General features: G+C 39.5%; 3 protein-coding genes, 3 long non-coding RNA genes and 3 pseudogenes across 7 annotated transcripts; 4 read left to right on the top strand and 5 right to left on the bottom strand.

Moving 5' to 3' along the window:
- Positions 1 to 8,851: 8,851 nt before the first annotated feature.
- Positions 8,852 to 13,060, top strand: LOC126973623 (uncharacterized). The gene is made up of 2 exons (XM_050820961.1): positions 8,852 to 11,325; positions 12,182 to 13,060. The coding sequence occupies exons 1-2, from the start codon at positions 11,080 to 11,082 to the stop codon at positions 12,998 to 13,000; spliced, it is 1,065 nt and encodes a 354-aa protein (XP_050676918.1). The 5' UTR covers positions 8,852 to 11,079; the 3' UTR covers positions 13,001 to 13,060.
- Positions 13,061 to 18,290: 5,230 nt separating this feature from the next.
- On the bottom strand, positions 18,291 to 27,416 carry LOC126973553 (uncharacterized; annotated as a pseudogene).
- A 4,415-nt stretch (positions 27,417 to 31,831) lies between these two features.
- Positions 31,832 to 34,595, top strand: LOC126973645 (uncharacterized). The gene is made up of 2 exons (XR_007731385.1): positions 31,832 to 32,311; positions 33,384 to 34,595. It is a non-coding gene; the product is annotated as an uncharacterized LOC126973645 (long non-coding RNA).
- Positions 34,596 to 53,058: 18,463 nt separating this feature from the next.
- Positions 53,059 to 54,725, top strand: LOC126973646 (uncharacterized). The gene is made up of 2 exons (XR_007731386.1): positions 53,059 to 53,498; positions 54,151 to 54,725. It is a non-coding gene; the product is annotated as an uncharacterized LOC126973646 (long non-coding RNA).
- A 5,454-nt stretch (positions 54,726 to 60,179) lies between these two features.
- Positions 60,180 to 92,283, bottom strand: LOC126973554 (uncharacterized; annotated as a pseudogene).
- A 10,041-nt stretch (positions 92,284 to 102,324) lies between these two features.
- Positions 102,325 to 103,668, bottom strand: LOC126973652 (uncharacterized). The gene is made up of 2 exons (XR_007731395.1): positions 102,863 to 103,668; positions 102,325 to 102,583 (listed from the first exon to the last, which is right to left on the bottom strand). It is a non-coding gene; the product is annotated as an uncharacterized LOC126973652 (long non-coding RNA).
- A 19,386-nt stretch (positions 103,669 to 123,054) lies between these two features.
- LOC126973555 (uncharacterized) lies at positions 123,055 to 124,144 on the bottom strand (annotated as a pseudogene).
- Positions 124,145 to 128,285: 4,141 nt separating this feature from the next.
- LOC126973632 (putative nuclease HARBI1) lies at positions 128,286 to 131,640 on the top strand. 2 transcript variants are annotated; one of them, XM_050820976.1, is made up of 3 exons: positions 128,286 to 129,048; positions 129,554 to 129,866; positions 130,871 to 131,640. In XM_050820976.1, the coding sequence occupies exons 1-3, from the start codon at positions 129,020 to 129,022 to the stop codon at positions 131,534 to 131,536; spliced, it is 1,008 nt and encodes a 335-aa protein (XP_050676933.1). In that variant the 5' UTR covers positions 128,286 to 129,019; the 3' UTR covers positions 131,537 to 131,640. The 2 variants fall into 2 exon arrangements, with proteins under 2 accessions (XP_050676933.1, XP_050676934.1); XM_050820977.1 differs by lacking the exon at positions 128,286 to 129,048 and adding an exon at positions 129,282 to 129,384.
- Positions 131,641 to 136,152: 4,512 nt separating this feature from the next.
- LOC126973587 (uncharacterized) lies at positions 136,153 to 138,265 on the bottom strand. The gene has a single exon (XM_050820910.1). It carries the CDS (start codon positions 138,179 to 138,181, stop codon positions 136,292 to 136,294), a length of 1,890 nt encoding a protein of 629 aa, XP_050676867.1. The 5' UTR covers positions 138,182 to 138,265; the 3' UTR covers positions 136,153 to 136,291.
- Positions 138,266 to 144,179: the final 5,914 nt, after the last annotated feature.

A 144,179-nucleotide genomic window follows, 5' to 3' on the forward strand; every position in this document is an offset into this window, starting at 1 on the left:
GTTGCAATTATGACAACATACTTGATCAATTACGTTATCACCGCATTTAGCACAATTCATTTTTAAAGTCTCAACAGGTGGTCACAGGTATCAGCGCGAGATGTACAGGCAAAACACAACTTTATTACAAGCGCACAGAGATGCGACTTACGTTACGTATGTTAAGTGCGTACAGAACAACGAGTGCTGTCGCTTACGTGTGCTCGAGCAAGACTGAATGTTGCAGTGGAATAAATATTACACATTACTGGTCTCAAGAATTGCTGGATCTTCTTGTGTGGCTTGAAAATGGTATTAATTGAAGCTCGTTTTATAATTCTGTCTTCACATATGGCAGTTAGGATGGTTGACGTGGCACCGTTTGCGCCTTAACTCTGTTACGGTTGAGTGCGGAGTCTGCAGTTTGTTCATTGAGATGGTCAGCAAACTCAAAGTTTAGATACATTATACAGTACTCCCCAAACACTGCCGTAAATTCATTCTGTACTCTTGCAGTATTGTAGTTATAAAGGGTCTTTCATTAAGGGCTTCCTATCTTCAAATTTAAATAAAACAAAATTTGTGGTAGATATCATCAACAATTTTATTCATTTGAAAGGCCTATCGATGCCATTATGTGTGGAATATAACATCGTTCAAATGTCCGCCCCGGCTTCTCTGGGTGGCGCGCATCCGAAATGTCCAATTTTCCATGACGCTGGTGCATAAACCAGGCTGAATTTGACCGATGTCATGGGTTATGTTGGCTTTGAGGGCCGCTGTGGTTTGTGGCTTATTCGCATAGACTTGCGACTTAAGAAAACCCCACAAGAAATAGTCTAATGGGGTCAAATCGCACGATATCGGTGGCCAGTTCACATCATCTCCACGTGAGATGATGACCATGCCATCGAACCGCTCATGCAGAATGTCCAATGTGGCATGAGCTGTGTGGCATGTAGCGCCGCCCTGTTGAAACCACATGTCGTTGGTGTCCATATCATCCAATTCAGGCCAAAAGAAGTTGGTATTCATCGACCTATAGCGCTCTCCGTTTACGGTGATGGCCTGGCCAACGTCGTTTTCAAAGAAATATGGACCGATGATGCCGCCAGCCCGAAATCCACACCAAACAGTGACTTTTTCGGGATGCATTGGACGCTCTTGGATCTCATGTGGATTTGTATCGGACCAAATTCGACAATTTTGTTTGTTCACGTACCCATTCATCCAGAAATGGGCCTCATCGCTGAAGATGATTTTTCGATGAAAATTAGGGTCAGTTGCCAACTGCTCCAGAGCCCATTCAGCGAACACAAGTCTTTGTCTATATGGTCGTTTACCTTCAGCTCCTGGGTCAGTTGAATTTTGTACGGGTGCAGGCCCAAGTCACGACGCAAAATTCGCCAAGTTGTGGTCTGTGAAAGGCCGAGTTCTTGTGAGCGACGCGAAATCGACTTCCTCGGATTCTCCTGCATGCTCTCACGGACAGCGGCGATGTTTTCGGTAGATCTTGCGTTTCGTCGACGTACGGGTGTTGGTTGATCGTTTACTGAACCAGTGGACTCAAATTTATTTGAACCAAAATAAAATTATAATATGTAGTACATAAGTACATAAGCGCTTAAATAAGGGGTGATCATCCTTCAGTTGGAGCTGTTTGTAGTCGACTTCAGCTGTGTCACTAGAATTCTTTAAGGGATTCGGTGTGGTGTAAGTCGCAAAGAAATTATAAAATTTTAAGATTATAGATTCAGTCACTATGTAATCACTACTAACTATGTTGGGTTTCAGACTTTCTTGGAGTTTATGGAAAACATTGTTTATCCCATGCCGTTATATTCCACCGAAGTTTGTGTTGCCGTTGTCTCCAGCAAACGCAATACACTCAGACAAGAGGTCATGCTCACGAAGTTGTCTTATAATCATCCCAGTAATTGTGTCAGACGTCTCATTTTTCGTTCTTTCTATTTCGAGGACCTTCGCAGTGATTCCGTTTTTTTTGGCAACAAAATATTGAATTATTATAGGAAATAATTTTATGCTTCCGTGATTACCAGCATCAGTAGGTATGCTGATGAAGGGTACATCTTGTAAGTCACTTTTAACTTCGGCAACTGACAAAGGGCTTAGCACTCCCGTGGCTATCGCAGTTGCTTTTGTTCAATAACATGAAGCTTTTTTTGCAAAATCTGACCCCGAAAATATTTCTCGGTTGAGGGCACAAGTGCAGTATAAAGAATTAAAAGACATTATGATGACTTACTGTTTGATAGACGAGAGCGCCTTCAGCTACTCTTATAAGCAGATCTTCTGAAGTTGTTCTGTATCTGTACAAAATATGTTTGTGTATTTGAAATGAAATGAAATTTATTTATTGCGTCGAATACAGTATACATTATAGATCTTAAATTTATTGTAGTGTCTTCTATTCGGCTAATTTAAATAAGCATGCAAAAAGTTTACTTTAAATTAAAAAAATCCTTAACACTATAATTTTTTTTGTCAATTAACCATTTAAACAAGAGGTAAATGATTAAATAATTTTTTACACATTGCATAGCTATAAGGCATTTAGGTATAATGTTGTTCTGGGACAGTGGCCATAAACCAGTCTATCCGGAAATCTGGTGGAACGAGGATTCAATTCAATGGCCCTTTTAAATAAATGATTATTTTGTTAACATATTTCTCGTTTTGGCGTTTCGATCAAGAATCAACAGTCTTAACCTTAGACTTTTTCTAATTCTTTGCTGTAGAATTAGAATTTATTATGATAAATTTCTAAGTTTTTTTTCGGTCTAGAATAAAATATTATCCTTTTTAGCAGCCATATATTCTTTCTAGGCAGTATAATATTCTGCTATCGCTATATTTCTAACAGAGCTACTGCTGTCCCATAGTTTTGAGTTTCTTTTTACCTGAAAACCAAAAAAGTTGTTTTGAAACACAAGATTTCTAATACTTTTCATCAACTAGTTTCTATTTACTCTTCTTAAGCAAAGGGAACCATGATTGATGATGATGATGAAAATGATTGATGATGAAAAGGGAAACATGATTTCAATGATTGTGATATTAATATGGACTGACAGCCTAACATGCTCTCGAAGAGATATTTGTTAAACTACCACCAGAGAAAAAAGATACCAGTTAGTTTTAAAAAATAAATGGTGACCGACTGACTGAATGATATACACGTCTGTGCACATCCATTGGCACACCTTAGAGTTTAGGTTTCGATGACCCCTACATAAATATGATTGCTAGATTGATCAAAAACTATTGATGAAACCATATTTTTTGATCGTATTGTTTTAAATTTAGCTACGCCTAACAAAGTCGGGTATACGCCTTGATGAAGGCAGTTGATTTTTGAATAAAAAACATGTTTTATCAAATAAAGGTTTAATTTAATAACGCGTGTTGCCTCCATGGGTATCTGCGACAGCTCTCATACGATTAGGCATAGAGTTTATCAACCGCTCTATGAAATTTGAGGGATCATCTTCCATTCCTCTGTAGCACGTATTCTACTCCTACGACTTCTCGATGACTACCCCTGGCTGAGCTAGGGATGCTATGATATTTGTTTGAAGCGAAGTAAGAATGAAAGATTGAGTCAAAGATGAAAGGTTGAATTTACTACTAATTAAAAGAAATACTTTACAAAATGTAGAATGAAATGAGCGTCTATACAAAGCAAAAATAAAGCAAGTGGAAAGCTGTGAGCGCGAGGTAAATAAATGTGCAGAATGCGTGGCGCGGGCGATCGCCTCTGGTATTTATGCGACGCGCGGGGCGCGGGCGCGGGAGGCCTAGCTGTGGCGGCGGGCGCAAGGCCCGCGGTGTGCGGCGGGAGCGCGGGCGCGGGGACGCGCACGCGATGCAGCCGGTTCGCAGCTCGCACCACCCGTGACGTAGGCTGTCGTCATAGATCGTACGATGTGGCGTGATGTCGTGTGGTCCAAGAACATAAGCGGCGGTGCGGAAGTAAGTAGCGGATTTGGCCGCTACAAGTACTCCCCCACTGAGACCGTGACTACGGGTGATAGTAGTCGGGAAACTTGACTCTTCGTCCACTTCTTGTAGTTCTGATGTGTTCTTCTTCCGTAGTTTCCTTTTGTGTAGGTACAGTCTGTGTTTGTGTGTCTTTTCCTGATAAGTTGTCATCTGCGATATATGCTGGTTTGAGACGGTCGATCGTTACTGTTGACGTCTTACCCTGGACTTCTATGTCAAATGACTTGGAGCCCCGACGTAGTACCTTGTAGGGTCCGGTGTACGGGGCTTGTAGCGGCCGTTTTACAGGACCCTGGCGCAGGAACACGTGAGTGGAGTGCTGTAGGTCTTTGGGCACGTAGAATGTACGTTGTCCGTGCCATGACGTAGATGTTGGTGACAGCTTAGTGATGTGCTGTTTCAGTCTGCTGGCGAAGTCGGTAACGTCGATGTGGTCGTCCCGTATGGGCTGAAGGAACTGTCCAGGTAAGCGGAGTGGCTCGCCGTAGACTAATTCCGCGGTAGACGCCTGCAGGTCATCTTTGCACGCGCTGCGTATGCCCAGCAGCACGAGAGGTAATGCCTCCGTCCATTGAGCACTGGTGTGGCAGGTTATAGCGGCCTTGAGCTGACGGTGTAGCCTCTCTACGAGGCCATTTGCTGCGGGATGATAAGCTGTTGTGGTGCGGTGGTCGGCGCCTACCAGCGCGGCGACCCTCTTGAACAGCTGGCTGTCAAACTGGCGGCCGCGGTCGGTTATGATGCTCTCGGGGCAACCGAACCGCGCAATCCACCCAGTTACGAAGGCGGCAGCGCAGGATTCTGCAGTGATGTCCTGCAAGGGCATGGCCTCCGGCCATCGAGTGAAGCGGTCGATCATGGTGAGGCAGTACCTGTGACCAACAGAAGAAGGTAAGGGACCTATTATGTCCATATGGACCTGACGGAAGCGAGCTGAAGGCATTGTGAACTTTGCTAATGGAGCTGATGTGTGGCGAGATATTTTACTGCGCTGACATTGTTGACACTCTTTGGCCCATTGTCGACAGTCCTTCTTAATACCCGGCCAAACGAAGCGTTGTGCTACCAATTGCGCTGTGGCTTTTGCTCCGGGATGACTTAGACTATGTAACGTGTTGAATACCTGACGTCGGAAAGCTGAAGTAACAAAAGGTCTGGTGTATTGAGTAGAAGTGTCGCAGAATACCTGAATATCAGAGTTCTCTAGCATGACCTTTTCTAATTTTAGGCCTGACCCACTTACGAGTAAGTTTTGAAGTTCAGCATCAGAATCCTGGGCACGGGCGAGGGACTGGTAATCTAGGGGCGTTGTCATCTCTTCAACCCGAGACATGCTGTCAGCTACTGTGTTGTCCCTCCCAGGGATATACCTGATATCAGTGCTGAATTGACTGATGAAGTCCAAGTACCGGAACTGACGAGGTGAGCAGCTGTCACGTTGAGTGCTGAATGCAAACGTAATGGGCTTGTGGTCAGTGTAGATGGTGAATGTCCTCGCTTCAACCATGTATCTGAAATAACGAATCGCTTCATAAATCGCCAATAATTCCCTGTCGTAAGGGCTGTACTTTTTTTGGGAAGGGCTGAGTTTTCTGGAGAAAAAAGCGAGGGGTTGCCAGGTGTTTCCCTTACTTTGCTGCAGTACGGCTCCAATAGCGTGGTCCGAAGCGTCAGTCTGTATCGCCAGCTCTGCTGTGGTATCTGGATGTGCTAGGAGTGTGGCATGGGAAAGACTAGACTTACATCTTTTAAATGCTTCTAGCAGCTCTAGAGTCATGTTGACTGGGTGTGATCCTTTGGTTTTCGGTCCAGCTAGTAAGGCATTAAGCGGTGCTTGTATTGCTGCTGCTCCAGGAATGAATCTTCGGTAGAAGTTGATGACTCCTAGGAATCGCCTCAACTCCTTTACCGTCTTGGGTGGCGGGTAGTCTTGAACTGCCTGGACCTTCTCCTCCAAAGGTTTAACGCCTGCTGCGGACACTGTGAAGCCAAGAAAAGTTACTTCATCCTTACCAAATACACATTTCGCTGTGTTTATCAGTATGCCGTAATCTGTCAAACGTTGAAATAGCTGGCGAAGGTGTTGCTGGTGCTGTAATGGAGATTCAGAGAAGATTAGGATGTCATCAATGTACCCAAAACAGAAGTCTAGGTCTCTAAGTGCTTCATCCATAAAACGTTGGAAAGATTGTGCAGCATTACGAAGTCCGAATGTCATGTAAGGGAATTCAAATAATCCGAAAGGCGTGGTAATGGCAGTCTTAGGAATATCGTCAGCATGGACTGGGATCTGATTATATGCTTTAACGAGGTCCACCGTAGAAAAGACTTTTTTGCCTGCCAGCTGGTGCGCAAAGTCCTGGATGTGCCGCACAGGGTATCGGTCTGGAATAGTGCGAGCGTTCAATGCTCTGTAATCCCCACAAGGTCTCCAGCCGTCGTTTTTCTTACGTGCTAGGTGCAGTGCTGAGGACCAGGGGCTCTCTGATCTCCGAGCTGTACCATTTTGTACCATCTCTTCCAACTCCTTTTTGGCAATGGTGAGTCTCTCCGGATCTAACCGACGAGGGCGGCAAAATACTGGTGGGCCAGGCGTCGTCCTAATATGGTGAACCGTGTTGTGTTTTGGTTCACTTGGCTTACCAGCTGGGCGTGTAATGTTCGGAAACTCTCGTACAATGTCGTTATACAACGAGTCCCCTGGCGATGTTGTACGTACTGATGAGATGTCCTCCTTGTGGTGCTGGCGTGGTACGGCGACGGACAGTGACGTTACCCCATCGACCAGGCGGTGATTGCGGCAGTCGACGAGCAGGTTATAAAAGCTAAGGAAGTCGACGCCAATGATTGGTTTGGAGACGTCTGCCACCACGAAGCGCCAACTGAATACGCGGCGCAACCCTAGGTTGAGTTGTAAGTGAACGTACCCAAATGTTGATATCACCGTACCGTTTGCTGCAAAGAGCTCGTACTGCGTCTTCGTGCGATGTTCTTGAATGCGAGAACGTGGATAAACGCATAAGTCAGACCCTGTGTCGATAAGGTATTGTACTTTTGTGTTAAGGTCGGTGATAAAAAGGCGGCCTGATGATGTAGGGCAGACGTGTTCGGCCACTAGTGGCTGCCCTTGGCATTTCCCGAACGAAATGTGCAGGGCTTGACACACTTCTTTGCGTTCGAGCCAAATTGGAAATGATACCAGCATTGTGTATCGTCTTCTGGTTGCTGTCGGTATCGGGAATTAGAGCGGGATCGTGACGTGCGGTATTCGTTCCTAAAGTCATTGGAGCGGGATCGAGACTGCCGTTGCTGGCTCTGCATTAGTGACTCCACCTGCCGTGTCAGTTCTGTTACTTTGTTACACATAATTTCAAAAGCAGTACCTGGCTGTTCAGTTGCTGATCTGGCTACCTGAGCGACTGCGGGCGGTGCTATGTCATGAACGTGGTCCGCCAGATCTGCCACGGTTTCGAGGGCGCTGTCCTTCTGTAATGCGACAATTGTTTGTAAATTATTTGGCAATCGACTCGACCAAATAGTTCGTATAAGCTCTTCTGGTATTGTCTTCCCTGCTAAGCTTTGTAAATGACGCAAAAATTGAGATGGCTTTCTATCACCAAGGTCTTCATGCATCAACAACTGTTTAATTTTACGTTCTCTAGACGTTGTGAGGCGCTTGATAAGTTCCGACTTTAATTTCTCGTATTTGTCTGTAGCCGGCGGGGAAATAATGATATCTTTGACTTCTGCTGCGTACTGATGGTCTAATTGGCTAATGACATAATAAAACTTGGTGGAGTCACTTGTAACATTAGACAAAATGAACTGACCTTCAATTTGGGCAAACCATACAGCCGGTTCCTCGGGCCAAAAGGGTGGTATCCGTACGCCCACTCGAAATACGTCACTGTTATTTCCGCCGTCACTTGTACTTGGACCACCGCCTAATCCCTTTTGTTGTTGTTCTGCGCCAGTCATCGTGTCACTTGTCGGATGGGTCACCACTGTAGCACGTATTCTACTCCTACGACTTCTCGATGACTACCCCTGGCTGAGCTAGGGATGCTATGATATTTGTTTGAAGCGAAGTAAGAATGAAAGATTGAGTCAAAGATGAAAGGTTGAATTTACTACTAATTAAAAGAAATACTTTACAAAATGTAGAATGAAATGAGCGTCTATACAAAGCAAAAATAAAGCAAGTGGAAAGCTGTGAGCGCGAGGTAAATAAATGTGCAGAATGCGTGGCGCGGGCGATCGCCTCTGGTATTTATGCGACGCGCGGGGCGCGGGCGCGGGAGGCCTAGCTGTGGCGGCGGGCGCAGGGCCCGCGGTGTGCGGCGGGAGCGCGGGCGCGGGGACGCGCACGCGATGCAGCCGGTTCGCAGCTCGCACCACCCGTGACGTAGGCTGTCGTCATAGATCGTACGATGTGGCGTGATGTCGTGTGGTCCAAGAACATAAGCGGCGGTGCGGAAGTAAGTAGCGGATTTGGCCGCTACACCTCTTCTATGACAATTTTCAACTCCTGCATCGTCTGGGCAACTGGTTGACGTCTTTGTGACGTGGTTCATGTCTGGGCTTCTGGCTGGCCAGTCCATAACTGTGATGTTCACATCCCGAAGATATTCCCTGACGATGCCGGCCGTATGAGCTCATGCATAAAAATGAAATTTGGGCCCACATAGTCCGCTTATGGCATCACGTGAGGTTCTAAGCACTCACGAATGTACCTTACGTCATTTGAAGTTGGCAGCCGTGGTCCCGTAACGACCTCAAGTTGAGTTTTGCCGCCCGCGGATAAACCGCCCCAGACAGTCCATGAGCCGCATTGTGCAAAACGCTCTCCTTTACGTCGGTAGACCTTCTTCCTTCCATCATTGCCATGTAATGCAATTTTAGACTCATCAGAAAAGAGTACACGTCTCCAATGCTGCTGAGTCCAATTTCAATGAGTGCGCGCGAAATAAAAGCGCGCTTTTCGGTGAGCTCGCGTTAATTTGGGGCCATTAGCTTGGCTTGTGTGGTACCATATCGCATTCTTTTAACCTTCTCCGAACAGTTCGAGCGCTCACAGATACTCCGTGGAAGTCCCGAAGTTGGTTTTGTATCTCAATGGAGGTAAGGTGACGATTTCTCAAGCTGATCGTCGATGATGAATCGATCCTGCCTTTCAGTTGTGACCCGAGATCGTGGCCTTCCTTGGCGACGAACAAAGACGCCAGTCTCTAGGTACCTCTGATAAACTATGGGATTTGATGATGGGACTTGCATGAGCATTACAGTGGGTGCCCGCTAGTGTTTCATACAAAGAAAATCAGTACAGAAACATGCTACCGCAACCGCTAAATTAAAGAGACTATGTTATGATAACAGGATACCATGATATTAATTAATATTAACTTAATTATTAATTAATCTTTGTGTACTCAGTGTAAATCACTTGGGTGTGTTTAAGGAACTTTGAGCAGCTGCCAGCTTGCATACATTCACATCAATCACATTGTCTACAGTCTCTGGTATTAAAGTATTTGTACCATTTACTATAGATAATGGAATTGGAGTGTTGAATGGCGTTGACACGGATATACAGGACTTTGTACAGCGCTAGAATGTGGGCAGCAATAATCATCATAATGGTTGTAGAGTAGGGTCGTATTAAATGGCGGAAGTGTTGTCTTCAATAAAAATCCAATATAGCTTCTTCATGGGAACACAGTGAGGACACGCATACATGAACAAATAGCTTCCTTAAGCATATTTGCAGACGTGTGTCCCTATACTATTCCCCCCATTTTACAAAAAAAACAAAGTAACTATACTTCATAGTACAAATACAATAACGAAATAAATAAAAACGAAAAGATCAAAATACATTTTCAGGCGTAACAATTACACACAATTACTACTATTATATTCACTGGTTAGTTTAAAAATATTTTGTTATATTTTTTACACAAAACATCACAATATATAAATCTAACACATGCAGGCTGGCAAATTTGTCCGTTAGACTGCGCTTGGGCCTGGCTAGCCTTGTCTACTTCACGGCGCAGCCAAGCCCTGATACGGTGGTGGCAAAAACCGCGCAAACCCATCAAAACCATGGTGATCACGATCACTGCCTACACTATTACCACAATAACCATAGCATAGACATGGTCATCTATCTTCCTTGAATCGATCTGTACGTTAGTTACTCCAACAGTTTTTTCCTTAGTTTGATAATTGCCCATATTAATATATTAAAAAAATACTATAACTGTACTGCTTCTACCTCCAGTTAAAATGTAATAAATGGTAATAAAGAAATGTCCTAATAAGTACTGTATCAAAATGCTTATTGAGTGATCGTAATACCTATGTTGAAATATTTATAACACAATGCAATACATTACAATTATTTACTTAACCTACATTAAATTACAATGCATGCGATATGAATGCATAAAAACAATAAAAATCATGTTTCTACTCTTGCACAACAACAAAATATGTTAAATCCGTACATTATTAAATTAAGCATTTTTCTATGTTAAACATAAAATGAAATAATTAACATTTAAAATTATTCTCAAAAACTTAAATCTAACACATTATAATTAATTGACATGCAATATATGATAATACTTAGAAATAAAACAACAGTAAATATAGCTGATTCTGTGTGAACATTCTACAGCGCGAATCGCACGGGTCGTCGAATTACACGCCCGATACTTGCCACGCTTATGGAGGCCATACACGCTAGGTTTTGCATGATGGTTTTAGCCGTGCATGCAAAACCGACAAGCATAACCGAGTTTCATACTACACATACACGTTAGGTTTTGCATGCACCGTCTTGACATGAACTCTGAGTTGAGCTACGTAGTACGTGATGGTGTGTAGGACGCAATGGACGACGACGATGTGATAGCTGTACTTGGCCTAACACTTGTTCTGCAGAACAGAAAAAGAAAATGAGAGCGCACTGAATGGTCTAAACGCTGGTTATTGAAAATAAAGCAATTCTCCCACGTAAATTTGGTAAATGAATTGAGATTTACACCAACAGATTACAAAAATTATTTACGAATGGATGAAAAAAATTATTTGAAACTATTATCATTGATTACTCCGTTAATACAAAGACAAGATACTGTTATGAGGAAAGCAATATCAGCACATGAGAGACTATCAGTAACATTAAGATTTCTTGCAACAGGAAGAACATACGAGTGTCTTAAATATTCTGCTATTATATCACCTCAGGCTTTGGGCCGAATAATACCAGAAACATGCGATGCTATTTATGAAGCACTGAAAGACGACTATTTACAGGTGAGTAAATAATTAAAACCAAATTCAAATCGTTAGACAAGTTTAATAGGTAGGTACATATTTTAATTAACCAATTACATATGTATGTACATATATTATTTAAATCATTTGTTAATTAAAATTTGAATAAAATGTTGCTGTTGTTATTTGTGTGTCAAATTCTTCTTGTAGTGCTGGTGAGGGCTGACGTTGTGGTGCAGGAGAAGTAGTTTGTTGTTGAGTGTTATATTGTTGAATTGGAGATGCGCAGGGCTGACTTTGCGGTGCAGGAGAAATCGTGTACCTTTGTTGTTGGGTGTTGTACTGTTGTATCGGAGATACGCAGGGTTGAATTTGAGGCGCAACAGAAGCGGTATGAGTATACGGTTGTGTATAATCATGTTGAACTAGTGAGGGCGAAGGACTTGGAGTTCGTGAGAGACTAGGAGTTGGTGAAGAAACAAAAGTTAAACTTCGACGATTCTGAATTGCTTTGGTATTCAGATTGCCCATCTCGGCATCGAACAGGGTGTCGTTAATTAACTTCTCCGCAATCAAGCGTTGACGCTTGTCTAATGATCTTAATTTCATTGCGATAGATCTTCCCAAAAGATCGTAACGATCTTCTGTTCCTCGAGCAGAAGCAGGACGCTTAAAATGGTCTTTCACAGATAGTAATATGTCAGTAGTTAAGTGATCTTGCTCTGTCATTTTCTTTCTTCCCGGTCTAGTAGCAGGTAATGGAGTATTCTTAGGTGTTGTAATATCGTCTGTATTCCCTGTACTAACATTTGTAGCAGCATTATCCGTTGTATCTATTGTATTTTCAGTCGAGTTGTCAGCATCCTATAACACAACAAAATAATATTTATTTTAGTTTCCAGATTCATCGGATAAATGGAAGGAAACCGCACAACTTTTTGAAGAGAGATGGAATTTTCCTCACTGCTTGGGTGCCATAGATGGAAAACACATAGACATAGTGCCACCTGCTGATAGTGGATCTTATTTCTACAACTACAAAGGACGACATAGCATGGTTCTTATGGCAATAGTTGATGCCAAATACCGATTTCTATTAGCAGATTCTGGTACAAATGGAAGAGTTTCCGACGGAGGTGTTTTGCAGAATACAACGTTTTTTGAAAAGTTACAAATGAAACATTTAAATCTTCCAGACTCCGAACCGATTCAACACAGTTCAAGGTGTTTGCCATATCTATTTGTTGCTGATGACGCATTCCCGTTGAGACCTGACATGATGAAACCATATCGTCAAGCGGATTTGAGCAGCTACGAAAAAAAAATTTTTAATTATAGATTATCTCGCGCAAGAAGAATAGTTGAAAACGCTTTTGGCATACTAGCATCAAGATTTCGCATTTACCATACTCAGATCAATTTAGAACCAAACAATATAGAAAAAGTGGTAATGGCTACATGTGTTTTGCACAACTTTCTAATGGAGCACACTCCTAATTCATATGCACCTCCAAGATGTTTTTATCGAGAAAATGTGGATAATGGAACTGTTGTTACCACGGGCTACGATGCCACACGTTCAAACGTAGAAAATTTACAAGTACAAAATCGAGGAAATGTCCTGAATGATGCAAAAAAAGTCAGACTAGAATACCAAACTTACTTTGTCAATGAAGGCAAAGTACCTTGGCAGGATAGTTTTATTGAAATGTGACATATTTCTTTTATTTTTATGTAATAATATTGTTTTATTAATAAATGAGCAACTACACCGCTTAAGAGTTTATACTGTACCTACATTTTGTAAAGCTATAAACGACGTTGCAAAAAACTTAGGCACAGACGACCACACATCACGCGTTACAAGTTGTCGAGAGTACCTACCTACCCTATCTCATTGTAACATAAACGATATGAAAAAATTTACTACATTGTTTGTGGTCGGCCGTACCTAATCTATAAATTCCAAAATAAATAATTCACTAATTTATACTTACATTCGAATCATTCTCGTCAAAGTCCGAAATGTTAGATCGCGAGCTGCGAGGAACATCTTGATCTCCAATAAAATTGAATAATTCAAAGTACCACAGTGTTGGTTTATAAATGTCATCAGATGATGCTCCAGACTTCACAGATTCCTCGTATTTTTTTTTCTCTCGTCTAACGTTACTGCGTAACGTATTAATTTTTTTAATCACATCATCTTTTGTAGCAGTTGGCTCCAATTCCTTGAGCTTAGTTATCAATTTCTCGTATGCTGTCCATCGTTTGTCTCTGTCGTGATATTCTTTGCACTTTACGCGCCAAAGACAAGGTTCCGGCTTATAAATTTCAATGAATTCTTCTAATGTGGCATTGCGCTTGCGGCTCGCCATTTTCGCGAGGATGAGCGCGCGCGACCTTCCGCCGTCACAAACAATTAAAAACTGAGAACTGTGGCAGGCAAGCTCGCCGGACGCCACATACGCTCGGTTATGCTCGCGCGCAAACATAACCGAGCGGCATAAAATATCAATTTTGATATTTGTTCGGTTGCATGTACATGCACCGATAACTGTACAGTTTAATCACATACACGCTAGGGCTTGCCTGTCGGTTATGCATGCACGGCTAAAACCATCATGCAAAACCTAGCGTGTATGGCCTACTATGGGGGCGCAAGCTGAATCGACTTCGTTGAAGTAGTGTTATGTGGAATAATAGGATTGGCAACCGGCGGGTCATCATTTATCATAAACGCTACTGGTTTTAAGGAAGTTGAATTTTAAAGACTTTCGGACTACGTTCCAAAACTATATGGACCATCGTACGGTGGCTTAAGTGATCTATGTACTACGTCATCTCTAATAAAAATGTGACTACAATTTTGTAAATCCGAATATACGAATACTTTTTTTGCATTCGTTTTATCGGGCGATATTGAGAGATAGTCTCGCGGATTATACCTACTATACTATAAGGATCATTTACGTCACGGTCTATCGTAGAACCATCGTAGAATTCGCCAGGCAAACGTAAAGTTTTACCGAAGGCCAATTCTGCGGCACTAACAGCACTGTCAGTCCGGACCGCTGCTCTTAACCCTAACATAACCGTGGGTAACTCTTCTTCTAATTCTCTGGGCAACAACTACGACCTATTACTATCAAGTATTCGTGCCATTAGGGCTGACTTCAATGATCTATTAGTACCACCGCACCATTACTTTGCGGGCGGTAAGGCGAAGTACGGCTCTTATGAATACCTAAAAAGGACATTAGCTTTAAAATAAATTTGATTCGAACTGACGTCCTTGATCACTAGTTATGCCAATGGGACAACCATATCTAACTATCCATCCTTCATAAATATACTTAGTAACTATATCCGCAGTAATTTCTTTTACAGGAAATGCTTCGGGCCAGCGTTCAAAGGTGGTCCGAAAGGTGTAAACAGAAACGGCTTGTTTTTGCAAATGATGATTTATTACTGTTTAATTAAATATGGTTACATTGATTATATATTATTGTCTTATATACTACACCTCAGGGGCAATAGAAAAAAAATTACAAGCAACCTTTTTTTATTTAGGTATTAACGAAATTTTATGGTTTACATGGTAAATAATTTAGTTCTATTTTTGTGAACAATATCTTGTTTGCTATTTTTGATATTTTTTTACATGTAGATCTTCTACAACATCAAATGGACCATTATACAAAGAATCTAATTTTGTACCAGTTTCATTTTTAACAATATTTTATCGCCACTCTTATGTGTATGTTACATTATTACAGTTTTTGTCATAACAGAATTTACGTTTTTCTTTGCTTTAAATTAAATTATTTCGGGCGTCTTGAATCGCTACTTGCAACTTATATTTTAAATCTAAAGGATAACTGTCAGGATTATACAAAGTTTCTATATATTGACAAATTCTACTAGGTATTCTACTATGCCTACCGAATACCAACTCAAACGGCGTGTATTTTGTCTCTGAATGCACTGTATTATTAAAACCAAAACACCAAAATGGTAGCCAATGGCTCCATGTTCCCTTTTGACCATCACATTGTATACGTAAAAATGCGCATAAATTTTTGTGACTGTTTTCTAATGCACCTACTGACTCATGATGGTACGCTGTCGACACCAATTTTTCTATTCCTAAAATTTTTACATACCTCTTCAACTACCGATGAGATGAATTCTGTTCCTCGATCAGTTACGATAGTATTTGGCACGTAATAAAATTATCAACTTATGCTTTTGCAATACTTACCGTTTGTTTGTCTCTCAGTCGATATACCTCAACAAACTTAGAAAGCTCGCACTGTAGAGTAAGAAATTAAGAATATAACGATAACGTATAGTGCACCTACCGTGTCCAAATACATTTTGTCAAACGCATGTGAAGCAGTTGTAGTTATCTCCATGGGCGCCTTGACATACCTACAATGCTTCATTTTTTGACATTTCATGCATTTGTTTACTCTCTTACGTCTTTTTCTAAACCTGGCCCAATAAAATACTCTTTTTATATTGTTTGTCATTCTACGCACTCCTGCGTGATCACTTGTAGGTAGCAAATGAAAATCGTGTAAGATGTACTTTTTCTCCTCGTCAGAAGAAATTCGTTTAACACTTCTTAAAATACAAATCCGTGAATTTTTAATTGTCTTTAGCAACTCTTCGATAAATAATTCATTTTCTTTATTTTTTACTATGCATAGTTCATTTATATTTATATTTCTACAAAAATCTCTTTGACACAAATTCGTCTCGCGTAAAATGTGCTCTAAAGTTAAGGTTAATGAAGAGTGCATTTTTATTTTTACTGTATATAAAGCATTCACTTTCGACGTCGATTTCTTTTAACTTAAATAATTTATCTTTGTCATTTTTATTAATAAAACTCATTTCAATAGAATCACTGGGTATATTAGTAACCCCACAAACTTTGGGTTGATTAAGCCTTTTTTATTGGGATTACTAAAAATATCCGTTTGAGACTCGTCTTCAATCATCTTAACCTTGCTCTAGTCATGACATTTACGATTTCCGCGTTCATTTCTTTCAATGTATCCGATGTAATATTAATAATGAAAGGTGTCTGGAATTAAGAGATCAAGTCATTTAAATCTTTTATGTGTAAGGGACTACTATTAGGGAGCTAAATATTGCATATTGTAATATTTATTAGGAATTTTAATTGAATTGCTACTGACTCTAGTTGTGTGTTTAATTGTACTTGACATGGGGTGGTACTTGGTTTTATAAAAATTGCTACTTCACCACTAGCTTTACTACTTAAAGTTCGATTATAAATATAAAATACATCATAACCCTTTAAGGATGCACAATGGCTAGAAGTGAAATAAGTTTCTTGTAAACAAATGCAGACTGGACTTACCTGGTTAATCAATAATTTGATATTTTCTATTCTTTTGTAAAATCCGTTTACATTCCCTTGTAAAAAATTCATAAGAATACAATAAAAAAAAGTATGAGAAAAGAAAAAACAAATATATATATAGAAACAGTTTGTCATTTAGTTAAGAGCTTACAGGGTCATTTGATATTTCATGAAGTTTTCTGAACAGTCGGGAGCATCTATTTTTCAGGCTTTTATTCATTTTAACATACAACTTGTTGCACGTAGCAATAAGATCTTTAATATTATTAGTTTATAAAGAAACCACTTCTGTCACATTTTGTTTTCCTTTTATGTTATCCATTAAACTTATGAACTGGTCCAAGTCTAAGGGAAAACTTTCTCTATCTAAATCTGTTAATTCCTTTTGTATTTCTTTCCAGACCTCTTCTTCGTCTCTAGAATTTTTTTTTTAAATTTTTTCTTAGCTCTTGTTCTATTCTCTATATCTTCTAGTGAAATGTTGGTGGCTGACTCGTCAGTTTCAAAATCATCTATATCAAAATTCGTCCTTCTTCGAGCACTGTTTTTTTCGTTTTATGAAGCTTACTGCTGAAGATTCAGTTGTAGTAGGTGAGTGGATACGTTTTGTACCTTTTGCATTAACTTTCTGTGGTTGTAATACGGTTTCCGGCACAGGAGTTGTTGATGTTTCTTGAGTAATAATTTTGTTTAAGTTATCTTTTCTTTGAAATGTATTATTAATCTCTTCCAATTGAGATTCTTCAAATTGAGAGTTAATTTCTAAGTTAGCAGTAACATTTTATGGGCAATTTTGCGTATCCAGTCACAACGGCTTTATTCCGTTAGGGTGGCGATATGTCGTCCAGGAAGCCATAATGCGTCTCAGTGAACCAAACCTGTGCAGATTTTGCTGCGAAGCCGCTGAAGACCCCATACACATCCTTCTGTAATGCGAAGCCATTGCCAGAATCAGGCTGGGGTGTCTTAAAATACCTTCACTTACAAGAGGACGTGCCCTGCCTGGATCCTCCGAGGATCCTACGCCTTTTAAAAGTAATAGGTCTCGAGGATATAATTTAAATCACGGCACAGTAACACGTTTCACGTACTTAAATAAAATAAAAAAAAGTAATCCAGGAAGGCTTTCGTGCTCCCACACCTGTTCATTGTGCTGATTAAACAGACCATGTGTTATGAACGTTGCCTCAACACTCCATAAAATTTTGTTCCCAAAATTTTCGTCGGCACCGACCCGGTCGCGGTACCATGCACACAAATGATATCGAGGTGTATAGTCAGCCACCGTTAACTCCTGTGTGCGCCGGTATTAGTATGGGTGCTGCCTTTCTCTCTTCAGAGCACGCCATGCGCTCATCTGTGTAACACCTTAGGTAGCTGCAGTATCACGACTGCTCCGACTATGATCGTCGTCAAAAAAATTTCTAATTAGTTACTAAGCTAATGATTGGTGAGCACCTCAATGTCAAAATTTCCATGAATGTGATAGAGGTAATTTACTAATGACCTCTTATCACATTCGTTATTACGATTAAAACGACAGTTGCTGTGTTTATTATTTATTTTTTAATTCTCTCTCACCATTGTCCTTGTTTTGGATGCTGATTTAAGACTTTTCAATCTCTCTCTTATCAGCCATAATTATCCCAAGTCTTGCTAACTTTATCATTATGGTGCTGATTGCCGTTATCATCAACAGCCCGCTGAACGACCCTATAAGAGCATTGTAAAATGATGGGTGTTGGCACATGAACACTTGTATGGATTGCTGCTTATGTTAGATGTATTTCAGATTATCTAAATCACTGAATCAAAGAATATCAAAACCTAGTTGGCTTCAAATAAGAACAAATATAGTGACTACAAAACTGGAAGTTTTGGAAGGAATACTCACTGGTCAGGAGCACACCTCTTTTGCCAATTCATACGTCACTAATACGTAATGTTTTTGTAATTATATATAACTACTAGTAGACTTAGGACTATAACTTGAACGTACACTGTTGTCCAGGCGATTGATCGATCTAAGACCTTAGATTTCTATACTTTTCGTTAGCGTCGATGCGGTTACACACGCGGCCATTAATAATTCTCTTTTTGACAGTTCGCCAGATGGCGCACATCACGGATGTGCATGTCAGGAGGGAAAGTTTGAAATGGATTGAATTTATGGCTTTCAGGACAAGTATAAGGGATTGTTCTGAAGCCGCAACAATGGGTCACTGACAATGTTGGCAATTATATCCATAGTGGTCTCTGCTTTTATTGACTTCATATTTGTCAATTGACCCCTGTATTCATAATCAAAATTTATGTCTATTGTCTGATTTAGCATAGGTATGAATATCCTACAGTATTTGTATAGTGACATTTGTTTAAACACATAAATTTCTAGGTTGCATGACAGGTAGTCTCTGTCCCATGTGCAATTAGACTCATATGGTAGCATCCCTTCCTTGGACAGTTCCTTTGAGTCAAAGATCACCTTAGGGAGTTCAAGGCACCCAGTGCATGCATAACTCATAACCACATCGACAGAGCAGTGAGGCTTTTCAACTATTAGTTCCTTTAGCTCAATATTTCCAAAAGATAATGAAATGTGCCCAGGCACTCGGACATGTTATCCAATCCTCCCCAAAGATGGTCATCTTTTTAACATGTTCATTGTCTAGCAAGTAAGGGCTTCTAGACTGTAGCCTGGACAGTGAGGGCTCATTGATGACATATTTAACGACACAGCTGTCCACACTGTATCCAATGGTGTTAGTGTAAAAGATGACTTTATTACTTTTTGATATTTGCAAATCTCTAATCATGTTCATTAATGGCATGTTATGAGGGCTAACCTCCATGTTAAAAAAGCTCCCCTTGTACTCTACTATAGAACTCTTATGTAAGGCCCGACACTGCGTCAAGCGGGCGACCGCGGGCGGGTTGCGTGGGCACGCGACGGTACCCGTCGCGGGCACCCGTCGCGGAGACCGTCTATCGCAGTATCGCTAGTTCAATTTTAGCGGCGTGTATGTATAGTCATGTCCATGGAGAACTTATTGTATTATTACGTAGCAAAACAACGACGACTAGCAAAAAAGAAACGACAGCCAGTAAGCCCGTTTATTGAATCTAGGTTGCTCTGCGGGGAATTTGTTGCAAAGTTCAGTATATTAAGAGAAAATGAAAATTCATTTTACAATTATTTTAAAGTATCGGTACAGATCTATGACGAATTATTTTCGAAACTGGAACCATATTTGAAGGTGAACAATTTAAGAGTAAAATCTACATCAGACATATCACCAATGGAAAGGCTGGCAATAACATTGCGGTAAGTAAAAAATAATAATTTGTTCTTCATCATCTTTATTTTTGCTAATATAGTCCGGTCAATTTAGACATTCGAAGTTACATAAAGTCCCAACAAGCTGAATTTCTGTGAAGAAGTAGATCACAGAATTATCTATAAAAATGTATCAATACTTTTTTTCTTACGAGCCACCGTTTCTGAGATATAACGATTCTAAAAGTTATAAAAGTTGTTATCGTCATAATATGCACACGTTTCCACGCCACCTATGAGGTAGTGTACTTAGCGCGTTTTTGTTAACGTGGTTTCCCCAGTAGGCCTACTCCACGGGTCAGTTGTGATCCTGTTTAATGTAAAACTATTGCAAAATAACGGAAATTTTCAAAGATTGGGAAAGATAAAAGCGATTTAAATGAAAAAAAGTGTTGAAGTTTATTCGTCTTATTCGTAAGTTTCAAATTCTTGTTCTTCTTCTTGATCTTCTTCTTGTTCTTCTTCTCCTGCTCAGTGTTCAGCAGTTTTTCCGGCGCAGGTGGAAGTAAAGTTTGAACTGGCTCTAATATATTGTTGACCAACTTCCAACCCCAGTCTGTAGGGTCTAGCTGATAACCAAGCCACACTTGAACTTGATAATATACTCGAAGAAGATGTTGGTGAGCAGCAACTGAGGTTGGAGGAAGACAAGCTAATTGAACTTGTTTTTTATTTTTAGTATTTTTAACGAAACATGCATATCGATGTGTATCTAAACAGGTAGTTTTTTTAGGAGCTCCGTACATAGAAAGAAGAAAGCGGATGCCGTTGGTAATAACTTCTTGTTGAGTTGAATCACTTTTTTTTAAAAACTTCGGCACATTGAATTAAATCTTGTTTTTCAAACATTTTGAAACTGCTGTTTTACCCCTCCTGTAAAATGCAGATGTCGTATCACAGCCAGTTATTGCGTGTAAAAATAGTACATGATCTTTACACTTTACAAAAGTAAATAAACTTTTTGATGAATATATATCTGATTGATGCTGAGCTTTTCCTGGTTTTAATAGAAAAATAGTTTTTTCAGTTGGCGTTCGAGCAGTGAGTAATACAAGTAAGTCAACATCTTCACCAACAACAATAGTTGTATTTGTCAAATTGAATTGCTCTATTGCTGTTTCAATAATCAATACATCAGCATCATTATTAGCTTGTTTTACCAATATATTTTCAGCCGTAAACTTTTCTTTCAACATTGAAATGAACCGAGACTTGTTGTGGGTATTAGTAAGAAATTTCTGTTGACTGGTTGGGACTGTCATAAGTTCATCAAATAGTCAGAAGATGAAGATGTTGCTAAAGTTCGACGACGTTGTTCTGCAGCTTTGATATTTCTCTTGCAATCATCATAGCCATCAAATACGACAGTAACTCTGGAACCAAAATGTCTACGTACATATTTAACGTATTTATCTAAGATAACGTTGAATGTTTCTTCGCTATCCCACACAACGCGGTGTAGTAAGAATCCTCCGTCAATGATGTATGTCGCATTAGTGTTGTTAATATCAATATTTACTTTTTCAAAACAATCGTAAATGGTAGATTTCTGTGTTTTACGCATCCCGATGTCATCAAATAACGATAAAGGGTAGGGAGCTAATTCATATTCAAAATATTTTTCAATTTCATCTTGAAATGCTGCAGTAATACTCATGCGTTGGAACAATAATACAGGGTCAATAGGTACTTTTTTTTCATGAACTTTTATGGAACTAGACATAGCTAAGAGAGGAACAACTTTATCAGCGCGTTTTAATTTAATATTATTGAATGTCAGTCCTGTCATTTTTGCCATAGAAGCAAGTCCAACTTCACGAGCTTTATAACAATTAATTTTATCGTCACCAACGACACCACTCGCAATAGAAACAATTTTGTTAACCTCTGGAAAAGGATCATGCGTTGAGAACCACTCTAAAAGTCTTCGTATGTCTCTAGCATCTTTTTTTACTCGTGAATCACTTGCATCAACATGCTGCTCGGTCGTATCCATCCTAACATTAGCGATATCTTCTAATTTGTCACAAACTGTATTCATAGCATGCATACTATAAACCCATTTACTGATGACGCTCTCTTTTGTACTTCTCCCTCGAGCAATACCTCCATCTGTCTTCATAGCTTTCATCATAGACTGCTCGATTACCATGTCCGTTGAAGTTCCACAACTTAATTTGTCAGAACGTCTAACTGTAAAAAATCCTCCTGAAAACTTTTTGTAAACTTCAGGATCAATCAAATTCTGTAATTGTTCCATATCCTGCAAGTAAAGGTGTGCAGATTTAGCATAAGGAAAATGTCCAGACGCGTGAAAATAAGGAAGCATTTCTTTGACGCAGTTTAAATGAGCTTTCCAATCCCCCATACGCTCAGCTCTTAGGAATTCTTTAGCAATGGAAACCATACAAAAATATTGAATCCAAAGTTTTGCAGTTGGTCCTCGGTCCTCATATTCTTTTAGTTTTTGATTAAATTTATCAAGTAAAGCTCCAGATACCTCATCGTCATTTTCAATATCATTGTATGAAAGAGTATTACCTAATATATATTCGATATTTACGCTTAGATCTGCATCCATTATGTCATTCATTTCAACTTCTTTTAATATTATAATTGCCAAACTAAGCTGAAGTAGTGTATGAGCTCGAACAGCTCTTGCGTAAGCATGACCATTCAGCATTTTTTCCAATGATTTTGACGCATAGATCTCTGCTAGTACTTCTTTCATGCCGCTTCCTTGCATAATATGACCAATTGCTCCCATAAAAGACATCAGTAAATGAAATCCTCCAAGTCTGATGATGATTTTTGATAATTCAGAGCCCTGAGGTGCGGCTGATACAATTTCTCGAGCTTTAGCATACAGGGGCTGGTCGAAAGTCACGATGCATACAGTGTGGCCATACCGTTTTGCATTCTCTAATGCACCAAGTAAAGTCGTATAGATAGTATTATAGTTACTGGCTGGTTGGTGAATAAATGGTAAGAATGAAATTTGAGATTTAGAATAATTCGTATGATTATTTGTTAAACGTTCAATAAAACCATTCCAACCGGGTAAAGACTTATTTTTCCATTTTCCATAAAACCATACTACATCAACTTTTTTGAGAAACGATACTGTTTCAGTTCCATAAACAAAATCTTTAACATTTATTTTTCTGTAGCCTACTACACCGTCATTTGTATAAGTCTGTATAGGCACATGAGCTTTTGCCTTGAAATCATTTGCTGAAAGAGTTTCTTTTATTCGTGGCATAGGTTCTTCTAGTAAAACCGTGTTATTGCCGTCTAGCGTATTTACATTAATATCAGCATTATCTGCAACGTATTGAATAAGAGTGCCACTTTCTGGTGGACGGACATGAGGAGGACGATGGAAAACTGCTGCTGCCTCGTACATTATTGTATCATTATAAGATGCACATAAACCAAAAGCCGAAAAGATTTGTATAAGACGTTTAGACCCGAACCTTCGATGAAAAAAAACTGCGAGGCCTAATTGTAATTTAGATTTAAAAGACCTTGGTCGAACAGCAGTCATGATACAATGGCAAATATTTGTGCATATTAATTTTAAATGATCTAAATTTGATCGTTTATTTTTTAAAATCACTCGTTCCACAAGATATGTTAATGATTCTGGGATTTCATTATTTAAATCTTCGAACATGCGACTTGGTGGAGGGTAGTTAGAATTATCAAATACTGCGGTTTGAATATCTTCGCGAATAATAGCTGCAGCTGCGTCTAGGACTCTCAATCGTTCTTCTGTTTTATTTATTTTTTTTTCGTACCAGGCTTGATTCAAAATATCATGATGATTATCCACTAAGCATATGAATGTTGATGCTCCCGATTTCTCAGTGATAATAAGTTTATCACCATACTTTACTTTTAGTCGTAGCTTAATCGTTCTGTTATCTAGAGTCGTAGTTTTGCAAACCTTTTGTAATTCGTTCAAAGTGAACTGACAGTCATCGCTATTTTCAATGTAAGTAAATATTTCCTCCATTGCCAAATTCATTGCTTCGTCTTTAGGACGACCCCTTTTAGCTCCAGTGGAAGGTTTTAAAAAATTAGCATAGCAATCTCGATGATACTTAGCTTCAGCAGCAACTAAATCATATTCAAATTCGACTCGAGCAAGAACAGCTTTTGCTAAAGCATCGTCACGAGCCCGAGCTGTTTCCAGAATTGAATCTTTAAATTGAAGTGTACTTACTTGGCTGATTCGACGCCGAAATCTGAGGATTTTCTTTTTTCACTTTCTTCATTTAATTTCTCGCCACAAAATAAGCATAGTTCTTTGAAACAAAAAGCTGATTCACTGATACGAGATCTAGTACGAGGAGGACTTGCTGTGGATGTACTGGCTTCTTGTTCTTCACGTTGTCTTTTATTAGCTGCAGCAATAGAAGACTTTCGAGTATAATTTTTACGGCAATTTTCATGTATTGTCACAGATTTCTGATTTTTGAGATATTCCGAAAAATCATCAGCTCTTTCGATACTTGCATTAATTAATGTCTTCATACCACGTTCAACAGTAACAACTTCACTTTCAGTTAAAAGTTTAGCACAAATAAAACAATATTCAGACATTTTCAATATAAAACTCAAAACAGCACAATATAGGTTAGAATAAACACGTGTTTTCACTACAGAGTGACGCTCAAGACTAACGGTATTTCATTTATTATAGCAGGTATAAGACCCTAGCCACGCACACAATGAAACAAGAGACAGATGTCTCGAAGTTACACTGGCTTAAAGATTAAGGGACTGGGTTTCTTTTTACCTGATATTCTTGTAATTAAAACTTATGTATATTTTATATTGTAAGTATAAGTTACAATGACCGATAGAAAAATATTTAAACATTTAATATATATATATATTATATAAAATTTAACAACTCTAGATATATATACGTGGCGTACTCATACATATTATGACGATAACAACAATGCAACATATATATATATATATATTATATAAAATTTAACAACTCTAGATATATATACGTGGCGTACTCATACATATTATGACGATAACAACTTTTATAACTTTTAGAATCGTTATATCTCAGAAACGGTGGCTCGTAAGAAAAAAAGTATTGATACATTTTTTATAGATAATTTTATGATCTACAATTTTTGTCCGAGGTACTTTTATGATAAAACTTACCGTTTTGCTGAAAATCGCGAAAAACTCATTTTTTTGACCTTTGACCTTGAATTAAATTTTTTCCTTACAGGGGAATGATGGGGAACTTCCAGACATTGTTTATAATTATGTTTTGAACAACTTCACAAAAATTCAGCTTGTTGGGACTTTATGTAACTTCACTCTCATTTTTTGGTCTAAATTGACCGGACTAATAATAACTAATATTATTTATTTGGTCAAAAATCACTTTTATAAGCAGTTTTTTTACCTACACGTATAATATTTATAATTATTACTAATTAACATTATTTATTTGGTCATAAATCACAGTTTTTTTACTCGTACAATATTTACTATTATTACATAGCATAATTATTTTAATACAATACTAATTATTAACATTTTTTTTAACTTTGCAAGAACTTCAGTTCAAATGTAATCCGATAAACTAATACTTTTCACATTAAAAAGTTTATCGGATTACATTTGAATTGAAATAATTTTCAGAGTTAAACAAAATCACACCTTATATCTAATGTTAACCACCTAGGTAATATATACAATCAAATTTTATATTTCAATGCAATGCTGTCAGTCGACACATCCACCTTAAAGGTATTATTTGTTATTAATAAAACCAATACTTACTAAATCAGTCTTAATAATATTCTTGAAGTCTTTATTCTCATATAATTCTAATTAATATTCTATTGTATCCGTGTTTTGAGTTTCTGTTCCGATATTAAGTGATCTTAAATCAATCGTGCTAGATGTATTTTGCGTTTCTGATAAACCTATATTAATTGATGGTAAATCATCCAGAGTAATAACTGCTTCTTTTTGGATGTCGATTAAAGCTTCTAACACTTTGGTTCGAAATAACAATTTTTTAAATGTATTAAATTTTTGAACTGTTGGGATTAAAGATTTAAAAAAATTCAAGTCTTCGTCATTAGAATCTAAATTGTTTTGTTTAACACATTGCAACAATTCTTTTTCAAAAGCAGTTGGTGACACTTGACGTTTACGTTTTCGTGATGATTCTGGCTCTGTATTATTTGTCCGTTCAAGATTTGAATTACGGGTACTGGTGCTGGGTACTGAGCTGCTATTATAATTTATTGCATTTGTTGATGAGTCTTGATCTTCACACTGATTTTCTATAGATTCATCTGCTTCATTACTTGAGTTTGAATCTAAAAAAGTTAACATTTGAAAAAAAATGTATTTCTTGTTCGTACTAGCGCCTGCACCAGATTTCAGTTTTTTCTTACTTGCTTTCACTTTCATACATACATTTCAGAGATACATATATCTCTTGCAGTTTTCCAACGTGATTGCACTTTTATGACTGAAACAATTAAAAAAATATTACAGGTATGTGACAAGCGGACATACTTTCATGGACCTACACCTGGCGTATTAAGCTGGAATAACCACAATCAGAACAATAGTGAAAGAAGTCTGTCAAATTATAAATGAAAAGTTGAAGGAAGAGTGCATGCCATCGTTTTCACGTACGCGATGGGAAGAGATAGCATATGGTTTTTTGACGCAAGCTAATTTTCCCAACTGTATAGGTTCAATAGACGGGAAACATATACGTATTATAAAACCTGCTCACAGCGGTTCACTTTACTACAATTATAAGCATTATTATTCTATGGTCCTACTTGCAATGTGTAACGCAAATTATGAGTTTACCTACATAAATGTAGGGGTACAGGGTAAAGAATGTGATTCTTCAATTTTTACCCAAAGCCGCTTGTTTCAACAAATAAATGATAACTTACTGGATATACCTCCTGCAAAAGCGTTACCCGTGCTGCACAACAATAAATCAATCGACACTGCAGCAACCGTACCACTACCCTACGTTATTGTAGGAGATGAAGCATTTGGGCTGTCTAGCTATGTCATGCGGCCATATGCTCGAGCTCTCAATTTGGACCATAAGAAAAAATATTTAATTATAGGTTAACAAGAGCGCGACGTTATATTGAATCAACTTTTGGTATCATGGCTAACAAATTTCGAATACTTCATCGTCCTTTAAACCTATGGTTTCTCATATGAGGCACTACTGACGTAGAACGGCATGTGTGACATCTGATCTTTCAATATGTCATTTAGATAATATTTTGGATTGTTTGTGGTAAATTTTAGGTGATTAACAATTTTTTTACAGTGATTGTACCTACAACCATATCCATTGGGCATCGCGCTGTTTACTATTAAGTTGTCTAAAGCGTACCCATCCCCACACTCTGACCCGTACCAGCACTTGCCAGAGCCATAGCAATTCCAACTCATTGAGTTTGTTATATTATACTCAGCCGTATCATACAATTGTGCATATCTCTCAACGTGTTCTACCTTGTTCAACTTAAGGCGGCCCCTAGTCCTACAATAACATTGTACAATATATTTAATTGTGCAATGAGATTGAATTGAATCCAAACGGTCAATTATATTGCACAATAATAAGAATTGTGCAAATTGTGCAATGTTTTCTTGTTCAGTCGGAGAATAGTTTGATCCCGAGCAACATGTCCACACAAGATTTAGCTGCAGCTGCAGCTATAGTGTTATTGCTTGTGGCTAAGCGTAAACGTAAACGTAAACGAACACGTCGTTGGTCGAAAGATTGGTACACGAAAAGGCCAAAATACACTCACGAAAATCTCTTAAAAGACTTGATGTTAACTGAGGAAAAATACTTCAAAAATTTTGTGCGACTGGACTTGGAACAGTTTCAAGTGCTACTAGAATTAGTCACACCATTAATTGAGAAAAAAAATACAAACATGAGGGAAGCAATACCACCTTTTCAACGGCTTTCAATAACATTACGGTATCTAGCTACTGGGAATACTCTAGAAGATTTGCAGTTTCATAGTGCTATTTCTCCACAAAGTCTTTCATATTAATAATTATGGAAATCTGCGAAGCCATAATACATGTTTTGAAGAAATGAATCAAGGTAAATAAAGACATCTTTTCATTTATTTATTTATTAATTTTTTAATAAACATTTATTTATTTAGCTTTCTATATTGCGACATGTCTTTAGCATAATTTTCCTGTTGAGAATTGTCCATGTTCTGCTGTATATCCTGTTGGGAGTAGTACATGTTCTGTTGGTAATGTGGCAGCTCCTCAGGTGGAAGTTCAGAATAGCGAGGTGATGGCGTGCTGTTGTAATTTGTTGGAGTTGGCGTGGATCTGGCATATGTCTGAGATGGATTTATTGGTACTGTTGAAGTATTTGTCTGCTCGTAATGTGGCAGCTCTTCAGGTGAAAGTTCAGAATTTTGCTGTGTAGAATAGTTTATAAAATAGCGAGGCGATGGCGTGCTGTTGTAATTTGTTGGAGTTGGCGCCTCCGACATATACCAGATCCACTGGTATATGTCGGAGATGGAGTTATTGTTACTGTCGGACTATTTATTTTAACCGAATTGCGATGTAAAAGACATAATTGTCCCTCCATGAAAATGGCAGCAATAGCACTTTTAGCAAAGATTTGTTGTGTTGGTACCATTTTCTTTAAATCTGCAGCACAAGACAAAGCCCAATTTTCATATTCGTCTGGCTTCTGTCTAAGACGGTTAACTGCAAGTTGCATGAGTTCATCATTAGATTTCCTCTTTAATTTTTTATCTTTTGTCTTCGGAACTGCATAGGATGTAGTTGGTACTTGATCAGCTTCAGTGGTTGAACTATTTTCCAGAAAAAGATAAACAATTTGTTATTTTGTTTTCAGCTACCACAAACTGCCGAGGAATGGAAAAAAGTTGCCAAGCATTTTGAGAAACAGTGGAATGCTCCTCATGTTATCGGTGCTATAGATGGGAAACATGTGGAAATAAAGAAACCTCCTGGTTCTGGATCATACTACTATAACTACAAAAAAACATTCAGTATTGTGTTGATGGCGGTTGTAAATGCTAACTACGAGTTCATTATGGTTGACGTAGGGACTAATGGACGTGTATCAGATGGAGGTGTGCTGCAGAATACAACATTTGGACAGCAATTAAAAAATAAAACTTTAAATATCCCACCACCTGCATTGTTGCCTGGAAGTTCCCGAAAGCTCCCATACTTTTTTGTTGGGGATGATGCCTTTCCAATGTCTCAAAATTTACTGAAACCGTATAGCCAAACTGGATTAACAAAAGAGAAAAGTATATATAACTACCGGATATCGCGTGCTAGAAGGATGGTTGAAAGTGTTTTCGGTATACTAGCTACTCGTTTTGGAGTATTTCAAAGAGCATTTCCTTTTGATCCTACAAAAATTAGGAAAATTGTGTTGGCTTGTTGTTATCTACACAATTTCTAGAGGAAATCCCGTTCCTACTTATCTTCACTACTTAGTTTCGTGAAGATAACGAGTCAGGAATAATACACTCATCATCAAAGGAAGTATTTCAGTTGACAGAATTGGAAAAAATCAATAAAAAAAATTCACTGAACATCGTAAAACAAGCACGGGACGAATACAATGAATTTTATAATAACGAAGGTGCAGTTACCTGGCAAGAGAAAATGGTTTCGTAAAACATACCTACAACTTTATGTATTCATTTAAATAAAATAAATAAATATTTACCTGTGTATAATTATTGTCCAAATTAGAATGTTCACTCTCTCCTCCCGGACTACGTATAGTAGACTGAATATCCATACTAGACTGTGAATCCGATGCGGTTTCATGATCTTGTAAAAAAGACATTTCATTAAAATACCATAAAGTAGGTTGGTATATGTTGTCTGTACCAGATCCGGATTTCATCGACTGAAGGTGTTTCTTGAGTTCCTTCCGGTAGTTGGTTCTCAAAGATTTAAATTTCTTCTTCACGTCATCTTTGCTTGCCTCAGGAAACATCTCTTTATATTTGGACAACAATGTTTCGTAATCAGCTTTTTTTATTACGGTCATGATATTCTTTGCTCTTGACATTCCACAAAGACGACAATTCTCTGTACAATTGGATACATTCAACGATAAACTCTCTTTCCTTAACTTTCGTATTATCTTTTTCCGTCATTTTTGGGAAGCGTGCGCGCGTGTGTCCTCCTTGCCGACGAATCACAGACTAAAAATATTGCGCAATACTGACCCTACACGACGCAATGGAAAAATATGGTACAATAAAAATTAAACTCGCTCAAACTTTTGTTCAATCATTGCGTAATCCTCAATATTAAGCCTAATCGGTCAATTATATTGCACAATTCGAAATATTGTGCAATATAATTGATCATCTAGGGCTGAATTTATAGTTAGTCTCTCATTGTACAGGTCGTTGAAACATGCACTCTGCCCATCAGATAATAACAGCGAATAAGTGGAGAGGTCATAACATTTTTCATTGTAACATATTCTTCCATTACTTTTCAGATACGGCATCTGATCACATGAATACACCGGGTTTGAGCTCATTGCTGCCAGTATTGCAGTTCCACGTACTATCTTACTAGACAGGCCGTATTTGGGTCGGTTGTAATTTGTTTCAGTCTCAAGCATTTCAACACGGTTCTTCACCTGCTTTAGCATCCTGTCGACTTCACTGCCATCACGTGATCTATTATAAACTATCTCTGCATAGATCTGCTCATCATCCTCACTATGTCCAGACTACACCAAGCGCCTTTTGATAATTTCATTAATGATGAGAGCATTTTTATATTTCACATTTTTAAACTTATTCTCGAGTGATTGGCCAGTTATTTTGTTATACCTCCTTATCATTTTAGCCCTCCTATTGGCCGATCTCATTATGAAGAACATTATTATTTCAGTGATAATATGAAAGACCTGTTTTCTGAATACTGTCAACAATAGTATCAGTAAATACATGAATAGCAGTGCTGAAGTGATTAGGCCAGTGACAATGAGCTCTGCATTGTTCCTACATTTTGTAATATACTGGTTGTACACGCAGAATACACTGCATTCCGCACACCGGAACAATGATATTAGCGATCCCTTATATATCTGATCACACTTCCATTCAATTAACCCAAACCTAGGGACTTCCGACACTAATGTGTGGTCCCTATCTGCTTCGACCAAGTAAAATGTAGTATCATCATATGTGATAGTGCAATTATCATACCCTGTTGCAATTACAATACCATTGTTGATAGACACCCCCTTATTTATTGCCTCTGTCGCCGCAATCATTGCCATAGTTATCATATAAAACTGCATTTTTAATTTCATATATTAAATTGTCCCTGCTTGCTGCTGTTATCATAATGAATTTTTAATAAAAAAAAATTAAAACATGATCTTTAAAAAGTATATAATAAAACATCATTGCAGATTGTATCATTTTCAAAATGTTTGATGAAATCATTCTAACTGTTCTTATTAAACTTAAAGTATAGATACATTATGCAGTACTCGCTACACACTGCGGTAAATTCATTCTGTACTCTTGCAGTATTTTAGTTATACATTCTGCAATTCCTTTCTAAAAACATCAGCTGGAATCCCTGAGGTGGACGACCATATGAATCGAAGTATTGTCCAATACCCTGCTCATCAATGTGTATTGCAACCCAGTGAGAGCCTGGCTTATTATCACTATCTATATTGGTGACAATTAATAGGGCGTTAGAGCGTGTCCACACGGCGCGTTGCGTTGCGTTGCGTCGTCGCAACGCAAATATTTTGACGCATAGCCGGCCACACGGGCGCTGCAGCGTTACTATGACGCAGTCAACGTTCCGTCGGCGCAGCGGCGACGCACAGTTGCGGCAAGTATTTTGAAAAAAATTCGCAGTCAGTCTATAGCAAATCATGGATCGGAAAAGACGTCTAGCATTGCTCCTATTACTACGTCACCGCCGAAATCGACGCAAGATCACAAGACGGTACTGGATCAGTCCTTTCATTTCATTAAGAAATCGTGATGGACAGTTTTTTTTTTAGAATATCGGGAGTTGCTATTAGACGAAAAGAAGTTTTATAATTTTTTTAGAATGAGTGTATCCAGCTTCGAATGTTTATTGAAGTCCTTAGAACCACACATACGAAAAAACTATACTAATATGAGGAATCCAGTGGAACCAGTAGAAATGCTGGGAATCACTTTAAGGTAACTATATAAATATATTTAAGTAATAAAAATATAACAGTTTTTTTGGTTTGTTTAATTAGTAATCAACTCACAAATAATCAGCAATTGTCATAATTTTAAATTTAGACATTATTTAAGAGAGATATCATCCAGTAATTACAAATTAGAAAAATCGTATTCAGTTTCTTCACTTGCTTGAGATGTTTCTGGAGATGTAATTGAATTATTAAAATCAGAAATGTATGTACTTTGAAAATTTGCTGTTTGATACCCATATGGTGGTTGGTGAGACGTTGATGGGCCACTCACATATGATGATGTTTGTCCATACCGCATTTCATCTATAATTTGTATAACTTTACTTTGGAAACGGAGAGTTTCTCGGTCGGAAAATTCTTGAATAGATGGCAATATAGCTCTGAAAAAGGACATATGGCGATTTTCCGGCTCCTTGAGAAGTTTTAGTCCTTCTCTTTCAAACTCATCCATTTGCATTGCCCTTTTGCGCGCGACTGGAACATAGCGCGGAGTGTTGTCTGTGGTAATGTCATCATTTGTAGACGTAGATTCATTGTTGATTTCTCTAGGCGAGTCTAAGCTAGATTCGGTGGCATTTTGTTCCACTTTTCTCAAAAAAAGGAGTTGATTGTATAAATGATACTTCTTCAGTTTCGTAGCGCCCGAGCCCGATTTTGATGCTTCTTTTAATTTTTTTGAATATCTGAAGTAATTATCTTTTACACTTCTCCATTTTTATATTAAATCATTACCTGCAAAACCAATAGTAAACATGATTTAATAATTTATACATAGTGAATTTCTCGATAAAATTTAATGACATATTCAGATATCGTTAACAAACACTATGTGACCGACTCTGGAATCGTGAAAATATAACAGCTGTTACATACAAAAAGCAATACCTACTGAATCAAAATGTATGCAACAGCTGCTATTTTTTTCGCGATTCTAGAATTAATTGGTTACATAGAGAAAGTTATTTGCTATCGATGTCTGAATATGTCAGTATTTTTTTTCGGGTATCTATCTATCTCATAAATGCATATTATAATAATTATTTTCTTTTCAGATACCTAGGAAGTGGAAATTCAATAACTGATTTACATTTCAAATTCAAACGGGGAAAATCTACTATTGCATATATAATACAAAGAGTTTGTCGTGCTATATGGACCAATCTTCTTCGAGACAACATCCCTGAACTGACAACTGAAAGTTTCCAAACAATAGCGAGGGGTTTTGATGTAAAGGCAAATTTTCCTCAATGTGTTGGTGCCATCGACGGCAAACATATCCGCGTGTGTAATCCTGCAAATAGTGGCTCACTTTTTTTTTAATTATAAAGCCTTTTTTTCGATTGTGTTGCTAGCTATTGTGGATTCAAATTACAAATTCGTATTTGTCGACATCGGTGCATACGGAAAAGAATGCGATTCAACCATATTACAAAATTCTAAACTGTACGAGCTAATGATTAACAACAACTCACCACTACCTCAACCCCAGCCACTCTCTGGTAGCAATATACCAACCCCGTATGTATTTGTGGGTGACGAAGCTTTTGGACTGAGCAAACATATTATGCGTCCATATGGCGGTCAAAATCTCGACTTACAACAAAAGGTTTTCAATTACCGTCTAAGCAGAGCCAGAAGATATGTCGAATGCGCTTTTGGGATTATGGCTAACAAATGGCGCATTTTTCAGAGACCGATAGACGTGTCCTATGACTTCGCTACTGACATTATAAAAGCATGTTGTGTATTACACAATTTTGTCGCTGATCGAGATGGTTTTAGACAAAGAGATAAATTTGCTATAAGTGTTGATGAATTTCTCCCAATACAACCCGTACATGAAGAACAGACAGCACCGAATGTCATAAGACAGCAATATGCGACCTATTTTATGACTAGAGGAACTCTGCCTTGGCAGCTAAATAAGGTATAATTGTATTATGAGGGTTTTCAAGATTTTCTTGCACCGCCAATTCCGCGATCAGTAAAAAAATAATATTTTATACCTACTCAGCGTAGTCTAGGTTAGTTTTGAGCTAAGTAATAAAATAGTACTCACGCTAATCTAAATTCCCTAAGTTTTAAAATTTTAGAGTGTCGAGATATTAATTTTGTACTGATCGCGGAATTGGCGGTGCAAGAAAATCTTGAAAGCCCTCTTAAATAAAAAAAAAAAAAAATATCTGTACTGTGAACTCACCAACTTTATTTTTTCGTTCAGCTGTGAAATTCTCGTAATCAGGAAATAAAACTTTTGATATGTCTTCCCAGGCTTTTGTTTTTAAATTTTTATTTTTAAAATCTACGTTAGACTTGTCCCATATAATTTCCCTTTCCTGTATCAATGTAATCAAGTAATCTATGTCAATTTCTTCAATGGTATTCATTTTACCCTGCAAATAAAACTAATTACCCTGCAAATAAAACTAAATACAAAAACGTAAACGTAAAACGAAATGAGCTTCCGTGTATCCTCTCTGTCAACGCACAAGCAACTGAGCGCTGACGCTCCGACGTCGCACGAGTACACCCCCTCCCGCTTCGTCTCGGGGGCTGCTGTCCGTCATGTGTGCGTTGCGACGACGCAGCGCGCCGTGTGAACACCTTGGTTATTTGTATGTAAAACAACGCAGTGGTAGCGCTGCGTCGACGCAACGCTGACGCAACGCGCCGTGTGGACTGGCTCTTACAACATAAATCGGCAATCGGTTTATCGCGTAAACATTATTTTTAATACTGGGATCAATTTTGTTCAAATAATTCTGTATCTCGATTGTATTCATATTAGTTGAGATTAAAGTCTTGTCAGTTGCGGGGATTTAATAGTTATGTGGATCATAGTAACATAAGCACTCAATAAGTAAGGCTTTAATGTATCTTATTCATGTATTTAAAACTTATTGGGTTACAATAAAACAAAATATCATTTTATATACATATTTTTATTATATAAATTGAATACTAATCTAGTATTAAATTAACATAAAAAAATACACAAGGATACGAACGATTCAAACAATTATTATATTGTAACTGCTCTAATCTACTGAAATATTAAAATTTTTATCAATTTCAATAACATTATCGAATTCCGCATAAACAATACAGTTAATTGTTTGTGTAAGAGCTGATTCAAAACGAACTTCTAATCTTACACTACCATGTTTTATAAGATTCCAATGACTTGAAGAATTTGCTGATAAATCGGGTGTTTAATCGAAGGCTAGCAAGCAAAACCCTTTGGCATATTGCTCTTTTGATACTCCATTGCCTTCATTTAGGAAATGTATACCTGTTCCTGAGAATAATGTATGATGACCGTAGTAAGAATATTATTTTCAAACGATGGCTGTAAGACTTTTGAAGGTATCTGTTGACCATCTATGTATAATGTCTGGTGTTGTGAAGTCTAGCGCTGGTTCATCGATGTAGTTACTGTATAGGTAATTGTCCACAGTTGCGTATTCGTATTTTGTAGGTGCTGCTGCCATATATTCCACCGACGGTTGAGTGCCGTCTCGCAGTACCACGTTGTGTATTGGGTTTTTTGATTTTAGGTAATCATATTTAAAGAATCTCCAAGAGCTATTTCTCAAATGGAACGTGTCGTCTTTTGGCGTATGCTGTTTTTCGTATATCAATCCAATCGAGTTTGTTGCGTTGTAGAATATTTTTGCACTTGCGATTAATGCCGGCAAGTATGAGTATTTTTCGATACTTTGTTTTTTTTTTGTGTATTTTTTGACGTATCGAATATTCCGTTATGATACCAGTATTCCAATCTGTTATCTATAAATTTTCCTTGGCATGCTGCGCTTTGCGATTCTCCCGCTATTAACCTGTGCTGACCCTGTACTTGTAAATCTTAATTTTTTTTCCGTTTAGAACTTGTGGCGTAATGTTTTACTCCTAATTTTATCATTCCAATTCTACCCATGTCTTCCCAAATGCCTATTGTTGTTTATGAATTTGCGTTTGCGTATTGTACTGATCCTGATGATGCTACGAACGGCGTGCGATTTCCCAAGTTGAATATTTTTATGTATGTGCTTTTCACCGCCGCCAAGTGGTTTGTTCTATTATGTCGTCGTATTCTTTGTGTGTTAGTACATGAATAGTTTATGCCATGTTATTGTGTGTATGAACGTTCTTACTGATATTTTTCCGTTTGCCGCGTTCACCGATGCCTCTTCTTTTTGGTATGTACATAGTGTACATTTTATGTGAAAATTGAACATTTTTTTAAATGTGAATGTTTTTGTATTTTGTTTATTTTCTACTCCTGTCGTTATTATCGGTGGCGATACCAAATTATTTACCTCGCTTGCCATTATTTTTGTCCTGTTGGTGTGCCTTTGGTGTGCTCTGAATCTTGGATATATTGTACCCAATACTCGTTCACCTAAGTATTTTGTTCCTATTCCCGCTAGCGCTGTGACTTTTGCTGCTGCGTCGTATTTAGATTCCGGTGTGTATTTGTAAACTGTTGTAGGAATCTTTCGTCTGCCTTTTGAATTTTTTTTGTTGCCCACTTATTGTTTTTTCTTCACTTTCACCTTTATTTATTCTTTTTTCGTATTTAGATTTGTACGTAATTGTATGTCTCGTCGTGTTCTTGTGCTATTCTATCCAAGTCGTTGGTTGGTTCGCCTACGTCGAGGTCGTTGCCCGGTCCCAAGTATCTGTATCCAGGTAGCGTGTAACCGGTTTGACTTGTTACTTCTTGTCCCTGGATGGGCGTGTAAATGGGAAGAAGAGTAGACGCCTTGGTTATAACATGACTTTAATAATTTGACAATATAATATGATGTCTTGATACGTGATGTATGAATGACCGTCGCTGAAGCATTGTTGGACACGGAGAGCTGCGCCCGCGCCTGCCCGCGCGCCCCGCGCCTCCCCGCGCTAACCGGTTCAAGACTTGAACAGTCTGCAGGGGCAAGGTTGATGTCTTCAAACTTGATTAAGAGAGAGGAAGGGGACAAATATTGTTGAAAGCCCTTTGCAAGATTCCTCGTTTAGTTTTGATATCGGCAACCCCGTTGACACCGTCTCTACCGGGATGCAGCTTCACAATTCTTCCGAGCTGCCACAAAAGCGGTGGTTGGTTCTTCTCCCTCACGAGCACCATGGCGCCTGGCTTGAGGCTTGATGTTGAAGCTCGCCATTTGGTTCTTTGCTGAAGGAGAGAGATATAATCTTGTGAGAAGCGTGACCAAAAATGTTGTCTGAGGCTCTCAATCCTTTCGTAGCGCTGCAAGCGGCTGATGTTGGCATCGCTAACGCAAGGACGAGGAACAGTCAAAAGTGAGCGCCCAATCAAGAAATGTGCTGGAGTGAGGCAACTGAGGTCCAAAGGATCAGAAGATAGAGGTGTCAAAGGTCGGGAATTTAGGATGGCTTCTATTTGGATAAGACACGTTGACATTTCTTCATAAGTTAAATGGGTTAATGTAAGGACCCTACGAAGATGATGCTTTACTAATTTTACCATACTTTCCCATATTCCTCCAAAATGCGGGGAATAAGCTGGGATTGTTTTGAATTCTATGCCTTTATTATTTATGTTTGACATAATATCATTTAAAGAATTATTTAAAAATGTAGAAAGTTCGTTACTAGCTCCAAGAAATGTAGAAGCGTTGTCGGAGGTAATTGATGCTGGTTTACCGCGGCGTGAAACAAATCGATACAGTGCCGAGAGATAGGCATCGGTGGTTAAGTCCGTGACGAGCTCCAGATGTACTGCTTTGACTGCAAAACAAACAAAAATACATATATAAGATTTCGTCAGCTTAGCGCCTCTTCCCTTACGGTCGGCTATCAACACTGGCCCAGCATAATCCACGCCTGTATGTAAAAATGGAAATTCCAAATGTGTCCTATCATGAGGCAAATCGCCCATAATGGGTTGAACATATTTTGATTTAAATCTAAAGCATCTAACGCAGCTATGCACGACGCGTTTAGCCAAGTTCCTCCCCCCGAGTGGCCAATATTTTTGTCTTACACAAGACAAAAGAAGTTGAGGTCCGGCATGCATAAGCTCTGTATGCTCTTTTTGAAATAAAAGTTTAGTAATATGATGTTTACTACATAGTAGTATAGGATGCTTAACATCATAAGTGTAAGAAGAGTTTTTGAGGCGACCACCAACTCTTAAGAGATTATGTGGGTCCAAGAAAGGGGACAATGAATTTAATTTGCTGTTTGATGGAATGTTTTTACCTGACTTAATTAATTTGTATTCCTCAGGAAACATTTCTTGTTGAACGGATTGTAATAAAATTGTTTCTGAATTTGATATCTCAGATGGAGATAAAAAGTTTGTTAACTTACTTTTGGGATTCTTACAGTTGAAAATAAATCTTAATATATAGGCAAATGTTCTTATTAAATGTGTATAGTTGGATTTTTTATGAATTAAATTATGAATGATGTTAGATTGAAAATTAATTGTATCATTTTTTTGTGTACTTGTAGTGTGTAGGACTAATTCTGTGTTTGAGTTTGTATGCGTATTTGGTATGGTTGGAAAATTAATATTTTTTGACTGCAAAAATTGAGGACCAGACCACCATAAAGTAGCAGAGCTAATACTGTCTGCGGTCACTCCCCGTGAGACTAAATCAGCAGGGTTTTCTTTTAACGGTACGTAGCTCCATCGATGACCAGCTGTGCAGTCTTGTATCTCACCCACTCGAGTACGTACAAACATTTTTAATTGATTTGGTTGAGTCTTTAGCCATGCTAACACGATTGTAGAGTCAGTCCAAAAATAAGAATTATGTATTTTAAGTGTTAAAGAAGATATGACTTTAGTATGAAGTCTAGTGGCAAGAAGTGAACCACACAACTCTAACCGGGGTATTGTTGTTGGTTTCAAGGGCGCCACTTTACTCCTAGAGGTAAGAAGACGAACTTGTACTTTGCCATTCATGTTGACCGCTCTTACATAAACACATGCGCCATATGCACGTTCTGAAGCGTCTGAAAAGGTATGTAGCTCTAATAACAATACATTATTAGTACAAACCCAACGGGGAATGCGAAGCGAGTTAAGTGAAATAAGAGAAGCTACGAAATTTGAAAAACACTTCTGGGTTTCTTTAGAAACTTCGTCATCCCAACCGTATTTCTGAACCCAAAGTTTTTGCATAAGAATTTTAGATTGTACAGTACATGGTCCCAGAAGACCTAAAGGATCAAAAATTTGGCTTATAAGCGATAAAATAATTCGTTTTGTAATTTTTTTTGTATTTGTGTTTAAATTAATTTTGAATAATAAATTATCTTTACTGCAATCCCAATGAAGACCAAGTGTCTTGTGTGGTAATGAATTATCCAAATCAAGTGTTTTATCCCTATTATTAACATGCAAATTCTCATTTGGTAATGATTCTAATATCTCAGGGCTATTCGATTGCCACTTTCGTAACTTAAATTGTGCTGACTGTAAAGAATTGATCACCTGTTTACATAGATTTATTACTGACGGAATGGTTTCTCCGCCGCTCAAAAAATCGTCGACATAAAAATCTTTTGAAATAGCGAATTTTGCTTCTGGATCGGAACATTGGTCTGCCATCGAAACCAAGCACTTAGTGGCTAAGTAAGGTGCGGCTGCAGTGCCGTATGTAACTGTGTTTAATGTATATGACTGTATAACATCACTACGGTTAAATCTAAATAAAATTTGCTGTAATGAACGTTGAGAGGGCTCTACAAGCACGGCTCTATACATTTTTTCAATATCTCCGGATACGACATACTTATGCTGTCGGAAACGTAATAAAATTGACACCAAATCATCTTGGACTACCGGTCCAACCATTTGAATATCATTAAATGATTTTTTATTTGACGTGGGGCTAGAACCATTGAAAACCACGCGTAGTTTTGTGGTTGACGAGGATTCGCGTATGACCCCATGATGAGGTAAATAATAAGAATATATCTGTGTATGAATGAGTTCAGAGAATTGTTTTGATGTATTTGTCATGTGACCTAACTCTTCATACTCAGTCATAAAATTTATATAACGCTCTTTTAAAATAGGATCGCGTTCGAACCTGCGTTCTAGCGCCAATAAGCGACATTTTGCTGTGTGATAAGACTCGCCAAGAACTTCGGGGGACTCTTTCAACGGTATGGTTACAATGAAGCGGCCGTTATTATCGCGCCGAGTGTTCTCTGCGAAGCTTTTCTCACAAGCTTGTTCTTCTAACGATAAATTATATTTAGAATGTACCGATTCTAACTCCCAAAATCGTGTTAGTAAGGCCTCATCATTTTGAGTGAAAAAACAATTAGAAGACTGATTTAAGTTTTTTAAGGATAAATTTTTATTTGTATTAAGAGTGCCCGAAACAAGCCAGCCAAGTTTTGTTTGCTGTAATTTAGTATAATGTTTACCTAAATCAATTGATTTTGAACATATGACGTCCCAGAATACATCAGCTCCCATCAATATGTCTATGGGTGCGGATATGTGAAAAGAAGGATCGGCTAGTTTGATATTAAGAGGCAATCGTATGGATTTTATATTAATGTTACTGGAAGGTACCGATTTTGTTATTTGAGGTAAAACATAACATTCGACACAAAACTTATAGTCACCCGAAGATGACTCGATGGATAAGTTACAAGACTCTGCACTACAGGAACATTGATTATTGATTCCTGTTACCGTGGAGCTTACGCTACGCCGCGAGACGCCGAGCTTTTCACAGAATTTACGTGTGACATAGTGTGCTGTTGCACCGTTGTCTAGAAGAACGCGAGCAGGATGTAGTATCCCGTATGCGCCGACCACGTTCACCAAGGCTGTGGAAAGCAGTATATTGGGTTTGTTAATATAATGTATGTCAGAAGATAAAGCAACTTCATTGAATTGTTCTGTGTGCTTCTGTGTATGTTTGTGAAGCAGGCTAGAGTGTTTAATTTTGCATTGTATCAATTGAGGAATAAGGGATGGAGTCAAACGTGAAGTTCATGCCAGATGATTTCAAAGATTGCAGGTCATACAGCTCACTAAAGTATTGTTTACCATCACACTGGAACACTCTATTATTGACATGAACAATACTGGGAAGAACATACACTCCTAAGCCAGCAGATGAGTGGGCTTTGAATCCTTAAAGCAGTTGCGAATCAGAATGAGCGACTTCCCATACATTAATTTGCACATCATTACAGAGCGCACTCGGAATGTGTAGTGGTAGCTTTCTATCACATTTAAGATTCACCAGAGCTTCTCCAGTTTGTTTCCATGATATTTTTGCTCTACAAACATCCACCTTTAAATGGAAAGGGACTCTGGACGTCTGGACTGTCTGGATATATATCTATATCTACAAGAAGCTCTCTCTATGTAGTCTGCTGAGCATTTTACTTCATTAGTTGAGAAAGTCACATTCCCAGACTTCAAAATTTTAAGGTCCCCCAGATATCCAAAGCTAGGTTTCATTGCAAATAAGTCCTTGTGGCATAAGTAAGAACTGCTAGGGCTATTGTGCACGAGGTAGTAATCACCAATGAGTCCTGAGGATCTATCTTCTACGCTCTCCACGACACATCCAGTAGGAGGTTTCACTTTCCCTCCATGGCTACCGCCTAGTGCTATCGAGTACACTGAGTATTTCCTGTAGCTTCTATGGTTTATGCTGAAGCCTATGAGCTTACAACCATTCCGAAAAGTACAGTAGCCAATCAACTTCTGGCAGGTGTAGTAGGATGCGTCTGGGCTTGCTATCCCCAAAGCTTGTCTAGCCTGGAGTGTGGTCCTTGTGAAAGGCAGTGGCGTCATTCCACAGGTCCCGATGGCTTCACATTTGTACCATTGACAGAAGTACGTTTCCTTTGCTTCCAAGATCCAATCAGCTGTGTCAAATAGATAGTTCAGATTGGTAGTGTGAACTACCACTTCTCTACTAATTTTGCCAGAACCAAAATCTATCACTTCAGAATCAGTCATTATGATCTTGTAATTGTGTTTTAGTATGGCTGAGTCAAACCTTTCTTGTAGATCATATCCATCAACTCTTATCGGTCTACAGATCAGGAACATTAGAAATATGATCATCCAGTGCTTCCTAAACAATCTCTTTTCCATGTTCACCACTGATGGTGCATCTGTTAACATCAATTCTCTCTCCCCTTTTCGGTTTACAAATTCTCTGAATTCTAGCTCATAATAACAACCTTTCCTGACTAACTTTGCCCTGGATCCCCCCACTTTAACTCCTCTATCCATTTTGTGCTTCCAAGCCATAGTGATCAGGAAAAACCCTGCTGAAAGAGCAAATAAGCCACAGCCTATGTAAAATAGGACTTTGTAAGATGTGCCATCACAGTCACTTGATTTTATGTCCAGTGAGTGTTTTTTTTAACAATCCATCTCAAAGTTAAAGCTTTGTTGGCATGTCAATGTTTTTATGATTACCGGACCATAAAAGGCTCTCTTCTCTACCTTCCCGCAAGTCATTTTCATTGAACCAGAGATGGTGACCACAACCAAGTCTCCAGTTCAGATTGGGAAGTACAATTTGGGACCCTCCTGTATGGCATTACATGGCTTTGTTGATTCTGCCATCATTGCTCCCATGTTGGACAGATGTGACAAGTCTGAGACACTATGTTTGATGGTCTATTTGTTCAGATACTTGTCTATTCCTGTGTCTTTGTACAGAAGCTCTTTTGATGGTGAGCTGGAACTCTCTCCTGCAATCTGCGGTTTCCCCTCAGAGCTTGGAAACTCCTTCCTAATATCTTCACCATCAGGTTCCGTGTATGCTCTTGGCCTAACCTCGATAGGCACCATCCTTAACATTGATGATTCATGAGTGCCCAATTCATAACCCACCACCTTCCCATGGTCTTACCGTCCTTTCGGTCATCAAGACCTAGGTTCCGACCGAAACAGCGGGAGATGTACCGGTCCGGATATTCAGGTCCAGTACATTTCTTGACTCCCTACAAGTTCTCATTTTTTGCGTCCTAAGATGGCCCTCTCCCCCTTGATGGGGGCGGCCGACCACAGCTATGGCTTCGTGGTCGGGCAATCCTTCTTCATCTTCTCCTCTTCTCTAAATCTTCCTTTCTGCGTCTTCGTTACCGTCCTGGTTTACCCCTCCATCACTCTCCTAACACGGTACCAACTTGTGGCAAATCTAACTAACCGCGAGAAGTTCTCCTCTGAGGACACTAGGTCTCCGTGATAAATTGATCCCGGAGTCTTCCTCTCCAGATGGTTCAATAGTTCGCCTCTAGCTTCATCATACAAGCTGCATTCCCACAGCACGTGGTCGCGGTACTCATCCGTCACGCCACATGGACAAGTGCCGTCCCCCTTAAGCCCCAAGTCCCTGAGCCGGCCGTTGAAACTCCCATGACCCGTCAACAGCTGCGATGTGTAATGGTCGGGCTGCACCCACGCCGCTAGGAGTCTTTCCCCGACACATGGGAAGAAGCGTCTGAGATCTCCACCTCTTTCCTCGCGATCCCAGCGCTGCTGCCACATGTTTACCACTTCGGAGTGGATGTCCTTTTTCAATACCTTGAGCTCCTTTTTTATCCTGTCACCCGTCGTCGCTTCTATCTTGCCCGCGCGATATACTTCCAGATCGGCTGGAAGTACCCCAGCTAGTACTGGCAGTGCGGCCGTACTTGTTGAGCGGTACGCCTTGGTGAGGAGCACCAACGACGTTCGTTGTGTTCTGAGCGACCAGCTTGACACATACAGGAGCGACCTGTGATACCAGATGCTCGCCGCGTAAGTAATGGTTGCAACGTATGTCCCCCTGTACAAGATCTTAAGTGCCTTGTATCGTATGCCCCAAGAAGTTGAAGATACCCTTGCCATCTTTCCGAAGCGCCTCGCGGCTCGCTCTCCGATATCCAAGGCGTGATCGGCGAATGACCCCTTCCCATCAATCGTCATGCCTAAGATTTTAACTGATTCAACCGCATGGATAGAATCTCCTTCGACTTGGTTTTCACCGACGAAAACCGGAGTCTATTCCTAGCTCCCCATTCCGAGATTCTCTCGAGCGTCACCGCGGCATTGGTCTCGATAACGGCCCTTGAGTTTCCTTCGATGAGTAGCGTTACGTCGTCCGCGTACGCTATCATCCTGACCCCTTGTGGTACGCTCAGCTCTAAAAGGTCGTTCAATAGTATATTCCACAGTGTGGGACCTAATACGGATCCCTATGGGCACCCCATTGTGGAAAGTTTCCATACAACCTCTCTTCCTGCGAACATTCCCACCCGCCTATTCACAAAGTAAGAGCATAGGCACCTGTAGATGTTGGGAGGGCAGCCGCCCTGCTTGTATTTAAGTAGGACCATAGGCCACCACGCGTTGTCAAACGCCCCTGATATGTCCAGAGTTATCGCTTGAACATATTTATACGAGCTGTTATTGTAGACCTCCCTTTAATAAATCCGTGTTGACGGGCTGATATGCGACTGTACAGACCCGGAGTACATTCGCATATCAATTGCTCTAAAATTTTCCCTAGTCCTGGCAAGAGGGTGATCGGTCTATACGCCTTTGGGTCAGTCGCCTTCCCATCACCCTTTGGCAGTACTATTAATCGGCCTTCTTTCCGTACATCAGGGAACACACCCTCATCTATTCATTTCCCGTATATTAACGTCATCTCACATGCGGCCACCTTCCACGCTGCTTTAACTATACGTGCGGTGACACCATCAATTCCTGGAGCTTTGTCTGGCAGGTTGCGAATTATCGTGCCTATTTGCTCTCTGGTAGGGGGACTTACCTTCTGCCCGCTGGGTAAACAGGCCGCCGCCAGGCGAACCTGCATATGGTACCCCGAGTCGGTCGCCCGCTCGTCGTCCGGACACATCACTGCCAGTATCCCACCCATGGCGCCGCGGATGTCGTCAGCGAATCCCTGCGCAAGCTTCAAACCGTTTCTTTCAAACCGAGGCGGGCGCACCCTGCCTGTAGCAGCACGGTACGCCATACCCCACGGATCGTCATTCCCACTGTCAGCAAGACGCGAGAAGTGGTTGGTCTCCGCTTCCCGCATGGATCTCCTATAGAACGCACGTGCACGATGGAAGCGCATTCTGCAGATTTCTTCTACCAGTCCGCCCGCGCGTCGAGACTGTTGCCATTCCCGACGCATCCGGTTGTGCTCCCTACGAAGGAAGTCAAGTTTCCTGGACCACCATTCATACCCCTGCACCCGGTCTTTCCCCTTGACGAAACCTAAGCACTCCCCAGCTGTACGACTCAGCATATCAGCGAACTGTTTGCACACGTGTTGTGCCGGGTTTCGGCAGTCGAGTCTGCCTACTCGCCACGAGAGTGTGGTAAAGAAACCGGTCCCAATCTACCCTTCGATCCCGGTATCTCGTTGGCTCCCCTCCTGGTTTTTGCTCTCCCTGGTACCGTGCGACTGATGGGCTATCCTTGACGATAGAGAACGTGATAAGTTGGTGGTCGCTGCTACTTACTTCCTGCCGAACTCTCCATTGGCGTACAGGGACTCCTCTGGTTGTTAAAGTCACGTCGATGTTAGAGGAACCGTTGATCGTGTTAAATGTGAACGGTTCCCCTTCCTTGTTGTGCTCAAGGAGCCCCTTCGAATGTATAAAGCTCTCCATCGCCAATCTTCTTCTATTTACCTCCGCACCTCTTCCCTCATATTGCTCGCGGCGGCTGTGCCAGAGCGGCGAGTGGGTGTTGGTGTCGGCCCCGATGACAATTGGTTTCCCCTGGAGTGCTTCCAGTACGCGGTCCAAGTGGTGTATATGGGTTTCTATGTTCTCGCAGTACTGGAAGTATGCCGACACCATATACAGATCGCCGCCATCCCCCCGGAAGTATGCCACGAGGCAGTGCGACGTCGATAGTTGAGGCAGGATCATTCCGGAGATCTTGGTGCTATTCACGTATATTCCTGCCTTTGAATCTTCCGTGCACTGCAGCAGCCCCGGCAGCTGGGCCCTCGCATACTGTTCTTGGACAAGAACGATACCGAGACCCAGCCTTTGGGCGATTCCCGGGAGTTCCGCTGTTGTCGTAAGCGCTCCTTGAAGGTTTATCTGCCCGACGTACATGTGGTCATTCTTATGAGCCATAGTCTGTGCGTTCGGCAGCCCTCTTCTGCGCCGCTATCCGCGCTGGACAAGTAGGTGCTGCCGTCTTATGATCTTCGGACTGCTTCCCGGCCTTCGCGCACGTGGCGCACCGTGTCTTAGTGGACTTACAGACCTTGTGGCCATGCCCAGCTGTACCGCACTTGCTACAAGTCTCCTCCACAGCCTTGCAGTGTTTTGCAGAGTGCCCGTACCATTGGCACTTCGTGCAGCACGTCACTTCCAGGAAGTCGCGCACCAGGTACCTCTCCCATTCAAGGTACACCCGCTCCCTGGACATAAGGCGGTCCCTCCATGTACCGCTGCATGCTAGCACCACAGTGGTACAACTTCCCCCCTTCGACTTCTTGTAGAAGGCCACTTTCGGGAATCCTTCTTTTTCCGGGACGTCCGCGAAGTACTGCTTCCTCAGCGCCCCCAGGATCTCCTTCTCGTCCTTTATGTGGCCCTCCACGTTAATAACAGCCACCAATGGTATTCTTTGACCTGCATCTTGGACTCTCAAGGTCGAGGGCATGGCCTTTTTAATTTTTTCAGCATCCTCTTTAGTTCTTGTTTGCAAGACTAGGCCAGCGTTCCTCACCTTCCTCAGGCGCGCGACCTGCAGTCCCATCGACGTTGGCTTAATTGCTTCTTTCAGGACGGCCTTGGTTTCTTCCGCCGTTTTAACTCCGCTGTTGTCCGCCAGGTACACCGCAAGTACGCTACCCATCCCCTGTGGCTTAGGCTGCGTTGTTGTCCTTCCAGTTCTGAGCGTGCTGGCATAGCTCTTGGTTTCGCTCCTGTCTGGTTCTCGGGTTGTCGTATGTGCGCATTCCTTCGCTTTGGCCAGTCTCCCGGCCAGAGTCGCGACAACGGCTGTAAGGCGTTGCACTTGCGTGCTTATAAGTCCAATGTCCGCTTTATTCAGCTTACTGGAGTTCCCGGTTGCTGCAGCCATGATCTCACTTCCGGCCATGTTAGCGAACTCAATAAGCTCTTCAGTATTGCACTCTTTCATGGCCCTGCTACTGCCCTCATTACTGCCGCTTGTAGAGGGCTCCAACTTCCTCCGAAGAGCCTGTTGCAGCTCCTCTGGCGACTGAAGCGGGCGCTTCTCCGCGCCCCTCAACTACTCCACGCTTCCGAAGCCCCCTGGGGGGGTCCTCGCCAATGACCTCCTTGGGGTAAAGAGAGCTATCGATTCAAGCTCCTCTAGCTCCCTCCTCTTCTCCTCTACCGCCTCCCGAAGGAGGCGCTCCGAATTGTCCATGTTCGTATAACTAGCGTATTAGAATATATTGTAATTAAATATAACAACAAAAAGAATTAAAAAGGAAAACAAAAATAAAGTCAAAAACTAAAAGCTAACTACGAGTCCTGTCTCTTCCCTAACACTCCCTAATACCTAATTACCTAACAACTACCTACTGTCTAATAATAAAACTAACATTAAAGAATTTAAATAAACAAAGTATTAGCAAAAAATGCAAGTCACGTACACACAAAAGAAATAGAGTAAACAAAGTAATTAGCTAATGACCGTCATAAATCAAATCGGATTAACTCAGGTCACGTACGCACCTTAGCTCCGCCCACTACACTGACACTCGCGGACGTCGCACACAGGCTCCACCCACTCGACGCGAATGGCCAAACGAACAGCGAACAGCGACTCGGCGCGAGAACTTGGGCGGCGACGACGAAGTCGAATGTAAACCCGACAGTGTGACCTGACGATGAGCTTGCAATAGCTGGAGCTAAAGCAGTCAAATACGGTCTGGAACCTATTTGTGGACTGCCTAAGCGCCATTCGCACCACCCTGAGGAACCAATTAACGCTGGAGAAACTCAACAGGTTTAAACCATTCCAAAGCACCGATAAAAGCTTTCAATAACAGAAATGCGAATGAAGCCCTATCATTGAGCAGGAAAAACCTATGCATACTCACTAGGATGCTAACTGGGCACTGTCGCTTAAATAAGCACCTCTGTGTGGTCAGAATAAAAAACAAAAGAACTTGCAGATTTTGCCTCGAGGCCGATGAAACGCCTCGTCATCTCCTCTGCAATTGCGGCCCACTAATGCATAAGCGTAACACCATCCTTGGCGATTATACCCTACACCCAAATGCTGTTTGCAATACTCGCGTCAAGAAGATACTGGGGTTCACAAACGCGGCAGGGCTTGACGACAAGCTATAAGTATGAGTGGCGAACACAATAGTTCAATTCTGGACGCGGTGTTACTAGGACTCACTTAGGACTAGGCATATAGCCACCCTCTCCAAATAATAATAATAATAGCAGATATCGCGAAATTTGAAGCGTCACATGTAAGTAAAAAGGGCTTAGTGAAATCAGGATAAGCTAGAACAGATGCGGAAATAAGAGGCGCACCCCAGTATCAGCTCGATCCATTTGACCGCGTGCAACGCAGAGCAGCTCGAATTGTCAGGGACCCAGTGCAATGTGAACGACTCGATCTGCAGTGACGTGCCTGTATGTTGATAACCGTAGCCATGACGTCCACTCCAGGTGCGGCCATTGAGGCTCTGCTTAACCTATCACCTCTTCCACTGTTTATACATCAAGAGGCGAAGGCGAGCATGCTGAGGGCCATCGCCCAGAGGGGGTCATGAAACTGGATGTCGCAAACACTTAGGACTCTAGAAGACTCAGTTTTGCAAGACTACATACTAGGCATGACACTCGATCAAACGACTCCACAATGAACAACTGTCAAACACTATATTGTGGAACTACCTTCTAGGGACGACTGGATGAACAACAAAGTCTCGTGGAAGGACGGGAGCCTCTTATGGTTTCCCGATGGGTCCAAAATGGAAAATGAAGTTGGCTGTGGAGTCTTTGGAGATCGCCCCCAGGTTTAAATCCAGCATAAACCTGGAAAGATTTGCCTCCATCTTTCAAGCTGAGGTTTATGCCATTTTAGAATGTGCGGATATCAATATCCAAAAAAGCTACTTCAACCAATACATATACATTCACTCTGACAGTCAGGCTGCACTATTGGCGTTAGACGCAGACTTGGTTGCGTCAAAATTAGTCAAAAACTGAACTGACTGCCGAAACACATTAGGACTAAAAAACAGAGTGATTTTCAGATGGGTCCCAGGGCATGCCGGAATCATAGTCAATGAAATGGCCGATGAAGAAGAAGTTGGAAATTCTCACTATGAGAGTCATGTAGATGGTGGTTGTAATGAGTGGGTTAGATGGGATGGGTTTTCCAGAGACTATTGGGAGTATGCGCACAGATGTAGCCATTATTGATCATCAGAACCATGGTGAAGTTGGCGAGATTATAGTGAAGAAATCAGTGGCTGTTGAGGGATCTGTGTTAGAAAAGTGGTCATTTTGCTTCGTATCAATTGAGGAATAAGGGATGGAGTCAAATGTGAAGTTCATGCCAGATGACTTCAAAGATTGCACGTCATACAGCTCACTAAAGTATTGTTTACCATCACACTGGAACACTATTATTGACATGAACAATACTGGGAAGAACATACACTCCTAAGCCATCAGATGAGTGGGCTTTGAATCCTAAAAGCAGTTGCGAATCAGAATGAGCGACTTCCCATACATTTATTTGCACATCATTACAGAGCTCACTCGGAATGTGTAGTGGTAGCTTTCTATCACATTTAAGCTTCTCCAGTTTGTTTCCATGATATTTTTGCTCTACCAACATCCACCTTTAAATGGAAAGGGACGCCGTCCACCCTATTACACAATGTGTCTATTTGTGATATGAATCACCTCCCATATCTACAAGAAGCTCTCTCATTGTAGTCTGCTGAGCATTTTACTTCATTCGTTGAGAAAGTCACATTCCCAGACATCAAAATTTGAAGGTCCCCCAGCAATCTCAAGCTAGGTTTCATTGCAAATAAGTCCTTGTGGCATAAGTAAGAACTGCTAGGGCTATTGTGCACGAGGTAGTAATCACCAATGAGTCCTGAGGATCTATCTTTTACGCTCTCCACGACACATCCAGTAGGAGGTTTCACTTTCCCTCCATGGCTACCGCCTAGTGTTATCGAGTACACTGAGTATTTTCTGTAGCTTCTATGGTTTATGCTGAAGCCTATGAGCTTACAACCATTCCCAAAAGTACAGTAGCCAATCGACTTCTGGCAGGTGTAGTAGGATGCGTCTGGGCTTGCTATCCCCAAAGCTTATCTAGCCTGGAGTGTTGTCCTTGTGAACGGCAGTGGCGTCATTCCACAGGTCCCGATGGCTTCACATTTGTACCATTGACAGAAGTACGTTTCCTTTGCTTCAAACATCCACTCAGCTGTGTCAAATAGATAGTTCAGATTGCTAGTGTGAACTACCACTTCTCTACTAATTTTGCCAGAACCAAAATCTATCACTTCAGAATCAGTCATTATGATCTTGTAATTGTGTTTTAGTATGGTTGAGTCAAACCTTTCTACTAGATCATATCCATCATCTCTTATCGGTCTACAGATCAGGAACATTAGAAATATGATCATCCAGTGCTTCCTAAACAATCTCTTTTCCATGTTCACCACTGATGGTGCATCTGTTAACATCAATTCTCTCTCTCCTTTTCGGTTTACAAATTCTCTGAATTCTAGCTCATAATAACAACCTTTCCTGACTAACTTTGCCCTGGATCCCCCCACTTTAACTCCTCTATCCATTTTGTGCTTCCAAGCCATAGTGATCAGGAAAAACCCTGCTGAAAGAGCAAATAAGCCACAGCCTATGTAAAATAGGACTTTGTAAGATGTGCCATCACAGTCACTTGATTTTATGTTCAGTGAGTGTTTTTTTGAACAATCCATCTCAAAGTTAAAGCTTTGTTGGCATGTCAATGTTCTTATGATTACGGGACCATAAAAGGCTCTCTTCTCTACCTTCCCGCAAGTCATTTTCATTGAACCAGAGATGGTGACCACAACCAAGTCTCCAGTTCAGATTGGGAAGTACAATTTGGGACCCTCCTGTATGGCATTACATGACTTTGATTCTGCCATCATTGCTCCCATGTTGGACAGATGTGACAAGTCTGAGACACTATGTTTGATGGTCTTTTTGTTCAGATACTTGTCTATTCCTGTGTCTTTGTACAGAAGCTCTTTTGATGGTGAGCTAGAACTCTCTCCTGCAATCTGCGGTTTCCCCTCAGAGCTTGGAAACTCCTTCCTAATATCTTCACCATCAGGTTCCGTGTAGCATACACTTGGCCTAACCTCGATAGGCACCGTCACAAACATTGATAATTCTAACCCTTGTTCTCCAGGCGACCCCCACGCCAACACCCCTATAGCTATCATCAGAGTGGCAAGTCTCAGTGTCACACGAGATGACCCACCCGTACAAATCATCATCAGCTCTAGACTGTTGAGATCCTAAGCAATAACAAGTATTAATACTTGTTATGTAAACCCGACAGTATGACCTGACGATGACCTTGCAATAGCTGGAGCTAAAGCAGTCTAATACGGTCTGGAACCTATTTGTGGACTGCCTAAGAGCGCCATTCGCACCACCCTGAGGAACCAATGTCAAGTAGAGGCACTTTAACGCCTGAGAAACTCAACTAAGCTAAACTAAGCGTAACACCATCCTTCGCGATTATACCCTACACCCAGATGCTGTTTGCAATACTCGCGTCAAGAAGATACTGAGGTTCACAAACGCGGCAGGGCTTGACGACAAGCTATAAGTATGAGTGGCGAACACAATAGTTCAATTCTGGACGCGGTGTTACTAGGACTCACTTAGGACTAGGCATATAGCCACCCTCTCCAAATAATAATAATAATAGCAGATATCGCGAAATTTGAAGCGTCACATGTAAGTAAAAAGGGCTTAGTGAAATCAGGATAAGCTAGAACAGATGCGGAAATAAGAGAATTTTTCAATTTTTGGTCTGGCGCACCCCAGTATCAGCTCGATCCATTTGACCGCGTGCAACGCAGAGCAGCTCGAATTGTCAGGGACCCAGTGCAATGTGAACGGCTCGATCACTTGGCGTTGCGTAGAGACGTCGCTTCATTGTGTCTTCTACCGCTTTTATCACGGGGAGTGTTCCGAAGAGTTGTTTAACCTGATTCCTGCCGCCGAATCCCACCTTAGCACGACACGCCAAAAGTTAGGATATCATCCCCACCATCTGGATGTGCGGCGGTCCTCCACAGTACGGTTTTCAAGGAGCTTTCTTCCACGTACTACAAAGCTGTGGAATGAGCTTTCTTGTGCCGTGTTTCCGGGACGATACGACATGGGTACCTCCAAAAAAAGCGCGTACGCCTTCCTTTAAGGCCGGAAACGCTCTTGTGATTCCTCTGGTGTTGCAAGAGAATGTGGGCGGCGGTGATCACTTAACACCAGGTAACCCGTACGCTCGTTTGTCCTCCTATTCCATATTTTTTTTTTAATTAAATCGATTTTTGAGAATCCGGTGCTAGTCCAATAGAATTATTGCAATTATTAATAAAATAATTTATTTTTTCGCGTGTAACATCAAAAGGACTAATGAATTTGAATAATGTGCTAATTTGTAACTCACTTTTTTCATGTTTATTAATTTGAGATTCTTTAACCGACATGTTTAACACATTCAATGCCACCACGATTTTCTAATACTTCCCAGCGATGCCGCCCTATAAAAAACGCAAACATGCTAGGTGTGCTCGCGGCACTGCAGGATGGAATTACGTAGCACGCTAGGCGTGTTCACCGGCACTGTTAAGAGGTAAAATCAAAGAAAGCGTTATTTCGGCTTCAACCGTGTTTATTGATCAGTCTTTCTCGAGTTACTGAAGAGATATTTTGTTTTTAGCAGTGTTTGTGCTTTTGAAAGTTAAATTATGGCAGTTAGTAGATTCCAAGGTAAGTATTTATCGTAATTTGATCAGTGAATTTCAACCTTTGGTTACTTATTTATGATTTTTTAGGGAAAACAAAATATGTGCAAGAAACAGTGGAATATGATGATGATGCGACGCAAGCAGATAGCCCACCCTCACAAAAACGCCCAAAAGTAGGAGGTGAGCCGATAACATATTTCTCTTATCTTGTCTTAAAACTTTTAGTGCACTTATTGTGACGTAGTGGATTAGTGTTAAATTGTAAATCATTCGGTCGGTACCTGGTACCTACTTTATGATATGCAGGTACCTATAGATAGCACATTATATTGTCAATATTAACGTATTTCATAAGGTTTTTGAAGCAGCACCGCAAGTAATTAACCGCATCAATTTTACACAAAAGAATTAAGGAACAAAAAGATTCTTAAAAAACCGACGATTGTGTTTGAAAACATTATTTGCACTGTTATATATTATCGCTAATAACACAATAAACAAGCCGTGCTGACTGCTGACGCATCTATTGTTTTACAAATAGGCTGATAACATTTCAACTCCAGATGTTTAAAACGTTACAGGAATCTGTCTACAATTCTAAGAAGTTTAGATTTTAATTTGGAGACAGTAAATGTTTTGAACTTATTGTTTATTAAATACTAGCTTTTGCCTGCCACTTCGTCCGCATAGAATAGTTAATGTCGTTACGTTACGTTAGTATATTTTTGGTTTTTTCGCCTAATTGTTTTTTTTTTAATAAAAATGACATTTATTAAAAGTTATAGCCACTTTATACGACTTTAAATAATTGTTGATCATTATTTGCTTTCAGAATACATCGCGAACGCATCAAGCTCACCGAACTCATCGCAAGATATATTTACAGAACTACAAGATGTACCTTACTCCCAAAAATGGACATATTCGCAACAAATGGATGAATATGACAAAAAGGATGTAAACACCATGACTGACGGAAGACCAACAATTACTAAATATAAAGAAATTGGTACCATGACTGAACCAGGGTTGACTTGTAACAACAATACTAATATTGAAATTCGATGCAATGAATATTTCGGAAGTGTTGTAGCATGCGAGCTAGCAAATTATCACGGTCGCGTTCGTTACGATAAAATGAAAGCTATCATTGATATTTTTAAAGAAAAGTGAGAAATTAGTTGCCTTGATTGTTTAAAAGGTTTCTATGATTCTCTTGAGGAAAGAAATTGAGTTCCTAAGGGTTGTGATTTCAATTGAAATAATAATAGTGATTTGAGAAATCAACGTCTTTATTAAAGCACTTATTGTGTGTACAATATTATAGTTACTACTTATGTTAAAGATAAATGTTAAAAAATCAACGTAATTAGACCAACAATATTATACAATAATTATCAATAGAAATTGTCCTTTTCTTTGATCAAATGCACATTGGAAAAATTTTTTTTTTGATAAGTGGAGTACAACTCTTACTTAATCAGTAGGTATCTATGAATAAGTTTACTACCACTTAATATTTGTGATACGGTCTGAAACATTCCATGCACAAGCCTGGCTGTTGCGGACAGGTGTCGCAACCAAATAGCGACATTACTCTTCCTTTTTTTGTTCTCCAGCAATGTACGCATCTTTTTCGTTTGGTTTTTCCGTGATAATTTTTTTCCAATTTCATCAAGCAATGTACCTGTCTATGTAATGGGATTTGTTGTTCCCGTTCTATGTAGGGTTCCACGATGGATTTTATGACGCTTAATCGGAAATCATATAAGCTTAATTTTCGAGTTGAATACTCATTGTACAGGAAATAAGAGGTCATGACGATCTGCATGATGTGAATGATAACTTTTTTATACCACCGCAAAGATTTATGCTCGCACGTATAATATGATAGCATTTGGTCATGCTTATCTATTGCATTCATATTTTTATTATATTTTGTTATCATTTCTGGTTTTGCTTTACTTTGCCCCCTTCGATTAGTAATAATGTTAAAGTTGCCTTTGTATTTGCTAGAGATCGCCATGACTTCCCTCTTATCCAACCATTTAATTATACACACATTATTTTTATGTTGTATACACAATTCACCTTTTTTTAATTTTGTTTTTACAACTAATTGAGGATTATTTTTTCGAAATTTTCGTAGTGTTCCTGTACAATAAGTATTCTTATAGTATAAATCTTCTATCAAATCAACGCTTGTATAAAAATTATCCATAAATAAATGGTGCCCTACATTTAAATATTCTTTTATCAAATGCATTACCACTTTGTTAACGTGGTTTAATCCTCCCACAATAACATCAGACGCACCGCCGTACAGGTGCAGTTTCAATATTACCCCAGACTGGTCAGCTAGTGCATAGAACTTCAGACCATACTTATTTTTTTTTCCTTTCATATATTGCCTAAAGCGTAATCTACCTCTCCAAAGCATCATTGACTCATCAATAACAATATTTTTTGTTGGGTAATATAATTCTGACATTCTTTTGTTAAAAAAATCTATTATATTTTTGATTTTGCTATAACTTGTTGCTGTTTCTCCTATACTAACGCATAACATTCTTAAAATAAGTAAAAACCTATTTCTTGCCATCGTCAATGAAAATATTGGCTGATTAAAAAAAATTTCTTGTTTCCAATAATCACATAATCTATTTAGTTTTATAAAACCCATATGAAGAAGTAGGCCAAAAAACAGTTTCAACTCTTCACAACTTATTGCCTTCCACGATTTACTTCTACTTTTGTCCGCACTAGCTGACGACTTCTCGCGTTCACCGTAATTGTTAGTGCAATCTGTTAGCAATTGAAGTAACTCCATATTGCATATAGCATCAAAGTAGCCAATGGGTGTATCGACGATATCTTCTTTGAGGCCTGGAGTCTGCGTGAATGGTATTACTGGATAATCACAAGGATTACCTGGGCACCATTCACGATCGGGTACATTAATAGCAGGTACTTCTTCAATGTTCTGCACTTCCAGTTCGGGTTCCGGTTCCGGTTCGGATTCATCTGTTTCCATTTCGTCAATAATATTGCCACAGAGTATGTCATAGAGCTCAGCGTCAGTCAAACACGAAGTTGGTTCATCTCTTGGAGGAGTTGATTCCAGAGTTACCATAGCTCCTAAAGTTTCTTCTATCCCATGGTAAACCCAATTTGGGTCTTCCCATGAGCAAGATGGCATAGAATTGTCGATTGGATCCATTACCTAAAATGTAAAATCATTTTTTCAAATATCAAAAGTCATCAAAATATTATTAATATGACAGAAAATGATTAAAGTTGCAGTGTACAAATTGTGTGTACAAATACAATACGTTTAAAGTATCCCGCCAAAACTCGCAATGTTTGGACCGATTAAAGTGTATGAAACAAACAAATTATGTATCTATTGAATTTATTATACAGTGTAAACTCGTACAACAAGTGTAAATTCCATGTAACGTCACTCGATTTAACGACAAACTCTCTAAAGCATCGAAATCAATTGACTTTGGTTGGTTTAGTTTGTCTACCATACAATGATACACTCTACATAGCGTCACACTCACTCTCAATAACGACGTAAAATACCTTGTAAGTTGCTAAAATTTATAAAAACTGCGCAGCTGTGTACGTTTTTTTGTCGTTTTATTATCCTAGCCCACTATAATCTCGACAGTCGGCACCATGCAAACCGAACTTTCTAAGAAATTCATTCTTTTGTTTTCAAATTGGGATTGCTTGCACGTGTATCTACTGTTTTTGACCATGACTAATAAATAGGCGTCATTTATTTATTTATAAACACTTACACCAACATTACAGGTTATTACCCAATGCGTTGATGTCGTATACATGTCATGCATTATCTATGCGGTATCATTTTTGTCAGACCTCAGTTGCTCACAAACTTTCAAACTGTAAACATGGCGAAGTAAAAGCAAAAGACGTCATACAAAAATAACAGACTATACCCAATAAGATTAAATAAGATTGTTTTTGTGTACATAACTACTAAAACTAGTCTGAAATATTTTTAGAATTCTGATTTTTCTTCTCTCCATTTAACGACACCTCTCTATAACGCCATAAAATGCACAGTCCCTTCAGTGTCGTTATTTGGAGTTTACACTGTATTTGTTAAGATTATTATTTTTCACGTTAATGAAACGAACTATGTAGGTATCTTTCACATTTATAATAAGAGTATAATTTAACTTACCACCGTTTTAAGCGAAGTAATTAGCGAAGCCGGTAAGGATACCAAATTCTTCACAAGGACAAGCTGAGCTCGTCGTAAAAACAATCACAAAAGTAACACTAGTCGGGGTCTTTGCAAGAGTAATCACAAGGTCCAATAACACAAGCGGGGGTCTATGCAAGAGAAATCACAAGGTCCAATAACACTAGCCGGGGTCTTTGCAAAAGCAATCACAGGGTCCAATAACACAAGCCGGGGTCTTCGTAAGTATAAACGTAAATCCAGTGAAAGGAAGAGATCGTAGGAAACATCCGATGTCGAACACTTCGAACACTGATGGAAGGAGCTATACTAATGTTAAAGACTTGCTGCCCGTGGTGCAATAAAACGTGGGAATAGGACGCCGCCTGTTGCGCTCTCTGTTACAGACCTTACGGCAGGCATGGTAACGTCCCAATGTGCGGCTCACCTAATCTTTTTATGACACTCGGGTTTGTTTTATTACCAAAAAAATAATTGGCAAGCAACTGAAGTAAATGGTATTCCTACTAGGGACTTTATTTATAAACGATCGCCAAACGTATCTAATATTAGCAGTGCCCCGCGGTTTTACCCACGTCTTACGGGAACCATTTACTTTTTAGGGATAAAAAGTAGCCTATAGCCTTCCTCAATAAATGTGCTATCAAACACCGAAAGATTTTTTCAAATGGGCCCAGTTATTCCTGAGATTAGCGCGTTCAACCAAACAAACAAACTCTTCAGCTTTATAACATTGGAATAGATCCTGGGCAGGGTTTTGTCTTCTTCCGATGAATGAAAAGATATTGGTGAAAGAGAGAGAAGGAAACAGATCCGAGTTACACAACAGCTGATAAGCGTTTATAATTAGGTACCTAAAGGGGTACATTATAGGTAAATATTTTATGCAATTTATTTTATCTTTTTTGTTCAACCTAAGTGCCAAGGAATAAAATAAATGATAACTTATAAAAAATATTCTATATTTTATTATTGGCATTATAAATGTAGTAAATTGACCTAATAATATAAAAGATTGAGAACTGCTGGAGATGAACACGCCTGGTATGTTCGCGGCATTACATAATAGATTATTTTTGATGAACCTTAAAAAAATATCAGATCCTGGAACCACTTCAGAATACTTTAGCTTACGGCAGAAAGTTTATGCTCAGAGTCTTTCGGACAATAATATTGTCTAATCTTTGAGATATAGATGAAAAACGGTGAGCACGCCCGGCGTGCTGGCGGCATGCAGATAAGAATTAGTGTGGACACGCTAGGCGTGTCAATGGCACTGAATGTGTTAATTAAATAAATAATTCACTTATAAAATTTAAAATGTTCTAACGTGTGATAGACGGCCGGCCAGATTGTTTATAAATTCGATGCGATAAGCTACTCGACAAACTGTCCTCAGAACATAAAATGATGCAATTAAATTAGAATGTAGATGACAATAACGCTCTTTAGTATAATATTTATACAATAAACTTTGGATAAAGTATTTATTGTTCTGACAGTGAGGTCTGCCTCAGCCTTACCTTACCTTGCACTTTCACTGTAGTTTTAGAAATATGTATATTTAATATCTCATTTATTATGGGTTTTGCACTTTTACACTTGAAATATGTAAAACTTGAAGACTTACAGGACCACGGCGAATTCAAATCGAGTCATAATTGGCACAATTTATGGTACATCGTTAGGTACCACAGGACTCGGCGTTAATAAAGAGAAGAAGATTCAGCGATGTTGGAGAGCACCACGTAGATAGTTATTTCTTTCCGGTATAGCAGGTCGGAGCTTGCTAGCTAGCAGTTCGCAACCATTGGATTCAGGCGGTAGATATTATTTTCACTTTTGCTTTTTTTTTGGTATATCACTACAACTTTTCTCTAGAGGCGGATTTATAAAATTTTAAAATCCCACCGCTGCCACCATTTTTTATACGGAATATTAAAATCAATGTTTTAAAAAACAAATTTATTTAGAACTAGAAATAATTAAAATGTATGAGTGGCTCAGGATTCGGAAGGTGACTGACTGCTTTTTATATTGTAGGGGCTTATATACTCATGGACTCAATTGTATGCGTGGGCAGTGACCCGCAAGTTACCGTGCCGAACGGTCGTATGTAGACACCTATTAAATAAAGAGTACATTTAGTTCCGCGTCAGTGTCTCTCAATACGACAATCGTAATTTGGTGACCCCGACGTGATCTAGTGTGGCCATCTCGCGTTGACTTTCAGTGTATTTACAATGAACCCCGCGATGCCTAGTCATTTACCCGTACCCAATCTGTCTGGCAATACGCCACAATATTAATAGGTGATGCCTTGGTCTTAAATCTTAATGTCATGTCTGCATATGTACATATATAACAGTACGATGGGATTGACTTTAGTACGGCCTCCAAGTGTATTATGCTGAAAGTAGTTGTGTTTAAGTTGAAGCAAGGGAGACAAAACAAATAGCCAGTTTAAGAATACTTGTTGAGCGGGTAATTAGGCGTTTACGTGAATTTAATATTTTTATTATTATGTAATATTGTTAAAACCACATGCTTAAGTTTGGTGAAAGTGCTTGATGATGTGATGACAATAGCATGTGGTGTTATGAACTTACAAGACTCTCTTATTAAATAAATACAAATGTAATAAGATTTTTTATTAAATCTGACACCTATTCTTGATCAAATTTTATACACAAAATTTCAACATTTTTACTAATGGAAAAATGAGGGTCTGCTACAGAAAAAAAACACTCTTCCAGGCCAGTCAAATACATTTGTATGTGCATCTGGGCATAACATTTGTCACTTGGTTCCCATTTTTTATGGAATTTACATAAGTTTTCTGACTCATAGGGCTCTTGATCTCTACGATGCTATCTCTACAAATGCCATCAGGTGAACCAGCTATCATTGTATAGTTTTTGGATATTATAAGTCCACAAATATGAAATTTCTTCTGCAGTTTCACACTGATTATTTCTCGCACTCCATCCATTCTCTAAACATCTATCAGGCTTCATGGCTGGTGTATATGGTATTTTCCCCCCCATTAAAAGGCATAAAAGGCATTTATTTTCTCAAAATTGATTCCTTTATAATTCTTTTTGATGTCATTTCTTATACTACTAGATACTACTACCGCTTCGGAAACAAATGGCGCTCTGAGAGAGAAGAAGCGGCGCAAGAAACTCTCCCCGCATTCTTTTTTTATGCGCTCTTTTCAATAAAAATATACAATATTGTACAGTCGCTATAAAATAATCACAATCTAGTCCCAGGCTGTCCGATCATTTAGATATTCAGCAGTGGAGTAATGGATTTACGACAGAGCCATTTTTTTATAAAACATTTAAATTTATTTATAGATAATGCCTGAACAGTGGCTGGGACTTTATTGTAGAAGTGTATACATTTACCCTTATAGCTATTATGTATCTTATGAAGCCTACTAGAATTAGTTACAAGAAATCCCTTATTTCTTGTGTTATAATAATGAAAATCACTATTAAGAGCAAAAAGGTGACGATTTTTGTGAACATATATTAAATTTTCATAAAGGTACTGACAATAAATAATCATAATATTTATTTCTTTAAATTTTTCTTTGAGAGACTGTCTATAACCAAGCTGATATATAGCACGAACAGCTCTCTTTTGCAGTGCAAACACTATATCAATGTCAGCAGCATGACCCCATAGTAATATACCGTACGTCATGATGCTGTGAAAATAACTAAAGTACACTAATCTAGCGGTCGCAACATTCGTGTACTCTCTAATCTTTCTAACTGCATATGCCGCAGAGCTGAGTCTATCTGCTAGATGGGTAATATGTGGACCCCACTGAAGCTTTTTATCTAACGTGATACCCAAGAAGACCGTAGTGTCCACAAGTTCCAATCTCTGGTCATTTATAAGTACGTTGGTTTGTACCTCCGCTGTGTTTGGTGTAATGAACCGTAAACACTTTGTTTTTTTACTGTTTAAGTGCAGATTATTCGTCTCAAACCAACGCACTATCTTTGAGAGTGCATTGCTTACCTCGTCATCAATATCCGCACGTCGCTTCACTTTAAAAATAAGTGAAGTATCATCAGCAAACAATACAATCTCATGGCTATCATCTACCACAAACGGTAGATCGTTAATATATATAAGAAACAAGAAAGGACCGAGAATAGAACCCTGTGGAACACCTATTCCCACAGGTTTACCCGAAGACCGTTTGCCATTTACATCGACTATCTGAACTCTTTCGCTTAAATATGATTTCAACAGATTTAGGGCTCTACTTTTCACTCCATAATGCTTTAGTTTTAGGAGTAATGTTTCATGGTGGACGCAGTCAAATGCTTTTGACAAATCACAAAAAATGTCCAATGCATCCTGTGACTCTTCCCAGGCGTCAAAGATGTGCTCAATGAGTCTAGTACCCGCATTAATTGTTGATAAGCCCCTAGTGAAACCAAACTGATTTTTGTTCATTAATTTACAAAAATGCATTTGTAGCTGTTGAAGCAAAAGTTTTTCAAAAATTTTACTAAAAACAGGCAGCACTGAAATAGGTCTGAAATTAGCAGGGTCAAAAGAACTGCCCGATTTAAACAAAGGTATAACTTTGCTGTATTTCATGAGGTCAGGGACACACCCTCATCTATGCATTCATTAAATATTATTGCTAATTCAGGTGCTATAATGTCAAGCATGTATTTAACAATATTAGTCGAATGGCCCCATAGGTCTTTTGTATTTTTTAGGTTAATTAATTTGAAGATTTTTATTATATCGCTACCTGTAACATACTTAAATTTCAAATCAGTAGAAGATACTGGTACGTGTAATTTAAGCATATCATATGCTGCTTTTGGCGAAGAGTTAAGGTATTTGGTCGTGACAATCGGGATTTCGGAGAAGTATTTATCAAATTCATTTGCAATTTCTATTTCCGAATTTATAACGCGATTATTAATATTTAAACAAATAGAGGTGTTACGGCAATTCGATCTACCAGTTTCATTGTTAATTACACTCCAAGTCGCTTTTACTTTATTATTACTGTTTTTAATTTTATCTGCAATGAAACGTGTTTTCGCTTCATGACAAACTATTTTAAAGACCTTGGAGTATTTTTTACATATATTTTAAATTCTTCACTATTATTGTAATGTTTCTCATAATAAAGGTCATATAAGCGTTTACGACTTTTGTGGATACCCATTGTTGCCCAATCATTAAAACTATGTTTGTTGTTTACTGTCACCGTTACTGGAGTAAAAATCCTGTCAAATTCCTCACAGAAGGAATTGAAGACTAAGTTGTAGTGAAAATTTGCAGTTTCGCCACAGTGTAAAAATGGTATCGTATTTACCAAATTATTTCTAAACCTCTCAAGACGGCTACCCGTAACTGGTATAATCGTCACCTTTTTTGGTCTGACATTGTCCAATCTTGTATTTACTTTTATAAGTTGCCCACTATGGTCGGACTGAAGATTATTAATTATGAGTTTACTAGTAATAGTAACATCTGTAAAAATATTATCTAAACAGGTTGCTGTTGTAGAAGTGATTCTAGTAGGTTCCCAAAATACATTGAACAAATTAAAACTTAGAAATAAATTTTTAAGGCTAGTACAATTGGCTGAAGGTTCAAGCAAATTTATATTAAAATCTCTACACACTATAATTGACTTGCTAGTTTTGCTAAATTTTGATAGTACCCCCTCCATTCTATGTTGGAATTGTTCATATGATGCAGTGGGGGGGCGGTATACACTTACAATAATAAATTGCTCTAGTTCTATACAAGCTATCTCAATTAGTTGTTCTATAGAGAGATTTACAATATCTCTTCTATTTTTACATTTTAATCTATTATTAATAATAATTTGGGAACCTCCATGTATTGCCCTACTTCTACAAAACGAACTGACTACTTTATGTTCTCTAAAACTAAACTGGAGCTGATGACTCTTACGCCAATGTTCTGTAATACATAATATATCTATATTACAGCAGCTCAAAAACAGTTCAATTTCTAATTCCTTACTTGAGATACCTTGTATATTCTGGTGAACAATATTTATGTGCTTTATATTATGATTATCTATAGCAGTAACATTTATATTTGGTGAATGTTGCCTATTTTGTATGATATTGCAAGAGTTGTCCTCCCTTGTCAAATAACTTAATTTAAATTCATTGAAGAAAAATCTTCATTGTTATGTTTTTGTACATTAGTACTAATACATTCCCCAATAGGGGCTTGTATGTCGATTATTTTACAATTTTGCCCAATAGAGGCATGTTTATTAAATAATACTACAGAGGAAGTAGTTTGTTGACTAAGACTATAAGCTACTAAAGTAGCCAGCTGTCGCTTAACTCTAAATGGTAGGTATAGGTTACCATTGGTTATTATCAGTTTATAATTAATGAATTTGTTTGTGTCAAATAAAATTAAATTTTCATTGTTGTGGAATGTCGCATTATACAAAGTTGTATTTAATTTAAATATTTTTCTATTTTGCTCCTGTGTCAAATCCGAGGAGTATGGAAATGTACACATCATCACTTTAGATTTTGTGTTATTGGAAATATTAATTTATCTTTCTATATTTTTAATTAGGTCCTTATTTCTAATATTATGAGAGTTATTACCAAACATTATACCTATGATCGTTTTTTCTTTTAGATTTATTTTTGGTATGGAATTTATGAGGTTATTGAAAGTTATATTGGGTTTACATATATTTATCAACTCACAATTCTTTGCAACTGCATTATTTAATAAAGGTCCAAACCCTTGGCCAATTTTGTCTGAAAATAATATAAACCTACTTGATGCACTTGTATCCATACTTTGTCTAGTTTTTAATGGGGATACACTTAGGTCTTGATAATTTTCTAATGAATGTTTATTAGTTGTGCTGGAGCAGTGGCACATATTATTATTATAATTATTGTTTATAAGGGATTCAAAGCGTTCCATGTTTTCATTGCCTAATTTAATTAAGCAATCAGCCTGCTTTATTAGTTCTGATATTTGCTCCTGCGCTGAATTATATTTTTGAGTAATGTTTTGCAACATTGTTTCTAGAGAAGATATTTTATTATTTAATATATCTGTATCAATTTTATGTATTACATGGGACTCTGTTAATTCTTTATTATATTTATGTAATTTTTTCAGCAACTCTTGGTTTTTTGACCTAATTTTACAAAATTTTTGGCCTAGGAATTGGTTATTAAGGAGTTTGCTACTTTTTGCTATAAACCTTTTGATTTTTAAATATTTCTTTATCTTTTTATGAGAATTTGTTGTAATATAATTCTTATTATTAGTGTAGTTTTCATTTCTTAAATCTACAGTTACCATGCTTTGTTTTTGAAGCAATTCAGACTCAAGTATGTTTATTCGACTTAAAGCCCATTCATATTCAGAACTACATTTGTCAAATGAATTAATGATTTTAAGTAAGCTGTCCCTTTCTAAGGTTAAATCTAAACATTTTTGGTGCATGTCTGCCAGCTCGGACTTAAGAGAAGAGTTTGTTTTAAATACTTTTTGGATCTCCAATTCACACTCTTCCCGTTCATTTAAAAGTGTTTGACAAAGATCCTTTGACTTCTTTAGCTCCTTAGCAGCACAGCTCGCTTGTTTTCCGTTTCTTTCATGGTAGCCTTCCGGGTTTGCATAGTGAGGCTTGAAGTCTTGGGAACTTGTAGGCAGTAGTTAAGTAACTGTCAAAATATAAAGCTATGTATAATCTTGTTATAATAGTGTGTGAGAAGAGGATACAGGTTTACAGAATCTAGAAATTAACTCCAAAAGTGCAGAACTCAATGGTTTACTATGGTTAATTGCCAATTCGATTAGTTACTATGAGAAGTTAATTATATTTTTCCTTGCTATTATTAGTATGTATAGTGTAAGAAGGATGATGGTGAATATTGTATGCGGCAGTTGATGTTGTGGTCTTCAGCTCAGCTTCCACGTTTTTGTCAAGTTGAGAGAGACAAAGAGGGCCAATGTAGTGAGTATGAACGTAACTCACAACTGTGAGTAGTGTAAAAGTGTTATAAATTGTATATAGCTACGAAACGAACAACGCACTACAACGCTAACAACTATTAAATGTAAGTAAATAGAACAAAATTCTTGCCTCGTTTTTGTTTTTTGAATTTTGTAATATGACAGTTGGGCCGGTACAACTAAGTTAGTATTCCATTATCTTCTTGAGATTATTGCGATATTCCACACTTATTTTATATAATTTATAACTTTAATGTACACAATAGCAAATCAAGATTTATTGATTTTCAATATTTCTAATTATTTAAAATAAAATTAAAATCAGCTGTTAATTTTACGTCTCAGTGCCAGGGTTGCCAACCTAGCAATCCATTGTCAGTGATGTCAGAGACCCAACACTTTTTTGGCAGCGGCTGAATCCCGAAACCCTAGAAGCTAAATTCGAGCATATTTTAATTCATGCAGAAACCTATTATTACGTTGCCCTCTGGATTCAATTTCAATTTTTTTAATAATGTCACTTAATTTAATTTTCTCTATGAATATGTTACAACATTGTTCTTTATATTTCATAACAAGTTGGTGCATTGATGAACTTAGTAAGTTATTAAGTTTCCTCTTGTTACCTTCATTAAAAAAAATCTAATGCTTTGGGATTTGATGGAAAGGTACTGCGGCTACATTTGACAAGTCCTTTACTTTAATAAATTTTAGGGTAGCTCCAACTCTGGATAGTTTAGATTTCAACCAGTAACATTGAACTTCAGTACAAGATGGTTCTTCACTTCCGCGATGAATCCACATAAGGAGTGCAATGGCGTGCTTGCATTGGGCAGCAACACAATCATGGCATTGAACAGATTTAACCTTTTCTTTATCTTCATCAACTGTCAATGTGACTGCATATAACTTTGCATGGACTTTATGTTCAGGGCAAATTTTACACATTACAGTGCAGACTTTTCCTTCAGGTTTCAGTTGAACGTAGCTTATAGCATCATCCCCATATGATGGTCGTGAAGATCAAAGTTGATGGGGAAGAAGTGTTTGTTTACCTATCTAGGTAAGTATTTAAATTGAAACATAAATGGAGTTACTTAATACAAAATATTTCCTTATCTGCAGGTCTTATCTCAAAAATACACAACACTTATTTCCTACATGAAATGTGTTAATAAGGGTCGTGTGAGTAAAATTGACAAATGAAGAATAACAATAATGTAGGTACTTGAAAGGAGGTTTTCACATTCCGAAATTCAGACAAGCTAAAGTCTTTATTTAACGCGAGGAACTCTCCTTAAAATTAACAAGTCAATTCTAGGCAAAATTGAGCTATTTGCCTTAACGAAACCTTGTTCTATCGTTGCTGTTTAATAGATTTTTAAATGTAATAAAGTCAAACTACAAATCAACGAGACAGAAATCAATAAAAACGCTTTTTACGGTTGAAATATTAACAAATAACTGCAGATGCCATAACAATGATACGTTGATGTTAATTGTTGACTAAGGCGTGACGTCATTCATTCTGATTGGTGTTTGAGTTAACATGACCGATTGCCATATTTTGTACTTTTATTTTATTGGATATCTTATTAATCTCAATATTAATATCAAAACTGCATAATTTTTAAGATTCCATGAGTCATATACATAAATTTTCGATGAATGATTCTTTAATAGTGTCATCATGCCTATTATAAACATTCTTTGGAATTTATGATTTTCCATCAGCTGGCCAAGTAGCTACAAGAACACGCTTATTTGGATTTTATTAAAAGCTATTATTCTGGTTATGCTTATCGCCTCCAGTTTCCTAATAGAAATGTTATTTCTAGTCATAAATGCATGCAACCAATCCTGTCCAGCCATTTTTCAAGACTGATTAAAATTATGCTTTAAATTAAATTTTTCAGCATATTCGAATGCTACGCCATATCAATGACACGTTGGACACCTCCAACATGCATTGCTATGCAGACGACAGCACTGGTGATGCCGCATACACGGGCCATGCAGGTCTCTCTCGGAAAATCGTCGACCAGTGCCGGGAGAAACTTGTGTCTTCTATCGAGTCCTCTCTCGAGAAGGACGCGGAATGGGGTAAATTGAACCTTGTCCAATTTAACTCCCAGTAGACTCAAATTTGCGCGTTTACCACTAAAAAACCCCATTTGTCGTATCACCGCTCTTCGACAACACTTTCTTTAAAACCTCGCCTAGTATCGGAATACTGGGTCTTTAAATCTCGAGCGATTGCCAATAGTGGCCATCTGGAGGACAAAGCCAAATTGGCTTGGAAGAAACTGGGCGTCATTAATAGAGCACGTCAATACTTCAAGCAGGCCCACATTCTAGCGCTATACAAAGCGCAGGTCCGGCCACACATGGAGTATTGCTCAGTGAACGGGCTGGATCACTTGGCGTTGCGTAGAGATGTCGCTTCATTGTGTGTCTTCTACCGCATTTATCACGGGGAGTGTTCGTAAGAGCTGTTTAACCTGATTCCTACCGCCAAATTCCACCTTCGCACGACACGCCACAAGTTAGGATATCATCCCCACCATCTGGATGTGTGGCGGTCCTCCACAGTGCGGTTTGCAAGGAGCTTTCTTCCACGTACTACAAAGCTGTGATTCCACAACTTGAACTTCCTTGTGCGGTGTTTCCGGGATGATACGAAATTCAAAATAAACTCTAAATAAAGATTAAAAAATTCGAGAAAATGAGTAATATGAGATCTTTAAATTACATCATCAAAATTAAGAAGTGAACCAATTATAAGGGACTACGCGCACTTATTCAGCTCCATTCGCGTTTCGCTGAACGATTTTTGTCAAACTTATACAGCTCTGCTTCTATCAGCCGCGTACGGCGTCGTAAAAATGAGAATAATAACTTTAAATCACATCTGCACTCTTTAATCTTTCCGTGCATAATGATTACGTCAAATCAATGCAGGAACAATACAGGTCGCAACTTGTCGACAAAGAATAGCGAACCATCCTTGTAAAGAGCTGTTCCGCCGCATTCGACGGCGAACAGCGTTGTACGCGGCGGAACAGCGCCGAACGCTCTCTATAGCATTCGCATAATAAAAACACATTTATCCTCATTATATGCTGGTTTGCCGCGAAAGCAGAATGGACGCGGAAAACTGAATCGACGCGTACACGTCTCCATACAAAATTGTTGTTTTCTATGGACAAAAGCTGAAAAGAGCTGAATTAGTACGCGTAGTCCCTAAATAATGTGTTTTTTTTTTTCAAAAATATCAAATTCGTTTGCTGAATTCCTAATCAATTTGGTCTCGTTCAACTGTAGTTACGAAGAATTTCTGGTTAAATCAAATATATTAGCTGTACCTCTTTTAGGGGATATTTCATAGAGTTCTTTAGTTCTTTCAGTTGATAAGAGGGATCTTCATCAGAACCAACAGGATCTTTAATAACATTTCACAGCCTCTATATTTTCTGTTGACAAGGGGTGACAAAGTATTGGGAACCGGCTGATAAGTTTTTGGTTGTAGACATGCACAAAAGCCTCTATTACAGAAACAGACTAGATTTCAATAATTAAGCTTACCACGAACTGTCGTTAAAACTAGGTGCACGTGTAAGATGCCTGCGAGAGCTGTCTATGTTATGTGAAGAAATCAAGAAAAGCTTAATCGTACCGCTTAATAAAACCACCAATAACATCTGAAGGGACATTCAGGTGCCCAGCTTAAAAGAGAGACGACTTCATTGGGGAAAAGCTATATATATGTACCAAATGAAAATATTTCGTCGATCACAAAAAAAAATGGTTCTGGTGAAACTAATTGAAAATCAGTGTATAAATGAATGGTATTTATTTTTGGATACTTGTTGCGTATATCAGACAAAATTGGATTTTGAACAAAGTTTTCAAACTATGTAGTAGGAACTATTCTGAACGTTTGTAGTTCCCTTCGTTATTGTCTCTTTCTTACCAGACGTGGCTCTAGATAATTCATCTTTAGCGAAAATATCATCTAATGTTTTCATTAAATCTGTAGTTTATTTAGTGACACACTTTTACTCAAATTGGGACAAGCCCAAACAAGGTATTGCCTATTTATTCTATGGGTACAAGACAACAAAATATTTGATAAACTTGATAAATTTGATAAACTTATTTAACTAATATACTTCCATTTGATGCTCGATACCCACTATCTCGATGTTTTTGCGAGACGATTTTTCTATTTCTTGTATTTTTTGCTCCAGTGCTGTATTACGCCTGTCCAAATAAATACATTTATTGTACGGTGGTTTGGTTCCGTACAGAGTAAAACACAAGTTAGGCTCAAATGGTATATTGAAACCTTAACTTATGCTATATGGTAAAATGGTAAAATGTTGGTATGGTAATGAGCACGCGAATCGATCGGCGGCTTGTCGCGAACTGGTTACAATATTACTTAGGAAATAACGCGAGGCGACGTAAACGCTGATACGCGAAACGTGATGTACAGTCGACATGCTGTTGACCGTACATGCTGCCACCGCGAGAGAAGAAAGAGTGGTGGTGAAGATGGTACAAAAAAGAAATGGTTATGGTTAGCGAGTGACGTGAGACAAGGTGATAAACAAATTTGCATTATCTAATGGTAACCTTAATGTCTCTAGCCACAGTAATCACTAAAATTATGCCTATGCACTACAGGAGAAGTGGATTGGTCTTTCACTTCATCACTACACTTATCACTATTTTTACTAGCACTAGATTGCCCGTGGTTAACTACACTTACACACTGGTCACTAACACTATACACAAACGCTGCGTTCGTCAGACCCCGCGGCTCAGGGCGCGGCGGGTGCGACGCGGCTGGCCCTGCGCCAGCGGCTGCCGGCGCGGGCGGCGCGCTGGAGTCCTGGCGTCGGCTGCGGCGCGGGCACCACCGCCGCACGGCGTACGCGGCGGCCCCGGCCACCAGCACACCCGCCACCACGTATATCGCGACGTAGTGGTGAACGTCGTGATAAGATATACCACCCTTTAGACCACTCTCTGAATTCATTTGTTTTATTTTTGCGCCTATATCATCTAGCTCCTGATCGTAACCACCCATCACTGATGCTGGCTCCGAAATCAGCGACACGAACGTCTTATTCTGGTTAAAGATGTGGTTGATGGGGTGAATGTCTATAGCTGGTATATCCGTCTGTATGGTTAATGTATTGTTCTGAAGCCTCCGAGCATAAATGGTAATGTCTTGTCCTTTCAGAACACAATCTGGACCCAACCTAATAATGCCGCTATTATTAAGATGATTGGAAAACATTTGCTCTCCACAGATGATACGTACTGGATACGAGTCGCAGCAAAAGAAAAAGTATGTATTGACCTCGCTTAGCTGAGACCACCAATCTAGACATTTGGCAGTTTTGGTTCTGCACTGCTTCGTCTCCTGGTCTTTGGAGCACATGACGTCATCATGACTCATATGAGAAATTGGTTTTTCCAAAGGACAAAGTTGTGTCTCAGTATCTAAATGAAGACAATTATTTAATTCTAAGTGTGATATGGTCATAAATGAGTCTCTTCGTAAGTTGATCGCAATGTAATCCGAAACTGGAACTAGGGTGACCATGGTTTTGCCGTTCCGTCTTGGTACAGGATAAATTTTATATACTTGGTAATGGTCTCTACTCACTAATGGTATTCTAATTTCAAAAATAAAATAGTCATTTAGCATTTTCGCTCTGACCTTGAGTAAATGGTACATTTTGGTTAATTCTGTATGCGTGTTCTCTATTGGTAAACTTAAATCGTTGGACAATCTTCCGGAAATAATATTTAATTCTTCTAGAAGCTGGTCGGGTTTCAAAAGATGTATGTTGAACTTCCCAAAGTACACCTCCGAAACAGTATCTAAAAGAACATCCTGCACATTCTTCAAATTCGACTCCAAGCTGTTAGCTGCCATAGCGCATAATAAAAATTCATTATTGTTTTCCACGTCTTTCAATTGACTCTTGACATCATTGGTAGCGTTCTTTAACTGGTTAAGGTAATGAGTAAATATTTTATATTGTTTGTCAATTGAGCCTTGCATCCTCTTCAATACATTATATTCTGCTTCTATTACGGAAGTCTGGTTTTTCCATAGAGCAGCAAGATGGTTTTGGTTTTCCCTAATTAAATCGATGTCCTGAATATACTGCTTAGCGAATTGGTCATCGAGTACACCGAACAGCGCGTGTGCAACATTACCCACAGCGTTGATAAGGCCGCGCCTGCGCCGCGCGTGCCCGCGTGGGAACTGCTGCGTCGACAGAATGTTATTGTAATGCGATAACTCTGTATAACTGTGCTGTAATTGTATTAAAATAGATTCACAATGGTTTCTGACTGACGATTCCTTGCAAATATATTCCATATGATCAATATATTTGGATAACAATTTACTGCCTTGCCAATATGGTTTTAAATCGTAGTATACAACTAGTTTCCATTCGTCCTGAACTAGTCGCATGGTTGATATTTTATCTAAATATAAACTTTGACTGTCGTTGAAGTTTATAGCGTTGTATGCACACGTGGCTGGTGAAAATAAAAAGGTAAACAACATAAGTGCCATGGTAAATAAATTAACAATTCCTCTTCTAGCTCGTCGCTTTGGTTTTGGTAAATCGTCGTTCGACTGGTGTTTCGGCTGGTTATGGTCAGTGGTTTCATGAATTTGGTTACTGTCTTCGTCGTTGGAGTGGTTAATAGGTAAAAGAGATAGTTTGACTACTGGTCGCTTCATAATGCCATTTTTGGTTTTAACAGAGACTACTCGAACTAGCCCATCTTGCCCCGGATGTAGCTGCACGATTCGACCGAGAGCCCATTTACCCGGTGGCAGGTTAGCATCGTGTATAATTACAATGCCGCCAACATTTAAATTTGGTTGTGAACGTCGCCACTTGGACCTAGCGTTCAACTGTGTGAGGTACTCCGCTCTCCATCTCTTCCACACATCTTGGTAAATCTTCTGCACTAACTGCCATCTGGTTCGTAAGTCGTGTTCTGACTCAACAATGGTCAATGTTGGTCCACTGGACAGAAAATGAGAAGGGGTCAAACAATCTAAGTCTTCGACGTCTTCACTCAGCGGGCACAGAGGTCTGGAGTTAAGGCATCCTTCTAGCTGAGCTAGAAGAGTAGAGAACTCCTCGTAGGTGAGTTTTTGTTCTCCTATTACTCGCTTCAGGTGGTATTTCAAGCTCTTCACTGCAGCCTCCCAGAGACCGCCTGCGCTTGGCCAAGATGGTGCGTTGAAGTGCCATTCTATCGACATTTCAGCTATTTCTGCATAAAACTGGGCATTCAATATGGTTTTCAAGTTAACAATCTCCTCTTGCAAAACTCTATTTGCTTTTATAAAGTTCGTCCCGTTGTCACTGTAAATGTGACCGGGCGATCCTCTCCTGGCCGCAAGTCTTCTGAGGGCTGCCAAAAATGCTGAGGCGGTGAGATCAGAGACCAACTCCAAATGTACAGCCTTGGTCGCCATACACACGAAGACGGCGACATATCCTTTGGTACATCTCACTGATCTACCCTTCGCAGACTTGACGTCAACAAAACCAGTAAAATCAACCCCCAAATGGTAAAAGGGGCGGGTCCTGTTGATTCTTGCAGGTGGTAAGTCTCCCATCAACTGGTCGTGTTTCAGGGGGTCGTGCCTTCTACATAGCACACATCTCCGTAGCCTCTTCTTTACAGCATTGTTTCCTCCCAGGATCCAATATTCTTGACGCAGCCAAGCAAGGGTTAACCGGGGACCCCCATGAAAGGTCATCTTATGCGCGTGGTCAATAATCATGTCAGTAAGCAAATGGTTATGTGGTAAAATACACGGATGTTTCATACTATCTTCTATTTTGGCGTTGGTCAATCGCCCCCCAACCCTCAAGAGCCCCTGGTTATCAATAAATGGTTTCAATTTTAATAATTTACTCTTAGGGTTAGGTTGGTTATGGTTTTTAATATATTGTATATCTTCTAAAAATTCTACTTGTTGTATATGCCTTATAATTAAGTTTTTAGCTTTTCTTATTTCTAATATAGTTAAGTAGTTTGTTTTATTAGTATTAAATGACTTAGGTGTAAAACGTAACACCCACGCAAGCACTCTTGAAGCTCGCGTAAAATCGCTGTATCTGCTAATTATACTATCTATAACCTTGTTTTGATATTTAATTGTGTTTACATTTATATTTAATAATGGTTTTTTAAGCTCTTCGCAGGTTGTATATAATTTATTGGTTAATTTGGACTCTTCAAACGATCTTAGCCAGTGGGGACCTATCCACCACATGGAATGGTTAATCAGCTGTTCTGTGGTAATGCCTCTACTTGCGCAGTCAGCTGGGTTGTCCTTTGTTGACACATAATGCCAGCTACTCGATGGTATAATGTCAATGACCTGCTTCACCCTATTCGCGACGAATGGTTTCCATTTACATGGGTCGCCGTTGAGCCAGCCTAACACAGCTGTCGAATCAGACCAACCGTAGATTTTGATGTTGTAATCTGATAGGCATTTACAGGTGATCTTCATGACCTTGGTAAGTAGAACCGCTGCACATAACTCTAATCTAGGTAACGATACATTTTTCTTTACAGGTACGAGACGAGACTTCGAAGCTACTAATACTACAGAAGACTGGTTGCTGGTAATATTGTTGACTCTGCAGTATACAACACAAGCGTAGGCATTTTGTGATGAATCACAAAACCCATGTAATTCAATGGTGTCGTTCTTAGAAGACTGCAACCACCTTGGTATGGTAATATGGCTAATTTTCGTGATGTCAGCCTCTATGGTTTTCCATTTTGTGTTGATGTCAGCTGGTAATTCGTCGTCCCACAGAAGATTTAAGAGCCATACTTCCTGGAAGAGTAGTTTCAACTTGGTGGTAACTGGTGAAAGCCATCCAAGCGGATCAAATATCTTCGATATATTCGAGAGTAAACTTCTTTTGGTGAGTTTACTGACTGGTTCGGAATTCAATTGAAAAGTGAAATAATCTTCGTCGGGATGCCACTTAAGTCCTAATGCCTTGGTTGATTCCTGGTATTTAAAAACATATGCTTGGTCTTCGCATGGTAACTGGTTATCTGGTAGTACATCTGGTTGATTTGACGACCACTTCCTTAGATTGAATCCACCTAACTTAAGGAGATTTATGAGGTCGGAAATCAGCCTCTTTGCAGACTGGAGGTCATGATGTCCATGGAGGAGGTCATCCATGTAGAGCCTGGTAGCCAGAACTTCTGCTGCTTCTGGGTAACGGTGACCTTCATCCTTAGCCAGACGTTTCAATGTCATCATGGCTAGGAATGGTGCGGCCTTGGTGCCGTATGTGACAGTGGTAAGTTGGTATTCTTCTAATGGTTGCTTTTCAGAGTCCCTCCACACGATCTTCTGGAGCGGCTGGTCATCATCATGGACATCTATAAATCTGAACATCTTCTCTATATCGGCTGTGAAGGCTATTTGGTACTGCCTCCACTTTAATATGAGAGTAAACAAATCCTCTTGTAAATTTGGTCCAGAGTACATAAGGTCATTCAACGAAAGTCCAGTCGAAGTTTTCGCTGAGGCATTAAAAACAACTCGCGTGGCAGTCGTCGTGGAATCCGTTCTGATTACACAATGGTGAGGTAAATAGCACTGAAGTATCGGATTACTATTACATTTCTTCATATGGTTTAAATTAATATATTCATGGATAAATTGTTTGTAGTTCTGTTCGATAATTTTATTTTTACAAAATCTGCGTTCTAATTGCCGAAATTGGGCTACGGCTTTGGTTTTAGACTCACCCAATTTTTCGGTAATCTCTGGTTTTAATGGTAACCGTACAACATAACGTCCGTCTGGTTTGCGCGTAGTATGCTGTTGATAATGATGAAGGCAATGGTTATCTTCATCCGTAATATTTACAGAGTTGTCTGAGATATCTTCAATCTCCCAGAACCGCTGTATATCCTGCAAGTCGACCATGACGACGTTGCAATATGTTTGGTTTGGTTTTATGGTACCACTAAGAATCCAACCGAGCTTGGTATTTTGCGCGATTGGTAGTGATGTGCCATTACGAATTAAACCTGGTAAAATAATTAATTCGTAAACTTCAACGCTTAAAATTAAATCTATTGGTCTACTTTTATAAAACTCTGGATCTGCGAGTGGTAAATTTTGTAAATACGGCCAAGCTGGTTTTTCTAATGTTTCGTGTGGTAAATTCCCGACGACATGCTTCATCACATAGGCTTCCGTTTTAAATGTGAAATTATTATGAAGAGATGACACTGAAAGCTGTGCGACTCCCTTACTATTGTTGGCTTTTGCGCCTACTCCGACCACCACACAGTGGCGCTTAATCCTGGGTAGGCCTAAAAGTTGAGCGGCATTCTCTGTAATGAGAGATGACTCCGCGCACGGGTCTATGAGGGCTCGCATGGTATGGTGACAGCCATCCATAGACATAATATTAACTTTAGCTGTTGCTAATAATTTGGGCATGGTTTCTTGTGGGGCATTGGTAACGCATATATTGGATTTTCTAGGAGAATTTTCGATCTCGGTATTTCTAGAAGTAGATGGTGCAAAAGTGACAAGAGCATTATGCAGAAGAGTATTATGCTGCTGGTTACAAAAACGGCAAGTTTTTTCCGAAGAACATTCCTTGTCATAATGGTTAATTAAACAGTTTTTACATAATTTGTTGGATTCAATGACCTTAAGTCGATTCAGCGGTGCGGATTCTAGAAATTGTTTGCATTTAAACAATTCATGGCAACACGTTTTACAGAGTATGCATTTCCGTTGTGGCGCAATATGTACTGGTTTCGTATTGACGTGGTTTATTACAGCTGGTCTTGGTTTAAAATTTCTGTTCATAAAATTATGTAAATGGTTATTGGTATGCTTTTCAGCCCATGGTTTTTGGTATTGGTTTTGGTGTACCTGGGATGAATTTGATTTGTTGAAGTCCTGCTTACGACGAGAGCTTTCTAACGAAGTAAATTTAATTTCTAAAAATTTCAAAAAATCTAACAAAGTAGGCAATTCTTTTGGATTCTTAAGCGACACAATGTAATCATTATGGGTTTCAGTATCTAACTTTTGGCACAAAATATAGACGATCAATGGGTCCCAGTTGGAAATGTCGATGCCCATTGCTTTTATAGAGTTAAGACACTCGTTGGTGGTGTCATGTAACCTTTTGATGACCGCTGCAGATTGATGTTGAATCGTAGGCATGGTTAGTAACAATTGTATGTGAGAATTAAATATTAACCTAGTATTATGGTAACGTTGGTTTAATATGTCCCAGCATACTTCGTAGTTTTCAGAATTGATGCGTAAATGGTGAACTAATTTTTCAGCCTCGCCACGGAGCTTACTTTTCAAGAATTGCATTTTCTGCGCATTTGGTAAAGATTTATTATGGTGAATTGTTTCGGAGAATAAATCTTTAAAACATATCCAATCTTGGTAGTTTCCGCTGAAGGTGGGAATGTCCATTTGTGGGGTTGAACGTTCCCTGTAAGATGACGACCACATCTGTCTGTTCACTGCCTTCTTCATGGTGTTGTATTTCTTCTCCATCTCAGCGAATGCTGTCTCATACTCTTCGTTGTCGAGCAGCCCTTCGCTGTCGATGTCCCAGTGAAGAGAATCGATGACCGACCATCTTGATTGGATAGTTCGTAAAATATCTTCGAACTCCCAGCGGTCGGAGCAGCTTTCAAGGTCGACAGCCTCTATGGTACGGGATAGCGCCTTGAAGTTGCTCTTCTGCTTTCGCAGCATTTCTTCGACCCTACTGGAGTTGCCCTGGTTCGATAGCTTTGGTGCAGGGAAGCTAAAAGAGGGACCCTCCTGAGCGGGAGAGAAAATATCGCGCCTATCTGAGCCCTGCGATAATGGTGTAGCAGGTCTCAGTAATGGTTTGCTGGGATCGCTGGTTACGTAATTAGAAATCATATTCCTAACTTCCTGGTAAAAATCTTTCGTCCGCTGGTAATGGTTTTCCGCGAAGTAGCGATGGTTAGGGTCTTCAAACTCAGCACAAAGCCTAGTATGGTTGGTCTGGAATTCACTCCAGTACGAGTCTAAAGCGTTGAGACGTTTTTCAATATAGGCGGGTGTCTTTCGTTCTGGCCCGTCCTTCTTGAAATTAACACACTGCGTGTTAATCGCGGACATAATCTGGTTTTGGGTGGTTAATAGAGCCTCCATGGTTACGGGTCAAAAGAGAGTGGTAAAGAGTGGTGAGTGATAAAAAGGAAAGATCTTACTTGAAGACTGGTACGTGGTGACCTGGTGTGTCCTCAGCAGTCTCCCCGTTGGTAGTCGCTGGTAGTATCGCCGATCTGGTGAACTGGTTACACTCCACACACAAGCACTTTGGTCAACACTAATTTGGTTCACTACACACGCGACGAATTTTGGTTAAAATGGTTAACTAATGGTACTGGTTAATAGAACGATGGATCACAATGTTTTTGTGTCCTCGAAATGGTTAAAAAAATTCTGGTCACTGGTTAACAAAAGGCCGAAGGACCACAATGTCCTTGGAATGGTTAAAAAAAAAAAATTTGTCACTGGTTAACAAAAGGCCGAAGGACCACAATGTCCTTGGAATGGTTAAAAAAAAAAAAATTTGTCACTGGTTAACAAAAGGCCGAAGGACCACAATGTCCTTGGAATGGTTAAAAAAAAAAAAAAAAATTTGTCACTGGTTAACAAAAGGCCGAAGGACCACAATGTCCTTGGAATGGTTAAAAAAAAAAAAATTTGTCACTGGTTAACAAAAGGCCGAAGGACCACAATGTCCTTGGAATGGTTAAAAAAAAAAAAAAAAAATTTGTCACTGGTTAACAAAAGGCCGAAGGACCACAATGTCCTTGGAATGGTTAAAAAAAAAAATTTGTCACTGGTTAACAAAAGGCCGAAGGACCACAATGTACGGTGGTTTGGTTCCGTACAGAGTAAAACACAAGTTAGGCTCAAATGGTATATTGAAACCTTAACTTATGCTATATGGTAAAATGGTAAAATGTTGGTATGGTAATGAGCACGCGAATCGATCGGCGGCTTGTCGCGAACTGGTTACAATATTACTTAGGAAATAACGCGAGGCGACGTAAACGCTGATACGCGAAACGTGATGTACAGTCGACATGCTGTTGACCGTACATTTATTATTAGTGCAATGACAAGTTTTTCGAGCTTGTTAATTTTTCTTTCGTTTTTTTATGTTTAATCTGTGAGGTGTCATACTTTGTCAGATAAATCTTAAGCTAAATCGATAATTTATGATATAAGACAAAGTGAGATTAGGATAGGTTGAGTAGGTGGCAGACAAGGACTGACAATCAATGGCGCGGGGTGCGCCCCGCCTCCCCGCGCACTGCCGGCTAACGATACTAACTGAATAGACACGTTCATTTTATGAAGTATGGATACAACTACGTACATATATAGAAAGGAATATATTTGTAATATATTCAGATACCTAAAAATTATTGAAATGTATGCTGTGCTGTAAGTCTAAACCCAGTAGGTAATAGTAATGTAGGTTTGTACATAGGTAGGGTGACGGCACTTCATTGTGTGTTTCCCACCGCATATATCACACGATACAATCCTAAAAGGTACACAACGCTCCTGTGATTCCTCTGGTGTTGCAGGAGAGTGTGGGTGGCGGTTGTCATATACCACCAGGAATCCGATCTATTACTCCACAAAAAAGGAATAAGATAAGTAAGGTACCTACACTTCTTACAAATCGAACAAATTTATGATAATTAATTTGTTTTTGTCATCTCTAGAATATTCCTATTAGGGACGTGGCACTAAGATAAGCCCCGTGCCTTAAATGCCCCACTTTCAAAAAACTTTATGATAATAATAATAATAAAAAATAATATCATTTATTTACTGAAATGTAGTAAAATTTAACAGTCTATATAGACAACTTACCTTGACCCCGGAACGATGTGCGAAGGCGGCAAGTTGTCGGCTTTAAGTTTGATTTGTTTGATAATTTGCGACGTATTTTAAATTCACTATGTTTATTTATACGAACACTTTTATTTTGGGATACCTATCTGAACTGAACTGTAAATTGTGTATTGTGCATAAGAATAATAATGGAAACGTAAATTTTCTAAATGTCCACCACATTCTTGATGAATACACAAGTTATTCCGAAATACCGTACAATGTTGTCCCAAAAAATAAATGTCAAATTCACAGTAATAATAATAATAACAACTAACTTAAAAACACAATTTACACATACACAAAGTCAAGTACTCAGTTAATAAGTGTCTATTTCACTAATTGCATTTATTAATTTTACTAGCTAAAAGTTAAATTATCAAATACAATTACTTTTTACTTACTACGCTAGTTAGCTAGAACTTCAATTAATAAGTACAATAAGTTTTTCATAGTCAATCGTTTGAGACAATCGCGCAAAAAGTATGAAATCACTGCGAAATACTAATTAGCCTATTTGCCCAGAAGACTCGCGATAAACTAAAGTGGTGCTCAATGCTCACTTAGAATAACGAAAAAATAATTCCTTAATAGAGAATTCCTCACAATTATAGTTTATCGATACTTTTTTATACTTATTTAGCAACCATCACCAAATACCTAAACATGGCTACTTTTTTGTGTTTTTCGAATATCTTAATAATTTTAACAAATTATTTATTAGATAAACTTTTTTTATTAGTTTTCAAAGAACTTTCTCCCACGTACAACCTAGCAAACTGTGGAATGAACGTCCTTGCGCGGTGTATCGTGGACAAATGTCAAAAAAAAAGTACAAATTTCTAAAGGTCTAGCAATGCTCATTTCTCCATAAAAAATCCTGAGTATCAAACGGGCAAGTTGGTACGATTTTTAACAATTAGATTGCTTTGTATTAAATAAGATGTAAGGCATACCTAGCCTACAATTCTATTTTATCGATACTTTCCTACACATATATAACAATTATGTATTAATAAATTAATGAATGGGTAAATTTTGTAAAAAAGAAATTATTTTCGTAAGTTCAACTTACAAAACCACTGTTTTCTGAGTGATTTCTTGAGCAGCAAATAGGTAAGTTGGTACGATTTTTTATAGGTTGCTTTCGAATTACGTAACATGTCAAACAAGTAATAAATCGTTATTGTTAAGTTCTTCGCTATTCACAATAATTATCTCTCAACTCCTTTATAATTTATAAAAACAAAATCACGAAGCTGTTTAGTTTTAAATACCTAGGGTGTAGTGTATTTTTACAACAATCATTACAGAACAATTTTAAAATAAACTTAAATAACTTATTGTCTATCTATTACAACTCTCTTTAAAGAAAGCTAATTATCGATAGAAGATATCATTACACTACCCCGCCCGCGACCGTCAAAGAGACACCGCCGGCACGTGTACGCTGCCAAAGAAAACCGCCACTGGCAGCAAGGCCGTCTTATGACCCTATTGAAATATTCAAGTTCGTTGAACCCTTGACCCAGTTAACTAATACTACACAGTACGTATAAATTTGTGCAAAATGAAAAGTCTACTTTTTGACAAAACCAATGCCGGATTTCGTTAATTTTTGGTATATCGTCAGCAAATACGCTAACAAGTATGTACCTACATTTGTTTCATAGAAGTTAGTTCCATACTGTATATAAATGATCAGATGATCTCTGATGATCATATCGACGGCTCCTAAGTATACTGAGTCAACTATACTTCTAATAACTTTACAGGAAGGCGATAAGAAGATCAAATGGTTATATTTAAATTGTTAGTACAACCAAGAAAAAATAACTAATTTTAGTGAATTAAATATAATAAAGCCTTTCATCTGTACATAATAAATTTAATATTATTTTATTAATTTATGAGATATTGTAGATAGACTAGTATACGGCGATTATTTGTTTCTTAAAAATGGATCAAGTACCACTTACATTTTTATACGTCGTATTATTAAATCTACGTTAGAGGGAATAATTACTTTACAAGTGTGGCAAATAATATTTTTATTTAGTTATTAGATTTTTTATATATTATATTGTGTGTCATGGATTTATATTTTCTTAAAATATAATAAGTTGACTCACTATACATGGACATAATTTTAAAAGTGAACCATACTTAAATTGAGTCAAGTGTGGTACAAAATAGTTAAAACAATAAAAAACGCCTTTAATGTTTAATATTTTAATCAAAGAGAGAATCAAATTGGTATTGGTAACATTAGCACAACTTTAGGATATCTATAAAATTAACAAAAAAATAAAAAAAATCAACAATACTAGGTACCAATAGAAACAAAAACTTAAGTTGGTCTAGTCTTAAGTAATAAAAATACAACTTGCACGTTTCTGTAAAATAGGAGAATTATTTATGAATTGTTTGAAATCACTATAATTTAGAAACAAAATAAACAAAATAAATCTTTCTTATTTTTTTTTAAAGAAAATCACAATTCTTATTATTATCCTTATACTGAGTATCAAATAAAATCAGTCTCAAAAAATGTACTTATTAGCTAAGTACTTAATAATTATCTACAAAAAAAAACAATCTAAACAAAGAAAAAAGACAAATTATTAATTATTCTGAATCACTTTCATTTCTATTGCTGTCAGTCTTAATCAAACTAGAAAAAAACAAGTGATATTCCTTAGGTATCACTAATTTGTTGCACATGTCCATTAAATCTTTGTGTTTATTTTTATCTATTGGGATTGGCCTGTTGTAAGCTGGGCGAAGATCACGAAAATCTATATTAGGGACAGTTTGATTACGTGTTGCTTTAGGTTTATTAGCACAGTCAATACAGTTATAAGAATCTGCCATGTAACTAGTTTTGAAACATAATTTGTAAGGGTTTTCTGGCTCAATTTTTATTTCAGTGACTTTATTCCATTGCATCTTAGATCCATCACAGGCAAAATTCCAGTTGTTAACCTTTTGAGACACTTCGGTGACCTTATAAGGTTTATCGTCGGTTTTAGCAAATTGAAACGCCATGTACCATTGGGCAGGCGTATATAGTATTTTGTCTTTCGTCTGTCTTTCTATAAGCGCATGCATACTGTCTCCTTCGTTTTGGGTGTGACCAACAATCAGAAAACGATGACTAATTTTTATTTTGTATTTATAACTTGCCATCATATACATTAAAAAAACGATTCTGTTCCGATTCTGGCCACTGCAGTTATCAGACCAGAATCGGTAATCTTTTATACCTGCCATAACTGTTTGTTCAATAAATTTAAAAACACAGCTAGTAATTTCATTTGCTCCTCTTTTAGCAGTTTGTTGGTGCCAGGCAAAGCAATAACCTTGACGATGTCCTACATCAAAAACAGTAAAATTATAAACGGTCAGTTTTCGTTTATAATAAAATGTGCTTACGTCCCCATGGGGTACATTCAAGCACTTTTGGAGATCGTAAGCGGCTGTCAGTATTTCTGGATTCTGTTGCGCTAATTCTTTGTCTTCTGCTTTTAACTGTCTTGCTAAATCTTTTTGTTTCAAGTGCTCTGCCTGTTTTTCTGCTTCTTGTTCTGTGTGTTGTTTATTATTTTCAAATATGTGACATTCTTCACATACATCTTTTTTAGGCTTATGGAAACTAATGTTTATATTGTTGTTGATAATGTCACGGTATTGCCGCACATTAGTTATTTTATTTGTGTACTTACTGGAATCAAACCATTCTTCATACAGTCTAAACATTTTAGGAAACGATAGAGACCCATCAAGATACTTCTTGTTGGAATCTTTACGAATATAATGTGATTCCACAGGCGAAAAACTTGCAACATGATCAAGCACACTTTGTTTCATTTCATTAGTTATTTTTTTCTGATGGTGAACATGCTTTCCTCGCTGATCAGACTGTACAGCTCCTTGTCCTTTCTCTAGTTTTTCTAAAGCTGTATAAAGGAAATTGAAACTTATAGATAAGGTATTTAAAAACATGGTTTTACATACAGGTATATTCCTTATAACAACGTTGTCTGTTTCGTAAATAGGTAAAGTATAAGAAATAGTACTCAGTCTTTTAGTATTCTCCTTGTCTGTTGTTATCCTCTTCTTTATTTCTTTGGTAGCATACTTCGTCAAAAAGTCCCACTGCCTGGAATGATCTCCAATATCCCAAAACGTTTTAAATATCTTTGATCTAGTCTCTCCGGATATTTTTTCATAACATTTCTTTCTACAGGTTGTAGGACATGAAGGTTTCAGTAGTTTTTTATTTTGCACTTTTCCATTTCTACTAATATATTGTAAACCTCTGTTGACATTTTGTTTCCTTACCTCATCCTTCCAGTCCTTCAGACAACGTTCTCTTTTTCTACCTTTGCTTTTTTTAGTTCCAAAAATTCGCTTACGTCTCTGAAAAGTTGGAGTAGTTACTGGAGAGTCTGTATCGTTAACGTCAGTTGCGGGCGTAGCGACAGGATTATCAAGACAAACACAAATTGGCGAAGGATAAAAATCAATATAAGGTGATAGCATTGGAGTATCCTCGCCTGATCTTTCATGATAGTTACTAGTGCTAAGCTTTTCTTTGATATTCGATTCATGAGGCTCTGAGTTTTTATAAAAAATATGTGGATTAGGAGTGTTTGGTTGAGAATCTTCAATTACTGATTACGGTGAAGAGTTAGTAGGTAGCAAGGTCCCAGTTTTATTACAAGGTTCTTCAGTGAAGTGTTTATTGTCAGGAGACGGGGAAAATTCAGGAATATCATTCGGAAAAATAGAAGAGTTTGATGGCAGATTTTGTAATAAGATATCGGTATCTTCAAATCAATATCATCTAATATTGATAATTCTTCTTGGGTAAAATTCGCATTTGAAGGCAGTGGAGAATCTGAAAGAAAATCACACATAATTATACATTGTAATAACTACAACTCATAAAATCTAAAACTAAAACCATGTAGTTCTCGTTCCTATTAACTATCTATCTCAAACCAAGACCAAAAATATTTTATGTATTTCGTCAAGGTCCCGTCTATCTCTGTACCAAATCTCATGAAAATCAGTTTAGCAGTTTAGGCGTGAAAACGCAACAAACAGACAGCCAGTTAGATAGACAGAGTTACTTTTGCATTTATAATCATGGTTAAAAGTTAGGATTCTTAATATTATTAATTAAAAATATGAATTGATTAACGTAACAACAATGTTTTATCCGATTTTGAATCGTGCAATTTAATAATGATAAACAATAATTTAACTCCACTTACCTCTTGCCGCTTCATTTTGAACATTATCACAAGCTTCAGAAGTATTTTCTTTATTAACGTCATAATTATCATATTTTTCATTCACTAAATTAATGATTTTTCGAGACCTAGTACTCATCACCACTTACTATACAATTATGACTCTAAATTTAAATAAAAATAACACAAGAAAAGCAACTATTTCTTGATAACAAAAATCGGACAATAACGTCCGCACACCCCGCTGTTCCGCCGTATACTGAACCAGTTTGAACTTGCACCGAAATGAGCGCATTCGCGTCCCGCGTATATTGGTAGCAAACACTTGACTCAGTTTACTAAGTTCGATTCAGGCAGGCAACGCGAGCACACGTGCCGCGTTATCTGTCCTCCTTCGAATATTTTTATTACCTGCGTTATCGCACTATCTGCTCAGGCCACCTGGGCTAGCTATTGTTTTCGCGCGCTATTGTTCCGGACTCTTTGAGTCTCGCACCGGTTACGTTCCTTCGCGGAACGTAGCTTAGTGATTATAAGTGTTAATTACCCGGTTTTACGATCGTGTTAGTTAGCACCTGTGCTGTGTTTCGCGATTCTGCACGCTAATCGTGTGTGTTGTGAGTGTTGCAGATCGTGCCGTGTGTGTCTTCTCTGTGGGGGCCTGAACAGCGTACATCGGGGTTCCGGCCCAGCCAGTCTACATCCAGCAAAGCTAAGTCTTAGGCTTAATTATTATTATTAATTTCTTTTAATTTGGCATACTTTATTATTATTAATAGTATTTTATTAATGTGCAAGTGCACAACTAAACTATAGTTGTCCACTTTATCATTATATTCCCCCTCTGCCTGACTCGGGCAGCGGGGGTTGTCACCCGCTTAACTTTTAATAACAACCATGGCTTCACCAATGGTTGCCGACGAGGGCCTTCTAAGCGCCCTGCTAGATAAGCTATTTACGGAGAAGATCGCTCCGTTAATTAAGGAAACGATAGATATCCAGACAGCGAAATCCAAATCTAAAAAATACAGATCGTCATCTGACGTTTCGAGTTCCGACGGGGAATCCGAAATGGAGATAGGCAATGCGTCCGACGCAAGTTCCGTGGCCTCGGTCAAACCGAGGAAAGTGATCACCCGATCAGCCCGTCCGCCTGTCCTTCAGGCGTACTTTGACGCGCAGGCGACCCCTAAGGTCCCCGCGGTCAGTCCTGACCGCACGGTAGCCCCTCAGGCTTCCAGTGCTTCACCGGCCCGGCCGGAAACCGCTCTACCGTCGAGAGCGGAGAGTGTCGCGTCGGATGCTGACGGCTTCATCACCGTCAGTCGCAAGAAGAAGCGCGGTCGTGAATCGCCTTCTCTGGATAGCACACCCGCGAAGAAAGCCGCGGCCACGACTGGCTCCGCTCCCGCGTCCGCGCCCGCGCCCGCTAAAGTCCGCGTACCGCCTCCGACCAAGCGCCCGCCTCCTATTTTTATAGGGGACCGAGGCCGATGGTTATCCATCAAAAACAGGATCCCGAAGACGCTCTCCTTCCAGGCGAGGGCGTACCAATCACTAATCAAACTAGAGACCAGAGAGGTAGCGGACCACCGCGCCCTGACATCTCTTCTTAGAGAGCTGAGTGTGGGTTTCCACACGTACGCCCTGCCTGAGGAGAAGCGCCTGAGGGTCGTTATTAGAAACGTCCCCAAAGAGTTAGACGAGGCCGACATTCTGTCGGACCTCAAAGAGCAGGGTTACCCTGCACACAAGGTGCACCGTATGCGCGGAACCAACAATAAACAACCATTTAACATGGTTCTCGTAGTCCTCGACCTCACGCAAGAGGGAAAGGAAATTTTCAACATCAAATCGGTTTGTTCCCTTCAGGGCATCCGTACCGAAGCTCCTCGCAACCGCGGGGGGCCCGGTCAGTGTCACAGATGCCAATTATACGGGCACTCGGCACGAAATTGCGAACACACCCCGAGGTGTGTGAAGTGCCTCGGGAAACACGGCACGCCAGAGTGCCCTCGACCAGCGCAATGCGCGGAGCCCCCGGCCTGCGTCTTGTGCGGGGAGAAGGGGCACCCCGCGAGCTATCGCGGGTGTCCCAAGGCACCCAAACACAAGCGTCACCCACGGCGCCGCCAGCCGCAAGGCAGAGCAGAGAAGGTGGAGTTCACTCCAACCTTCAAACCTGCGCCGCCTCCGAAGGTAAACGCCTGGGCGAGGTCTCCTCCGGCTGCCAACGCTGCCACAGAGGCCACTCTCGCGGCCCCCGCGCCCCTCCGGCCTCCGCTAGCGTCCCGCCCGGCGGCGTCGGTCCCCCGACCGAGGCCACCGGCGCCCGCGTCCGCGGCAACAGGTAGCAAAGGCGGCAGCACCTTTGCGTTCATGTTCGAACTGTCAGAGATGTTCGACATTGACGAAATAACAGCCCTGGCCAGCAGGCTCGATGCTGTCCGAGAAGACCCGCCGTCGCTCCTGCAAGTTATGGCAGACAACGGCAAAATATTCCGTGCCCTCACCGATATAGGGCTAAAGTATAAAAACAACATTCGCGATGCCTAATTACGTAAGCGGACGGGTTAAACCACATACGCTCCGTATAGCGTATTTTAACGCCCAAGGCCTTAAGCCTCAACTAGACTTGGTGAAGGAGTTCGCTCACGAACATCAATTAGACCTATTCTTAGTGCAAGAGACATTTTTAAAACCACGTATACGCGATCCGCGTATCGCTAATTATAACTTAGTTAGGAATGATCGCACCACCCGTATGGGCGGCACCCTCATTTATTTTAAAAGGTCTCTACACTGTATACCTATAGATCCTCCGGTCCTCACTAACATCGAGGCCTCTGCCATCCGGGTCAGTATGGCGAATCACCAGCCGATCACTGCTATTTCAGCTTATCTTCCGCCGTCGAAACAAATATTAGACACAGATATAGAAGCATTACTCGGCCACGGGGCCGCAGTCATAGTGGGCGGCGATCTTAACGCCAAACACTCCAGCTGGAACAGTAGAGCCACAAATAGAAACGGAATTTTATTAGACTCTCTCACAGACACGCGGAACTTTTCAGTAATAGCACCCGACGAACCAACACGTTATCCGGATAACGTCGCACACCGACCCGACATTCTAGACGTTGCGTTACTTAAGAACGTAACGCTCAATGTAAATTCAATCGAGGTTTTTCACGAATTAGAGTCAGACCACCGGCCCGTCGTCCTAAATCTAGGCCCACCGGTTAACTTTCAACCACCGACGAAAACAGTGATCGACTGGCAACGGCTGGAAAAGGATCTCGAGTCTATCAAGTCCGACGACCTTGACCCTATACCGGACGTCATCGACTCGGTCGACACGGCTCACAGTGCTATCTCTCATGTGACGTCACATATACAGAGTAGGATCAAGGCCTGCTCCAGGCAGGTTCCGACGATGCAACCGCATCGCCTAAACCTGCCTCCAGAGGTCAGGAACTTACTCACACAGAAGCACAGAGCCACTAGACTTTACGACAGGTATCCGTCGGTCGAGAATAGGCGCCACCTCCGCTACCTACAGCGGGTGGTACGGGAACGTATCGCGGAACTCCGCGGCGAACGTTGGGACCGCTTGCTCGGCAACCTTAAGCCATCACATGTGGCTTTCTGGAAGCTGCCTCGCGCGTTCAAACAGGAGCCGCCCACTGTCATGCCTCCTTTGGACAGACCGGGACTGCAGCCGGCGCTCGATGACGATGAGAAGGCTGAATGCCTCGCCGATAGTCTCGAGAGTCAGTGCTCTCCAAATGCAGCAGCCGACCCGACACACGTTGACGAAGTTGATCGTGAAGTTGAACGTCGCTCCGCTCTGAGCCCTTCAGGCGAGGTAATAAAACCCACCTCTTACGAAGAGGTGAAGCAAATCATTAAGGAGCTTCACTCCAAGAAGGCCCCGGGGCCCGACACTATAAACAATAGGGTTCTTAAAATCCTACCCTCGACCCTTATTACTTTATTGGTTACCATTTTTAATATTCTATTGTCTAATAGCGCGGTCCCCGAACAATGGAAGGGTTCCATTGTTATCGGTATCCCAAAACCCAATAAACCTAAAGCTAATCCGAGTAGCTATAGGCCTATTAGTTTAATTAACTCGATCGGGAAACTTTACGAAAGATTAATTCTCGCGCGTCTTAATCATTACATCGCGGTGCTTAACCTGATACCCGACATACAGTTCGGATTCAGAACCGCTCACTCGTGTCCGCAGCAGGCTCACCGACTCACCGAGTACATTCTCATACGGCGTCAATTTCACGCTACCACGGCAGCCGTGTTTTTCGATGTCGCGAAGGCCTTCGACAAGGTATGGCACAACGGCTTAGTATTCAAGCTGTATCAACTGGGAGTGCCAGACAGGCTCGTGCGCATCATTCGAGCCTACCTTACCGATCGCTCCTTCCGATATCGAGTAGAGGGCACCCTATCCTCACCCAGACCCGGTCTGGCGTGCCACAGGGTTCGGTCCTCTCTCCCACTCTTTTCTCGCTCTTCACGAGCGACATTCCCAAGTTTCCGAGTGTCCAGCTCGCTCAGTACGCTGACGACACGGCACTCTACTTCGGCTCCAACCGCTCAACCTTGAGCAAGAACATTAAAGTGCTTCAAGCCGCCTTTGATGAACTAGGCAACTGGTTCAGAAAATGGCGGATTCAAGTGAACCCCACCAAGAGTGCAGCGGTACTCTTCGGTAACGCGAATAGCATCCGCGCTAAAAAACAACCGACTGACGTTATTAAACTGTATGAAACACCCATACCGTGGGTGAAGGATTACAAATACTTAGGAGTCACGTTCAACAGCAATATGAACTTCAAGAAACATATTGATACGGTATGCAATAGAGCCCGATTTGTCCTCAGTCACCTTTATCCACTTGTGTGTGGGCGAAGCAAACTTCCGCTCAAACACAAAGTGACGCTGTACAAAACCATCGTACGGCCCATACTGTCATACGCAAGCGTCGTTTTCGCGCACACCCGACCGAGCTACTTACGTCGTTTGCAAGTAGTTCAAAATAAATTCACGCGCATGGCAACCGGAGCCCCGTGGTTCATCCGAAACGTTGACCTTCACCGCGACCTAGAGCTTCCGACAATAGCTCAACACTTTAAAGAGATCTCGCGACGCTTCTTTGACAAGGCGCCTAACCATCCCAACATCTTGGTTAGGAAGGCATGCGGGTACACCCCCCTTCACCATAGTCTCAACCCAATAAGACGTCCCAGACACGTAACGGTAGACCCGGATGACGACATCACCATCGCGAACGCGACACCCACACAAACACCGACACAGACACGCACACACCGCCTCCGCAGGCGTAGGCGCGGTCAACCACCGCAAACCACTGGCACTCGTCACTCTGACGATGGCCAGCGGCCCGCACCCTAGATACACCACACATTGTTTTGATACCCGACGAGACGTTAGTCCTCGTCCTGTAATCGCTTCACTACACTCACTCACACACGGACTGACTGACGGACTGACATACACCACTTACACAATCACAAACACACTCCACAAACAGACACAAACACAAACATACATGCACACAAACATTTACACTACGTACATACATACAAACACACATACATGCAATCATAAACACATACATACACACTTACATACATTACACAAAACATCACCACACTCGCCGGCGAGTGTGCTCTTATCACCTTTTCATCTTTCATCTTCATTTCATCTTCATTTTCATTCTCTCTCCTTCCCACAAGCACACAGCCGGTCTGAGGTTCGAGTCTCCTTAGGAGACGCCCCGCGACTGTTGTTGCGTAGTCTTTGCGGCCTCCACGGCCCACGTCCTACTTCGCTGTGAAAGCCAGGGCTGCTAACAGCACAGAGGAGGTTTTAGTCGGTATGGGGCGTCCGCTTACGCGGACACTCGAGTCCGACATATTACGCCCCGTTCCGAGGCGTAAATACATAACAGTATTGCCTCCTCTCAAAAAAAAAAAAAAAAAAGACTCAGTTTACTGTGTGCAAAATAAATAAATTATTATACTTGATCGAGTATACGCTATTTTTTTTGGTTATTTATAAAGTTTTTTTTTCTTTTACAGGTTAATAGAAAATGATCTAATTATTGTTAATACACAAAAAAGTGCAATTCTTAAAATTTGTTAGTTGACTCAGTATACTTAGGAGCCGTCGATATTAATGATGATGACAATGTAGAAATAGAGGATGACGATAATAGTGTAGGATGTGATGAGTAATTTTTACTTTGTATAAGCATTGTCTCTTTTAAGAAAATAAAAGCCTTTGTATGAAAATTTTTGTCTGATTTTATTTGAAAACTAACCAATGTCAAACATAAATTTAAATTTTACTGTACTTCAGGAAAACTTTTGGCATTAAAACATAGCACAAACCATTGCATGTCATAGTATTTACAATAAATCAGTAAGTATACTACAAATTATTTGGCGCCGCCCCGCTCTCCTCTCCCGACCTATCGCATCGGTATACACTAAAACTACCGTCGAACAATTCATTGTCATAAAAATGTGAGGTTAACCAGGACTCTGTTATACAGATGATGTCGAAGTTACAGTGTGAAACTTGGGAGAAAAATGTATGTGTTTTAGTTCGTAATCCCCTCGTATTTTGATAATAAATATTAAAATTCTTAGAGATCATTTTTGTTAACAGCACAAATAAATAATTTTAGAACTCGCAAACGTGAGCAATGTTTTATATTATAAAAATTTTTTTTGAAATTTTTCAAAATGATAACATTAGGTGCCTTTGAATTATGTATATATGAATTAATGATATTGATAAAATAATTTATGGTGAATATTCTACATAAGTGTTCATGGAATATTATAACATGGTAATTAAACGTAACAAAATAGAGACAAAACTTGATAGGCAGCTCGTCCTTGCGTCTGCGCGAGTCATTTTAACCACTATAGCAGGGTGACGTATCGGCTGTTGCTTGTCTTTCACGTTAGATTGGAAGCGACGTACCCGATGGATAGTGTCGACGTCGCTCTTCAGTAATTTAAACCCAACTCGCGTGCATATTCCTTGAAATATGTTATATAAATTTTCTCCCTTGGTAAGAGGGACGCCAGATATCTCAAGGTTATTGAGCATTGAGAATTGTTTGCAACTGTTGATCTCGGAATTTAGCCTTGATATGTTTTCGTCGGCTTCTTCAAGCTTTTTGTGAAGGGTCGGTAGGCTGGATATTTTATTCCCCACGGAACATAATTTACTTTCGAGCTCAACAATATTTGCATTTATTTGTGCCTGATCCTCAATTATCTTCTCTGTAAGAGACGTCACATGATCCTTAATTTCTGATGTTATTTCGTTGCGCATTTTTTGTAGATTTTGGTTTTGATTTTTCGTGAAAGTTGAAAAAAGGACATCATTTCACTGCGGAATTCTGCTAGGTCTTGTTTTATACTACTCTCATGATCCAGTTGTTTCCTCTTGCGAAGAGTTATTTGCTTTTTCGTTTCTTTGAGCTTAGTTTAATCAGGTTGTGATCCTCCCTTCATATTCAAATCAGAGATTGGTGAGCGTAGTGTAGTAGCGTTTTAAATTTTACGCACCCTGTTATTTTGTTTCTACGTAACAAACAAATAGACGTAAGTTGCCCTTCAACTTCTACACTCACGGGGTTTCGTTAGGTTTTTACTGCTACTAACTACAGCTACACCTTATTAAATTTCTTGCTACTTTATAGTTCAATTAAGTTTTAAAACAGTTCCAAGTAAGACAATCCAGTATATTGAATAATTTTAGGTTGAAGAACTAGATGGCGTTTATATAAAAAGTTTTGAGAAAAGTTTGAGTCACTTGGGGTATTAAAATTATATAATTACAGACTACTTATAGGAAGATACTGAATATATTAATATTATTTCCAATACAGAAAAAGTACTTCTCTTATTATCTCCAATGCCGGTGATGTAACGAAAGATGATATTAAGTCACTTTGCTTAGCGCCTAATGAAAGATGATGCAATAGTTACGAGCACACACGTCACTAACTTATAACTACATTTTTTACTTTATTCTACGATTATTAAGTTTAGTTAACAATATACATGTTTATTTAGACTGAAACTTTATGTTTACACTTAATTCACTAATGCATAGGCACTTTATCTTTTTATATCGATTTTTAAACACTACGTCAATATTAACACTCGCTTATCGCCGAATGAATGATGAATACTAGGTACATTATTTCAAGACAAAACAAAGCCTAAATGGAATACAAGGTGCTGTATAGAATACATAGACCGGAACCAAATCTAAAATATAGCTGAGTATTTTTCCCTGCAACAATCCACCTAGCTATGCGGTTGGCTATCACCCGCTGCTCTCCGAGGGTTTTGAAATGCGCTTCAAAGCCCCAGCGGCCATCCAATACAAGTCCCAGGTACCTCATACTGGGAGTCACCGGGACATGCACTCCATCCACGGAGCACGCAGCACGCAGCGCCTGGAGGTGGGCCACTCCGAGGTCCGTGGAACAGAATGGCATTTGTTTTATCCAACGCCACCCTAAGCCCCAGCATCCCGATTCGCTCCACCCACCAGAGACGTCCCGACCGAGGCCAGCAGGGCCGCCTCCTCAAAGGACCCCCCCCCCCTGGGCTACTACGAGGGTGTTGTCTGCATAGCAGATGATGCGCATTTTGGGCAGAAGCGCACCTCGCAACACCCAGTCATAGCCCATATTCCATAAGAGCGGACCCAGCACCAAACCCTGAGCTACTCCACACTCTACGGGACGCCGCTTCATCCTCCCGTCTCCCGCTATGAAGGCCACCTGGCGCCCCACTAGGTAGTCCATCATTATTCGGCGCAGATACTGAGGCACCTCAAAATAGTCGAGGGCCTCCCTGATCACGCCGAACGGGAGACTATTGAAGGCGTTGGCAATGTCTAGGGACACCGCCAATGTTCGCTCACCATCCGCCACCACGCGCTCAGCATGGCCCCTCAACTCTGTGAGGGCATCAAGTGTCGAGCGGCCTTTCCTGAACCCGTACTGGTGTTCGGATAAGTTAGGCCCCTCGACTCAAGCGTAAGGCCACATTCCACTCCAGCAATTTACCGACCTCATCCAGCAGGACTATTGGTCGGTAAGCCGCCGGAGAGTCATCGGGCCTCCCCTCCTTCTTAATGAGGCATAGGCGTCCCTCTTTCTTGCCCTTAGGGGAGGCGAGAGTGATGTCGACTATTGACTCGCCCTGAGGCCGCACACAAGTCGCGACTCCCCCAGAGTTAAGGACAGTGAGCCTCAACCGCCCATGCCAACAAGGTGCCACTGCGCACCCCAGTCATGGTGTCACCCCAGTTGCGCGAGCGACAGTTGAGGTCCCCCATGACCATTGTTGCACGTGACCTGGCTCTCCTTATAGCTGGTCCCAGGTCGGCCAGGAAGCCCTCAAACTCCCGCAGTGGTCTGTTGGGGGAGAAATAAACCCCCACCACTGTTAGAGGGCCCCAGTCTGCTACGACGAAGCCGTCTCTTCGTTATTGAACTATCAGGGGTGGACCCCCTGATCGCGTCACAACGGTGACCAGACCACGACGGTCCACCGCCCAGTTGCTGCTCACGGGGACACTGTACGGCTCCGCCGCTATCGCCAGATCCACGCCCCACTCGGCCATGGACTGCAGAAACAAGTCCTGTGCCCACGCCGAGTGATTTGAATTCCCCTGGAGGAGCTCGAACCGTGTCGCATTTGTCCATTACGACGACATGTGTTCAAGCTCCCCCTGGGGAGCCGCTGTACCCACCTGCAAGGTGGGCACACTCGGTACTATCCCGTCCACGGATGTAATGGAGGTAAGTGTACTGTTACGGGGTTATTAACTGAGACCCAGTTAATAAAAAAAGAAAAAACAATTTTTAATAAACACTTGTTTAATTCAACTCAATAATTAGTAATTACATACATAAGAAAGAAAGAAAGAAAGAAAAAATGTTTATTGACGTTATTATACATTCTGATAATACACTGGCCTTCAAAAGTAAGTATCACACTTTTAAAATTGGGATTTAAAGTTCACAAGATATACTTTCGAAATAAAAAGGACTCCAAAGAGAATTTAATTTTGTACATAAAAACTTTATCAAGAACACCGGAATTTAGCACGTGGTCTTTCATTTCCGTTCTGAAGTATCAACGTCGGCAACACGAACAGGTTCGATATTAACACATAGAAGAGTTGCCGATAGTGTAGGTACAACCAGAACGGAATTTACAATAAAATAAAAGCTGAAGGCTAATAGAAAAGGGTAATAGAAACAATATTAAGTTAAAATACAAGCTAATAGAAAATGTTATCCTTTTTGAAAGTTGTCTTGTAAAAAGATGATGCAATAAAATTGAGCTGTTGCAATGAGTGTAAACAAATTAATACTAAACTAAACTATATCAAAAGTGAATAAGCAAAGCTGAATTAAACATAATGAATAAATGAAGACTACTATAATTACATACACAAAATGAAAACTAAAAGGCTGAAATAAAAAAAGCTAGCTGATAAAATGATCAATACCTATTCATTATATTATGTGCCATTCAAAACTTACCCTAATGCGGAAGAAAACACACACTTATTGAGAAAAGAAAGAATTCGTTTTATATAATTTGTTATTACTACTAGTGGCTAGTGTACACGTGGCTAAGTCAGTCGCGTAAAAAGGCCATTCTCATCTTAAGCGATTCGGACACGACTGGCGGTTCAAGGTGACTCGGGCGGGGCCGTTCGGACAACTTCGGTTACATGCTCGTTTGATTAAATAATATAATCGTATAATACGTCGCTGCACCTATCGCTTGCGCCTAACGGTAATCTTTAGCAATGACTATTATAATGTTGTATAATTTTTTTTTTAAATCACAATTCATAAGCTAAAACAATAGTATATATTTATATAATATTTTAAAATAGACAATGTGTAACGCATCGTTACAATCGTTGTGTCCTCTAATCACTTTCGCTTCACATTTATTTGGGAGTTTGTCAACAATTTCAGTCAATAACACTGTTTCACATGTCGGGTTTGCGAAAGTAGAATAAACGTTGTCTAAATCACACACGTAGAATTTATTTCTTATCACTTTACACTCACTGTCTCTAAGTGAGTAGAACATATGGTCGGCCGTTATCGTCAAGTATTGTTTAACAGGTACAATTAAAACAATGGTATCGGGTTTCACAACATCGTAAGCTGTAGGAAGTGGAATGACCTTATAAACATTGCAAATCTTATAATTATGATATTAAGAAATTAGTTAGATATATCAATAATTTCGTGAATTTTTTGTAACGATAACTGTACTGGTAGTCATAGCGTTTAGGGAGTTCATTTTGATGTCGTTCGAGCTCATTATACAGTTCTCAATGGGTGGGATATTCAATTTGCTGAATAAGATAGTGTTGTTGATATCGTCTATTTTGAAAGAGATCATTAATATAATGTTTTCTAGTGAATTTAGTAACGAGTTCAATTGAGTCCTTATTTGTATTTTATCGTTTGAATTAATTATTTTATCAAACGCTTTATTAATAACATTTAAGTTATGATTCAGTCGCATTTCGTTTTTATTCAACTTATATACAGAACTATTAAAAGTAGAAATGGTGGATAGAATTACATGTATGTTATCGCGCATTAAACGAGAAAGCTCCTTTTCGTCAGATTGAACATTTTCGATGGCTTCGGAAAACTTTACCGCATCATCAGAGTCTAAAGTTCCAAAAAATGTCTTTAAGACCGAACCACCAGCGTCGAAGAGGCCGCGTTTAAAACGATTCGGTTGTTCACAAGAGATTAAATAGGAAATGGAAGAGAATTTGTTTATGTTATCCGAATGTTGAGTTTTCAAGGACGTATTCGAATTTAAGCAATTGGTTTGGATAGAGCTTGACGAATGATCTTTGCAATAGATGTTTACTTTTTCAAACAGTAGTTCGATGTTTTTTAGAATACAGCCCGGGACTATGTATTATCTTTTCTATATACTGCCAAGCTACAGTCCCTGTGCACAAAATGTACCTGAAATGAATATGAACTACTATGATGATGCGGCTTTTATTTCATCGTAATGATGACGTATATATTTACGGTTTTTTGAAAGGGTAACTGTATGGTAACCATTTATTTTAACTACTTTATATGGACCTTTCCATGTAGGGGGGGATAAGGCTTTGTTTTGTTTGTGGGGTGACATCGCAGATAAACCATGTCACCGATTTTGTATGTCTCTATATAGTCTGTTTAAGTGTTGTTTTCAAGATGGTCTATGGACCTAGGAATATAAGGTTTATACATACATTGCGGTTTCTATATATATAGTGACCAGGTGTGAGAGTTGTCGTCGATGTATGATGTTAAATACTCTTTTATGGTCGAATGGGTCCTTTCTAACGCCCCACATGTCTGGGGGTGATGAGCAGCAGCGAATATGTGTTTGATGCCAAAAAGTCTTTCGAGTTGTTTGAAGACATCAGAGCAGAAGTTTGTTCCTTGGTCGGAATTATAATTATAATTTGTGATGATTGTAATGAAGATCATAGTGATATGATCTTAGGTAGACCTATATGGGAGATGAAGTGAACGAGATTTTGAACTAGTGCGCATCGGATAAGCTTGTGAGTATTTTGTCAAATTGTCTTGTAGTGTTAGGATAAATTTGAAATTATAATTTACTAGCAGTTGATGTTATAATCATAGGGGCTTTGATAATTTGTCGGAGTGGTTTGTTAATTTGACATGATTTGCAATTTTTTACGTATGTCTCAATGTCTGTTCGCATATGTTCACCAATACATTGTTTTGAGCCTGTCATACATTCTAGTTATACCCGGATGTCCAGCGGTCGGAGAGTCGTGATTATCTTTTAAAATAGTAGGTATTTCACTTGGAGTAGGGAATAAGATATTGTTGTGATAGATATGTATCTTAATACCCGTATCATGGAATAGAATGATAGCATATTATAGATTGTGGTGAACGTAAGTTTGTAAAAGGGGTCTTGAAAGTCTGAAACTGCAAATTATTTCTCCTCCATATACCATGTCGTTATCATGTCACGGTAACTTTTAAGTAAATTAAAAATACCTTTATAATGAATAGTGTCGTAATGATGAACTTTAAGAAATAAGTGCGTGTAAAGATGTTTATCATTCGAAGTGCTATAGTATGTATAAAGTTCACGTTCGATATTGCGAATGTCATTTAAGCTGTCTTGTTTGTTAGATAAGTCAATTATTTCTGAACAGTACGGAATTCATCAAGGTCAATGGCGGTCGGATAAACGATTAGTTTACATTTTGCTTTTTAGCAAGGATTCGTTGTGTTCTTCGATTATCGTATTAGACGTAAAAGTTTGTTGTTGGCTAACTTTTAAAAAGTTTTCATATGTTTCGGATGTGGAACGAGAGTCGTCCTCGACTGCAAGAACAGGATTTTGGCGTTACAGTTAAGTTTGCCCTTTTGAGGCTATCCATCACAAGGCGGCCGGCTCGCACCTGTTCGCTAGGGCACCCTCCTTTGGCAGCAATAGCCGCCATCACGTCTTCAACCACCACACTGTCCTCTAGCCCACTGATTCTCACATCAGCGGACTTGACGGGACGGTTGACCGTGGTAATCCCTTCGAGGGCACCACGAAGTTCCTGAGCAAGCCTGTCAGCTTACTGATTTTGCTCAGGCCCTCCGATCTAGAATCCGCCCTCCAAGGGCCGTCTTTCTTGTGCAGACCTCCTCCACACCTATTTCTGCCAGGCTAACACGCTCTTTAGCAGCTGCGAGAGCTTGGGCACAGGTGGCACCATCCGCCAACGCTTCCTTCCGCACGTGATAACCACAGCTGCCGTCGAAGGTGGTTTCAGGTTGACCTTCACCTGTGGCTGCCTGTTTGGCTCTTCCCGCCTCATAGGCCTCGCCGACTCGTTTGGCTTGGCAGGCTCCACCACTTGCTTCCGGCGATATCCACCTCTTGTCACCGGAGCTGCATTAGCCGGTGCCATCAACGATGTGACTGCCAGAGCCGGCTGTTGTCTCTCTTTCCTCCCCTTCCGTGCCACTATAGTCCACACTTCAGTCTGTCCAGAGGGATTCACTGGGGGGGCCGAAGGAGGGCATGAGGAAGTCACATCTACTGAGGTGTCAGCCACCACTTCAGGGAAGGGACCCGCCCTGGGTAGTAACACAACCTTCTTCTTCGCGGCTGCCAAAGGCGGCCGCATCACTGGAGCCGGCAACAGTCGATCATTTAAGCCTGCCAGCTTGGCGTCCACCATATTCCCAACAATCTTCAAGAGGTCGCCACTGACGGCAGCGACAATTTCCCCAACCATCTCCTTATGGTGGGGACGCCCCACCGTCGGTAGCTTCACTGAGGCCATACGCTCTGAAAATTCACATCGTACCGCCTTAAGGTCACCCACTAGGTCAGTGACACGAGCCCTTAATCGGTCGTTGTCGTAGACCAGCCGTCGAGCCTCCTCCCGAAGCTGACGGCTCTCTTCATCAGGGGTCCTGTAAGTCAAGACCTCCACGATGGCCTCCATGTCTCTCGCGGCGACCTTGAGGTCACGAACATATACCTTAAAAGGTTTCCCGATTTCAGGGCGACCTCTATAATCTTATGGGCTCTTTTATTATCCCGTTTTAACATTTCCTCACCCACCATCTTCTCCAGATACTTGGTTAGGATCTCCTCGAGTGCTGTGCCCACCTCAGCGGAGGTGGTGGCTTACGGAACGCCTCACTTCTTAATTGCCTCTCTAGGCGGTCCTCCATCTCCTCCTCTCTCTCACAAGCCAGCGCTGTTTTAGTCTGACCCAACCCCGTGGTATGGCCCACCGCCTCTTCTTTTTTCTGGCCAACGTGGCCCTTCTGCGGACAGTGTCCTCCGTCTCCGTTTCCGAGTTGGATTTGTCACCGGTATTACGCTGTCGTCTAAAAAGTGAGCGTTTACGGTCAGCTGCGAAGTCTGCACAATTGGAGTCGTTCAGACTATCTGTGTCCATTGTTGCAGCTAACAATAATCCAATTATAAAAGCAAGCAAAAATAGAAACAGACATAAGTACACATATTATTTAAATGAAAACACCAAATAAATTATACATAAAAGGTACTTAAGCTACACACTAACCTAACTTAAAGTTTCTAACACACAGTTCTTATTAACTACTTATGTTCACGCCTCAGAGCACGACTGGTAGCAGCGTAAGGGGAGGGGCGGGCATCGCCAGACTGAAGCCGAGGTAGTCGGCGTAAGCGCCACTCTCACGAAATTAATTTAAATCTTTCATTTGTAATATTATTAAGGCAGCAAAATATATGTATAAAAAGATGGATTGAAGTTTTTCTTGTTGCATGAACAAGAAAATGGTGCCGTGACCAGGATAAAAAATTAGATATTACTGGATATAAATTATTAAAAAGAAGCCATTGCCGTTCTACTTGCTAACGTTGTGTGGTACGTATTGTGTGGGTGATATTAAAACCGTAAGTAATTTGCAGTAATTGCAATTAAATATCTCTGTGTAACCGAACTGAACTATCGAGGTATTCGATATATAGGTATTTTATAAGTATTTGTATTTTTGTATTGTTTGTTTGTGCATTTTTAATTCCCACAAAATGGTAGAGAGTAACGATAATGTAGAAAAATTAATTAAAAAACGTAGCAGTATGAAGGGTCAATTAACTGTGTGAAAAAATTATTTGGATACTTTATCGCAAATAAGTGTGTCAAAATTAAATAACCAACAGATTTCCGAGTTGAAATTAAGATTAAATAAATTAGATAGTTAAACCTAGCTTTATTTGATAGTTTGTAAACCGACATAGAAATGTCGTTTGAAGATTTTAATGAACAATTAATAGAACGAGAAGCCAGAAAGAAAGAAGATTGAAAACAATTTCTTTTCATTAATGTCGAAAATTCAATCCATTATAGATGCTGCCTGTAATCTTAGCGGGAAGCGCCAAAGTTTATCTAATACATTGGTTGGTAATCAGTCGTGTATATTAGAAAATTCTATATGTAACAACATTGCATTGCCTACTATTAAATTACCTACTTTCGACGGATGTTATAACAAGAGGTTAGAATACAGAGATACATTCATTTCATTGATTCATCACAATGAAAGCTTGAGTGATATTAATAAGTTTCATTACTTAAGGTCATCGTTGGAAGGCAGCGCTGTATCAGTTATCAAATCAATTGAATTTTGTTCAGATAATTACAATGTAGCGTGGGACCTTTTGTGTCAGAGATATAATAATAAACGACTACTAATCACTAATCACGTAAGGTCTTTGTTTGGTATTGAAAATATACTTAAGGAATCCGATATTGGGTTACGTTTAATTATTGATCAGGTTTCAAAAAATTTGCAGGCTTTAAAAAATTTAGGTCAACCAGTTGACCAATGGGATATATATATACACTAGTGATATATCTAATTTCTACAAAACTTGATCATTTTACTTCTAGATTATGGGAAGAACATAAATGTACTCTTGGTGAAATACCTACGTTGAAAGAATTTATGACGTTTTTACGAAACCGAGCGGATTTTTTGGAAACTGTCAAAATTACACGGACCTCAAAAAACGAAAGGAACTCTTTTGTAACATCCAGTCTGGTGCCTAATAATAACACTAACGCACCGTTTGTATGAATGTCACAGTTTTATTTCTATGAATTTAGACGAACGTAACAACTTAGTATCCAAGCATAAGCTTTGTATTAATTGTTTAAACAGTGGGCACTTCGCAAATAATTGTATGCATAAGCCATGTAAATTGTGTAAATTTAAGCATAATGTTTTATTGCACAGAGCGGCGGTGAATCCAGTATCAAATAGTAACAACAATATGAAATCATTTGTGTCGCAAATGCAGGAGTCTTACCGCGACGGCCGCAGATCCAGGGACGATGAATTGTTAGAACCGGTTTCCTTGTCAGCGTCGGTCTCAACAACTAAATATATTTTTTTTATCTACGGCACTCATTCGAGTTATGAGTAATTTAAGTAATGAAGTATTTGTAATTCGCGGCTTGCTAGACAGTGGAAGTCAAATATCTGTGATTACAGTTTGTTTACGCGCGAAATTTGGATTGTGTAGTATTCTTGAAGAACGAGCGCCCGGTGACGGTGTCGGGTATTGGAAACATACAGTTATGTATTGCGGACAGTTGTAACTTTGTATTAAGTAATTTAAAAAGTAATTTTTCTATTGCAGTGAATAGTATGGTAGTACCGCGTATAACTAGTATGTTACCAAGTGTAAAGGTAAATAATATTAATTGTTTGAATATACCTTGCTACGGTTACGGGGGGTTTAAATGAAACTACCCGTACCGGCCTTTAAATGATGTTTATTTAAAAATAATTAAAATAAAATTTGAGCAAGGGTCGTAGGGTGTATTGTTGGTTGATCTAGTTCGTCCTTGTAGCGCGGTACTCCCCTGACGTTGAAGACGCCGGTGCAGGCCCCTCAGCTGGAGGTTATGACTCGACGTGTCACAGGTGATTTCCGATACTCGGTGTCCGGGTAACTAATCACCGGAACTTGGTGGAATTATATCCTTTAACGTTCCAAAATCTTATCCTGGAACCCTGTGAATGATGTCCACATTTAAGACCACATTCTTATGTCTCCGCTGATTGTGAACCACGTGCGTCCGTGTCTATCATTAAGGGTGAAGCCGTAAGCAGGAGGTGTAGTTGTTCACAATCAGAACGGAGTTACAATAAAAAAAAAAGAAAGCGAAAGCAAAGAAAGAATAATTAATTTTGAAAAGAAAATTAAATGTTTGCTAAAATACTACATTTTAAAATAACTACTTCAAAGTTTTACAATTACTCAAATAATATTAACACGTGTCCAACACTTACCCTATCGGGGTGACGATAATCCTTGAAACTTATTTTTATATTATGTTAAGACTACCGGTGATCAAAAAAATAATACAACTAGGTATTTTACGGCAAACGTGATAAGTCACTGCACATAATATAATGACGTGTTGCTATTACCGAGCGCAGCCGTGGTATGGCGATAGCCGGGCGACGGGTGACGCGAGCGAGCCATGCATTTTTTATGAACAGCAAAAAACTCGCCTACGCTCGCGCACAAAAGTGTTTACGTTTTATTATTTATTAGTTTTATTATTTTATGTTATTAGTTTATTTTTATTTCATTATTTTATGTAAAATAACCTATGTAATGTAGATACAACGTTACAATACCCCCCTCGCTACGAAAGGATTTTATTATTAAAAAAAAATCATCTTGAGTAAAAAAAGTACTAAATTATTTATTTAATCCTATTAATTTTAAATCTTTGATATGCCAGGTACCTAGATTCTTTCCTGACATATCTGCTAAAACATATACTAAGGGAGATTTTTTTTCCAAAACACGACATTTAATAAATTTTGGTGCTAACTTTTTACTAAAATATTTGTCCTTGTCACTTAAAACGTAAGCTCGTTTCATAACTATATCCCCTACGTTAAATTCAGAGGCTTTTCTACGAAGATTATAATGTGACGAGTTTTTGAGGTGTGCATGCCAGAGTTTTGCCTGAACGACTCCAAATATGTTGGAAAGGCAACCCAAATTGTCAGCATACCAATCTCTGGGTAAAAATAAAACTTCGTCTCCTAGGTCGTTATCAACGTAGTGTGTACCACAGGTGACTCACTCTCTTCCGAATACTAAAAATGAAGGGGTAAAACCAGTTGCTTCATTCACCGAATTGTTAATAGCGAACTGTACCTTGGTAATAAAAGTGTCCCAAGTGCGATGGTCATCCTCCACAAATGTAGAAATACAAGTTATAATTGTCCGGTTGTAACGTTCGACACTGTTCACTTGAGGTGTGTATTTAGGGGTATAAAATATATTGGGAATGTTATATTGTTTAAAAAGGGATTCGGTGATTTTACTAATAAACTGACTGCCATTGTCCAAGAAGATAGTTTGAGGGACTCCGTGAACTAAAATAACTGGGTCTTCTAGAATCTTAGTGACAGCAGTAGATGTTGCAGCCCTTAAAGGGAAGATCAAACAAAATTTTGAAAAACAACACGTGACTACTAAAATATAACTATGTTGTTTTCTACTGACAGGTAGAGGACCCATTAGGTCAATAGAAATCATTTGAAATGGTCGGCTACATTGCTTAGGGCGACCCATTTCTCCTAATGTTAAATGGTTCTGAGCTTTGTACGAGAGGCACTTAGTACAGGAACCAACGAATTTCACTACATCCTGATGCATGCCTGGCCAGAAATAGCGTAACGCAAGTCGACGGTACGTTTTGAAGACACCAAGATGTCCAGCTTTAGGGTCAGAGTGGTTTTCGTTGATTTCTTGATCTCTTAACTCACTTGGAACTACCTCTTTCCATGAAAATTCTGAAGTTAAATTATGATATTTATCTTTAGAAAGCCGAAATAAACTATTATTTTTAATGAAAAAATTAGGTAAATTTTGAGGTTTATTAATGCAATTATTATAAATATTTTTGTACCAAGAATCTGTGGTTGTGGAATAGGATCCTGAAGTATTTATTGCATTGACAGGAAGAGCTCTTGAAAGGGCATCTGGGATGACATTGTCGACGCCGCGACGATGCTTAAGTTCAAAGTTAAACGCGGACAGTCGAACACCCCAGCGAGCTAGCCTACCCGTAGGGTTATTTAGAGACAGGGACCATTTTAAGGCGCTGTGGTCTGTATAGACAGTGAACGGTCTACCATTCTCTAAATAACATCTCCAGTGTTCAAGAGCAACTAATACAGCTAAAGTTACAGCTCTGTAATGCTGTAATTTTTCTCTGCCGCTGACAACGACTTGCTCATATAAGCTATGGGGTGCTCCTTACCGTCTATGGTTTGTGTTAGCATAGCTCCCACACCATAGTTACTGGCATCGGTATGCACCTCAAATGGCTTGTTGTAGTCAGGACAGGATAGAACAGGAGCGTAAACCAAACATTCCTTCAGCTTCTTAAAAGCTGCATCAGCCTCCGCCGACCAGATGAATGGTGGTGAACCCTTCTTGCTTGAAGTCAACTTATTAAGAGGACCTGCTATTGTGCTAAAGTTGGGAACAAAACGCCGATACCATGTGGCTGTTCCGAGAAAGCGCTTAATATCTTTCCGACAAGAAGGTGTCGGGTAATTGAGGATAGCTTGCACTTTCTCTGGATCAGTACGTAATCCACAACTATCAACAACGTATCCAAGATACCTAAGTTGACTCCGAAAGAACTGGCATTTTTCCAAGTTAATGGTGAGGTTTGCCTGCTTTAACTTTTCCACCACTCGCAGTAAAAGATAAACGTGGGATTTGAAGTCATTTGAGACGATAATAATGTCATCTAAATAAGCGAAGACTTTGAGGTCAAACTCCCTGAACAGCAAATCAATTAATCTCTGCTGAGTGGCAGGTGCATTTGTCAGTCCGAATGCAGTACGTTAGAAACGGAAAGTTCCACGGCCTGGCACGTAGAACGCCGTTTTGTCCCGATCTTCGGTGGCTATTGGGATTTGCCAGAATGCCTTAGATAAGTCAAGACTTGATAAATAACGAGCATCCCGAAGATTATCTAAAATCTCTGATACGTAAGGTAAATTATACGCGTCGCATTTGGTCACAGAGTTTAGTTTACGGCTATCGAGACAGAAACGAGATTGGCCGTTCTTTTTGGTTACTATAAGAACAGGAGATGACCAAGCGCTTTCGCAGGGCTCGATAACGTCAAGACCTAGCATTTGATCAACCTGTTCGACAAGAATGCGCTGTTTTTCGGGAGAGAGCCGATAATAGCGTTGTCGAATGGGCTGTGCATCACCGGTGTCAATGTGGTGAGTGATCAACTTTGTCTCGCCCAAACCTTTAGACTCGGTAGAGATGTCATTAAATTTTGCAATAATATTGTCTGCTATAGATTTTTCAGTCTGCGACAGATGATCGTATGCTTGTATGAAGGATGGAAGGTCAGAATCAAGATTTGCGTTTGAAATAAGGGTATTGGAAAAAGTTATGCTTTTAAAATGTTTCGGGAAAATATTAAATTTGCGCCAGAAGTCAACCCCTAGTATGACATCAATTTTAACGTCTGGCACAACAAAAGCGGTAATCATGTTGATTTCATTTTCGAAGGAAATAGGTAGGTCCATATATCCAATGCTAGGCATTGTTTGACCATCAGCAGCTTTAATCGAAATGAAGCGATCTGTATGTAATTTAAGACCCTCTTTTTCCAACATCTTATAACTATTGTTACCAAGGACAGTAACAGCGGATCCAGAATCTAAGAGACCGAATTTATTTATTTATTTAGGTTCACCAACAGATTATACACTATTACTAGCTTATAAAAATAAAATAAGTATAAATTATGGTGTAAATCCAATTACAGGCAAACCAGCATGCATTTTTGAGTTGCACAAGTGCGGGGTTGCAAGTTTACAATGAAAGAATATTGTATTGTACTATTATAGTACTATAATGTATAAGTAACAAGTGAAAAAAAATACTAAAAATTAAATTTTGGATATAAATCAAAACAAAGCATACGTTATGTGGTTTCTGCACTCATAAATTGCTGCAATAATTTTTTGTAATGCGGAGGGGAGGAGGAGTGGATGTCAACACGAGTAGTTTTGAAAAGATTATTGTGCTCCCGGCAGATCCTTTCTAAAACACTATTAGCACCGAGTTCAGTTCTATATAAATTTCCAATAAAAGGTCTGAAATTTGTGAAACGTGCACTTTCGCGTGGCACTGAAAATTTAATTTTGGCTAGGATATTGGGACAGTCTAATTTGTGATTTAAAATTTTGTATAGAAACATTTGATCATTCACCCAGCGACGATTTTCTAGTGACGTTATATTAAAGAAATGCAATCTATCATTATAAGAGGTTAACTCGAACTGTTTTTTTTCATGTACTGACAATAAAAAAAGAAAGCGTTTCTGGATTCTTTCGATTCTTTTGATAGGATCCTTATAGAATGGATTCCAATCGGTGGAGCCGTATTCTAATAAACTACGAATTAGAGCAAAATAAACCATTCTAAGAGCTAAACATGATTTAAACGTTTTGCAATTACGCTAAACAAAGCCTAATAATTTGTAACATTTATTGATTGTTACATCTATGTGTGTATTGAAGGATAATTTCTTGTCTAAAATAATTCCAAGGTCTCTGATTTCATCCACTTCATCTAACAAAAGATTATTTAAAGAATATGAAGTATTAAGCGGAATTCGTTTCTTTGTAAATTTTATATGCTGACATTTTTTTTACATTAAGGGGCAATTTATTTTTAATAGACCATTCGGAAATACTGTTTAAGTCATTTTGAAGGGAAATCGAGTCTAACGGATTTTGGATAGATTTAAAAATCTTTAGGTCGTCAGCAAATAACGAAAAATTTGAAGATTTTATTTATATGGTTACACAAGTCGTTAATAAATACTAAAAATAATATAGGACCTAGATGGGATCCCTGAGGGACTCCAGATGGAGCCATGAAAGGATCTAAACGAAACGACGAGAGCCAGGACAGTAAAGTTCCTTGAATGCCAGCGTTATGTAGTTTACTTATTAACATTGAGTGGTTGACCCGATCGAAAGCTTTACTAACATCCATATATATAGCGTCCACTTGGTGTCCCTTGTCTATATTATCGATTACTTGAGTTGTAAATTCAGTTAAATTTGTTACGATAGACATTTTATTGCGGAAACCATGCTGTTGAGGGACTAAAATAGATTTCAAATGAAAAGAAAGATAAGGATATATCAAAGATTCGAAAACCTTACCAAAAATGGACAATATAGAAATTGGCCTGTAGTTCATTATATCATCCGCTTGTCCGCTTTTCGGAATTGGCACAACATTAGCGGACTTCCATTTTTCAGGAAATATCCCAGTAGCCAGAGATCGATTATATATAAGATATAGCGGATAGGACAGAGATGAAGCGCAGTTTTTAATGAAATTAGCCGGTATCTTATCAGGACCAGCTCCTTTTCTATCGTCTAGTTTTTTCAAGGCTTTTTCTATTGAATTTTGGTCTAATAAAATTTTGAAAAGAGATTTGTTTGCTGAATCTGCAACTGCGTTATTATCTGTGGTAGAAAATATATTAGGCTTGATTCTAATGTCCGTATGATCTGGTTGTGTATAAACTGTGGAAAAGTGTTCAGCAAAAAAGATTATTACAGCATTACAGATTGATGAGGGAGACGATACTTGTGTGCCTTTAAATGTCATTACGTTTGGAACCGTTCCCTGACTTTTTCTTTTAGATTTTAAAAATGACCACAGTACTTTCATGTTATTTTTACAAATTAAATCTTCTATACTTTTTTTATAATTAACGTAACAACTATTTATTAGAGTGTGACATCTTTTTCTAGCTTCTTGAAAATCGTATTCTGTGAGAGGACATTTTGTTTTTTTGTATTTCAGACGGAAGGCCTCCTTTTCCTTAATTAACCTGATAAGGTTGTGTGTAAACCAAATAGGGTATCTACCTCTACTAGCTGTCATTTTGGGGACGTGTTTTTCCATAAGTCCTTTAATAGTGCTATAAAAATTTTCTATCATTTGGTTAATAGTGTCCGTTGTTTCGAAAATATTATCCCAATTATTTTCCCTTAACTCTTTGTTAACAATTTCATAATTAGCGCGATGAAAGTTGTATTTTATAATTTTGCTTGGACTTAGTAATTCCTTTTTGTGGAAATTAAATACGGAAAGTAATGGTGGGTGATACGGATCAATTTTACTTAACGAGATATCCGAAGGAAATACTTTAGCTTGCAGTGACCCACTGCAAAAAACTAAATCTAAAATTTTGTTGCCTTTATTAGCGATGTTATTATATTGTTTAAAGCTATGAAGGGACATAAAATCTGTAAGAAGATAACCTAAATTGCAGTTAGTGTTAGTCGATTGGGTAAGAGTTACGTCTAAGTTCGACTTTACTGCTGCCCAATGTATAAAGCTGAGATTGAAATCACCGAGGAGAATGACATCACTTTCGTTGTCAGTATTTAATAAGGCTTCACTTATTGAAGATAGTTGCTTATCAAGCTTAATTAAAGTTATGGGTGGAGGTAGATAAACGGCGCAAATGTGTAATATTTGAGAGGATTTTCCTGTATAACCTGTAACCGTGACCCAGAGGTCCTCGTTATCACTTTCCCAACATGTGTTACGAGAAGAGCTATATTTCTTTGAAACAGCGATTAAAATCCCCCCACCTTCATCCTTCGAACTACTAGTGCTGCATCTATCCCTCCGAAAAATATTATAATTGTCATTTATTATTTCAGCATCTAGCACACTACTGTTTAGCCAAGTTTCAGTGATAACTATAATATCGTACTCGCACTACATGGTATTCAAGTAAAAACTTTGTAATTTACCCCGTATACTTCTAGCGTTTTGGTAGTATACACTAAATTTGCTAACAGAGCCTTTTATGCATTTACAGATAATCATTAAAACCACAAAAAAAATATACGCATAAAATTAGATCTTAATTTTACTAAGAAAATCACTATTTTTAATCCATATAGCAGGCGACGAATCATCCTTTCTCATCATAATGCGACCGTGACGCACCCAAAGGTATTTGTAACCTTGATCCTTTTTATAAGTGCGAGCCAAAGCATGGAGAGTACGGTTCGCTGGTGAGAGGTGTTCAGACACGTAGATAGGGGTTTTATCGGCCGCTATGCCGATGTGAGAACTGTTCAGTTTGTCCAATGGGTTCGATTTGTTGAATTTTAAACATGCGCCAAGAAATTCATCTCGTTTTCGCGGCGATGTGAGCTTGAGGATAACAAACCGCGGCCTGCTGCTATTTGTGTTGACCTTAGCTATCCGGGTGCATGAGATAATATCACTTTCAGCGATTGGATAAGAAATGGTTTTACCCAGTTGTATAACCGTAGTAATAAGATTTTCCCTAGGGAACTCTGGAACACATTGAAGGTCTAAGTTGGATTCGCGTGCCCTCTGTTCTATTTCCGACATTTTATTGTTTAAATCACACACGCTATTCTGAAGTTTAGTATTACCCCCGCGAAGGGTTGACACCTCCGATTTTAGACACTTAATTTCGCCTTGCATCTCGTCGAATTTACTAGAAATAAACTCGACGGTTTTGATAAGTTCTGGTATCTGTTGTATTAGATTCTGAAGTGTCGCCAACTGTGTGTTGATGTTGTGTGCCAAAGACGATCCCAAATTATGTATTTTTGTCGATATTGCCTCCTCAAACCGATTAAAACGCTCGTCGAATGAAGAAAAGTCGACTTGAACTTTGGACTCACTCAATGGATCTAGATCCGACGTCTTCACTGGGGTGTTGGTGTTGTCACCCTTTGGCCGAGGCATCTTGCACTCTGGGCACTTCCAAGCGGCCTTGGCTTTTGAAGACAACTTCGAGAAATTCTCCTTCGACAAACCAATACATCCATAATGGTAGTGGTTAGGACACAAGGAGCAGGTTAATCTCTCAGCAGAGGCGACGGATTGCTTACAACCACTACAAGAACTCATTGTTTCAATGACAATATTCAATCTTTTAGCAGTACAAAATATGTAGGTAATTAACGTGTTATGAATAATACTTTGTTTACGACGATCTAATTGCTCGTATCATCGCTGCATAGCACGCTTGTGGCAAAAAGGTCGTAAGTGCTGTGCAAGACGCGTCGCTTACGCGTTTCCGCAAGTTTGTCAGAACAAGATTTTGTTTAAAATTGTTTAGTTCGTAAATCACTGTAGCTACACTTATTAACTGTAATTTTAAGTAATATTTAGGGTTTATATTTACTTAACATGAAACACTACTTTTAAAACAATAATTAAAACTTGAATCGCAATAATTTGAATAAAAATACGGAGAAAATATTCAAGCACCCGCACCTCGCAACGCGCAACGATGAATTGTGAAAAATAATTTTAATTTATTAATTTTTATAGAAGCATAAGGCCTAGAATCATTAACTGGTTCTCGCTGCAGAATTGTATTAATTTTATATGTTTTGTAATAAAACTTTATGGTTTCTAGCCATTTCTGCCAATCATTTTTATCAAAATTAGAAGTACGTTGATTGGTTATACGATTCTGCAGTCTTATTAGTTTTTTGAACTATTAAGCTTTTCTTTGTTGCAATTAGGGTAATCAGGAGTCTTAAAACCCTCATGTCCACAAATAAAACAAAGGATTTTATTTTCATCTGCCTTGCATTGCCGTAAATTGTGCGTATTGTTACGACACCTAGGACAGTAAAAGGTTTTACTGGAAGAAATTTGTATAGCATGTACATTATTATTATTAGCAATATAAGTTTTATTAATTTTACTTTTATTAGTTTTTATAATATGATTAGTTTGATTTTTAAAAGGACTGTTGTTATTTGTATTTTGATTATTATTAAATTTATATTGTTGAAAATTAGTTTTAAAATTTTGGGATGGTCTAATGTAAGCAAAGTCAGGCGCGATGGTATCTGACGTCTGTGTAGGCGGCTCACGAAAATTTAAAAGACGAGCTTGGACATTCTCATAATTGCGACACAGAGATTTTAGGGTGTCCAAGTCCTTAATATGAGGATGCGAAGAGAGGGTGGCTGCGTAACAAGGTCTGATATTATGTAGAATAATTTCTAGCTTGTCCTCATCAGACAAATTTTTTGTTAACCTTGAAAAAAGCCCACACATAATTGAAAGGTAAACTATGATGTTCTCTGTTTCACCCTGTGTCCTAGCTCGTATTTCAGCAAGCAGCCGATAATCATAATCTACCCTATCGAAGTCTGCTTTAAGGTGCAAAATAAGTTCTTCCCAACTTGCTATGTTATGTCGAATACTACGGAACCAATGAAGAGCATCGCCAGTAAAGATTTCCGTTGCTAAAGATAAAAGTTTGGCACTGGGAATATCTCTAGCTTTGCTTAGTTCTGTGATGCGTTCAATAAAAGACCGAACACATGATTTGCCGTCAAATTTTACCTTTAATACGTCATTTGTGAGATCTCGACTACACAAGACGCTTACATTGAGCGGTGAAGCACACTGTTGAGAGTCGGCTTTAGATGATGACGCTATCAATTTGTCCTCTCCATTGTCTTTCACCGAATTATAAAAATTGAACAATGTTTTAAATTCATTTACGCAGGTGTCTTACTGTCATAAGTAATGCGGTTAAGCCGATGATAAAGGTGATTTAAAAGATTCTCGATTCGCAATAACAAGTTCCTATCTAATGGTGATTCTAAAAGTGTTATACTTTACTAAAACAAGCAGAAAAAGCGTTAAAAGTAATTTGTAACTAATGTGTACTACCCAATTAAAACAAAAAAAAATCAGAACACAAAAATAAATATTAAAACGGAGCACTTTTGTGCTCGACTATACACGGCTTAGTACAAACAATTTTTTGTACTTATGCGATAACGAAGCGACCGGTTTCTATGCAAAGTTTGAACAAAGAAATGAGTCACTTATAGTGTAGTTATTGCTGTAACATTTATTATTACAAGTAGGTAATTAAATGATACCTAAAATAACAAATTCTAACACATTGATGTTTTAGAATAATTTGACACAAATAAATAAAGAATTTGGAGTACACTTTAGTTACTGGCAACCGAAAAAAAAAAGTATCGTTTTACAAAAAATTAAAAAAACACATACACACAACTACTTCTACTCAGAAAAACTAGACCAACCAAACCACGATATGGGCGCCAATGCTACGGTTACGGGGGGTTTAAATGAAACTACCCGTACCGGCCTTTAAATGATGTTTATTTAAAAATAATTAAAATAAAATTTGAGCAAGGGTCGTAGGGTGTATTGTTGGTTGATCTAGTTCGTCCTTGTAGCTCGGTACTCCCCTGACGCTGAAGACGCCGGTGGAGGTTATGACTAGACGTGTCACAGGTGATTTCCGATACTCGGTGTCCGGGTAACTAATCACCGGAACTTGGTGGAATTATATCCTTTAACGTTCCAAAATCTTATCCTGGAACCCTGTGAATGATGTCCACATTTAAGACCACATTCTTATGTCTCCGCTGATTGTGAACCACGTGCGTCCGTGTCTATCATTAAGGGTGAAGCCGTAAGCAGGAGGTGTAGTTGTTCACAATCAGAACGGAGTTACAATAAAAAAAAAAGAAAGCGAAAGCAAAGAAAGAATAATTAATTTTGAAAAGAAAATTAAATGTTTGCTAAAATACTACATTTTAAAATAACTACTTCAAAGTTTTACAATTACTCAAATAATATTAACACGTGTCCAACACTTACCCTATCGGGGTGACGATAATCCTTGACACTTATATTTATATTATGTTAAGACTACCGGTGATCAAAAAAATAATACAACTAGGTATTTTACGGCAAACGTGATAAGTCACTGCACATAATATAATGACGTGTTGCTATTACCGAGCGCAGCCGTGGTATGGCGATAGCCGGGCGACGGGTGACGCGAGCGAGCCATGCAGCAAAAAACTCGCCTACGCTCGCGCATAAAAGTGTTTACGTTTTATTATTTATTAGTTTTATTATTTTATGTTATTAGTTTATTTTTATTTCATTATTTTATGTAAAATAACCTATGTAATGTAGATACAACGTTACAACCTAAGGATATTTTGGTAGATTTGGCTGATCCATAATTTTGGGATCCGACTGAAATTGATATTTTAATTGTTGCTGATATGTATTGGGAGATCGTGAATGGTAATCAAATAAAATTGGGTAAGGGTAAGCCCACATTGCAGAATTCGAGTTTAGGTTGGTTGGTTTCCGGGCCAATGGATATTCAAAGTCATTGTTAAAATAATAATGTTGTTTGTAAATTAAATATTGACCTTAGTCAGGAGTTAGAAAGCTTTTGGATGATTGAAGAACTTTCTCCTAAGACTCCTCAGGGTAGTAGTTGTAATTATGAAGATTTTTGTGAAATGCATTATGTAGAAAATACAAGTAGATTACAAAATGGCAGGTTTTGTGTTAAGGTACCATTTCACACTTCACCCGAAATATTAGGAGTTTTTTTTTATATGAGAGGGGGCAAACGGGCAAGAGGCTCACGGGATGGGGAGAGGTGAGGCAACCGCCCATGGACATCCGCAACAACATGTGTGTCAAGAAATGCGTTGCCGGCCTTTAAGGTGGGAGTATGCTTTTTTCTTGAAGGTCCCTAAGTCGTATCTGTTCGGGAAGACCGCTACCGGTAGTTGATTCCACAAAGTGGCTGTGCGAGGCAAGAAATTTCGAAGAAAACGCGCGGTTGTGGAATGCCAGACGTCTACGTGATGCGGATGGTACTTTGCACGTAATGTCCGATGGTGGAATTCGGCCGCTGGAATCAACCCGAACAGCTCCTCTGAGCACTCCCCGTGATAAATGCGGTAGAAGATGCAGAGAGAACCCACATCTCTACGCAATGCTAGAGAATCAAGCCTATCGGAGATGACTTAATCGTCGATGATTCGAGCCGCTCTTCGTTGTATGCGGTCAAATGGAAGAAGCTGGTACTGGGGAGCACCCGCCCAGAGGTAAGAACAGTACTCCATGTGAGGCCGAATTTGCGCCTTATAAAGTTGCAGGCGGTGGCTTTTAGTGAAGTGCTGTCTCGCCTTACTGAGTACACCAAGCATTTTAGAGGCCAGTTTGGCCTTCTCTTCCAAGTGACCACGGAACTGAACGTCGCTCGATATATCGACGCCAAGTATGCCAATACAGGCTGTGGCAGTTAGAGGAGTGATCTCGAATCGAGGGGATACGACAAAGGGAGACTTTTTAGTGGTGAACGCACAAACTTGTGTCTTCTTGGGGTTGAATCGGACTAAATTTTGTCGGCCCCATTCCGAGACTTTGCCTTTGAAATCGAGACTATGAAAGCATAGTCTCGATTTCAGACACAAGTTTGATCCGGTTCTCGTCGACGCTATCCCGGACATGTTGGCACGGCCGGTGTAGGAAGCATACCCCGTGCTGTCGTCTGCATAGCAATGAATATTGCTGATTTGCAGCATATCATTACTTAGAAGAAACAGCGTAGGGGATAGCACACAGCCTTGCGGGACACCAGAGTTTATGGGTTTTAAGTCGCAGCGTGCACCGTTGATAACAACCTTCATGCTCCGATCAGCCAAAAAGCTAGTGACATTTGCACAACTTCTCGGGAAACCCATAGGATGGCAGTTTCGCTATAAGCGCTTTATACCGCACCCGATCAAAGGCCTTCGCTATGTCCAAACTCACCGCCAACGCCTCCGCCCTTCGACTCAACCGCTTGCGCCCATTTATGGGTGAGGTACGCAAGAAGATCACCAGCTGAGCGACCCTGACGGATTGTCATCTAAAAAGAGTATTGGTGATAGACACCTGACATTTGAAGAATTGGCAACACTTTTCAGTCAAATAGAGGCCATTCTCAATTCGCGTCCGTTGTGTCCTTTATCTTCGAGCCCTACCGATTTGAGCCCTCTCACCCCAGGGCATTTTTTAATTGGCCGACCACTAACCGGACTGCCATCAGAGAATTATACAGATATCAAACTAAATAGATTGGATAGATATGAACAATTGGAGCAAATGAAACAACATTTTTGGAATCGCTGGAGCACAGAATATGTGTCAGAGTTGCAACAACGCACGAAATGGCGGCAGAGACAGTCAACGTTAAAAATAGGTGACATGGTAGTGCTGAAGGAGGAAAACCTGCCTCCTCTAAAATGGCGTATTGGTCGCATCAGCGCCTTATTTCCAAGAGTTGACGGAGTAGCCCGGGTTGCCGATGTTACTACAAATTCTGGTGTAATTCGTCGTGCTATGACCCGACTTTGTCCTCTTTGGCCAGATGATAAGGAGGAGTTTAAGAAGCTCTCTTCAACGGGGGAGGATGTTCACGCCTCAGAGGCACGACTGGTAGCAGCGTTATGCCTTGATCACACGTACCGAGTAAACCGGCGAGACAGTGCTCTCGGTCGAGTACTCGGTACGTATAAACATAGCGCCGAGTGCACGGCCGAGCGCTCGGCCGAACAAAGTGGCGAGACAACAGCTCGGCTGCCGTTCTACCTACTAGACCGAGTTACCACCCTCCAGCTTCCCCGCACTGTCTCGCTCACTCACTCGGCAGTTTTGAACGTGCACTGTCTCGCCACTCGGCCACATGATTGTCGCGTCGCCGCACGCGGTTTGTTTGAGTGCAGTTGTTTAAAACAAGTTAAAATGTCTATAAATATCAAATGGGACGTCGAAACAACTATTAAATTTATACAGTTATATAAACTAAATCCTTGCTATGGAACTTTAAATCACCTGAATACAAGATAAAGCAAAAACGGGATGCAGCATATAATTCCATTGTTAATGGAATGAATATAGCGGGATTCGGTACACTAGAAGTTAAAAAGAAAATAAAAAATTTACGGTCGTCGTACCAACAAGAAAATAAAAAAATTCAAGAATCGAAGAAATCCGGAGCGGGTCTCAGTAATGTGTACACTTCAAATATTAAATGGCTGAAAGAGATGGAAGAGGTGTTTTCAAAAGATTTAAACAAAAATTTTTTTGAAAACGTAAGTATTTTTTATTGTTACTTTTTATGTTATAATGTAGATAAGGGAGACTGGGGACACTTGATTCCCTATTTTTATTTTTATCGCTAAATTATTATATTTTTTACCGTCGTTGACTGTATTATACTTCCCTGTTTATAATTTCAATATTTATCAAACATTCGAAAGAGGCCAAGATATTATTATATTTCCGGTCATACATTAATAAATAATCAACTCTTCCTGATATAATATCAGGGAGAGTAGTTTTCGGCCGAATTACCGTGAAAAAATACCAGTTCACCGTACATTTGGGAGATTTCTACTGTTATTACCGATTAAAATATCTATAACATCGTTAAAATATGTCGCCTAGAGATGAAGTGTCCCTAGTTTTCCCCATTTCTTAAATAAAATTATGAAATCATTCTGTTTTGCCACGATACGGCACCTGCCCCACTGAAGAACTCTGCATATTTATCTCGAAGCTCCCTTGCTGTTCGTGCTGCATTGTTGGTGCTATGATCAGTGATAGTTGGCAAAGTAGCTATAAAATCTCGCCTCCAACTCCCCTCAGAAACGGATCCTGAATCTATATCTTCTTCATCAACACAACCCCTTGGAAAGTAATGGCCGGGACTTGTGAGACGTAACCAATTGTGCAGCGCACATGAGGCGCGAATAATTTTATCGGTGGTTTCGTCATTAGTTGGTTTTTGAAAAATTCTAAACCTGCTTGCCAGAATACCAAATGCATTTTTGACGATTCTCCGTGCTCTAGAGACTCTGTAATTGAATATTTTTTGTTTTGTTGAAAGATTTGTGCCACTGTATGGTTTTAATAAATATGATTTTAGTGGAAACGCATCATCTCCAACTAAAAATCCTCCTTTTGGAAGCAAATTATTCTCAAGATCACTACGGAATTTGTTGTTTTTAAATATCCCCCCATCTGAATTTCTTCCATTAGCCCCAATATTTACATATCGAAAACAATAGTCATGATCCACCACAGCCATCAAAACCACTGTTGGAACCCTTGTAATTAAAATATTCACTTCCACAATTCGGTGGTGCTTGAATTATCACATGCTTCCCGTCTATAGCGCCGTGGCAACCAGGGAAATTCCACCTTGTTCTGAAGCCTTATTCTACTCCTTTCCATTCTTCATTGTTCTGCGGTACCTGAAACAATAATTTATTTTCATTTCATTTCACAGATTCCTGGTCTTACTAATGAAGACACAGCATCTCAGGACAGTAGCTCTGCTACATCTTCGCATCCAAACATCAACCAGGAAGTATTAGCTAATACAAGCAACGACCAGCAAGCACCACTTACTGTAACTACGACTGCCACTGGAAATACTGCGAGAGCTAAAAAGAGAACTAAAGAAATTTTTCAAGCTGTTTCTGATCTCAAAAAGTTAAATGATGGGATAAATTCTGAGAGTGAAACCGTATTTGATGTGTTTGGAAGGAGTGTTGCGTTACAACTTAAGAATTTATCGGCAGAGAATGCTCTAATAGCACAAAGTAGAATCCAGAATATTCTGACAGAATTTGGGATAAAAGAACTTAGACAAAGAACTACTTCGTCTTTTTCTAATCACAGCTACCAAACACCGTCTTCTGTATATTCAGACACGACTAATTACTATTATCAGTTTGATGAAACTTATGTGGATTCTCCGGCACAACTACCAACACCAGCTCCCTCTACATCGCAAACAATCTTTGCTGCAACATCTACTCCAGTGCCTAATGTCAACGCTACGCCAGATTCTATAAGCACTTATGACATCGTAGCAGCTGCGATGTTTGCAGCTATGGAAACAGATGGAAGACAACAAGTTTGATTTTTATTTTTGTCTTTTTTGTACCCTTTGTCTGAAATTAATAAAAAAATAATAAATTCACTCAAGTTTTATTTTTAGTATGTAAGAAAAAAGTACGTACCTTTAAATAATTTTCCAAATAAATATTGCATCCATGACTTCCGGTATGGGTGATGATATTGCAGCCCGAGATACTCTGTAAAAAGCCTGCAAATAACGGTAGCTCGCGCCAGTTACCAAATAGCATAACGCTATTTGTAGTTTAGTCTTTGTAGTTATAGCTTCTCTCATGACTGTATCTTCCCTTTGTATCAATGGAGTAATATTTCCTAACAATGTGTCAAAATGTTGTACATCCATTCTTAAAAGAATTCTTAATTCATCAGGATCTTCTACCTCTAATTCATTAAAAACAGTGTTTGTGGCGCCAAAACTAGATCTTCTCAACATCCATGGCCTTGTCCAAATGCGGCGTTGCTCCTTTTCCAGCAGTTCATTTAATTCATCTACTAATAGTGGAATAAGCAACTTTGTATATTTTCTAATTATATTTTTACGATCCATCATATCCAAATTTTAGTCTCAATAGAACTGAACTGACTGTGCTTATTTCAAAACGTGTGTAAACAGCTACTCACTTACTACACTGTCTCGGCCGAGAAACATTTTACTTGCCTCGCCGGTTTGCTCGGTACGTGTGATCAAGGCATAAGGGGAGGGGCGGGCATCGCCAGACCGAAGCCGAGGTAGTCGGCGTAAGCGCACGTCTCACGAAATTAATTTAAATCTTTCATTTGTAATAGTATTAAGGCAGCAAAATATATGTATAAAAAGATGCATTGAACTTTTTCTTGTTGCATGAACAACTTATGTCTAATGGCGGCTGTACACACTCGACGAGAGCCTCTCGCCGAGAGTCTCGGGCCAGTGGGCTCTCGTCGAAAGCATTCCTGTACACACTCGTTCTGTTAGTTGCACTGAAGTCTCCCGAGACAATGGACCTAGAATTAGCTGCTGCTGCTTGTCTTTGAGCCTCTCGCCGAGAGTGTCGGGCCAGTGGGCTCTCGTCGAAAGCATTCCTGTACACACTCGTTCTGTTAGTTGCACTGAAGTCTCCCGAGACAATGGACCTAGAATTAGCTGCTGCTGCTTGTCTTTGTGCTTTGAGCTGTTATAATTTTTTACATGTTTTCCATAAAAAGAAAATTCGTAAGCCATGGCGAAGAAGGAGATGGTGGATGGTTACCATTCACCGCAATAGAAACAGGTAACCTTAAATAGACCAGTCTTTTAATAGTCGTATACGTGTTAGTTAAATAGTTTTGGAACCTACCTAATTCTTTATTCTTATTTTAGGACCACCATGGGAAATCAATTGGCTGAGCTATTGGCAGAACCCTCTGGCCAATTCGATAACTTTACAAGAATTTGTCTTGCCCTGTGCTGCCCCGGGGCGTAAAAAGAATAGGGTAGTCCCAGGTCCAAGGGTGTCGTAAGAGGCAACTACGGGCTTTTTGAAAGTGGGAGAGTCACGCTGCTGTCTTATGACGTCAGCACAATCGGGCCAGACTCGTCCGGGTTACTTACCACACTCGCACAGAATACCGGCGTGAAGTAGCGGCCTAGTGCCGCTACGTTTCGCATAGGTTATTGTCGAGGACCGGAGGCCATTCCCCCCCGTCCTTCCCCCCCCATCTGCTGTCGCCGTCTCGGCAATTTTGAGGGTAGGGGCCTGTCTACTCTCTGGCTCCTCGTAGATTTAGAGGACCGCGTCCGCATCTATGCGTGTGTCTACAGGTCCCATAGTGGTAACGCAGAAACGGATCACCTCATGGGCTGCGTTCAAGCGGCATTTGATGACGTGCTTGCTCAGATCCCCTCCGCTGAAATCGTAGTCTTGGGTGTGGTTTGTGTCTGTCCCAATTGGTTGAGTCGCCGACGCGGCTCCCGGATGTTGATAGCCACATGCCGTCCTTATTAGATCTTCTGCTGGCTACACATCCCGATGGTTACCAGGTCTCTGTCGACGCCCCTCGCGGAACGTCCGACCATTGCCTGGTCAGGAGTGTAGTGCCTATCCGACGCCAACGTCGCAGACCACCAGCGACCCGCCGCGTTTGGCACTACAAGTCAGCAGATTGGGATAGGATGCGTTCCTTTTTTGCATCCTACCCCAAGGCAGGCTTTGTTTCCCTTCGGATGATCCTAGTGCCTGCGCCGTTGCAGTAGCCGATGTGATACTGCAGGGCATGGATATTTTTATACCAAGCTCTGTAGTACCGATCGGTGGCAGATCACAGCCCTGGTTCGATGCGTCAGTTAAAGCAGCATCTGACTGCAAAAAACAGGCGTATCGAACTTGGGTTGCGGCGCTGGGCTCAAAGGATCCGAACTGCAAAGTTCTGAAGAGGAAATATAACCGTGCCTCCAGATTTTTTAAGCGGCAAATCGCCCGTGCGAAATCGAAGCACGTCGTCGAAATTGGCGAGCAGCTTTCCAGTTACCCGACCGGAACACGCAAGTTCTGGTCGTTGTCGAAAGCTGCTCTTGGTAACTTCAACCAGCCGTCCATGCCGCCGTTGCACATGAGGAATGACACCCTGGCCCATACGGCAAAAGAGAAAGCCGATCTACTGTGCACTCTTTTTGCCTCCAACTCGACTCTTGACGACAACGGAAAAACACCGCCGACCATCCCGCGGTGTCAGAGCTCCATGCCTGAAGTACAATTCCGACAGAAAACTGTTAGGCGAGCTCTGTTTTCGTTGGACGTCAGGAAGTCGAGCGGGCCGGATGGCATTTCTCCAATCGTGCTTAGAACGTGTGCCCCTGAGTTGACGCCGGTGCTAACGCGTTTATTCCGGCACTCTTATATAGTCCCTGATTCATGGAAGTCAGCCCTTGTCCATCCGATCCCAAAAAAAAGAGACAGTTCGGATCCGGCAAACTACAGGTCTATTGCTATTACCTCCCTACTCTCCAAAATCATGGAGAGCATAATTAACCGCCAGCTCTTGGTATACCTTGAGGGTCACCAGTTGATCAACGACCGGCAGTACGGCTTTCGCCATGGTCGGTCGACTGGCGATCTTCTGGTATACCTAACACATAGATGGGCGGCGGCTATTGAAAGCAAGGGGGAAGGCCTGGCAGTTGGTGTGGATATAGCGAAGGCCTTTGATCGTGTATGACAAAACTATACTCCTCGCAAAACTTCCATCATTTGGGCTTCCCGAGAGCTTATGCAAGTGGACCTCCAGCTTCCTCACTGGGCGCAGCATACAGGTCGTTATCGACGGTTATTGCTCGAATCCCAAGCCCGTGAACGCTGGAGTGCCCCAAGGCTGTGTGCTATCTCCCACGCTGTTTTTTCTGCATATCGATGATATGTTGGACACCGCCAACATGCATTGCTATGCAGACGACAGCACTGGTGATGCCGTATACACGGGCCATGCAGGTCTCTCTCGGGAAAACGTCGACCAGTGCAGGAGGAAATTGTGTCTTCTATCGAGTCCTCTCTCGAGAAGGTCGCAGAATGGGGTAAGTTGAACCTTGTCCAATTTAACCCCCCGAAGACTCAAGTTTGCGCGTTTACCACTAAAAAAAACCCATTTGCCGTATCACCGCTCTTCGAGAACACTTCCCTTAAAGCCTCGCCTAGTATCGGAATACTGGGTCTCGAAATCTCGAGCAATTGCCGATTCCGTGGCCACCTGGAGGGCAAAGCCAAACTGGCTTCAAAGAAACTGGGCGTCATAAATAGAGCACGGCAATACTTCAAGCCGGCCCACATTCTAGCGCTCTACAAAGCGCAGGTCCGGCCTCACATGGAGTATTGCTGTCATCTCTGGTCTGGCGCACCCCAGTATCAGCTCGATCCATTTGACCGCGTGCAACGCAGAGCAGCTCGAATTGTCGGGGACCCAGTACTCTGTGAATGGCTGGATCACTTGGCGTTGCGTAGAGACGTCGCTTCATTGTGTGTCTTCTACCGCATTTATCACGGGGAGTGTTCCGAAGAGCTGTTCAACCTGATTCCTGCCGCCGAATTTCACCTTCGCACGACACGCCACAAGTTACGATATCATCCCCCCCATCTGAATGTGTGGCGGTCCTCCACAGTGCGGTTTTCAAGGAGCTTTCTTCCTCGTACCACGAAACTGTGGAATGAGCTTCCTTGTGCGGTGTTTCCGGGACGATACGACATGGGTACCTTCAAGAAAAGCGCGTACATCTTCCTTAAAGGCCGGCAACGCTCTTGTGATTCCTCTGGTGTTGCAGGAAAGCGTGGGCGGCGGTGATGACTTAACACCAGGTGACCCGTACGCTCGTTTGTCCTCCTATTCCATAAAAAAAAAGAATGTCTGTTACAGACTTTGAATATTTACTGCATAAAGTTGCACCGATGATAACCAAGATGGATACAACGAAAAGATAAGCAATACCTGTGAAAATTCGACTAGCAATTACTTAGAGATTTTTGGCCAGCGGAGATAGCTTTGAAAGTCTACATTTTCTGTTCAAAGTTTCAAGTTCCATAATTTCAAGAATTGTGCCTGAAGTATTGAAGGATCAAATTAGGGTAAGTGGAAACAAAAAAAATACATAACTACTCTTAAGCATTGTTTATTATAGAAAATAGAATTTGCCGGTGTGTACCTACTTAGTAATACAAAATTAAGCTTTACGAAAAGCCTGACCTAACACATCATTAGCTGTATTGTACTCTGGGTATGGTGACCTCAAGATCTCATCAGATATAATTTGTATTGTATTAGTATCAGAAAAAGCCACGGAAGAAGTTTGAACCCCTGGATCCGAATAGGAAGTAGATGACGATTCAGGCCGTACGTAGTATGTGGGTGATGCGGCTGGATGTTGTATTTGTTAGCGTTGGGTTGGCTCTGAATATACAGTATACGTTGGTGAAGGACGTGTGAAGTGTGGAGGTGTGTTATTCATTCGCTTGATGAATAATCCATCTATTTCGTACATCATTTTTATACTGTCTGATTCAGATAGTTTACGCAACTTATTAGCCAGAATCTTGCCGTTACGATCAAAATCATCTTCCACCGCTTGTGGTTTATTCAAAACTTTATTCAGTGAAGTTATTGCATCTTTCATCGTCTTCCCAGCTTCTTGCAGTTCTATTGGATTCTTACGGCGTCGCGGTATTGATGGCAACTGAGAAGAAGTCGTAGGATCTGAGTGATTGCTATCCACATCTTCATTGGAAATAACACTTTCTGGTGTAGGTGCTGGAGACTGTAACAAAAAAAATTGTGATGTAAATTTTTTTTTACAGATGCCAGAGTCTCCACAGACATGGTTACAACTGGAAAAGGGGTTCAAAAACTTTCCAAGGTGTTTAGGTGCCATGGATGGAACGCACATTGTAATGCAATCGCCTATAAATAGTGGTTCCGAATACTACAATTACAAAAGGAGTTTTAGTATTGTACTTATTGCTTTAGTCGACAGCAATTACAATTTTATTTTTGTTGAAATTGGAAGTCAGAGAAGAATGAGTGACGGCGGTGTGTTTCGTAATAGTCAGCTTTGGAGAAGAATATGCTCAAATAATCTAAATTTTCCTACGCCACGACCTCCACCGGGGAGTACAAGAGAAGTTCCATATGTTTTTCTGGGAGATGGAGCATTTGCATTGTCATCACATGTGATGAAACCGTACCCAGGAAGTCATAATGAAGGATCACCGAAACGTATATTTAATAAGAAACTTTCATCCTCACGCGTAGTCGTTGAAAATGTATTTGGGATATTAGCTTCAAAATTTAGAATATTTCGGAAACCAATACTACTGAACCCAGAAAAAACCACAGTTATTACATGTGTACTGCTGCATAATTTCTTAAGAAAAAGTAGTACATCATCGGCAATATATACACCTCCAGGAACAATAGATGTTTACAACAGTAACGATGAACTGGTAGTGCCAGGTTCATGGAGGAATGACATTGAATACACGTGTGCCATTAGACCCTTGCAACCAATACCACGAAGACCAACACTAGACGCAAGTCAGATTCGAGAAGAATTTACAACATATTTCTTTAACAATTGCAATATGTAAAATTTAGCTATTTAACTATAATTTCTACGTAGGTTATAGTTACAATACTTGCCACACTATTGTTACTATTATCTACGCTAGTTAATAAATTCATAAATGAAAAATAATTCATGTTTTACTTACTGGTGCATCCGTGTTCATAGTTTTTCTACACTGAACAATATCATTTAAGAACGAATCCATTAAATCAAAAGCAAACCATATTGGTTTATAGACTGTTTTAGCTCCAGCTCCAGATAGTGTAGATGCAACAATCTTTCTTTTATGGCCACGGTATGTGGCCATAAGTGAATCTCGCTTTCTTTTTAAATCTACCACTGGTATTCCCATATGCTCGCTTATGCGCATCCAAGCATCGTGCACATATTGCTTGTCCTTGTGTTTGGTATCTTTTGAGTTCCATAGTACCGGCTCCCTTTGAAAACACTCCAAAAATTCCAATTCACGTTCGTTACCACCAGACCACATTTTAACGCGTCTTCACCTAAACACAGTCAGCCGGCAACTGCGTGAAACGAGTGTGTACACGTTCGCTCTCGTTTTTCTCGCGAGGGCCAACGAGACCCTTTGACTCGAGCGCAAAAACCGACAAGCGACCGAGACCGAACGAGGCGAGCCGAGGGAGACCGAGACGAGAGAGGAGCTCCATGTACACACTCGCTCTCGGCCTGCCTCGTGGTGTCTCAACGAGTGTGTACAACCGGCATAATAATTATCCTACGCTACTGTCCTCTAGGTTTGCAGTGATTCTCGCCGCCACAGAGGAACACGCGAGCCGTGCTCGACGCACTCGCCACAATGCTCGCCGTACTCGCCGCGAGACTCGCGGGGACGCGACTCTAACTCTAGTGACACCCCGACGCGACACTAGCGACACCGCGACGCTCTGCGGTGCGTCACCCACAACTCGAAACAAAGGAAAATCGAATTTTCCTTTTGTAAGTCCAATATATACAAACGATATATCGTTGGATTTGCCTTCAAAAGGTGATCTCAACGATATATAGCACTCCAACAATAATTTTGCACAAGAAGAAATTACATTTATTCTTTTATTCACATAAAAAATTCTCACGGCCTTATTTGTGGTCCGATATTGAATTTAAGGGCACTTACGTGTCTACCAGGATCTGGTGCACCACACAAACACTAGAAACAGGGGGGTTACCGCGACTCGCAGCGAGTACACCGCACCCAAACAATGTGTCATTATCACTATTGAAGTCGAACACGATAAATCACTGATTTATTGTCCGATTAAAAAACAAATAACACCACCGTATTCGCCGTTAAAAGGCGCGTCTTAACATGTATAAGGTGAGGTGGGGTAAGAGGGTCGGCGGGGCAAGAGGGTTCAGAGACCATAACTAGTAAACAAAAGCGTTTATCACTTTAAGCTTTTCGTCGATAAAACAGATAAGGCGAATTAGTTTGAACGGTTTTCACTAGATGTCGCTACGTTAGTCAAGAGCCGCCAAAAATCAGTAAACGTCAGACAGTTGTGAATTCGACTGGCACAAAAGTTGACGCGTTATTTTGCAAGCCAATAATTACTTGAAAAAAGACCGATGGAAATAATTTTACTGTGAATATACAGCGTGAAAACTGTAAGTACTGTGTTTTATTACTTATTTAATATAAAAAACAACTAATAATACGAATTTCTGTCACTTGTAAATCCTAACCTCAAAAAACATTAGCTGGTGTAAGAGGGTCACTATTGACGGGGAAAGAGGAACATATGTTTCTCTTACCCTATGTCAGGGACAAAAAACATGTTGAATATGTAATTTTTAACTAGTATAAATGAAAAGGTATAAGAAGTACCTAATATAACAAAAACATTCTGAAATTTAACATTTTGAAATGAATGAAATGAAATGAAAAGAAAATGTTTATTTCGGACAACTTTAAAAATCCATATTATGTTTAATTGACCTTAGAACTAATGTTAGTAGCTTATTTCTAAATAAAATGAAACTTATTAGTAGACCATGTACCGGCGGGGCACCCCGCGCGCGCCACCACCTGATGGAGCAATGTCGTTCAAACAGGTCATGACCCGCACGAAATGCCTCATTGGTGCATGCGGATCATGTGCAACAATTTGTAGGATACTGCTGTCACTTCGCCGCACGCGCCCCATCAATGAAGCGACTTTCTTCCTCACTAGACTGGGAAAATCATCAGTTTGAGCTTGTGCAAACATATCTGAGGCGCTGCAAAAGCGGGGATGTCTCAACAGAATCCTAAAAATATTATTGTACTGGATTCGCAGGGTGTTTAGCGATTTCTTGGCATAGCCGACCCATTGACCGCCCGTGTACAGATTCTGACAAAATGCCTTAAACAAAGTTATTTTAACTTCGACCGTATAACGGGCGAATCTACGGGCCAGCATATGGCCTCGAACCGCCAAAGCCCTGCGCTCCCTTTCTATGTCTACACCGTCTTTAAGGTCGTCGGTAATAAAATGTCCCAGATATTTAAATTTTAAAACACGGTTAAGGTGTGTATCGTGTAGTTTTATTGGCGGAATAAACTCAGGACACTTACCGGCGGCCTTAAAGACCATGTATTCGCTCTTTTTTATATTATATGTGAGACCATACGACGCAGCATATCTCTCGCAGACCATCAACATCTCCTGTATGGACCTCGTCATACCGTCCGCGTAGCTGATGTTGTTAATGGAAATACCACCAACTTTGCATCCAACACGCATACCGCTCAAGCCAACCACCAGGGCATTCACATACAGGTTGAAGAGCCGGGGCGAGCTCAAGCCCCCTGCCTCACCCCGCATTCCAACCTGTACGATTCAGAGAGGCTGCCAGCCCACCTCACATGATTGGTTTGGTTAGCATACCAAAACCGAAAGAGATTAACTACCTCTACCGGTACACAGCTGTCTTCCATCTTCCTCCAAAGCACATCATACGAAACGAGATCGAAGGCTTTGGAGAGATCAAGAAAACAGGCGTATACCGGAGTCTTACGGTCAGTGTAATATTGGACAGTATGCTTGAGACTCAAGATCGCGCTTTCAGTAGATAGTCCAGTTTTGAAGCCGAACTGTGCGTCATGCAGATCTAGATGTTGATGTTGATGATAAGCAAGAATCAAGCAGACCGTCCAACACCTTCGCTGCCGTAGTCGCTAGAGATATCGGCCGGTAGTTAGTCCTGTCTGAAATATCTCCCGTCCTGTTCTTCACTATTGGCACTTCATTTTGTGAAAGTAAAATTTAGAAGGATTGTGTTTTGTAATACGGCCCTTTTGTAGCCGAGACTTACTTTTAAAATCTACTTTAAAATTCTAGTATTTTGACTTAGAATTTATTAAAATAGTACTTTTTCTACAACATGGATGGTAATAACGTCATTATTTATATAACATAAAAAATTAGGGCAAACTTCAAATTGAAGTAATGCATTTTGTTTTCCGAAACCCTAATTTGTATGAAACGTTCATGTGTTGAGATTTGACGCCCGCAATAGCATAACAAACTTGATTTTTTAGCACAAAGGTGCTGAAAATCGCGTTGCGTAGGTGAAAAAAATGGCCCATGTTTGATAAAAGCATTATACCAACCTTGCCCAAGGATAACTGAATTATTGGCGCGCATGAAAACTTCGAGCTTGCAGTGCTATGCCTCGGCCGTCATGTTCGCTTGCCAAGCAGGCGAAGCCACCTATGCGATGGCCGCGCTATAAATTAGTGGCTGTGACTGCTTGCCTTGCTATGACGACCTCGAGCCCCGCATAGGGGTGCATTTTTCTTTCATTCTTTCGCGCCGCCAATGCAGCTATTTTTGACTTCTGAAGTAATGTACCTACTATTGATTGTTACAGGAATAATACGAAAAAATGCCTCGAAAATATGTTCGAATATCGGATAGAAGTAGATATGATAATGAAAAATTAAGTGACGCTGTCAAGGCAGTAAAAAATGGAACAATATCTGCTTACGCTGCATCAAAACTTTATGGTATGCCAAGAACAACAATTGTGAACCGTGTATATGAACGCAAAGGCTTAAAATCCAATACTTTAGGCAGGTGTACTGCATTGCCCACAGATGTCGAAGAAACGCTTGCGGAAAATCTCCACATAATGGAAAAATCAGGGTTTGGATTAACTCGCAAAGAAGTGATTGAATTGGTTGATCGATATGTGATTGAGAATAAGATCAAATGACTATAAAAAAAAAACATTTGATATCTACAGCTATTTATGGTTGTTATTCTAAAGCCGGCTGTACACATGGGGCCAAGGTGTTGGGCCAATGTGTTGGGCAAAAATGATGGAAACCAAGATTCCTATTCACACATTGGCTTACTGATTATTCTGCATTGGCGCTTCAAAGATGGACGTAGAAGTTCTTACAGCCGCGGCAATTTATTTATACAGTGCGTTTAATTATTACGTACATGTGCACCAAAGTAGAGTGATTAAAAAGAAATGGCGCAAAAGAAGGTGGTGAATGGTGACTATTCATCGGAATAGAACGAGGTACATATATGTGTTATTAGTTATTATTGATATACAGGCTGATAATAATTTTGAAAAAAGTTAGAAGGTCAGTGTCACATTTACAACAGGTAACTTTCTCTATGGAGTCCATGTATGAACCACATAGAAAAATTAAACAAAATTAAAAAAAAACCCGCGACGGTAAAAATGTCATCGAAAAAGATTAAAATCTCGGTTATGTATTATGGTAAAATTGTTATCGCTACATCTATGTTAAGTCGGGGGTTTTGAGTTATTTTATTCTTTTTCGATGAGATTTTTACCGTCGTGGGTAAAAATAGACTCGATCAGCTGATTGGATTTGTATGGAAAAACGTAATATTTTTTTGATATTTCGTCATTGATTCCATAAAGAAACTTGTTATGAATGAGACACCGACTGACTTCCTAAAATTTTGTTATGGGGTAATTATCACTTTATAATTATATGCAACTAATTAATACTATGTCCATACTAACTTTGTTAATATTTCTTTGTTTTTAGAGAGACTATGAATCAACAGCTTGCCGAGCTTCTTGCAGAACCATCTGGGGAGTTCGATAATTTCGTTCGAATGTCATGCACTGATTTTGAATACCTGCTACAAAAAATTTCTCCGATGGTTTCTCAGCAAGATACTACTTGGAGGGAAGCTGTACCAACAAAAATACGACTTGCATTGACATTGAGATTTTTAGCTACTGGAGATGACTACAGAAGCTTAAACTACCTATTTAAAATATCAAGTTCACTTATCTCACGCATAATAATCGAAGTCTGTTTGGCACTCAATTATGTTTTGCAAGATATGATTAAAGTAAGTAAAACTTCATGTTATTAATGTATTATTTATTAATGTTTATAAGAAAGAGTTACAAAATAGTTCTAGAGTTTCAAAATACAACAGTCTTTATTTTACCATGTAGAGATCAATTACTTGAATCATCATGAAACAATGTTTAGCATCACATGAACTTTTCAATTGTGTGTTTTATGCGTCTTCATATGCCTGATATATTATATTTTGAGTCTCTAAAGACTGAGACTGGTCGTACGTTCTATCAGATAATTCTGGTAAATTAAGTTCAACAGGTAGTTCTGGAGATGCTGTTTGTAGCCTTTGAGCAGATGAAGACTGCATTAGTTGTGATTGTGAATATATTTTATCATTAGACAATATCCGAATGCGTTGAGTTTGGGGTTCATTAAAAACATACTGCGGTGAATGGGATGGGTTATGCAGAGATTGATTGGGAATAGTAACGTAAGTTGGAAGGATGGACTGAGCTGAGTTGGGTCGGTAGTGTGGTGAAGGAGATGAGCGAGACCAGTTTGAGCGATAAGAACTTTGTGAGGAGGATGAACGATTCATATTAGTGGAATCAGTAATAGTATTTTGGCTACCTCGACGTCTTTTTATCAACATGCTATCAATCTCTAACATAATTTCTTCTCTTTCATATTCAGGAAATTTTCTTAATTTTGTGGCAAGAAGTTTAGCATACAGATCACAATCATCATCATGTCTTGCAGTTTTATTATCAAGCATTCTGTTTAATGTGCCAAATCATTTGCCACCTCCTTGCTGGCCTCTGATAACTCTGGGTGATTTTTAGAACGGCGCTTTTGAGTTCCAACTCCAAGTTACTGCTCTTCCAAGAGCAGTAACTTTTGATTTAGTACTCTTATTCCCATCTTGAGATGTGTCACTTTCAATAACGGGACGATTGAAGTCGGTTTCTGCCTCTGTTTCGTAGTCACGTGTCGATGACGAATCCTGTAGTAAAAAAGTGATATCAGTTTATTTTTTATTTATTTCAGATGCCTGAATCTGCGAGCGAATGGATGTCCGTTTCAGAAGGATTCAGCTTCCCGCATTGTTTGGGCGCTATAGATGGGAAGCATATCAATATACAATCACCTTTGCACTCGCGAACTGAATACTTTAACTATAAAGGCCACTTTAACATTGTTTTACTAGCACTAGTAGATAGTAATTATTGTTTTTTGTTTGCCGATGTAGGTTCTCAAGGACGGATTAGTGATGGAGGTGTTTTCAATCAAATTATCTTATATCAAAAACTATCGTCGAACAATATGAACTTACCCCGTCCTATTCCACTTCCTAATAGTGACATACGTCATAACCTAAGTGTCATGCCTTACGTATTTTTAGGCGATGGTGCATTTGCTCTCAGTACCCATTTAATGAAACCGTTTCCCGGTCATCACGCAGACAGAGTATTCAATCAAGAATTATCCCGTTCTCGAGTAAAAGTAGAAAATACTTTCGGAATACTAACCGCCAGGTTCAGGATCTTTAAAAAAAATATACCCTTGGAACCTACCAAAACTTCTATTGTTACAATGACATGTCTATATCTACATAATTTTTTGAGAAAAAGTACTTCTTCACAGAATATTTATTCACCTCCTGGTTCATTCGATATTTATCAAAATGAAGATCTAGTGCGGCCAGGTTCATGAAGAAATAATGGAGATAGTTCGTTTTTACCATTATTAAGTGTACCGCGTAGACCGCCGCATACTGCGACACAAATAAGACTGGATTTTATGAATTACTTTTTTAGAGACCACTATTCACGTTACACGTTACACCACGTTCATCTTCACCCATTCCTGATTTTATTGATTGAGTTTTATTTTTGTGATGCATTCTGAATGTTGTCATTAATGACTCTTTTTTCTTTTTTAATTCATTAACAGGTATATTAATTTGATCCGCTATGCGAATCCACGCATCATTAACCTGAAATATAAAATAGTTCATTATGAATAATAGAAATTGTTTAAATGACCTGCCCCTGGGGCCCTTCCAGAAGCGAGTCGATATACAAATACAAGAAATTGCCTACAAAAAAAAACAGGCTTTATAATTGTATCCTCTGGAAGAGCCTTCAGTTCGCAATAAGTAAAATCATTTAGAAATAATTCAGCCGCTATTGACAAGTTGTAAGTTAACCACACAACTTTTACATATACCTACATTATAGAAAAAGTATAAAACGTTTTTGGAAACACCACAACAAGCAGATTACATTGTACACAATACAATGTCAAACAAATAGTAGGTAACTGTTAATGGAATTTTTTTAATAATAAAAGTGTTTAAAAACTTAGTTTGGTTTTATTTTTATGTACCTAGTTCATGCCGTAGATTCCAAATTATTCCTTCATGTCGAAACAATTCTATGAATTGTAAAACAAAAACCACACCAAAAACACCGGCGCCGCCATCGCTATCGGAACATGGCAACGTAAATTTCACTCACGCGCAACGATACTGTCTCCGCTGACGAGTAACAACGAACTGAACAAGACACCAACGTGTGAACGCTGTTTGCGGAGCGCGCCAAGATCCTTTGATGTGTACACTAAAAACCGACACTATTCGGATGGCCTGCCAATGTTGGCGCCAACTAGACCAATTAAGCCAACATACCGCCAAGTAGCTCTCTACACGTTGGCCCAACACCTTGGCCCCATGTGTACAGCCGGCTTAATGCACATTTAACCAATATTTAAAAATGGGACTGTTTAAGTACTCAGACAAAGTAGAAATAATTTTATTGCTAGAGGAGCGTATACGCCACCAAAATGATGCTATCCGTAATCTAATAATTGCGAAGAAATCATTGATGCCGTCGTCTGCAAACATGCTGGACGCACTACAGTACATAGGCAATCTCATTAGGATGAGATATGCATCATTATACTGCACCCTAATGGTACCATAAGGCTTTTCGTGTGAAGTTACCATAATTGACTTGTATAAAAATTTTGACAGTATGTTTTAAATAATATCTTTTTTACTTCTTTATTACATTTGGAAAACCTGCGCGCCAGCATCTTGCATCTCACGGCAAGCGCACGGCGCTCACGTTCCATATCCTCATCATCATTTAAATTTTCTGTGAGGATATGACCCAAATACTTAAACCTTTCACTCGTTCAACGGGTGTACCATTTAAGAAAACGTAAGAAACCTTATCCGGCCCGCGTAAGGAACATTTAAGAGCAGTTGGCGCCTTTGAACACTATCTACATATAAAGCTCCCTTACAAAGATTGATACAATGGTGAAGTTTAAATAATATAGATCATAGTTTCTCAACCGGTGGTACGCGTACCACCGGTGGTACGCGGGGACATTTCAGGTGGTACGCAATCATATATTAATAGTAACAATAAAAACTGTTCAATGCGAATAACATTAATTCACAGTTACGATGCAACATTTCCTCGTTAACCTTTCCGGATCGGCGCGCTCCGGAGCTTGCTGTACACTGTAGATCGGCAAGCTTCCGGCAATTTCGCGGCATTTTCCCCGTGTGTATTATTTTACGTGTAGTTATAAAATGCTTATAACTAGGGTGATTTGAGTGACTGTCACTGAAAGCTATTGAAACAAGCTATAAGACCATGTATAAATTATTCATATTGTCTTTCTTTTTTATTTCACACAGACTTTTCATTCGAAAAAAAGTGTAAAAATAGGTATATTTTAAAATAAATATTGTTATTATTGTTAATTACTTGTTTTATTTATTTCCTTTTATGTTTTTGTAATGAATAGTATATGTTCATTATAAAATAAAGCTTAAATCTCCATAAAGAACGATCTTCGTGTAAAGTCTTGATAACGACCGCTCGCTGCGCCGGCCGGGAACAAGTGGACACATAAGTGCTTTGTCCGTAAAGCTATGACGTCGAATATTGGTGGCCTCGAATCGTAACGGATCGAAATGTGTTTGGGAATTCACTCGTTCATAACTGCGTAGGCAAATAAACCATCTTGTACACGTAATAAGGGTGATTAAGCATTAGTTTTTAGTGGACATAATGAAGCGATATTTGACTAACCCCTCCACCTCTAAGGACAGTCAAAAGAAGATTAAACCTCAGGCAAATCGTAAGTACGATGCAACTTATTTACAGTTTTATAGTAAAACCTGGCACAGAAAATAACGATAATCCTATTCCACAATGTGTTGTATGCTCAGAAACACTTTCAAATCAGAGCATGAAGCCTTCCTTACTAAAGCGGCACCAGACTACTAAGCATCCCGATTTGGTTGACAAACCTATTGAATTTTTTCAAAGAAAATCTGAATTGTGTAAGAGAGAAAATCAGTGCATGGCAAAATTTGTAAATATAGACAAAAAACTAGTCAAAGCATCGTACCTTGCCAGTTATAGAATAGCTAAAGAAGGGAAGCCTCATACAATTGGCGAGACACTTTTACTTCCGGTCGCTAAGGATATGGTGGAGGCAGTATTAGGCAAAAAGGCAGCAAAGGAGATCGAGAAAATTCCGTTGTCGAATGACACAGTAAAGAGGCGAATTGTGGAGATGTCCTCGAGTATTGAAGAACAGCTTTTACTTCAACTGCGCGAATGTAAATATTTTGCACTGCAAGTAGACGAGAGCACAGACATAACAAATATGGCGCAGCTTCTTGTATTTATACGTTTTGATTATCAAAGTGAAGTAACGGAAGAATTTTTATTTTGCAAACCTCTTGAATCAAACACTAAAGCTGAGGACATATTTAATGTCATAAATGAGTACATTATAAAAGCGAGAATATCATGGTCTAAATGTGTTGGTTTGCGCACGGACGGAGCAAAAGCTATGTCGGGTCATTTAAGTGGATTAGGAGCAAGAATAAAAAAGTTGCTCCAGAATGCCAAAGTACTCACTGCGTTATTCACCGAGAAGCTTTGGCTTCTAAGGTTATGCCTGCCAACCTTAAGTCTGTTTTAATGGATAGCGTAAAGGTCATTAATTTTATTAAGGCCAGGGCTCTTAATTCACGGCTTTTCTCTTTAATGTGTGAAGATATAGGTGCAAAATATCAAACTCTCCTCCTACATACCGAGGTAAGATGGTTGTCACGAGGCAAGACCCTAACTCGTCTATTTGAACTGAGGTCAGAAGTCTTTAGGTTTTTAAGTGAACAAAATCATGACATGAAACACTTGTTCAATGATGAAGAATGGCTATCACGATTGGCGTATTTGGCTGATTTTTTTGATAGGCTTAATACCTTGAACATGGGACTTCAAGGGCCAAGTACAACAGTGTTCACTACCAACGATAAAATATCATCCTTCAAGAAAAAGTTGGTTCTGTTTCGCTCTCAAGCACAGGACAAGGATTTCTCTGCATTCCCTACTCTTGCTGCATTTTTGGAAGAAAATGATATTTCTCTGAAGCAAGAAGTGACTGATGATATCACTAGTCATATGGAAGCCCTTCAAACGAGTTTTGATAAATATTTTAATCAAGATTTTTCTAAATATGAGTGGATTAGAAATCCATTTTCAGGGAAATTTCCTAGTGGCCCTAGTCACTCAAAAGAGTGTTTCATCGACCTTATAAGTGACAGCTCGATGAAAGATGCGTTTAAAGAAAAATCTTTAATAGAATTTTGGATGGGGACAAAAACTGAATATCCATCAGTGTTCGAACAAGCGATAATCTTTTTAATTCCATTCGTAACCTCGTACTTAGTATGAATCGGGTTTTTCAGAGCTGCTGTTCATCAAAAATAAATACCGAAACCGCATTAGCGTTGAAGAGGACTTGAGAATCAAGTTAAGTTCAATCGACCCAGATATTGAAAATTTGATCAAGAACAAACAACAACAACAAGCTCATTAGGATCTGTTTATATTTAAATGACTGTGTTCAATTAACTAATTCAAGATTGTTTTTAATGTATGATACATTTTATTTTGTAAATACATACATACAGTTGTAGAGTGCATTTTTATTTTCCTAAACCTGACCAAATATAATTATATATAACTATATATTATATATAAATAAATAAATAAAAATATATATAAATATAAGGTATCAAATCTCTGAAATTTTCAAGTGGTACGTGGTTACTAAAAGGTTGAGAACCCCTGATATAGATAATAGATCCCCTACTGGTAATAATATAACACATTTTTAGATCACATACTTTTAAAAGAGAGATTTTCTCTAAATACTATTCTTGTTCATAAGTCTGCTGTTGTAGAAGCACTCAACAGGTAGTATTTTAATTTTAATTAAAGAAATGAAACAAATTTATTGCTTGCTGACGCACGTGTAATTGAACAAGAAGGACATAACAGTAAACCCTTACAAAAATACATTAAACATGTAAATATAAACTTTGCTGGTTTAAAGCTGCAGGCGTCGACATATCCCCACCCGTGGGAAAACCTATTTCCCACCACCTTCAGCATCCTCAGTGCAGATTGGCAGTGGACAGATCTTGGTGACAGCACGTCGGAGTATCCCGTTGGAACATTTAACATCTGCGACCCTTGTCACTCCATCAGATCCTGGGTGAACTCCCACAACGCGACCAAAGCGCCATTTCAATGGTGGTAGATGATCATCCTTTACCACTACTAATGATCCCATTGTCACCTCACTTTTCGCCAACTGCCATTTAGACCTTGTCTGTAACTCAGATATATACTCTTTGGACCATCTGTTCCAAAAGTGTTGACGTAACTGCTCAATCCGTTGATAACGACTTAGGTGGCTTGTACACTGATCTGTGAGGTCACTTGTTGGTAACGATGTGAATGGTCTCCCAATCAGAAAATGTCCTGGTGTTAGTGGCATCAGGTCGTCAGGCTCCGATGACAGCGGGGTCAGAGGCCGTGAATTTAACAGGGCTTCAATTTGAACCAAAGTTGTGTTAAGCTCCTCGTAAGTTAAATGACAATTTCCCAGCACGCGCACTAAGTGATACTTGGTCGACTTAACACCAGCCTCCCATAATCCGCCAAAATGAGGACTGTACGCCGGTATATAATGAATATTAATGCCTTCATTGACTGCACCTTCAGCAATCGAATCACAGTTGCTTTTTAGAAATTTAGAGAGCTCATTATAAGCACCTACAAAGGTGGTACCATTGTCGGAGTACATATTAGAGGGTTTTCCTCTTCGCGCTATAAATCTACGCAATGCCGACAAGTAGTTATTGCTCGTTAAATCACCTACTAACTCCAAATGAATGGCCTTAGTCGTAAAGCAAATGAAAATGGCAATGTAAACCTTTACAAATCTGCAACCACGACCTTGACGACTTGCTGCGGTGATAGGACCAGCATAATCCACCCCTACGCTAGTGAATGGGTGTTCTCCTACAACGAGACGCTGCTGTGGATAGTTCCCCATTATAGGGTTGACGGTTTGACCCTTCATGCGGCGACATAGCACGCATTGATGGTAGCATATCCTTGCTAGGTTGCGACCACCTATGGGCCAATACATTTCTCTAATTGTGGCCAAAAGAAGCTGGGGGCCTGCATGCATAAGACGTTTATGTTCATGTTGAAATAATAATTTAGTAAAACGATGTGTGGACTGTATTAAAATAGGATATTTTTTATCATATAAAAACTGTGAATTATTAAGGCGACCTCCAACGCGAATTATATTGTTTTTGTCTAAGAAAATATTAAATTTATTTAAAGAGCTCTTCGGAGGAAGTTTCTGTTTGTTTAATAGTAACTCATATTCAGGAAAGGACTCTTTCTGTACCATTTGAATGATTAAATACAACGAATTCCGTAATTCATCTTCACCTAAATAAGACGTTGGCATGATTTGCCTTTTGCAACGATTGATGAAACGTAACATGTATGCAACGGAACGCTGTAATCTAGTAAAGTTGGAAAAACGATGAAATTCAATAATTGAGTTTTGAGAGCTCTGGCTTTTCATTGTATGGAGAGTTATTTCTGGGCGAGTCTCTGGTAAGTCGCTTGCGACCGCGGTAACGTTAGGCCAGCCAGATTTTTCTAATTGAAGAAATTCAGGACCACACCACCAAGGGTCTAAAGACTTGATCAAATTAGCACCAACTCCACGAGTTATGAAATCTGCGGGATTCTGGCCGGTTGGAACGTGTCTCCATGGAAATGGATTGGTTTTTTCTACTATTTCGGCGACGCGATTACGAACAAATGTATTTAGTTTGCTTGGTAACATATTGAGCCATCCAAGAACAATTGTTGAATCCGTCCAAAATGTCACTTGCCTAATTTGAAGTCTTAACGAACCAATAGCCTTTTCATAAAGACGAGCTCCCATCACAGCACCGCACAATTCAAGTCTCGGAATTGTCAATGTTTTAATTGGCGCCACTCGACCCTTTGAGAACAATAGTCGTACTAAGACGTCATCTACACTATTTACACTACGAACATACACACAGGAACCATAAGCACGCTCCGAAGCGTCGGTAAATATGTGAAGTTCTACAGATTGATGTGAATTACATATAACACAACGTGGAATGCGAATGTTATTCAGAATAGGTAATGTTACAATTATCTTAGACCATAGATCTGAGAATTCTGGTGGTAGTGGTTCATCCCACTCTATCTTTAATAGCCAGAGTTTTTGTAAAACCATTTTTAAGGTTATCACAAACGGTGCTAGGAGTCCTAACGGATCAAAAATCTGAGCAATAACTGATAATAAGTTGCGTTTGGTATTTTCATTAGAAATATTTTTAGGACTATAAAAGCACAGTTTGTCAGTGTCTGTCAACCATCCAAGGCCTAAAGTTTTACTTGGCTCGGGAGAGCCGATATTTAAATTTACGGAAGATTGATTTCCTTCACCAACTAATGATAACTCATTCGACCTCCATTTCCGTAAAGGCAAACAGGCGGATGCAAGTTCCGTGGTGATGACCTGCTGTATAAATTTGAGTTCATCGACTGTGGCGCCCCCTGTGAGCAAATCATCAACGTAGAAGTCATGAATGATAATATTTGCAATCCGCTTGTCTTTACACTCTAACCCTATCTGTTTAGCCTTTCTCACGACATTCACCAGCTATTTGAGCACCCTGACTGCCAGTTCAATGACTGCTGCCGATGCAGGCGAGTTACAGTTGCGTATAGGTAAATTGGAATCCCTCTACGAGCAATTTGACGAGGTACAGTTGCGATTAGAGTGTAGTAGTGATCCTGATGGACAGATGATAGAAAGGAATGCATTCGAGTCGCAGTATTATAAAATGCTCGCTACAGCACACGAAATGTTAACGTCATTTAGCAAAGCTAATGAGAATGGTCAGAGTTCAAAACATACTCGGGCAAACCGCAACAACATTGTTAAATTGCCTACAATTCAATTGCCTAAATTTAGTGGTTCTTACGACAATTGGCTCGAATTTAGAGATACTTTTACAAGTCTGATACATAGCAATGACGACATTGATGAAATAAATAAATTTCATTATTTACGATCGTCTTTGGAGGGAACTGCTGCAGTGGTAATTCAGTCTATTGAATTTTCAACTAGTAATTACAATGTTGCGTGGACGTTGCTGTGTGAAAGGTTCAATAAAAAACGGTTACTAGTACAAAATCATGTAACATCTTTATTTAATATTGAACATATAACAAACGAGTCGTCATTTGCGTTGAAGCGTATTATCGACCAAATAAATAAAAATTTGCGTGCATTAGAATCGTTAGGAGAACCAGTCAAACATTGGGACACTCTTCTTATTCACATTATCACACATAAATTAGATACTAAAACATTTCGTGAATGGGAGGAGTTTAAGGGCCGATTAGACAAGGATGCACCTATATCCTTTAACTCCTTCATGAATTTCATACGTAGTCGCGCAGATTTAATTGAAACTTTAGAATTATCTCGAAATAGTGCTTATAATAGTCCCAAAGAGTGCAATAAATCTAATACTAAAATTAAATCTATGATTTCCGTTCAAAATAATCACAACAGATCTAACTCTTCGCTCTCGCTATCTCAAGTATGTCCTAAGTGTCACGGGGAACACACTTTAAATAATTGTCCTCAATTTTTAGCGCTTAGTAATAGTGCAAGGTTACAGCTGTTGCCTAATTATAAAATTTGTTTTAATTGTTTTCGCAGTGGCCACTTTTCGAATCGGTGCAAGAAACCAGGCTGTAAGATTTGCAGGCGTAAACATAACACACTAGTTCACGTAGCAGAATTGAAACCGAACCCCATCGCGAACTCGGCGCCGCTGGCCGCTGTACCAACGGCTACCGATGATAACAAACCGGTTTCGTCACGTCCTGCCTCTAGTGCTATTTGTACTGATGACTCAAGCGCTAAGTTGACTCTTTCAGTACATGTCCCGGGTTCGATTCCCTGTGAAGTTTTATTGTCTACGGCGTTAGTCAAATTATTTGATAGTGAGAATCGTGAGCACATAGCACGTGCTGTACTAGACAGTGGCAGTACGTCATGCCTGATGACGGAAAATTTATGCAAACAGCTTAACTTGCCTTTACATCGTATAGATACACCTATACTAGGCATTAATAATTCTTTGTCGCATACAAGTAAAGTATGCAGCGCACCTTTGAGCTCGTTATGTGAGGATTATACAGTTGATGTTAAATGGTTTATTTTGCCATCCATCACTGATAAGGTGCCTTCAAATAAAATAAGTTTAGTGAATCTGAGTATTCCGTCTGATATTTGCTTAGCCGATCCTAATTTTAATCAGCCTGCAACTGTTGACCTTTTGATTGGAGCTGATCTGTTTTGGGACCTGTTAGGTACTCAACGCGTTAAATTAGGTCATGGAAAACCGGTTCTTTACGAGACTAGACTTGGGTGGTTAGTCTCTGGCCCGATTAACAGCGGCTATTTACCAGGTTTTTCTCGGCATATCAAATGCAATTATCTTCAATTAGATATGATGAACGAAAGCTGTGAGGACATTCAAAGCCAACTTACGCGCTTTTGGCAGCTTGAAGAAGTAAGCCCTCAGTCACATAGCTTTTCAGTAGAAGAACGGTTATGTGAAGAATATTTTCAAAAAACAACTTCACGTTTAGAAGACGGCCGTTTCTGTGTTAGAATACCTATTAAACAAGATCCAAATTTATTAGGAAATTCAATAAATCGTGCTAGGCAGTGTTTATTTTCATTGAAGCGCAGAAATAGTAAAAATCATGTATTCAACCAAATGTACCATGATTTTATGTCAGAATATGAATCTTTAGGTCATATGTCTAAGTGCGCGGTTACCGATTCAATATTTCATACATATTATATACCTCACCATGGCATTCTGAGAGAAAGCAGTACGACAACCAAATTGAGAGTAGTTTTTAACGCTAGCAGTCCATCTACCTCAGGCTTTTCTCTCAATGATCTTCAGATGGTCGGCCCTACCGTTCAAGATGACCTCTTATCGATTCTTCTACGTTTCAGGCAACATAGGTACGTATTGTCTGCCGACGTAGAAAAAATGTATAGGCAGGTGGCGGTACATGTTCATGACAGACATTTACAGCGAATCGTGTGGCGTGACGATCCTTCTCAGCCTCTCGATGTTTATCAGCTGAACACGGTCACCTATGGTACGGCTAGTGCTCCATATCTCGCCACGAGATGCCTCAAACAGATAGGGTTAGAGTGTAAAGACAAGCGGATTGCAAATATTATCATTCATGACTTCTACGTTGATGATTTGCTCACAGGGGGCGCCACAGTCGATGAACTCAAATTTATACAGCAGGTCATCACCACGGAACTTGCATCCGCCTGTTTGCCTTTACGGAAATGGAGGTCGAATGAGTTATCATTAGTTGGTGAAGGAAATCAATCTTCCGTAAATTTAAATATCGGCTCTCCCGAGCCAAGTAAAACTTTAGGCCTTGGATGGTTGACAGACACTGACAAACTGTGCTTTTATAGTCCTAAAAATATTTCTAACGAAAATACGAAACGCAACTTATTACCAGTTATTGCTCAGATTTTTGATCCGTTAGGACTCCTAGCACCGTTTGTGATAACCTTAAAAATGGTTTTACAAAAACTCGAAGGAAGGTGCGATTCTGATGATATCTGTCTGCGCGTTTTTTACAGCGACGGATCCGGTTTGCCCACGCGGAAACGTTCTGCTTTAGATAGTCAATTCGTTCCGTGACACAGGTATTATAATTTTTAGGTTTTATATTTGTTCCAGCAAAGGCCTGTGTCACAAAACGCATGACTCTTGGGCGGGTATTACCCGATCTAAAACAGATTAGTTTGCATATCATACCAGAAAATACTCAAGATTCTGATATATTAATGCAGCAAGTTTTTTCAAACACTCAACACAGTGAGCAGATTGACCGTGGTGTTGATTCAGCATCATCACAAAAATCTTGGTTGGAAAAGAGAAAAAGAAGGGCCCCGAAAACAAATCCAGAAAGTTCTCCATTTGAAAAAGAATTATTAACTTTATTTAGTAACCAAACCCCAGATCTTGCCGCTGACGACCTGGCTTTTTTCGCTTCTTTGGGTCAAATTTTAAAAAGTTTTGATGTAGGATGTACAAAAGCTGGAGTTTAGATCGAGAGTGCTACGAGAAGTCATGGATATTCGAAATTACAACAGATCAAGTAGCTCAAATAGCTCTTACTCCAACGACGCGAGAAGATATGCATCATCATACAATTATCAGACTCCAGCTTGTCCAGAGTATGAAACCGACAATGCGAATCCTGGTTACTCTGGTTATCAAACAGCGAGACTTACTGATGAATAAATAATTATATGTGTTCTTATTATAATTTAATTTTTCTTTTTTATTTGTCCTTATGAAACATTATAATAATAAATATGTTGTTCTCTTACTTTACTATAATTAAACATAATGATAAAACGAGTAAATATGTTTTTTTCTTACCTTAAAGTCACCATTAGTCGTTCAATCGGTGGTATAGGTACACGTCGTAAGCTGCAATGCACCAGTTTATCCTGTATCTTTGCCAGTAATTCGTCAAAAGTTCTAATTGACATTCGAAAGTAATTAAAGAATTTACTTTAGTCAACCCTCAAACTGCCATGTAACAAGACAAAGTCTCCTGCAACGGCTCTCTGCACAATTAATGGATGAACATTGACTGAACATTTTTGGGATAGATAATACAAAGCAATAATTAATACACTCTGCAAAACGAGCCACGCTGAGCCTCAGCGCTGACAAACTACGCGCTGAGCTATGAGCGCTGACGGTGAGCGTGAAGACTAAAATCAGCCGAACTGCCGTCAGCGGGCGCCCGACCCAATTTTATATAAACGAACGTCTCACTCCGCACAATAGGGAATTATTCCATATGGCGGAACAAAAAGGCGCGCAAATGAATTGGAAATTTATTAGGACTCGCGGTGGTATAATCGTTGCGAAATCCTCATCTAAAGCAATAAAATCTAAATCCGATATGCTTGCAATTTTTGGATGTTAAATGGTTTGCATTTGAAATTGGTAAAAAGTATATGTATCCAAAAAAAGCTCGCCAAATTACAATGGACCTTACACTGCCAATTATGCTTAACAGATAGATATGGTATCATACGCTTATACATAAACTACAATCATTACAAACTGGTTTTCGTTATTTATTATTTAATCTTAAGAATATGTTAAACAAGAACTGTTTAGCGCAGTCTTTACGATGTTATGTTAAATCGCCAAATCGACTTAAATTATTTTTGTTAATTTTTTTTGTTATTGATACTGTGTGGCGTATTTAATAATAATAATAATAACCTCCTTGGCTCAATAGCCAACTTCAATAGGTGAGCTGTCACAATTTTTTCCATCAAAATTAGAAAATATAATTTTTTACATATTTTATTGGAATAATATCAAAAATGAACACCCATGAAAATATACCAAAATTGAAAAATGCATAAATTGAAATATAGACAAAAAGGAAGAAAATATGTGACCAGTGAACCAGTGATATAGTTTATATTAACAAGGAGAAATACAAAGCACGCACGCCCACTACCGCAGCTCGTTTCACCAAATGATTCCGCGTCGTCTGAGGAGGTGTACGCCACCCCCCCGGAGAACGATGCGTCTGCGCCGCGCCGAGGGAGGCCACTGCTGCGGCGCCTGGGGTCAGTGGGACGCCCTGTCCTGCATCCGGCTCCCGCTGTCGGTGGTGCAGTGCGCCGCATGAGATGGACGAATATTATTAACGAAAATGTCATGCGAGCGTACTACGGGGCGACAGAAAGGGAAACAAACCTCACTGCGTATCGTTCCCGAATGCTTTCTCTGTTTCAGATC

Source organism: Leptidea sinapis, chromosome 29 (genome assembly GCF_905404315.1).
Source record: "Leptidea sinapis chromosome 29, ilLepSina1.1, whole genome shotgun sequence".
Taxonomy (NCBI): Eukaryota; Metazoa; Arthropoda; class Insecta; order Lepidoptera; family Pieridae; genus Leptidea; species Leptidea sinapis.

What these genes read in the sequence shown, in the direction of transcription:
- LOC126973623 (XM_050820961.1), top strand. Translation starts at nt 11,080, where the DNA reads ATGGATGAAAAAAATTATTTGAAACTATTATCATTGATTACTCCGTTA. An exon ending in TGAAAGACGACTATTTACAG is followed by an intron (nt 11,326 to 12,181) that starts GTGAGTAAATAA and finishes TATTTATTTTAG; the next exon opens with TTTCCAGATTCATCGGATAA.
- LOC126973632 (XM_050820976.1), top strand. Translation starts at nt 129,020, where the DNA reads ATGGTGACTATTCATCGGAATAGAACGAG. An exon ending in ATTCATCGGAATAGAACGAG is followed by an intron (nt 129,049 to 129,553) that starts GTACATATATGT and finishes CTTTGTTTTTAG; the next exon opens with AGAGACTATGAATCAACAGC. An exon ending in TTTTGCAAGATATGATTAAA is followed by an intron (nt 129,867 to 130,870) that starts GTAAGTAAAACT and finishes TATTTATTTCAG; the next exon opens with ATGCCTGAATCTGCGAGCGA.
- LOC126973587 (XM_050820910.1), bottom strand. Translation starts at nt 138,181, where the DNA reads ATGGGAGCTCGTCTTTATGAAAAGGCTATTGGTTCGTTAAGACTTCAA.